The following is a 144,179-nucleotide window of genomic DNA, read 5'->3' on the forward strand; positions in this document are numbered from 1 at the left end:
TCTAAGTTAACTGTCACTAGTGGGCTGCGGCACTTACTGTGCCACAACTACCATGACAATGTGAAACAAGGCTCTGGGCCCGCTGCTGCAGCCTCGCTGTGCAGTTTTTAAACTGTCACTTTGATCTGTCAAAAAACATTTTGACAGGCTAAACCATTCCATTTTAACACTTATATAGTCCAAACTAAAGTTTGCCTTCAATGCCCACCTGGCAGGGTATGTGGTATTTAAATGTAAAGCATGTATGATTAATGTTTTACATGCCCTGGCAGTAAGAGCATTTTTTTCACTGTGGCAAGGCTGTATTTCCCATAGGCTAACACTGGTTTACACTATGACATTTGGTAAGTGCTAAATTTAATTTGGAATAGCTAGCACAACAATTCAAAGCCTCATTTAATATTGATTCAAAAATCAATTTAAAGTTGGATTTTTTATTACTATTAAGGAACAGACACATTTTGAAAGTTATGTTTCCTTTCCAAAACCAAAAGGCTTAACTGGCAATGACCAGTCATCACTTGACCCTGATGGCAGCCCTGCAGTGAGATGTAGATTGGTCCCAGAGTGTGGACAAAGGGCTGTGGTTGTGGGGAGATGTTTTTCTTCCTTGAGCAGGAAGACCTGGTTGCTATGCCCAGCCCCTTCCTGAGCTTTAAAGGATGTTTACCTTTTCACTGGTAATGTAGGTCACACCTAGGTCGGGCTTCCTTTTCCTCTTTTAGTCAGGCTGGCTCCAACCCAGGTGGGAGATCTACCTAGAAGTGATTTCGGGGGGTGGACAAAGGACTGTTCTCCATACACCGGCTAGCACTATGCAGAACAGTGGCACTCCTGGATACCTTCTTCAGAAACTGCTGGAAATCTGCAAAACAGAACAAGAACTGCATCTGCTGAGGAGACCTGTGAGGAGAACCTTTAGAGCTAGTCCTGCTCCCAGTTGTACCCAGGACATAGACGTAGACTTCAGGGATCAGTGGGCTCACTTTCTGGTAAGCTACAGGGATGTAAAAGTTGCAAGAAGTCCATGCTCCTGCAAAACCCAGCTGTACAGTTTCAATTGGACCTGCCCTGGATCATGCTGGTGGCTTCCCCTGCAATGAGTCTTGACCCCTGCGGTCTTGGAAACACTGGTTAGTATCAGAGTATCAGAGTGTATTCCGCTTGCTTGACACAAAAGGTGGGGACATAGAAACAGCTTGGAAACTTCATCTCAAGAGCATAAACGTCAAAGCTGCATCTGCCGACGTAGAACCTCTACCAGCTCCAGGTGCAGGCTACCTCTGCTGAGGGAATCCTGAGTTCTAGAGAAGTCTCATTGACTGACCGTTGACGACTTAACCAGCACCCGATTAATGCTGAGGGTTTTTTTCCTGTTCTGAGCCTTCCCGTCTTCATCAGCAACCACATCAGGCTGTGTCCTCCTGCAACCTGTCGCCATCGAGCCCTGCTTTGGCTTCAGCTTGCTGCCTCGACAATGATGATTCCATTGACGATCCATCGACTTCCAAAGCCTTTTCCTTTGAAAAAAAGGTAACTCTTTTACTGGGACCAATCTTGACCTCTTATACAACTCAAACTCCATCACAGTTGACCTCAAAGTTTACCCTTGTCTTGGTCTAGTGTGACCAGTTACTTGTGATTGGTGCTTTACACTTTGTGGCTGTATTTTTATTTAAAACTTTGAGAAGTCACATCTTGGGTTCCCCTTATTGGATTTTTGTTGCTTTGGTGTTTAGGTCGAGACTAAGCATTCGACTTTGTGTATACTTTTAGTATACTTCTTATGGCTTAAAGCAATTTAATTTATTGGTTGCAGTGTCCTTTAAAAATTCTTGCTCGCTAGTGGTAATTTCTGCCTTTTTCTCCCTTCTTTTTCTGTTTTAGAACAGTGACCAACTACTGCATTATTCCACTTTGCTTTCTTTATCTGTTGCAATGACTGACTATTTTTGTTATTTCTTTGGTGTGTTCCCCTTTCACTGTAGGTGTTTTAGGCTGTAGCTGCCTGCGTTTTATTGCAAAAACAACAAAAGATAGACGGAATGCAGAACAAATCAAACATTCACCCCCAGTCACAGACCTGGGTTTAATCCATCGTTTTTTTTGCTTGTCATGCCATTCCAGCTCAGACCCAGCCATATGCAAATCAGTCTTGACCCTGTTCCCCATGGGAACAGTCCAGGCCGAACTGCCAGGCCAGGTCCTCCCTGGACCAGAAACAAGCATCCTGGGACGGACCGGTTTCAGGGTATCACCCTTCATCAGCCAGGCTAGCTTGAATCTGGTGGCATAGCAAGCACGGGACCCACGTCTGGGCATACCCTTCCCACTTGGGGCGACAAATGCAAAAACAACAAAAGATGGACGGAATGCAGAACAAATCAAACATTCACCCCCAGTCACAGATCTGGGTTTAATCCATCAATTTTTTTTGCTTGTCATGCCATTCCAGCTCAGACCCAGTCATATGCAAATCAGTCTTGACCCTGTTCCCCATAGAAACAGTCCAGCCTGAACTGCCAGGCTATGTCCTCCCTGGACCAGAAACAAGCACCCTGGGACGGACCGGTTTTAGGGTATCACCCTTCATCAGCCAGGCTAGCTTGAATCTGGTGGCATAGCAAGCACAGGACCCACGTCTGGGCATACCCTTCCCACTTGGGGCGACAAATGCAAAAACTACAAAAGACGGACGGAATGCAGAACAAATCAAACATTCAGCCCCACTCACAAATCTGGGTTTAATCCATCAGTTTTTCTGCTTGTCATGCAATTCCAGCTCAGACCCAGCCATATGCAAATCAGTCTTGACCCTGTTCCCCATTGGAACAGTCCAGCCCAAACTGCCAGGCCAGGTCCTCCCTGGACCAGAAACAAGCATCCTGGGACCGGTTTCAGGTTATCACCCTTCATCAGCCAGGCTAGCTTGAATCTGGTGGCATAGCAAGCACAGACCCACATCTGGGCATACCCTTCCCACTTGGGGCGACAAATGCAAAAACAACAAAAGATGGACAGAATGCAGAACAAATAAAACATTCACCCCCAGTCACAGATCTGGGTTTAATCCATCAGTTGTTTTGCTTGTCATGCCAATCCAGCTCAGACCCAGCCACATGCAAATCAGTCTTGACCCTGTTCCCAATGGGAACAGTCTGGCCCTAACTGTCAAGCCAGGTCCTCCCTGGACCAGAAACAAGCATCCTGGGACCGGTTTCAGGGTATCACCCTTCATCAGCCAGGCTAGCTTGAATCTGGTGGCATAGCAAGCACGGGACCCACGTCTGGGCATACCCTTCCCACTTGGGGCTACAAATGCAAAAACAACAAAAGATGGACCGAATGCAGAACAAATCAAACATTCACCCCCAGTCACAGCATTCTGTTCCTCCCATCTCCTCCCATGTCTCTGACATCTCTTTTGGCTTTATTCCAGTGATGTCCTCATTTACCTCTGGCTCCCAAAATAAGCTTATTTTACAGAAGAAACACCTGGTCGTTTAGCTCACCACTCACTAAAGCCACAATATGCCCTTTCTGGTAGTATGTAGCTAAACCTAGAAGCAATGATGTGAAACTCCCTTAGCCTTGCATCGCATCTTGAGTCTCTCGCTCTCTCCAGGGCCACTTACTACCAGCACTCACGATCGCACATAGGGCATTGCTCATCTCCTTTATTGCGGCTATAAATCTGCTTAGGCTGCACTGCTCATTGAAATGTGAGGCGAGAATGCTTGTTTTAAGTTACATCTTGCTGAGCTGTGCTATAGCTACCAGGGATTGAACTTGTGTTTAAGTTACTGAAACCTTTACTGGACCTACCAATAAAAGTGCATTTACAATTGCCATTAACTTGGATTTTAAATGCACTATCAGTAGACATTAGACCGAATTTCTTAATGTACTTATAGAAGTCAAAGATGACAAACTAGCTACTAACTTATTAAGGAAACCTACAACAGGCAATAGCCTTCTATGTGCCCTCAGCAGCCACCCAGAAACTCCTAAATGCAGTATCCCTTGTAGGGAAGTGCTGATGGCCAAGAGAAATTGTAATTCAGAGGTTGTTTTGTATGAGAGCAAGAGAACATGTTAGAGATGATTCAGGCAAAAGGCTATCCCACATGGGTACTTGACAGAACAGTTGCTAGAGTGAGGATCAAGGGCAGAGATACCATTATTTTTTCAGTCCAATACTGACCAAGATACTGATGAGTAGGGGCTGGTGAGGTTAGGGACTACCTACAACAAGAGCTCTAGGAGGGGTAGAAAAAGCTATCAGTGGGAACTAGAACATTCTTTCACATGACCCGGTGTTATGCTTGCCCCTCTCTGCAGGGTCACCTCCAAACATCTGCCTTCATCCTATTTCTTCTGAATTTATTGTGGTTGGTTTTAGGACTTTACCACTGCTAACGGCTGCTAAAATGCTTGTGCTCACTCTCTAAAACATGGTAGAATTCAGTTACACCTGACTGACATATTTAATTTACTTGTACATGCTTACTAAAGTTGGTTACCATGTACCCCGGGCCTGTAAATTAAATGCTACTAGGGGGCATATGGCACGTGTTATGTTACCCACTTTTGTAGCCCTTAAAAACATGTCCCAGATTTGCAATGCTGCCTGAATACAGATTTAAATTGCCAATTCAATTTAGCAAAATAATCCACTTGCCAAGCCTTAAATTCCCCTTTTTTACATATATTACCCCTAAGGTAGGCTCTAGGTAGCACATATGGCAGGGTGCATTGTAATTAAAAGGTTAGACATGAACTTTTAAGTTTTATATGTCCTGGTTGTGTTTTTCACTACAGGGAGGCCTACTTCTCCCATAGGATAACATTGTGTTACCGTAATACATTTCGTAAGTGCTAACAATTGACTGGAAGTAGGAAGCTCAGAAACTGTGTAATTTAAAACCCTATTTAACGGTAAAGTTGGATTTCAAGTTACAATTATGAAAATGGCACTTTTAGAAAGTTGGTATTTTCCTATCCTATTTGGTGCATGCAGCAATTTCCTAGATCACACGACTGGGTGTAGTTGGCCTTTGTTTATTCCTCCCAGACAGCCAAACAACATTGGGATTAGGTGTGCCTGGAAGGGTCATCAGTGGCAGGATAGAGGGACGGAGCTGGGAACAGATCCACTTGCAGTTCAATAGGTTGTGCACTGCCTTCACACAAAAGACTTGACACCAATGCATTGTGCCTGCAGCCAGGCTGGACCCAGGGTGCGGTGGCAGGGAATTCCATGAACTCCAAAGGAACTCTCTAGAACAGTGATTCCCAGCCTGTGGTCTATGGACCCCTGAGAGTCCGCAACTCCTATTTCGGGGGTCTGCGACTGTGTAGAAAAGAATTCAAATAGAAAACAAAATTAGGTTGATATCTTTAATTTGATTAATTGCAGCAGTAGCAACAAACAGTAGTGTGATCGACTAGTGTCCTCACTGAAGCACTAGTAATATTTAGTGATCTGCTTGATGTATACTTGTTTCTGTGGTTTTAGGTATTTATTTCTTTAGTTTCATGTTGCCAACATTGTTTAGGTGAGGGTCCTTGGCTTCCGAAAGTGATTCAGTGGTCCGTGGAAGTCAAAAAAGTTTAGAACAACTGCTCTAGAAAATTCTCCATACTTCACCAGGGATAAAAATAAGACCCTCAAGCCCACTCTTCAGTACACTTTCTGGAGCTGCACAAAGACTCTCAGACAACTGCCTGCTGCTGTGGTCTGCTGTGTACTTCAGAAGACTGCTTTTCTGTACCTAGAAGGACTGCTCTGCTGTCTGAACCATGCCTTGAACCTTCAGAGGCCTGCATTGCTACTTGAGCCCTGCCCCACTTCTTGAACCTGGGACTATAGGAGTGACTCCTAAGGCTAGTTGGCTGGCCTCCTGATCAGAGCCTCAGGGACAGAAAAGGCTCTCATCATCTTGAACCTGCAGCTGGACCCACACGGAGTGAGTCTTAACCCTCCAAGTGCTGACTCCCCAGTCCTGGACCCTTGTGAGTGGTGTTAAATGTACCCAGATAGCCAAAATCCAAAACAAGGGACTTTGAAAATGTTTGGCTACAAACTGCTCTGAGACCTGAGAGGAGACTGGGATAAATCTGTTTGTCTATATACCCAAGGTGCATCACTGGTTGGCCTGACCTTGCAGCAGCTCCCGCTATGTTTTTCTCCGCAGCAGCAAATGCTGTTAATTAAACCTTCACAGGAAGGGAATACAGCCTTGTCGAGCCCTTGTTGGTTACAGCTTACTGAAGGTTTTCGACTTCCAAAAAGAGACTGAGGACCTCATTACAACCGTGGCAGTAAATGCCGTCTACCGCCGTGCTGACCGCCGCCAACATACCGTGACCGCAGTGGTATTCTGCTACGGGTATTATGATCCACACAGAGAAATCCGCCACTATACAGACCAAAGGATAGTGATTAACTGGCGATAGCAAAACCCACACCCTTATGCCAACAGGAACATGTCCACAGTATCACGTAGCAGCGGTCTTTCAACCAATGTAAACCATTGGCGGTACACACCGCCGCTCTCAAAATACACACACATTTACAAAACACCACCAGATTGGACAATTCAAACTACACACATCTGACACACATACACACACCACACCCACACACCCAATCCAATATAAAACACACACCCACATTACCCACAACCCTTCCAAGGAAAAAAAAGATTGCCAAAAGAGAGAGAGACGAGCCAGGAGCATTCACTCAATCTGAACCACAGAACACCATCACCCATACACCATCCACACACCTCACACACCACAACACAGCACCCCATACATCACCCCACACATCCTCACACATATCACTCACACCACTTCCATGGCACCCCAAAGACACCCCAGGTTTTCAGAGGCAGAGCTAAGGGTCATGGTGGAGGAAATCATCCAGGTAGAGCTACAGCTATTCGGATCACAGGTGCAGCAGACGTCCATTGCAAGGAAGATGGAGCTATGGCAGAGGATCGTAGACAGGGTCAACGCAGTGGGACAGCATCCAAGAACAAGGGATGACATCAGGAAGAGGTGGAACCACCTACGGGGGACGGTGCGTTCCGTGGTTGCAAGACACCAGGTAGCCGTACAGAGGACTGGCCGTGGACCCCCACATCCTCCCCCACAACTAACAACATGGGAGGAGCAAGTCTTGGCAATAATGCATCCTGAGGGCCTCGCAGGAGTAGTAGGAGGACTGGACTCTGGTAAGTCAAATCTTTACTACATTTTCCCCTACACCCTACCTGCATTATATCACAAACTCCTACCACTACCCTCACCCCATCACTCCACCACTTCACACATACCCCACCATCACAACCCACTCATCCCAATACCAAGACCTGCATGTAACATCAATGCATGGACTCCCATCACAGACCTGCATGGACACCCATCGCCACAGCATGCCCAGTAGAGAGACGCACCCAGCCCACAAAATCAGCACTCACACAAGGCCAAGCTGACAGGGAAATCACAATCATACAGGGAAACATACCCATGCACAAAATGACACACGCAGATACAATAAGACAGAATTTCCATTCCCACAGGACCCATACTCAACGTCAGAGGAGAGGAGGTGCCAGCTACATCCAGTCCCCCCACCGAAGAGGCCCACAGTGACTACAGCAGCTCTGAACGCCTGGATCAGGATGACCAACCTGGCCCATCTGGGACCTCTGGACAGTCTGTTCCCCTGCCACAGTCCCAACCCACCACAGAGCCTCCCCCTCAGAAAAACACCAACACAGCACCCACCCAGTGGGCCCATGCCACTGTCCCCAGGACACCTCAATCAGCAGTGTGTCCACCACTACAGGGACCCCAGGCAACACCACAAACACAGGATGATCAGGGACCTGGGGTCAGTGGCAGTGGGCACACGGTCCAGGGGACAGAGGCACAGGACAACAGGGAAACTGGGAGACTGCTGTGCGACAGGGGAAGGACAGGCCCAGGGAACCCACTCTCCAGGAGGCCCTCACCAACATCCTGGGAGCAAACCACCATTCCCAGGAGACCATGGGCCAGATACTGTACAAGTTGCAGGAGACCCAGCGGCTGCAGGAGGGACAGTACCTGGGGATCAGGAATGACCTCAAAAACATCTACACCATCCTGGTCACCATTGCAGGGGTGCTGGGCGACATGGCCAACACCATGAGGGAGGCAGTGGCACACCAACGGGCCCCTGACACTAGCCAAACCGATGAACAGCCTTCCACCTCCTCCGGCGCTAGTGGACAGGAGGCACCGCCACAGGATCAACAGGCGACCAGCACCCCACCCTCTGCAGAAGGAGAAGCACCCCGCAAACGGTCCCTGCGATCCAGGCAGAAGCCAGAGAACATTGCCGAGACCCCCGCCAGGTAATAAGACTCTCCTGATTGTCACCCTTCTGTCCCATTCTGTCAACCTGTCCACCTTAAACTGCCATTGCTCCCCTTCTTATGCCCCCTTGGACAATGCACCTGTGAGACAAACAGACCAGACTCTACCCTGGACTTTCCTCCACCATCACCCCAGCCCATTGCACATCCCCCTCCACTTATGAGCACGTAAATAAACACCCTTCGAACAAATGCTAATCTGGACTGTGTCAAATAATTCAAATATATATTACTTCTACATAATCAAAGCATTGTAAGTTAAATGTACAGTCATATATACTTTGAAATGACCTTTGGTGGGCAGCAGTACACATAGCAGGAGCCAGAGTTGGCCACAGAGATCTGAAAATAGAGATGCCAAAGGGTACAGTAAGTGGCCATAGACATAGGGAAATCAGGCTGCCATGTACAATGTCCAACAAATAACTGATAAGTTAAGTTACGTTAGTGTCTTACGTGTGTCACTGGAAGTACTGCAGTATTATGTTGCTTCTGTTATCAACATCTTCTTCCTCTGCCTCCTCTTCCTCACTGTCCACAGGCTCCACCGCTGCCACACGCCCATCTCCAGCCTCATCCTCCTGCAGAAAAGGCACCTGGCGTCTCAATGCCAGGTTGTGCAACATGCAGTGATGACCTGGCACACCTTCTTGGGTGAGTAGTACAGGGATCCACCTGTCAGATGGAGGCACTGGAACCTGGCCTTCTAGAGGCCGAAGGTCCTTTCAATAATCCTCCTTGTACGCCCATGTGCCTCATTGTAACATTCCTCTGCCCTTGTCCTGGCAATCCTCACTGGGGTCAGTAGCCATGAGAGGTCGGGGTAACCAGATTTACCTGCAAATATCGAGGGACAAGTGTTAGACACATACTAACCCTTAGGGACAACCCCATACCCAGACACCAACTTATACTGTGTGGGGACCTTGGGCTCACCTATTAGCCACACCCGGTGCCTCTGGAGTTGTGCCATCACATATGGCATGCTGCTATTCCTCAAGATAAAGGTGTCATGCACAGAGTCAGGGTATTTGGCATTCACACGGGAGATGTACTGGTCGGCCAAAGACATCATCTGCACATACATAGAGTGATAGCTTTTTCTATTCCGGAACACTTGTTCATTTCTCCAGGGGTGAGGGGGGACAAATGCCACATGTGTACCATCAATGGCACCAATGATGTTGGGGATATGTCCCAGGGCATAAAAGTCAGCTTTCACTGTGGCCAAATCCTCCACCTGGGGGAATACGATGTAGCTGTGCATGTGTTTCAGCAAGGCTGACAACACTCTGGTCAACACGTTGACGAACATTGGCTGAAACATCCCTGATGCCATGGCCACTGTTGTTTGAAAGGAACCACTTGCCAGGAAATGTAGCACTGACATGACCTGCACTAGAGGGAGGATACCTGTTCGCTGGCGGATAGCTGACATCAGGTCTGGCTCCAATTCGGCACACAGTTCTTAGATTGTGCCATGATCAAGTCTGTATGTTATGATAATGTGTCTGTCCTCCATTGTCGCAAGGTCCACCAGGGGTCTGTACACCGGAGGATGCCGCCATTCCATATTCAGCCTCAGCGGTTGAAGCCTATGGAAGAAAACAGTGAGCAGAGGGTCATATTCACACACCTATTGCACTAGTGATGAATTCCTTCCTTAACAGAACCAGTATGTGAATCCGACAATCAGTTTCTGTGCCAATGTCTGCTGTGACGCAGTTAGGTGTCATGGCCTGTGCCCCCCTGAAATGGCAGCTGCCTGACCTGTGAGGAGGGACAAGTGGAAATGAGGTCATTTCACTGGCGTTGTGCGCCGTCACGGTGGGCGGTTGATGACGGCCGCTCAACTTCGCATTGGTTATCATTGGGCCCTATGGGTTCCAGGAGCCAATGGTGATGTACGCCGGCAGTGACGGTACGCACCGCCGCGGACGTCACAGCCATTTTCTCTCTGTTCACTCACTTGCTACCTGACCTTCAACAGGAGAGGACCTACACTGTAAGTGCTGCTGTGACCTGTGTCTGGAAGCGACAATGGCTCATGTGTCTGGGGAAAGGGCCCCTGCCTTCACTGTGGAGGAGTTGGTGAAACTGGTGGATGGGGTCCTATCCCAGTACACAATAGTCTACGGTCCTCCAGACAAACAGGTGAGTACACTGTGGGCATGATGCCTGGGCCATGAATGTATGGATTGCTGTGTGTGTAAGCCACATGTTGGGGGGGCAGAGGCATCCTGGCCAGAGTGCAGCATGTAAGTGATCAATATATGTGCATCAGGGGATGGGAGGGATCTGGTGGGCCATGAGTCTGACGGTCCAGACGGTTGACTAATTCCCTTTTCTGCTGTCCTTTCCATGCAGGTCAGTGCCCCTCAGAAAAAGGGTATTTGGCGTGTCATCGCCAAGGAGGTGCGGACCCTGGGGGTCTTTGTCAGGCGGAGCATCCACTGCCGCAAAAGGTGGGAGGACCTTCGTCGCTGGGCAAAGAAGACGGCGGACGCCCAGCTGGGGCTGGCCTCCCAACGAGGAAGGGATGCCAGTCACACCATGACCCCCCTGATGTTCCGCATCCTGGCGGTGGCCTATCCGGAGTTGGATGGGCGCTTGATGGCATCATAACAGCCACAAGGGGGTGAGTACAGATTCTGAATCCAGACTTTGCGTGCGTTAAGAGTTACCTTGGTGGGGGTGTGGGCAATGGGTGCCCATAGGCAAGGGCGAAGGTGGCAGGGTAGGTCCCTTGTTGGGCAGGCTCTGAAGCACTTCTACCCCAATAGTGTTAGTGGGCATCTTCTACTGGGCAGGGTCCTGTGGGTTTCAGGTGTGCAACTAATGGTGTTAGGCATTGTACCCCATGGGCTGGTGACTATCTTAGTAACTGGAAGTGCATGGCCTAGTGCATAGGGCTTCTCCCTGTGTGTTGTGTACGCCAACGGTGGTGTTGTTGCTGGCATTGACCATGTGTATCCTCTGCCCTTCCCCCCCTTTTTGTTTTGTCACCCTGTCCTTGTGCGCATTAGCATCATCTGGCGGAGGAGCAGAGACACTGGTGACGGAGGGAGCTGCATCCCACATGGGCCTGGAGGCCAAATCCACAGAGGGTGAGGGCACCAGTGGGATGGAGGGCGAGGGGAGCACCACGACAGGGACAGGAGGGGAGAATACAGACAGCGACTTCTCCTCCGATGGAAGCTCCCTGGCGGTGGCAGACACTTCTGTGGCCACCCCAACAACAGCTAAAGCTGCCACCCCGTACCAGCACCGCCCTCCCTGCAGCCCATCAGCATGTTTCCTGTGCCCGCTCACTCAGGAGGGTGGGCATCTCCTTCACCCCAGGCACCTCAGGCCCTGCCCCAGTCAGCCCTGCTGCCCTCAGTGAGGAGGCTATTGACCTCCTGAGATCCCTCACTGTTGGGCAGTCAACCATACTGAATGTCATCCAGGGTGTCAAGAGGCATTTGCAACAAACAAATGAATACCTGGAGGGCATTCACTCTGGCATGGCGGCCCAACAGAGAGCATTTCAGGCTCTGGCCTCCTCCCTGATGGCAGCCCTTGTCCCTGTGTCTAGCCTCCTCCCCTCCAACTTCCTCTACCCAGACCCAATCCCCTCAACCCCAGCCTATCCCAAGCACACCTTCAGACTAGCATTCACCCAAATCACCACACAAAGTGGCTCATACAAATATAAGCACCACACTTCATCTCACAGGCACTCACACAAGCACCATACCCATGCAGACACACCAACATCCACTGCCTCCACTGTGTCCCCCTCCTCCTCTTCGTCCACCTCCCTCCCAGTAGCATCTCCACTCACACCTGCATGCACTACATCTTCATCTACTACCTCTATCACCAGCATGCCCATCACAACACAACCCTCACAAGCAGTCACCACACCCACAACCCTGCACACATCCCCTGTGTCCTCTCTCAGTGTGTCTGTGACTCCTCCTCCCAGAGTACACAAACGCAAGCACCCACCCACCCAAGAGCAATCTACCTCCCAACAACATCCAGCCCATGCACCTGCACCCAAACTCAGCAGACAGACACCTCCTACAACCACTCCCTCTTCCTCCACTCCCAAACCCTCTCCCTCTTCCCACCCCAGTGTGTCTAAGAAGCTTTTCCTGGTAAACACTGACCTTTTCCCTACCCCTCCCCCCGTCCTTCCCCTCAGTCCAGGGTGTCCAGAACCCAGGCCAGCACCTCAGCCACCAAGTCAACATCCGCTGTGGTGCCTGCAACTCACAGAGCCTCAAAGGGGGCACCCGTCAGCCCAGCCAGTGTGCCAACAGCCCCTGCAAAGGACAAAAGCATTCCACCACCTGCCAAGGTGAAGAAGTGGCCAGCATGCACAAAGGGCAAGGAGCACAAACCACCCAGCAAGGTCTCCTCAAACACACCAGCTACCAGAGCCAAGGTCACACCACCATCTGCCAAGGTGAGGAAGGGTCAGAGAACACCAGGCAAGGCACTTCAGCCATCAGAGGCCGCTGGTGAAGGCCTGGTGGCTACCAGCACAACCGCCAGCCCTGCCACCTCCACCGTGGCCAGCACCGCCAGCAGCCTTGCCGCAAACACCGCCACCTGAACTGCCCCGCCGCTAGCACCACAACTGGCAGCAGCCCCAGTGGGCAGCCGTCCGAGGCTGCAGGAGAAGGGCTGGAGCCTCCCTCCACCACTGGCAGCACAGGCCCCTCCGCAAGCACTGCCACCTGCCACGCTGACAGTAGGGCCACTACCAGCAGCAGCAGCCCCAGTGGGCAGCCATCCGAGGCTGCAGGAGAAGGGCTGGAGACTCCCACCACCACTGGCAGCACCCCCACAAGCACCAGCACTACCACAAGTTTGCAACCTTTGCCGCCGCAAGATGGAGTCTAGCCCTGCCTCCAAGGACTCTCATGCCTCCTGTTTCGTGCAAATCTCATGCCTCAGACACCCAGGTGAGGGAATGTGAACAGCCACACCCCAAGTGTTTCTTCACTGGGCACAATGCCCCCCTCCAGAACCAGTGGAGATATGCATCCACTCACCCTATCCTTGGTAGGATGAAGCAGACTGGGCACAAGGCACCCTCCAGAACCAGTGGAGAAAGGCATCCACTCACCCCCTCCTTGGCAGGATGAAGCAGACTGGGCACAAAGCCCCCTCCAGAACTAGTGAGAAAGGCATCCACTCACCCCCTCCTTGGCAGGATGAAGCACACTGAGCACAAGACCCCCTCCAGAACCAGTGGAGTAGACATCCACTAAAAAGACTGTGGCTCTGTACTCCCCAGGACCAAGCAGTGGGCAAACCAGCCACTTGAGAGACTGTGGCCTTGCACTCCCCAGGGCCAAGCAGTGGGCAAACCACCCACTTGAGAGACTGTGGCTTTGCACTCCCCAGGACCAAGCAGTGGGCAAACCAGCCACTTGAGAGACTGTGGCTTTGCACTCCCCAGGACCAAGCAGTGGGCAAACCACCCACTTGAGAGACTGTGGCCTTGCACTCCCCAGGACCAAGCAGTGGGCAAACCAGCCACTTGAGAGACTGTGGCCTTGCACTCCCCAGGACCAAGAAGTGGGCAAACCAGACACTTGAGAGACTGTGGCCTTGCACTCCCCAGGACCAAGAAGTGGGCAAACCAGCCACTTGAGAGACTGTGGCTTTGCACTCCCCAGGACATCGCTGTGGGCATGGAGCCCCCTCGAGGAGCAGTGGCGTTCTTCCATCTTCCGGCTGAGGTGCCCCCCACTTCCCGTCCCCCTGAGGTGCCTGTGTGTTTACGACATGATGCCCCTGCAGTGTTCCCTCCATTTTGAGGCAGGAGCCAAGTTTGGGCTTGGCCAATGATTTTTGGCCCTGTGGCCAGCGGACATTTTGCATGGACAATGTACGGCCTTATGTACATATTGAAAATTTTTGTAAATACTTTTTCTCAAATTGTTACGTATACCTGACTATTTCTAATATATCACTGATTTAACTCAATTCCTTTTGTCCTTGCATACTTCCAGGGGGTGACGGGGTGTAAGTGCAATGTTACTGCATGTGTTTGAGTGTGTGGTGTTGGGGGTGTGGATGGTTTGTGGGGGTGCTGCGTGTTGCGTGTGTGTGTCACTCTCTTTTTCCTCCCCCTCTCCCCTATGTAGTAGGTGCAGCACTCACCGTGGTCGTCGCTGCCGCCTTTCGTATTCCTGGTAGATGGGGAGGTAGACCAGCATGGGCAGGACCTGTAGCTCGGGCTCCATGGCGTCCTGGTTCTTCGTTGAGTGTCGAGAGGTGAGTGTTTGCCCTTCCAATTCCTGTTTCCGCCGTGCTTTTGATGGCGTTGGTACCACCCCAGAAAGCTGGTGGATAGGCGGGTTGTGATGTGGTGGGTGGTACATTGTTTTCCGCCTGTCTGTTGGCGGTGACCGCTGCGTTGTTGCTACTGCGGTGGTGGTCGGAGTGTTAAAGTGGCTGGCTGTGTTGGCATTTTCCGCCCTGGTCGTGATCCCATTTTTTTTTTACCACTGGCCTGTTGGCGGTATTACCGCCGCTTTTACACCGATCGCCAGGGTTGTAATGAGGGCCTAACGGCCTGATTTAGATCTTGGCTAAGGGAAATACTCTGTCACAAATGCGAAAGATATCCCATCCGCTTTATTACGATCCCATTATAGTCTATAGGGATTGTAATACGGAAGACAGTATATCCATTACAGTTGTGACAGAGTAAGCCTTTTGACAAGATCTAAATCAGGCCCTAAGTCTGAATGTGGAAATCTTCGTCTCAACTTCGTCCAGCGGCTCCCCAATGAAGATGCCTTTTCCGTGGACTCTGCTGGCAGCCTTTCCCTCCTTAACTTACATTCTGAGATATTTTTCCACAAAATTTCTTCTAAGTCCAAAGGTAAGGGCTGACAAGTCCACTTCTTGAATCTGACCCTCAATCCATTGCGGTCGGCCATATTTTTCTAATTTGATCTGGTCTTGTGCAAATAGATGCACAGTTTGCACTTTCATCTTTTTGGCACTAGTTTTCACATTACATTTTCAAAATTCATAACTCTCATTCTACTGATTGGATTTTTATTTTTTTGGTGTCAAATAATTTATTAAACTTTACTCTATTTCTCTAACGTAGGGTGGAGGTTTTCTTGTGTTGTGTTATCACTTTATTGCTGTTTGTTCGCTGCATAAATAATTTATACATTCCCTCTAAGTTAATAATTTATACATTCCCCATAAGCTTCTTTGTGCTAAGCTACCAGAGGGTTAGGCATAGGCTAACTTAGTGACTTTAGTGATAGGCATTGTGGTTGTTGCTTGAGCAGGGTCAACACCCCACTCAACCAACAACCCAATGCAGTTATTAGGTCCCTATTGGAGAATAAACCGAGTTTCACATACAGAAGAGGCCATGCTTTGAGAGATATATTAGTCTGTTGTGACACCGCACAAGAAGCTGATACCAGGTTGAGTGGTCTCAGTGGCTTTTTTCCATGTGGTAGATACAGAACTTGTAAAACTAGCCCCAGAAGGTTAGAATATGAGGTACCGTATTGTTGTGGTTTATGTACTGGATTGTCCCTATAGCAAGATATATATTGGCAGTTCAATACACTCAGGTAAGAAAGGGATCATTGAACACATGTGAGCCATAGACAATCGAGACCCACACAATCCGATGGCTAGGCATTTTAAGGAGAAACACTACAGTGACAGGAGTAAATTTACCTATTTTGTCATTAAGCATGTACCCTGGAACATTAGGGGAGAAACTAAAGTACAAGCTCATAGACGTAAAGAGTTCAGATACATCATTGATCTAGAGACCGAGGGTCCACTAGGGTGGAACACAGAAGAGGAACTGAGTATTCATCTAGTTGATGATTAATTGTTTACATTTCTCCCCCTTTTTTTTTTCTTGGATGTTTTAAACTTTGTGCTATTTTATTTGTTATAGGAGGAAAGGCACAGAATCTTGACTGAGATATGTTCAGGTGAGTAGGCATGTGCCCTCCATTCTTGTCATTATTCCCGCACCTGGTGAAGAAGTGCAGTCTTAGGTAAGATTCTTTTTGCCTTGTCTTATGATTAGTTTTGCTTGTGTTTAGTGCACCTGGGTTCATGTATTTCTGCAATGATTTACTGTTGTACTGTGCATACATCACCTTTGATTTTGACACTGTGCCCAGTACTTTTTGTGTTCTGTGAAGCTGTATGCCCAGTCGGGCATGGTACTTGAATTATTTTCTTTCCTTGCACACTTTATTCAATGCTGGCATTTTTATCTTCTCATCTGTGACCACGACTTGGTTCTAACATCCACCTATTGCATCTGAGGCACCTTCCAGCAGCTTACATGTATATCTCATTACTTCCTAAACAGTTACACACTTAGACACAATTTCTGCATTTTCTTGGAGCATTTAACTACCTTTCCACCGAGATCTATGCAGTCGCAGTCTCCTTTATTTTTGTTGTATGTCCAGACTCACTCTATGTGAACCTTTACCTCATCTTCACACTTGGTATTAGTTTACCTTGACACGTCCCAGTGAGTGTTCAATACCCTGACAGTAGCTCCTCTATCCCAATACACTACAAGCTACTTGTGTTAGGTTCGGAAAACATTTGGAGCTTCAAATTGGTGTATGCCTTGTGATATGCCTTGACATAACACCCATTTTTAATACACTGGGTCTTTATAGTGTTTGTTATATGTGTTTGTCCTTTTATATTGTTGAATTTGAGCCCTTGTGTCTCGACAAAGCTATACCCCTCTGAAGAGCTGTAATGAGAGCGAAACACATGTCAGGGGTTGCTTTACTCATTCCAGGTTGGCTTGGACGGTATTTGACCAGTCCAAAGCTGTAATACTGTGCCTGGAGTGGTAAATGGCTTTTGTCATTTTACAGCTCGGCAAGGATGACACTATGTCAATCCTATGCTTAAAGATTTTGCTGTACAAATGGCAAAATACTTTGTCACTATCTAGCTCGGCAAGGATAGCACTCTGGATAGCACTCTGCTAATCCTATGCTTAAAGACTTTGCTAGATAAGCAGACATTTGAGGTGAGCAAATCTAGAGTGTCGCTGGTGTTGCAGGGTGCTCCTTACTAGAGCAGCTCTCCACCTAAAATTGGGAACTTCCCAGAGTTCTCCTTTGTTTTTTGCATATATATATATAAACCTATTGTCGCCAGTAGGAAGTTCTAGTTAGGACATGGGGCCTGATTTAGAACTCAGCGGATGGGTTACTTTGTCAAAATGGTGATGATATCCTGTCCATCAAACTCTAAATCCCATTATATTGTATGGGATTTAGAATTTGGTGGACAAGATATCCATCACCATTGTGACAGAGTAACCTGTCTGCCAAGTTTGAAATCAGGCCTCTAGTTTCCATAGGAAATCTTTAGCGCTGTTCGACGAATCTTCACAAAATGTTCAAAACTAGCTTGCCACTCACTTCAGCTGCTGTCATGAAAGTTTCAGGGTGATCCGTCAAGCGGGAGCCTAGAAAAAGGGGAGGTCACAAAAAGCATTTTTCCCATGCAGTCTCCCATAGGAAAATTAGACAGATCTACAGGTCCGGATTACACCAAATTTGGCAGAAAGCCAAATCATGGTCCTTTTTGTAATTTGGTGTAAATCCGTTCAGTAGTTTTTAAGTTATTAAAGAAAAAAGATTTATGTATATCTAGGGACGTGAATCTATGCACCAACAGCACTACCGTGATTAGCTGGCCGCAGCCTGACAAGGACATTGCGTCTACCATTTTATATATCGGGACTCAGTACAGGGGCCTAAACATTTACTTCTGAAAATGAGTGACTAGGTCGGGGTATAGGTACCCTAACTCCATGTGTGTTATAAAGGGGTCTGAAAGGGATCCTTTGTGGAGATGAATAAAAAAAAAAAAAATTGTTGTGTGCACATGGATCCGTGGATCCACCAAAGCCCCCAGTATTAATCTACAACAGTTCCACGTATCCAAAGCCAATAAAAAAAAAGACATATGCACCCACTCACAGACCTACTCACACAGTCACTCACACCCAGACACAACCACTCTTACACCAACTCAGATATCCATAAACCCACTCGGATGCCCACTTGTGCACCCACTCACTGACCCACACAGCTACTCACACACCGCACTCAGAGACCCACTAGCTCACACCCCAACACAACCCCTCTTGCCCCAACTCACACATACATAAACCAAGACACCACTCACAGACCCATGCAGCTACTTGCACACTCATATCACCACTCACAAACCCACAAAACCACTCACACACTCACGCACACATCCATACAGCCACTCACACACCCACAAAACCACTCAAATACCCACTCACAGACGCACATAATCCCTCACACACCCACTAACAGACCCATAGAGCTACTCACACACCCAGTCACACACCCTACAAACCACTCACACACCTACTCACATACCCACACAACCACTCACAGAAACACACAGCAACCCACACACCCATACATCCATTCACACACCCACTCAAAGACCCACACACTCACAGTCCCATACAGCCACTCACACACCCACAAAACCACTCACACACCCACTCATAGAACCACACAATCACTCACACACCCACCCACAGACCCCTACTCACAAACTCACCCACCCACAAAATCACTCACAGCCACACAACCACTCAGACTCACTAACAGAAGCACACAGCCACTCAGAGACCAATTCACACACTCTTTTTGTCACAGACCCAGAAAGTCATTCATACATCTGCTCACAGGCCTATACAGTCTCTCACTCACCCCACTGTATTAAATGAGCAGTTGTTTTAATAAGTGCTTTTGGTTGGGAATGGATCTGCAGATCCATCGCGGAGCCAAAATGTGTTGCTGTTTTGTATTAAAAGTGTTCTTCTGATTTGTGTTCCGCAGTTCTGAGTGAGAAATTAGAAAAAAAATGTTTTTAAAGAAAATGAACTAGTGTTTAGGAATAGGGCTGGCTCTGAAAAAAAACTCTTCCTCTTTATGATGTGTAAATGATCTAGTACACGTAGAAGAGGATGCAATTTTTCAAGTTGTTGAGAAACACCCTGTTTCCCCCATCTGTGAAATGGACTCTGTATTTTTAATATATCGAAGAGTAAGTTGTTGCAGTATACAGAGCCCATGTTGTGTTCTCAGAAGAATGCAGAAACAGTTTTGAAAAAATTTCTGGATTTCTCTAACTATGGACAAATTTGGTAGACTACTGCCACTTCTCTCTTTGGCAAATGTTGGAGAATTACAAAGCAGTATGTGAGTAAAGTGTCATTAATTTACCAAAGGTATCCTTCATTAGGATTTCCAGTCCTAGGTCATTGCCACAACAGTACAAAATCATAAGATCTGGATGTTGGCAATCTGCAATGCTTTCAACCAAAGGCACTTTAACTATTTCTGGCCAACCCAAGAAATGGCTAAAACTAGGTCCCTGTCAATGGCACTCTTTTTAGCGCTCTCTATGCCCCCAAACACAAACTGTGGCCTACAATCCATATGCCAACCATCTTGGAGGCAAACATGAGTAGCACACCAGAGAAGGCTGCAGCTGAATGAGGCAGTTTTGAAGATGAAAGGCAATTAAAATGGAATACAGCACCTAAAATATAAAAGAACATATTTGATTGTATGGTGGAGATGTGAAGAGACCTAAAATTAGGCAGTGATTTTTAGATTTTTTTTTAACTACATCCGTGATTGGCTATGAAAATTTTTTTTTAAAAGTTATATTGTTTGGGATATGCTTGGAAGTGCAAACAGTCAAATATGCCTGCTCCAGTTTAATTTGAAGCAGCGTTAAAAGAATGTTGCGGTAAGGGAACAAAATAGAATGCAGTGTGAAACTGCAAAGCAGAGTGGTATACAACAATTGATCATAAGGGGTTGTATGGCTTGTACTTGAATATTTTTTACAAAGTAAACTATAAATGGAAAGGATTGACAAAAAAATTATAAATGCTTGTAAAGAATTCCATGTGAATCTGCGGATCTGCTGCAAATTTACATGAGGGCCGCACTGAGCACCAGGGCTGATCCACGGATCTGCCTAAAAACACTACCAAATCAGGCTTCTTTACAGGAGGCTTAGAAAGGGTTACAAAAAACTGACCATTTAGAAGAGATATATCAAAATTAAAAGATGAAAGGAGGCCTGTGATTTACTAAGCATAGTATTATTACTAAAAGCAGAGTTGGGAGGGTAGCCATTATTGTTACTTTTTTTACTGAGAGTGGAAGAGCATTGCTATATTTTGGACTCGAAATATGCACTATAAAGAGATTTTAAGTGTTATAAACAGAAGTGTTGAAGAACAGCAAAAAGATTTTACAGGTATGTGAATTAGGGTGTACTATAAGAATGTATATGTTAGAAAAAAATATAACTGGATATAAGCTGAAAGGAAATGCGTAACTTCTAGACAGAACAGTCGATGGCAACAGAGGAGGAAGGCTAGATAAGGACATTATGTGAAAACATAGTGACCAGAAAAAGAGAAAGAGGAATTGGTAAGGCACTATGAATGAGTATGTTTATAATTACATGTGGGTGCTTGCTTATAGTATGTGGTTTATAAGTATGTAATATATACCCACTCACACAGTGAGCCAACAAATCTAGTTAAACTCCCACAAAAGCACTTAGCCAGAGATTGACTGATATATTCAGAAACACAACAATAGAAGCATTCTCACATACATTTACTCACCTATACATTTACTTACATAGGTCCTCATTATGACATTGGTCGTCTTTTCTGAAGACCGCCACGGTGACAGCTGCCAACAGACGGCCGCGGAGGCGGCAATCCGCCTGCCATATTAAGAAAAACAAAGACACAAAACCGACAGAAAGCAGCCAAAACAACAATCCCGCCAGGCCCAACGGAGGTGAAAAACAGTCGGTCCCACCATCCTTCCACCTATGCCTGCAACACACTGGCCTCCAAATTATGAACCATGAAGCACCACAGCGGCGGTCACCCATTGGCGGTGTGGACCGCCATGGTCGATTTGGCCACCCAACACCAACAGAAGCAAACATTGGCCAGACTGAAAATCCCAAACCTGACACATATGCACACACCCTACACACCCACCATCAGCACTATAAAAGACCCACCACACAACCCACAATGCTTTGCAAACTCGACAGTTCTGCTACACATTGCCAGCACATACATTGACAGAACTGCACACACACCACAACCACCTATACACCAGTTACCCATCACACACCATACCTCAACACCTAACACCCTCTGCACAACACACACACTACACAATAGGCATGTCCCCACAAAAGAACCCCCATTTCACTGATGAGGAGTTGCGGGTGATGGTAGAAGAAATAGACAGGGCAGAGTCACAGCTGTTCGGTGCACAGGTCCAGCAGATATCCATTGCCAGGAAGATGGAGCTATATAGAGGATCCTGGACAAGGTGAACTCCTTGGGAACCTATCCACGCACAAGGGAGGACATTCAAAAGAGGTGGAACGACCTACAGGGGAAGGTGCGTGCAGCGGCCTCCAGGCACCACATTGCCATAATGAAGACTGGCCGTGGACACCCACCACCTCCCCCACAGTTGACAGCACGGGAGGAGAAAGTCTTGGCTATCCTGCATCCAGAGGGCCTCACTGGAATAACTGGAGGGCTAGACACTGGTAAGTCACCATTACCACCTCAACACCACCGATAACTGCATGGCATGCCACCCCCTCACCCTGACTCCCTTCACCCCGCTCCATCCCATACAGAGAACCACCCCCAAATCCACCCTCAACTGGATGCCCTACCAACTGCAAGCACACCCCTCCCAGCTCTGCATGCACACACAACAGTAATACATGGGCAGCATGTAGCACTACCAATCTCACAATGAAACGCCGTACACTAACCAAAGGTGGAAGGACAACACCCATCCAATAGGGAAAGTCAGAAATACTGAATATGTAACTGACAATGACTGTAACAAATCGTATACATGTCCACAGGTACCCCAGCCAATGTCAGCGGCGAACATGTGCCACGGCAACCCAGTCCTCCACCAGAAGAAGCCTCCAGTGATGACAGCAACTCTGGATGCCTGGATCTGGATGATCTCCCTGTCCGATCTGGGACCACTGGTCAGTCGAACACCACAGCCAACACCCAGTCCACCACAGGTCATCCCCCATCGGACTCCAATACCACAGCAGCCACCCAACGTCCCCAAACCTCTGACCCCAGGACACGACAATCAACAGTGTGCCCACCTGTACAGGGACCCGAGTTGACACCACACAAGCAAGACGATGAAGGTTCTGGTGCCAGTGGGAGTGGGCACACAGTTCAGGGGACAGAAGCACAGGAGGCTAGGACCAGTAGTAGGTTAGCTGTGCGCCAAGGGGAGGCCCAACCTAGAGAACCGACTACCCAGGAGGCACTCACACATGTCCTTGGAGCCTACCAGGAATCCCAAGACAGAATGGGCCAAGTCATTACCATCTTGCAGGGGGACTAGCGGCTGCAGGGAGAACACCACCAGGACGTCATGCAGCAGTTGCAGGGCTTAATTGCCAACATGGCTTCCATTGCAGGAGGGCTGGGTGACATGGCGAGCATAATGTGTGAGTCACAGCACACCAGCTGCCACTTCCAGTCACCAGTGTACTCACCAGCCTTCCACATCTGCTGCAGCTAGTGGACAGGAGGGCCTGCCACAAGACTCACAGGCCACTAGTACCCCTCTGTCTGAAGCAGAAGAACCACCCTGAAAACATTCCCTGCGACCCAGACAGACACCGGAGACTGTAGCCAAGACCCAAACCACTGCCAGGAAATGAGCCCCTCCTGAATGTCTCCCTTGTGTGCCACTGAGACACCTTGTTCACTTTGGACTGCCATTGCTCCTTTTCCCATGGCCCCATGGATACTGGACCTGAGCTACAAAACAACTGGGCCACTACACTGAAGTTTTTTTCCACCATCACCCCATTCTATTGCACTATCCCTTCCTTGTTGTCACTTCAATAAACACACTTGAACACAACTGAAGGTTTTGTGCTGTCATTACAACAATATGCAATGTCTTGACCTTCATTATCCTGTGCACGTTTCATGTGAAGTGTGAATCCATGCAATGGACAGTCAGTTTGGGGTACACATAACCAGTGTGAGAGCACTCCACAAGTCACGATCTACCAAACTGTGTGAAAGCAGTCTGTAGGCATCATATGAGTTCACAGTTGTGAACACACCAACATCTGCAAAAAGGGAAACCATTAGTGACATTCAATTGAGAAGTAAAGGAAGTAGAGCAACATTAGCCCCTGTACCATAACAGCCTACATTCAGCTGGTCACTTCTACTCAGTAATTTGCACAGCAATTGACTCCAAACCCCATAAGTGAGGAGAAACAACTAATTTTAGGCCCTCACACAAGATACCACAGTATTAGCTGTGCCATGTTGTCAGTATGCCAATCCCTCCTATGGACCACCTAGTCTGGGCCACACTGTCAGGGAAATTGGAGTCACAGAGCGGTTGTGTAAGCACATTGTTAGTTCCTAGAAACATATGCTAAGTACTGTAAGGGATGAAGAGACAGTTTGCAGTGGGCATGTATTTGAGAAAGCTAAACAACTGACACATTGCATGGGATGAATAAGCTTGATCACCGTCACCGTAACACTGGCACGACTGACCACAGATGGAACAGTGTCAGGTCACATAATGCACACATTTGTGTTTGGCACAACACATCAGCCACACAGCACTTAATTGTAATGGAGGTACGAACAGAAGTCTTACCTAAGTGTCATTGGAAGTACTGCTGCATCAGATGTGTCCTGTTGTCCACATCCTACTCCTCTCCATCACTGTCTTCAGTGTCCTCTGCTGCCACAGGTGCATTGCCTCCCCCCTACTGCAGGAATGACACATGACGCCTGAAGGCCAAATTGTGCAGCATGCAGCAGGCCACCACTATATGGCAGACCTTCCCAGGGGCATAAAGTAGGGATCCACCAGACACATGGAGGCACCGGAACCTGGTTTTCAGTAGCCCAAAAGTCCTTTCAGTTACCGTTCTGGTCTGACCATGTGCTTCATTGTACTGATTCTCTGCCCCTGTCCTCGGATTTCTCACTGGTGTCATCAGCCAGGATAGGTTTGGGTATCCGGAGTCACCTGGAAGTGGTGAGAGTCGCACATTACTCATGTACAATAGCACAGAGTACAACTTCAGGTGGCATACAGTGACATACATCGGGTGAAACCCCATGCTCACCTATGAGCCACACTCTCTCTCTCTCTACTCGTGCCATCACCTGTGGGACACTGCTATTTCTCAATACATAGGCATCATGCACAGATCCAGGAAACTTGGCAGTAACGTGGGAAATGTACTGATCTGCAAGGCACACCATCTGGACATTTATTGAATGGTACCTCTTCTTTTTTCTGTAAATCTGCTCATTTGTCCTGGGAGGGACCAAAGCAATATGGGCTACGTCAATGGCCCCAGTCACAAGTGGTATATGTCCCATGGTGTAGAATGCAGCCTTCACAGTGGACAAATCATCGCTGTGGGGGAATGAGATATAGCTGCTCATGTTTTTCATCAAGGCAGCCAAAACTCTTCTCAGCACATTTGAAAACATTGGCTGTGACATACCTGCAGCCAAGCCCACAATCACCTGGAAAGAACCACTCGCCAGGAAGTCGAGCACTGACAGTACCTGTACTGCAAGGGTATTGCTGTAGTGCTACAAATAGCAGGAATCAGATCTGACTCCAATTGTTGACACAGTGCAGTAATTGTGTCCCTATCCAGATGATAGGTGAGTATAATGTGGCGTTCCTCCAGTGTAGCCAATTTAACTAGGGGTCTGTACACGGGTCCTCCTCCTCCGCAGTGGTTGGTATCTAAGTAAGCCAAACATCAGAAGTGTGTGACTACTGGAAGAATGGACACACAATATCTCAGTACACAGAGGAGTCACATCTAAATCACGCAAACAATGATTGTAATTTGCATTGGTGTCCTCTACATGCAAATGGACTTCAAAAATAACAATACTTTCCATTAGCCATTGTGTCTCACAGATATAGTCGGAGTTGTGTGTCGTGATTAGTAGCATCCCATTTTAAATGTTCTGTCAACTACTCATCTGCAAGCAGTGCACTGGTATGAGGTCAAATTTGAGTGCCAGAGTCTACAACCAAACCAAAGTATGCAGCTGACTGGAATTGCCTTGGTGTCTACCATGAGTACCTATGATGCACATGAAATTGACCACCATGAGTACCAGCATCAGGAAATGGCAATCGCCTGATCTGCATGCAGGGACAGGTGGAAGTGACCTCACTCCGTGGGCGTTTGGTGTCATGGCGGAAGGCGGTCTGCACCACTGTGCAACTTCTCACTGGTTAACTTGGAAGTCTATGGAGCACAGGAACCAATGATGATCACCACCGGTGTGGACGTGACCGCCATTTTCTGTATCCCACTTCACTTTATTCCTGACTCTGACCACATCAACACCTCCATTGCGTGTGCTGCTGTGTCCTGTGTCTGGAACCCGCGATGGCCCATGCTACAGGGGATAGGGCCCCAGCCTTCACATCTGAGGAACTGTATGGACAGTTATATGGGCCTCCAGATCAGCCCCTTTTGGGTACTTTGGATGTGACATGGCTGTATGTAGATGTATGTGTGTGCTGGCAGTGTGTCATTTGGGGAGTGTATTTTTGTTGCATGCAATGTGAATGCAGAGGCACGATTAAAATTTGAGGTTAATGTGGGATCTATGCAGTATGTAAGCCATTGCGGGATCAGAAAGTAGTGTGGAGTTCATGGTGTCCTTTTGTCTGTGTTCCCTATGCAGGTCAGCGCCCATCAGAAGAAAGGGTTATGTCGTGCCATCGCCAAGGACGTGCGGACCTCAAGGGTACATATCCGGCAGAGCACCCACTGCAGAAAGAGGTGGGTGGACCTGCAATGCTAGACCCGGAAGACCACGGAGGACCAGCTGGGGACGTCCTCCCAACGAGGGAAAGGCACCCATCGGACCCTGATCCCGCTAATGGCCCACATACTGGCGGTGGCTAATCCGGAGTTGGATGGCCGCTTGAGGGCAGCACAGCAGCCACAAGGGGGTAAACACGTGTGGAAATCTTTCTTGATGCCTGCCATGTTGTATGGGTACAAGGTTCTAGTCATTGGATGGCCCAATATGCCCGTTTAGCTAATCTTGTAGAGCCCTGCTTAGCAATGACTGGTATGTACATTTGGTGTTGGCAAGTAGCTAGTATACCATGGCAGACATGGCTTAGTGAGTCCCAGTAGATGTGAAGATGGTAGTGTATAAGTTCATTTCTGTTGTTGTTCCATGGCAATGGTTTGGTATTGTGCACAGTGTTAGTCCCAGTGCTTCGTTGTGATGTGTATGCCATATGTGCTGTTGTTGCTGTAATTGAGCCTATGCTCCCTTTCTTTCTCCCCAACCCTCTCTCCTTTTCTCATCTTGTCCTTGTGTGCATCAGCATCATCTACCAAAGGAGCAGGGGCACCGGCCAGTGGGGGAGCTGCAGCCCACGGGACCCAAGAGGCAGTGTCAACCAACACCGAGGGGACCAGTGGGTTGGAGGGTGAGGGAAGCATCACAGGGGAGACAAGAGCTACGACAACAGACTCTGATTCCTCCTCCAACAGAGGCTCCCTGGTGGTGGCAGACCCCTCTTGGACCACCCCAGCTACATCATCTTCTGCCAAACCCTGTATCAGCACCGCCCTCCCAGTAGCCTCCCACCCAGTTACCTGTGCCCGCTCACCCAGAAGGGTGGGTGTCTCCTGCACCCCAGGCACCTCCGGCCCTACCCCAGTCAGCCATGCTGCCCTCACTGAGGAGGCTATCGACCTCCTGAGATCTATCTCTGTAGGGCAGTCAACCATAGTGAATGCCATCCAGGGGCTGGCAACCCAGATGCAGCAATGCAATGCCCACATGGAGGGCATTCACAGTGGCTTGGTTGCCCTACAGAGATTGTTTCAGGCTCTGGTCTCCTCTTTGATGGCAGCCCGAGTCCCTGGTTCGACTGTCCCCCCTCCAACTACCTGTTCCCAGTCCCAAAGCCCTCTCCCCCGACCCATCCCAAGCACGCAATCAGACCAGCATGCACCCAAGACAACAGACAGGACTCACAAAGACAAGCACAGGCACCACCGATCACACCATGAGCACACAACCAGCCAACACCCAGGTGCACACACAACAACAGCCACTGCCTCCACTGTCTCCCCCTACTACTCCTCACTCACAGTCATATCAGCACTCACACCTGCAAGCACTGCATCTTTAGTCCCAGATCCTGCCAGCTGTACAGCCTTGCCCACAGTCCCCACAACAGTAGACATGCAGACTAGCACCCCATTCACCACATGCGCAGTCACCACCACCAGCATCACAACCACATGCAGCACACCCACCTCACTTGCAGGCATCACTACAACATACATGCACACAGCCTGTTTGTCCTCTCCCACCCTGCCTGCCCCCTCCAAAAACACATACATGCTCCTACTTAAACACTCATCAGCCATCCACCTCACACATGCACACTGTACATGCACCTACAACCCAGTCCAGAATACATACTTCTCCTCCAACCACTCCCTCTACCTCCACTCCCAAACCTCTTCCCACACTCCGTACCACTGTACCAAAAAACTTTTCCTTGCCCGTCTTGACCTCTTCACTCCTCCTTCCCCACCCCATGTTGTCCATAAAAGGAAGGTCCCGCTCCCCCAGCCCAGTACCTCCAGCTCCCAGTCCTCTCATGGACCCCCAGGTGCTGCCCATATCCCTCCCCCTACATCACATGCTCCCACTAAGGGGCATAAGACTGCCACTCTGATCCCCCGCTCAAAGCCTACTCCTTTGCCTCCTAAACAGAAGAGCAAAGGCCCGCACCCTCCCCAACCCAAAACCAAGGACCCCCCCACCCAAGAAACCTCCCACCCCTGAGGTTCCTGCCGTGCATAATGATGTCCCTGCCCAGTGGAGTGACTTGGGCTGTCAGGAGTCAAGTTGGGCCTATTTTTTTGCCCTGTGGGATGCCATGGCCAATTGGACTGGCCAATTGCCCTTTGTATATATTGTTGTTGTACTATTCAGCAGATTGTTCTCCGTGTGTGTTATGTATGTGTGGTGTGTGGTGTTCGTGTGAATGTGTCTGTCTCCCCTCCCTTGTGTGCTAGGTGGCTGTACTCACGGTCGGCAGCGGCGTTGCTGCTCCTGGACTGTCATTGCATAGTACAGCATTGGCAGGGCTTCCAGTTCGGGTTCCATGGCGGCCGAAGACTCCTCTGTGTCCCTGGATGTGAGTGTCTCCTTTTATATGATTCGCTTCCGCCAGGCTTTTCGTGGCAGTAGTCCCGCCTCGGAAATCCTGGCAGTCTGCTATGTCATAATATGGTGGGCGGGGAATGGTGTTCGACCAGCCTGAAGATGGCAACTAGAGTGGTCAGTGGCCGGACCGCACTGGTGGTTCAGGAGGTTCAATGTCTGTATATGGGAGGGATCACTGCCATGGTCATTATTTAGCGGTCTTCACCGCCAAACTGGCGGTGAGACTACCACCATAGCCGGCGTGGCGGTCAGCTGACTGCCAATGTCATAATGAGGGCCATAGTCATTCAGAGACCTATAGAACCACTGTCACACCCACTCACACACCTATACAGTTAATTATATATGCAGCACTTAGATATTTAGGTCAACACGCACTTACACATGTATACAGTGAGTTATACATGCAGTCACCTACACATATAGCCAGTCATATACCTGATTACAAAACCAAACAACCAGTTACACACCCTGTCAGACAGTGACAGAGGCAATTGTACACTCACCCACACAGCAGTTATGTATGCACCACTAACAGAGACAGTTGTACACACAGTTAGATACCCAAACAATCACTAACACAGCCAGTTATTAATCCATTGAGCCACGTACATGCCTATTTACACATCAGCCACTTACAAAGCCACTCAGATACCCATACAGCTACTTACATATTCAGTCACACACTACACTGGCAGCGATGTGCTCACTGATATATGTACTCCAACACTTGCAGACCCAGTAACCCACTTATACAGACACATATACCCATTTATATACCCATAACAAGACACTTACACAGAGTTTGACCCATTGATGTAGCCACTTATGTAGGTACTTACTTCCTTACAGTATATAATTGAATAGTATGTAATGTAAAGTTAAATGTATTTTGCATTCATTTTTCAGATATCTACTTGTCTTGAAATCGAAGAATTTATGATGCCAAGAAAGGAAGAGAAGAGAAAAAAACAGAAGAAACAATACTTTCTGAATAAAATTAAGATTAAAAAAGGGCATGCTGGAGAAAACGTACTGGAAAAAAGAGCTGCTAATGAGAGAAATAAGGAGTTTCTTAAAGCAGTATATAGAAAAATGCAAAATGTGGAAAAATTGCAACTAAAAAGTGAGGTTTAAAATCAACTCACAAAGGAGGAGTAAGTCATATTGAAAGTGAGATACCTACCTAGTTTAACAAGGGGCAGAAACAATTTAAAGAAATACGAATGAGAATTTTTAAAAGTAGGGTAATACAGAATTTGGTATGAAACATGGAGCAGTATAAGAGGAGAAAGGCAGCATTAAAGCAAAAAGAACACAGTGAGCCTGTGGTTGATAAAGCGTTTGCCCTGCAGTGCCAGCTATTTATCTTGATACTAAACAGAATGAGAATACTGGAGAAAACAGTGCTGTTTATGATGAAAAGAAGCCAAAAAAAGGTTTGTTAAAAAAAAAACTTTTTCCTAAATTTTCAAAGGCGAATGGAAGCATACATCTAATACTGAGACATTCTTTAATTATGAGAGCTACTTTCAAGAGAACGTATTAGTGCATGCAGTTAAAACAACTGGCCGATGCTACGAAGTAAAAGATGGCCCTCCCATTGCAAAAGAGGAGATGGTTCCTAGAATTGTAGAGGAAGAGATAGCTGAAGAGGCACAAGGAAGGCATAGACATGCCCCTGTCTATAAATGGGACTGCAGTAGTATTTGAGTGTTCACCCAGAATCAGCTGATATATTTTACATCTTCATCAATTTCCAGATAGAAACGTGAAGCAGAGAATTGCAATGTTGCAAAAGTTAGAGCCATGCAAAGTCAGGAAATATACTCATTTGCAAAGACACTAACTGGTCTGTCTATTCAGGAAAGTATGCACAAATATTTGTCATCATTATAGAGTGTTGGCTGTTCATCAGTCAACAATGTGAAATTTAGTTAGAAGGCTTTACTTTGTAAAGCGTCCTGCACTGTGTTTAGGAGAAATGAACAAAGCACTTTTGCATGCTACAAATTAGAAGTTGGTATGTTCAGGTGTATAGGAACAAAACACAGATATTAATACTGACAACTTTGCAACAGAAATTGCAAAGTTTCTACAGAGAAACTAAATTATCTTTGTGTTTGTTGTCGGTGCACTCACCACAAAGGCCAAATTCAAAGTGCTGATGTTCTTGAAAACTGTACAAGAAAAGAGCAAAAATTAGCTGGAATTTGCAGTGTATGTATTTGTGGAGGAACATTTTGATATGCCAACACACCAGATGATCTGTAAGTATTGCTATGACAAATTAGAGGACAACAAAATGCCTGCCAGAGCAATACACATTAAGTTAGACGTGGTTGAAATTCTAGAGGACATTCAACATCTGATTGTTTATGAAGGACTACTCAGACAATCTATAGATCATTTTCAAGCAATAGGTTATATGGAACCAAAGATTGGGAAGCAGCCAACCACTGAGCTTCAGAAAGGGCTTATAGGGAGATTTGTGTATTTACCTGTGGGTGTAGGGAGAGATCTGAATGAACCACGTATTATTCTAATGAATGGTGGACCTACAAAAAAACAAATCATCTGGCAGGAACTAGTGGATGCGAATAAGGTGAAGAAAGCAGCATTGTATCTTAAAGAGAATAATGTGTATTATAAAGACGTAGATGTTGTCACACATGGAAGCTGCATGGAGGGAGAAATGTTGCCTTCAAGTGGAAAGTAAAAAAAAATGGATAGAAGTAGATGTGAAGAAATATATGAGCACTACAGTATCCATCCGCTGCATTCAAAAGAGACTATGGGGATGCCACTGAAAATGTATCAGATGAAACAAGCTAAAGAAGCTTTAAAGAATGTGTGCGAGAAAAGTTTAGAAGTTCAATGTTTTCATCAACTATTTACAATGGGAGAAGGAGGACAGTATGACAACTGCCCTGTGAAAATTCCTGTAGCTGAGTATAGGTCAAAAAGATAAAGGGACACATGTATAAAGCATTTTTCTAGTCGCAAACAGGACGATTTGCAGAATCGGGCCACTTGTAACTAGAAAGATGCTTTTTGGGATGTACAAAGCCCAAATTGCGATTCGGTAACTTTTAACCGAATCACAATTTGGGACTTGCGATTCATTATGAGGAAGGGGTGTGTTCAGGACATCCCTTGCTAATACCAAATCTGAAAGCTATGTATGATTGTTTTGTGACCATGAATGCGGTCGCAAATCAATTGCAGTTAGCACCAATTTGAAATGGGTATTAACCCATTCACAAAGGGATCCCTTACCATTCGTGAATGCATGCAAAAACATGTTTTAAGAGCAGGCAGTGGTCCCACGGATCACTGCCTACTCTTAAAAAGTGAAACTGAAATGTTTCATTTTTTTCTTTTTAAATGCATCCCAGCTGCATTAAAAAAGATTGTTTTATTTAAAAGCAATCACAGACATGGTGGTCTGCTGACCCCGGCAGGCCACCATCTCTGTGATCTTTGCAATTCTCAGTGGGTCGCAAATGGTGACCTACCTTATTAATATTAATGAGGTAGGCCTATTTGCGACCCACTGGGAATGGCAAAAGAAACCAAATGGAGTTTCGTACATTTGTAACTGCGATTTCCTAATTGTGATTCATATGGAATCGCAATTAGGAAATCACAATACCAAATGTTTGTACATGTGGCCCTATATTTAGAGGAATCTAAATTTTTACAAAGTATTCCATATGTATTCCATCTGTTATTTAAAAGTGATTTGTCTGGACTGTCCTACATTGTTAACCATATTCTTAAGACAGGAGTTAATGTGCAAAATATGTCTCCAAAAGATTTTGTGGAAACAATTCATAGCAAAGATGAAAAGCTCAAATACAATTTGATAAATTTGATGGCATGCCAATGTGAGACCAATGAATACTGGTACCATCGTCATGGTGAGCTCAACTTTATGTTGCGAAATTTTGGTGCGCCAACTTGGTTTGTAACACAGAGTTGTGCAGAGAATGAATGGGATGATTTACATGAGTTTCTGAGAGGATCAAACTCCAACATTAAAGGCATCTAATTAAAAACACCAGGAGAACACTGCTTTTGGATCCTGCAAATGTTTGCAGATACTTTAACCACAGATTTCAAGCTCTGCTGTCCTTCATCTACAACAAAAAAACACCTCTGAAAGAAGTTATTGATTTCTTTTGGCAAAAAGAGTACCAAGTAAGATGTGCTCCTCATCTTCATATGCTGCTGTAGATAAAAGATGTGCCTACTTTGGAAAAGACACAGATGAGTCTCTACTCTCTTTCACAGAACAATATATTACATGTAGCATTCCAAAAGGCACTGAGAAAAAAGGCCTCAAAAGTCCTGAGTTTCCAATCACATAGTTGTGTGAAGTACTGTCGACAGAAATACAGAGCAAAAGGAACATTTTAAACAAAATGCTGTTTTGGATTTTCAAGACCTGCTATTTCAAAAGGAAGACTGAACAGTTTTATGTCTGCAGTGAGACCTACACTTACTCGCAAATCTCCCAACAACACCTACAACCTCAGGAGAACAGAGGCTTCAAAATATATTAATGACTATAAACCTGTCATTATGAAAATGTGGAATGCCAATATGGATATTCAGTTTGTGACAGACAATTCTATAGCTGTTGCTCAATATGTAACTTCAGACGTAACTAAATCTGAGAAAAATAAGATGAAAGCTGTGTGGGAAGAGGTTTCTGCTGAAAATTCTCTAACAAAAAAACTGTACAGCTTCAGGTTGAAGATGGTTTTGCACAGAGAAATTGGATCCTATGAATGCTGTGGTCGGTTGAGTTCAGCTAGTCTATATACTAAGTTGAGAGGAAATGTTTGGGTGAGTCTAGACCTAGCATCAACTCGAAACAGAGTTTTGGAATCTTTTCCAGAAATTCAACACCTTGCGGAATTCGAGCCAGATAGTACAGACATTGTAAAAATGAACAGGTTGGACACTTACTATCCAAAAAGGAGAGCACACCTTGAAAATGTTTGTCTCTATGAAGTACTCCAATACTACACATATATAGAAACAATGTGATAGAAAATGGTGATGAAGGTAAATTTGTAGTAGTTGGTTGTGATGGGTGCTTGGTGCAACATACCAAAGGCAGTCTAATTAACCATAGAAAACTGAGCTGCCAGTCTGATGAAAAAAATGGAATTTTTCGATTTGGCACTTTTGCAGCTGTTTAAACCTTGGTGGTCTGAATAAGAATAACTAGGAGATTTTGCCTACTATAAAGACTCTTTCAATGCTGCAGATGATAGTATTTAGTGCTCAGTATTTCCTAACTACTTGAAAATGTTGAATGATGACACTGAACAGGAAGATGCAATTGCTTCTGTGGTAGCTAAGGAGAGTCCACAAAGCAAGTTCAGATCCCAAAGGTCAGGGCCCAATTTGAGAGCCAAAAATTGAAAATGAGATTGCTATTGCAATGAATGAGGTAGAGACTGCAATCAAGCAAGCAACAGAACAGTATATTACATGTAGCTTTGGAGCAAGCAAGACAGGAAAGAATTGATTTGGCAGATTTAGTTGGACAACTAAATGATGAGCAAATGGAAATATATATATGAAAGTAAAATCCCCAGTTGAGTGTGGATTTCTTCATGACAACAAACAGTATGCATGCTCAACATTTAAGCCTATACTGTTGTATGTCAGCAGTCAAGCTGGTACTGGTAAGTTTGTTAATAAAAGGTCTTACTGTTTCCTACAGAAGACTACAGACTGTAATTTATCATGTGTGGTTACAGCACCTACTGGATTAGCTGCACACAATATTACAGATATTAATTTACATCAATTTTTGATGCTGCCTGTGGAACATGACAACAAACTGAAATACCAAATTGTATCCAGTGAAGCTTGTCATGAAGTGAGATCATGATGTCCAATTTGGACGAAAAACATTTGATAGTTTTTGGAGATTTACTCTAACTTACACCAGTGAAAGGTCAGCCTGTACTCAAAACACTTCACTGAAACTAGAAATTCTTTGGGAACCATTGGAAATGTGGATATTTGGTTACATTTCAAATACAAAGAATTAATAAGGAATATGCAACATGCATCGTGCATTGAATATGGAAATATTTTGGAAGATATTAGAGCATATCTCTTTCAAGAATTGCAGGATTAGAGAAATGTTGCATTCTATGAAACTACTGCAGCGTGATTTTGGGTTTAAATTTAAATGTTGAAGAAGGTTGGGTTAATGGTGCTATGGGTAAAGTGGTTGATTTTATTAATTTTCCTAATAGGAATAAGGTGAAATACCTTGTGAAAAAATTTGATCAGACTGACAACGCAAAACAGATGGGACTAATTTACTCACTTTGGGACTCGTTTCAGGCCAATTAATCTTTTGGCCCTGATTGAAGACACCTTAGGACGAGATAACTAATCAGCATGTCAATCAATATGTCAATAATGTCATCAAAGTTCACAGTAATACGACAATTCAAATTAGTCAAAGACATTTAATAAAACTCAGAACCCACCATGACCTTGCAGTTATGAATAACCACACCAGTTTTAGTACTATTATATGAATTTTATTCCCTATTGATTACAATTACTAGCAAGTTTATTAGTCTCAAAACCAAGAAACACATTAGCATAGTCACAATATGGCAACTCTGATAAGATTTCATCAAAGCAAGAATCACGAACATTAGACTATAACACGGCGTCAGCATAGGTTATCCTTAGCAGAGTATCATCATCACGTTATTCAACAAAGCATAGATTTGGTCATTTGTCTATTTGCGTCAGTTTAGTTAACCCCTCATCTAACCTCGAATCAGCATTGGCATGTTGGGCTTCATACAAAAAAATTTAGTAACATCAATTTAGAAAACATCTAGCTATGGTCTCTGTCAAAAGTAGCAGTTGGTACCTAGAAAGTAAAAGCAAACAAACAATTACAATTTCACTGTCATATAGTTACCCTCCGTATTGGGTCAGCACTCAGGTTCGGTCTTCGTCCTCAGGACATCAATTGATTCGCCATCAGGAATTCAGCAATAGGGAAAAAAGGGGCACTTCCCTCATAAGGAGGTAAAGTGTAAACGGGCAATATAAGGCAAGAATGGTTTTAAGAACCAAACAGCAAAGTCTCTATGCAGAGTGACAAAGGGGGTCATTACAAGCGGTAACCGCCGTGCGGCCGCCAATGCAGCCGCACTCCCACGGACCCCATTACAACATCCCCGCTGGGTCGGTGGGCGCAAACCTAGTTTATGCCCACCGGCCCAGCGGGGATGCGGCCGCAACATAGGAGCCAGCTCGACGGCCGTGCGACGGGTGCAGTAGCACCCGTCGCGCTTTTCACTGTCTGCTATGCAGGTAGTGAAAAGCTGCACGGGGCCCTGTTAGGGGGCCCCTGCACTCCCCTTACCGCCAGCCTTTTTCTGTTGTACAATCCCCTAAAAGCTAATTGTCTGGGGTCAGTGCCCCACTATCTCCCTCCAATAGAGTTTCAATTACTTCATTGAATTTGTCACCCCATAACTGTTTTCACATAGTTTATTGGTCCTTATGATTGACGTCTTCAGTGTGTAGAATGTCCGGTATGATTTCATACTCTCGTGGTCTTCTTTGCATCTTTAGTCAGTGGCTCCATTGTCTGTACCGGTTCAGGCGACCTTGTACCTGCGAACAGTCTACACTGTTGCGTTCAGCAAGAATGTTTCACTAAGCAAGTCGAATTTCATGGGAACGGATCTACTACAGTTACATTCATCTTCTAGTTTGGAGAAAAACAAGAATTCATGTCCTTCAGCAAGTGAGCACACTGCACGTTAGAAAAACACATTTAATATGAAAGCCAGGCAGCTAGGCCTCGACTCATGCTAACTAAGGCCTAATGATTTATTAGCAAAACTTTTACATATAACCTATTATTATTAGTGCAAAATCATATCATAATATAACATTTCAACATTATTAGTCAGTTTCATTAGTCATTGTATATATTGAAGGCCACTCCCCATGGGCACATTTCAAATGCACGTTTTAGCAAAACACATTAATACGTTTTCTATGCAGCATTATTACACATTAGTTCATAAACATTTCATATTAGTATAAGCCACACTCTCCCAACAGTTTATTGCATGTTTTTTGCTTGTGAAAGATTTAAATCTTCAACGGAAACAGTTTCTCTAGCATAGGCTATTACTATTCATAAATCACAAGGTTTAAGTTTAGATGCAGCATTTATTAAAATTGTCAGTACTGTGTTTAAGGAAGGTATGTCATATGTAGCTGTGTCTTGAGTTAGGACATTGACTGGTTTGCATCTAGTTGCATTTGATGATAGCAGAATAAAAGCAGACTGATTAAGAACTCTTTATGCTATTCATTTAGTACAGTATGCAGTTCTGAAACACTTTATCTGTCCTAAGCGGAAAGTTTCAAAGCAGTGTAGCAATGGTGATGCAAAGAAGCAAATCAAAGACAAAAAAGAAGTTGCTGAGAAACAGAAAATGTAAAATGATGGAGGTATTATAGGTTTTCAATTGTCAAACCATTCTGATGTGAACTGCTATGCTAATGTTGTGGTAAACGTTATCTTTGCATTACCTTGAGTTGTACATGCAATTCAGGAGAAATAACTGAAGGCATTGTTGTTTGCACTGATAAATGTTGAACTGTCTGCATACTGAGACAATGAAAATACATTCTGCATCAGTAATTTGAAACACTGTAGAACTATGTAGTGGATCTGAACAGTTTACTCAAAATACTCAAGAGGATAAAAAAGAGTTTTAAATGGTGATATTTGGTGCCGTAGAAGAAGAAGAAATGCCTGTGAATGACTTGTTTGGACTTAGTGACTCGTTGACCATGAATGTGAAGATTGCTCATACACATCAACTACACAAATAGAATTGGAGCATTTTATTAATTTACAGTTGCCAGATTCCAAAAGTGAAAGTTTTCAGACATTAGCCGGACTCCCCAGGATATTGTGGCATGGATTACCAAATTTTGCAGCACAAATATGCAAATTTTGTGGCACAAATATGGGAATTTTGCAGCATTTGTGCGGCACTTCATTTTGCAATTCTTTAAGCACAAATAAGTGAGCTGCACTGTTCCACTAAGAGACCACCGATCAGAAAGGCACTCTTAAAAGTGGAAAACAGAACCCTCACACACCCAATGGGTGTCATGCTTCATCATAGGGTCTGCTCCTCGTCGGGCTGGTGCTGTAATGTCCGACAGGCCCCTCAAGAGGGCTCTTTGCCAGGGATCTTTTATGTAGAGATGCTGTTTGTAGTGTGTAGGGGTAGATTCAGACCTACGAGAAAAGAAAGAAGCTGGAGACAGGGGATAAAATTGGCTCTAAACCCTTGAGTCAATTTACTACTTCCTTGGAAGGGGTCTAGGTCAAGGTTAAAAACATGGGGAGTGGCCAAGGAAATAATGTTCCTGAACACTACCAGATGAGAAAGGGAGAAGCAGGATTAATCCCACAACCCTAAATAATGGTCAACATGTTTCACGCCTGAGTAGTCCAAGACTGATCTGGTGGCGTTATAAATGGGTGAAAAGGACTTACTAAATGAGTTATTTGAAAACACTAGTTAGTGGCCCTCCTGAATTAAGGAAAGGACCTCTTGGGACAACGCAAGCCAGTGGAACTACCGTGGCCATTTGCCAGCAGTGCTCGTCTCCAGAAACCAACTCGGCAGCTGCAAAACCCAGAATTCTTTAAGCACCAGACACAAGGATCTTATTTTTATGATTATTTACATTTGAGATAATTTGTTTTTGGTCAAAGGTCTACACATTTGACATAAACCTGTTCGGGAATGATAACCATGGAACCTGTATACTTGTCTCCTTAGGTTGTAATCTTGCCCACATATATGCAATACTTCTGAGCAGCCTAAATCTAGCCCGACATTGTGCTGCTGATTATAATGTAAAAAAACAATAATGCCAGGATTGATTGTTCTCAGAGGGATCATCGTCTGGCTGACAAAATAATTTTGTAGATGCTGTTGTTCCTCTCAACATCTGCAGAAGTAGTCCCACAGTCCTTATACACAGCTGCAAGCTGTGAAAGGTCTGGAATTCGGTCAGCCATCCCATGCCAAAAGAGGCCAGTGTCTGTACTGCTTCTGGGCCTACATGTTCAAAGTAGAGGTGAAGCTCCTGATCAAACACCTCGCTTGAACCAGGGATGGTTGAATATGCAGTCTTGTCCTTTGGTAGGACGCAGAGTACTTGTTTCAGGAATCCAATGCCTGGTTGAGCCTCCCCTATGTACTAGCCCACCTTTTCAAGGGAATTTTCAAAAGCTTCATTAAGCTGGGCTGTTAACTTTTTTCCGTGCCAGAGTCCATTTAGCCCCTGCAAAAGTCTCTAGGAATGGCCCCAGTGACTCCAGAGTGAACACTAAATTGTGTGTGAGGTTCATGTGGTTGGTCCACTAGATAATCATACACCTTCATTGTCACTGGTGTTTGACTCTGGAATATGTCCAAAAGACTTCATGTGTTCTGACATTTTTCTCCCACAATGTCCAACTGAACTTTAATACAGTTTTTCTGGTCACTGTTTAGAATCCTTTGTAGATTTTCAATGGAATCTGGGAGAGACTTGCAAAGTCGCATGTCAGACTCAACAAACCAAGCATTGGCATCAAAGTGCTTGCAGTGGTACAGGACAGCAGCAAACCAAAAATTCCAGCGGGTATTGCAAGGGTCAGGTGCCATCCATGGTTTCATTCCATGGTTCTCAGCAAGGTGTTGCAGGAGCCTTCAATTTCTGCTACCAGCCATGTAAAAGATTTGTGAGAGGTACAGAAGGAAGGCATTTAGCTCCACAAAAGGCTTCAGGAATGACTCGACAACAAGGTTCATTATGTGTGACAACCAGGTGACATGTATGGAGTTTGTCTAAAGATTTCTCAACACTGTTTTGTGTCCCTTGAGCATGTGTTCTGCAATGTCTGTATTAAAATAAATATTGTCCTGAAAGGCTATGTTGTACTCTGTGAGCACCCTCACAACTGCTTGCGCTACAATTCCATGGTTGTACTGTGAGAGGTACACTGTGTCTGCTAGGTGGGTGCAGATTTGACAGCCACCCTGAGAATAGGCCACTGCAAATAAAATATTCAATACACATTGTCTTTCCACATCAGGTGTTTCGTCAAATATAACACTGATCTTCTGCTCTTGCAGTTTTTTTTTCAGATCATCCATAGTTCCTACATATCTCTCTGGTAGATAACAAGCCTGAAGTGGATGACTTCCAGGTATTGCTCCACCATTCCATGCTCACTTGTGGAGAAACTTGCAGAAAACAGGGTGGTCAGTTTTGCTCAATGGAATGCTCAGTGCTGTGCAGATATTGACCCACTCACTTATTTCCTGGTTTGGAGCACTGCCAGCTGTACTCTTAGTGAAAAGTGAATTCATAGTCATCTGACGGGCACATTTCGGTGATGAGTGAAGGTCTGTAGTATCTGGGCAGCATTTCAAGTGTTTTAGGGACCGAACATGCATATCTACTGTCTGTTTTCAGATGTGGTCGACCGCCACATTGCACACACTGCAAAACAGCACTCCACCATCAGCATGCATCATGTCACTGTACTCTCTGGTTTGCTGCTATCTGCATAGCCAGATGTGAATGATGCTTTACAGCCTTCACAGGCTGCACAAACGTCCCTATCCTGCTTTTGGTGTGGTGGCCTGTCGCTCCCTAGGAATCCGAAAGACCTACATAATTGTAGGGAAGCAGTGATTAAAAAATCCACTAAACTCAGATGCACTTGCAAATAAAGGGAAAACATGCAAGCTTAGGGAAACAAAGCCACACTGGAAATCAGAAGCTCTCAAATGGAGTTGAGCAAACACAGTGTTAAAACAGCATGGCCAGTTGCGAAGGAAGAAAAACGTGCACCGTTTTGAAGCAAAGTTGAATAAATGGATTTTAAATATGTACAGGAACGCAACTAAAAAATTAAATGACAAAGGAAACTGAAATGGAACTACAGTGGAAAACTTCACATTTTATCAAATGAGGTTGGATGGATGTTAACAAAGGACAAAAAAAGGGCAGGATGAGTCACCTGCAAAGGAAGGGAAACCTAAGCTTTTTCAAAACAAATTTATACACACAGACTTTGAATGCAGGGACTCATATGAGTGCCTTTTTGCACTTGAGTGGTTGGGAAGAATAGCAGCAGCCAACAGTGCATAAAGGATATGTAAGGAAAATCCAAACCGCCCCCACAAACCCCCTCACCACCCTCCAAACAAAGACATTTTTAAACACAATTGTATATGGTTGGTGGGCCCTAACATGCAGCTGGCAGCATACATTTAAAAAAGCACCAAAATTGCCCGGGGCCCGCCGGCCACGTCCTTTATGAGGCGTGCTCTAAATAAACAAGAGATGCCCCCCAGCCAGGGCAGAGCATTCATTTAATGTAGGTCCCACAGAACACAGAGCACAGGCTGCGGGCCTGGGTCATTTCTTTTTTTTTTTTTAGCTGTATGCAGCCGGGCACCCATGCAGTGAGCGGCTGGCACCATACATTTTTTAAAAAGTATATAAATACCTCCTGGTCAAGAGATACACCCCCTGGCCCCCGGGGAGGGGGGCATTTATTTCATATAGGGCCCGATGCACACAGAGCATGGGCCGCAGGCCCAGGGGCATTTCTTTTTTCATTAGGTGTATGTAGCTGGCCGCCCATGCAGTGGGCTGCTGGCAGCATACATTTAAAAAAAAATAATAGAAATGCCCCCAGGCACGCCGCTGTGTCCTGTTTATGTTGGGCCCTAAATAAACAGGAGATACTCCCCAGCCCATGGGGGGGCATTTACCTAATGTAGGGCCCGCTGTGCACAGGGCACCGGTGGCGGGCCAGCAGGCAGAGCCAGCCGTCCATGCAGTGGGCGGCTGGCAGCATACATTTTTTCAAAGTATAAATGCCCCCTGGCCTGGCACTGTGTCCTGTGCATGGCGGGCCCTAAATAAACAAGATATGCCCCCCAGGTTGGGAAGAAGCCATTCATCTAATGTAGGGCATGCCGTGCAGAGGCAGCAGGCCCGGGGGCATTTTTTTAATTCATTTTTTTAAGTGTATGCAGCCGACCACCCATGTAGTGGGCGGCTGGCAGAATACATTTGAAAAAAGTATAGCAATACCCCGGGCCCGCTGCTGTGCCCTGTGCACGGCAGGCCCTAGCTAGGCTAAACACAAAAAAAAACACAACGGATCATATCAGGCTACCCTACCTGTGGTGCTGGTCTTTGTCCGAATGTCCCTCATCCTCTGTCGTTGTGTGTGGTCAAATGGAATGAACAGCAGGCAGAGCAGGCACAGGTGAGGAGTAGATATACAACACTGCGCATGCCTGCTGTGCGACCCTTCTTCCATTGGCCCAGTGGTGAGAGCCAGTGGACCAATACAAGGAGGGTCACATTCCTTCAAGTTTCACTGGCACTTTTGTAAAAAGCGCAGGCTTTTTTTTAAAACTGCTGATTTTGCAATTGTTCTGCAAATCGCAAAATCCTGGAGGGTCAGATTAGTGAAAAAAAACAATTCAAAACAATGTATGTTATCTAACAGATGTTCCATCAACTTTACATGTAGCAAGAAGTTGGAAATAAGTTATTTTAATGCTACGATAATGCAGAGCAGATGGCAGTAAATTACATGCTGAGATTACGAACTTTAATGCAGGACAAATATCTATCTCTGGTAAAAGGTACACTGCTGTCACTATCATTTTCTCATGAAGGAGTTAGTATTAGATTTGGTCAATACACTGTTTATTTAAAAAGTAGAAGTGGATGGGCAAAATTTGATGATAGGAACTCTAAATTTAGACAAAGGTTGCCTTGGAAGTTACCAAATTCCTATCTTTTTTTTGGGGAACCAAAATTCTAAGGAGGGTCACAGTTGTAAAAGTGAAATAGTCTAGTTATTGTAGATGAATTATCAGGATTTATGACATCATGCGGCCTACAAAGGGTAATGTCATTATAAGGTTTCTTCCTTTGCTGGTGAGCCTAATATATTTAGTAGAACTTCTAATGATTAAGTTCTCATTGTCTGCATGTGTCTTTAGATTAGTAGAGCAAGTATAGATAAAATGATCATTTAAAGATTTTTTGTGAGTGTAATGTGTAGTGTTGCCTATTTTCACGTTTGTTTTGTTTCATACAGTCTATTTGTTTTTTTCCACTGTTCAAGGATGATTCTTTATACAGTACATCATTAATCTTGTACAAGTATAAAAGCTGAGAACAGAAAAGAAAAAGAAAAGAAAATGCTCATTCTTATTGTAACATAGCATTGCAGCATGGGAAATGTGTGGTGGTTTATTGCTATTATGAAGCTATGCATTATTAAACATCCTCAGTTAATTTTATATTTTTATAAACTCTAATGCTAATTCATATTTGTCATTTTCTTTTTTATACACATGAATGGCACTATCTATTGGAGTAATGTGGTTTACAAATTAGTTCTCCCGATGTTGTTGTATTAGTTTATATTGTGAGGGTGTTGCAGACTACAATTTAAAAAAAACACATACACCCAATTACACAGCCAGACAGCTACTTACACTCCCATACAGCCAGTCATACACCCACTCAAACACTTATACAAATATTCACTTCACACATACCCACAGTCATTCACACAGACTCATACACCCATACAGAAACTCACACATTAACTCACATACTCACACAGCCACTCACACACCCATACAGCCACTTTCACACCCACTCAAAAACTTACACAGACACTCACAGACCCACACACCCACCCATACACCCATTAAGCAACTCATCCAGTCACAAACCCAATGACACACCCACAAAGACATTTACATATGCACTAACACACACAAACAGTCACTTGCACAGGTACTGCACATCCACACAGCCACCAACATACCCACTGACAGACACACAAAACCACTCACAAACCTACTCACAGACCCACAAAACCACTCACACCCATAAAACCACTCAACACTGACACAATCACTCATTCATCCACTCACAGACCCACACAGCCACTCACAAAACCAGTCACATACCAATACAGCCACTCTCTCACCAACTCAAAGACCCACACACCCACTCACAGACCCACACACCCACCCATACACCCATTAAGCAACTCACATACCCATTAACAAACTCTCTCTCTCACACACACACATATACCAATTAGCATACTCACACACACTAACATACACAGCACAAAAACCAATACCACATCTGCTCACACACCGACACAGCCCCTCACACACCTACTCACACTCCCATACAAACAGCCACTCAACTAGTTACACACTCAGTCATACACACAGTGACACACCCACACATACATTTACATCCCCACTAACACATTCATAATTTTTCTCACACAAGTAGTAACACAACCACACAGCCACTCACACTCACACACCCATAGTCACTCATACACCCATTTACACATGCACACTCCGACTCACACATCCATACAGACACTCATGGACTCATTCACACATCTACACAGCCACCTACATACCCACTCATATATTCATACAGCTACTCACATAACCAGAGAGCCACTTACATGAGCAATGATACACCCATACAGCCACTGACATAATCTATAAGACACACATAAAGTCACTTACACATCCATTTCCATTTTAGTATTCAAGATGACATTGCAAAACATTTGCCAGTGTCTTCTTTAATACATTATGGGGGTCATTCCGACCCCGGCGGGCGGCGGGCGCCAAAAGACTGCACCGGGGTCAAATGACTGCGGCGGTCATTCTGACTTTCCCGCTGGGCGGGCGGGCGACCGCCAAAAGGCCGCCCGCCCGCCCAGCGGGAAAGACCCAGCAACGATGAAGCCGGCTCCGAATGGAGCCGGCGGAGTTGCTGGGATGCGACGGGTGCAGTGGCACCCGTCGCGATTTGCAGTGTCTGCTTTGCAGACACTGAAAATCATTATGGGGCCCTGTTAGGGGGCCCCCGCACTGCCCATGCCAGTGGCATGGGCAGTGCAGGGGCCCCCAGGGGCCCCACGACACCCGTTCCTGCCATCCTGTTCCTGGCGGTAAAAACCGCCAGGAACGGGATGGCGGGAAGGGGGTCGGAATCCCCATGGCGGCGCTGCAAGCAGCGCCGCCATGGAGGATTCCCTGGGCCAGGGGTAAACCGGCGGGAAACCGCCGGTTCCCCTTTTCTGACCGCGGCTTTACCGCCGCGGTCAGAATGGCCCAGGAAGCACCGCCAGCCTGTTGGCGGTGCTTCAGCGGTCGTTGGCCCTGGCGGTCCAAGACCGCCAGGGTCAGAATGACCCCCTATATGTTTATTCCCGTTGGTGAATATTAACATAGTCACATATACTACTTGAATTTCACTTATGCGGGGGGGTGATACATATACACATATGAAAAGTCAGAAACATTAAAAACACACAATTGCACAAAAACATGTAGTTAGCTCTTTCTTTGACCAGATGAAGTCGTTCTATCAAGGACCGTTTTTTTTTAATTGTTTTTTGGAACAATGTTATATCTTTTGGGATTTTTTCTTTATGAGCAAAAATAGCCAGGGTCGGAAAAGTGGTGAGAAAGGCAAATTGGTGGTTGCAATTCCCTTTGGTCTTTGAAAAAAAAAATGCAAGTTTGAACGTGGAGGAGAAAAAAATGAGCAGCTATGATTATTCACAGCGTCCATGTAGGCAGCCAAGGAAGAGATATCCAGAAATTTGCCACAATGAGTCACCATTTCAGAAGGTTTCTGTGAAAAACCAGGAACGGTGATCATTTCTTGAGATGTTGATGGTTCCGCAGATGGTCCTGCTAATGATCACTTTCCAGCGCCTGCCTTTTCCCTCATCATGCAATATGTTCTCTGGTGATTCATTTTCAAATGTTTCCACATGAATGAGTTCTATTGGAATACTTTTTGCCGTTCCGCATGATAAATTCTTGCCACGGATGCTGCAGTACGATCTCAGCTATCAACTTCTTTTCACCAGATGGAATCTTGACATATTTCCATACGCCTGACTCCTCTCTTGGTGGTGGCTTATCTTCTTCCTCATCTTGAAGAGGTTGAAGGCCTCTTTGATCTTCTGAAGACATAGCTCCACTGGTAGAATGTAGTTAAGTAGTAGCAGGTAACAAACACAGAGGAGCACTGGATTTCAGTATTCTCTGTGGAGATCTGAAAGCCAAATGACTGATTTAGGGTGTGGTTTGCCATGTACATGGATGGAGACTTACTGTAGCCAATCAGATGTTGAGCTTGAGCTTTGGGTGTGTTCCAGGCATCACAATGGATCTGCGTTCCAGCCTGTGTATCTATGGATTCGCTGAACTGGTTAAAGAAATAAGTATGTTTTAAAACACAGATAGGCCCTCATTAAAAGTTTGGCGGGCAGAAAAGGCCGCCTACCAAATTCCCGCAATCAGTGTGGTGACCTTCCAGTGGCCCCTATTACGAGTTTTCTGCTGGGTCAGCGGTCAGAAACAGAGTTTCCGCCCGCTGGCCCAGCGGGAAACAGCCCACAACATTGACGCCAGCTCATAATCGAGCCAACGGCAATGTTGCGGTGCATAGGATTCAACAGCACCCGTCGCGCTTTTCCCTTTCTGCTAAGCAGACAGTGAAAAGCGCAACAGGGCTGTCCATAGGAGCCCCTGCTCTGCCCATGCGGTGCAACTGCCACGTAAAGGCTGACGGAGAGGAGAGTCGTAATCCCCAGGGCGGCGCTGCATGCAGCACTGCCATGGCAGATTAGGACCGCCAGTACCGTCAGTCCCAAAAGTGAAGGGAAACTGGGGGCGCTGGCGGTCCGACCTTTGGCGAATCGCCATGGTCTTAATGTGGCAGTCTGACAGCCACCAAAGCAGTCGGACCACCGACAGGCTTGTAATGGATGACAGAGGTTTCCAAATATTAATGTATGGACATGTTTCCTCTGATGTCAATGTTAAAAGTTGAGGAGCCTGTATATGATATTTATATATATTTTTGAACATGTTGACGAATCTGTGGATCCACTACAACTTCATCACAGGAACTAGTAACCATGAAGTACTTGCATGGGCACCTCATCAATGATCGTACAGTAATGACAGTAATGTCACTGACCATGTCATGAGTAATGTAATATGTGAGGTCATAAGTAGTGCTTTGCAGGGGGCGTAAGTTATAGTCAGCTAAGGTAACTATAATTGCTGAATTTCTATGATTTTGTATGTGTAAAATCTGAACTATAACATCCCTGTAACCTTTCGACATACATATATTCACTTAAAACTCAAAAGGGAAAAAGTTAAAATGACATTTGGTAACAAGATCTTATCTTATGTTTAAAAAAAATAACAATAACTGAAAAGAAAATCAATTGATAAAGTGATGTTATAATTATGTGCTGAAATAACACAAAAACTAGCATTTAAAAACCATACAAAAATTCAATAGTTATAATTTACTGAGCTAATTTCAGTGTTTCTTTGTTTTTTAAATGTTAAGTTTTGTGTTATTGCTCCAAGTGCCATTACTGAAATATAGGGGAGGGGCACACAACCCCTCTCCCTGAGTCTTAAAAGGCCTTAGAAACTACATCCCACGGTGCGGGATTCCATTAAAAAGGGGAGGTGGGGTCAGGTGACCCCTCAATCTGAGCCTTAATAGGTCCTGAGAACCCTAACCCCTGGGGGAGAATGCCTTAGAAAAGGGGAGGGAGGCTGTACGCCCCCCTGCCTGAGCCTGAAAGGGCCCTCTAGGCCTAGCGACATTAAAAAGGGGAGGGGGCATTGGGCCTTACTCCCTAAGCCATTTGAGGCCCAGAGGGTCCCCACCCCATAGGGCAGCAAAACATTAAACAGGGGAGGGGGACAAGCAGCCCCCCTCAAAGACCTATTATAGCCCCCTCAGCCTCAGTTGTCTTCCTGCATGCTATGGGAGGCAGCATTGCTCTCACTGGGAGGGAGCAGCTGTTTTTGCATGCTCCTTCTGGGCCGGAGAAATATTTGTTCTGTTTTCTCACCTGTATGAGTGAGAGCAGGGAAGCAGAAGTCTGTCCCCACCCGGTGAGAGCATTTTTAAGCCTCCCGCCGGCTGAGAGCCGACATGTCTTTCCTGTCCATACTGCTGTTGATGTTTAAAAATGCTCCCCCAGGTATGGAGCAAACATGTTTCCCTGCCCGCATAAGTGGTGCACTCCCTGGGACACAGTCTGTAAGTTGGGCCCAGGGGATGGAGTCACTGGGGACGTAACAATATCAGGGAGGGGGACCCATGGCCCCCTATCCTACAATAAACCTTTTGGCTCATGGGGGATAGCTCTGAGGCAGGATCAGAAATTGAGACAGCATCTGAGGGACTGGACAATGGGGCAGAATCTGGGAGTGATTTTTTAGTCGGCGGAGTCCCATCTGACGACACCTCTTCCAGTGATTCTGAAGGAGACAATGATGACAAATGTGCTGTTCCTTCCCAAGCACAGTCTGTGCAACGGGACAACAGCGGGTTAGCCCAACCAAGATAGCAGGTGCGTGTGGTGGCAAGCACAGAGAGAGTGCTCTCTTGGCAGCCCCTCGATTTAGTTCAGACCCAAATTCCACCTTTTACCAGTGACGCTGGATTTAAAATCGATACAGCCAACTTTTTGCCAGTCGACTACGCCTATCTATTTTTGGATGTTGACTTCATTCAGGAAATTGTTCAGCAAACAAATTTGTTTGCTGACCAATTTCTGAGGGAGCATAGAGGCACTCTAGCGCCCTGTACTAGGGCACGTCAGTGGACTCCCACTTCACTGGCGGAGTTGAAGATATTTTTAGGCCTTACGCTCAAAATGGGGTTAGTGCAGAAACCCACCTTGCAGTACTACTGGACGACTCGCATGGTTTGGGTAACCCCTATCTTCGCACATTACATGAGCAGAGATCGTCTTTTGCTTCTGCAGTGCATGCTGCATTTCAATGACAATTCTTCTGCATTGCCCCGGGACCATCCAGTCCATGACAGGTTGTTCAAAATTCGACATGTCGTGGAACATTTGTCTGCCAGGTTCCCAGAGATCTATACTCCTGGAAAGAATATAGCAGCCAATGAGTCCTTGATCCTGTACAAAGGACGGCTGCTGTTCAGACAGTACATTGCAAGCAAAAGAGCTTGCTATGGAATAAAGCTGTACATACTGTGTGAGACCTCTTCTGGCTATGTGTACAGCTTGAGAGTGTATACAGGGAAGGACTGTACCCTAAACCCTGTAGGTTGCCCTCCCGCGTTAGGGGTCACAGGTAAGACTGAATGGGAACTTGCCCAGCCACTCCTTCACAAAGGTTATAACCTTTATGTGGACAATCTCTATACAGGGGTAGAGCTGTTCAGCGAGCTCTACAAAGCTGGCACTGTGGCCTGCAGTACAGTTCGTTGTTACCGCAAAGGATTCCCACAGGAGCTTGTTTGCAAGGAGCTACAGACATCCCAGAGTACTGTGTTGTGTTCCAACAAACTGCTCGCAGTCAAGTTCTTGGATAGGCGTGATGTATAGGTGCTCACTACAATTCATGATGAGATCACTTCCCCAATATGGTTTGGGGTCAGATGGCGAAGTCCACAAGCCCATCTGTATACTTGATTACAATAAGAACATGGGTGGAGTGGACAAGAACGACCAGGTTCCTCAACCATACAATGCGTGTCGTAAAACTTGCACTTGGTACAAGAAACTGTTTACCCACCTGATCCAGATGACAACATACAATGTGTATGTTGTTTACCGTCAGACAACACACGAAGACTCATGAGTTTCCTTGACTTCCAGTTGTCTGCAATTGAAAGCCTCACTGCTGTTAGAGACGCAGCAGCAGCCTCCACCTCATATGTTCTGGAGGATGTGGCAAGGCTGGAGAAGCGACACTTTGCTGATCACATTCCTAAAACACCTTAAGTGTGCTTGAAGCATGGAAAGCGGCAGGAGAGTTGGTATTACTGTCCCCAGTGCGCATCTCAACCAGGCCTCTGTGTCCCTAATTGCTTTATGTTGTATCATGCCAAAGCAAAGTTCTGGGAAATCGATTGAGGTGGAGCTGCCGTTTGGTAATCCTTTCAGTGGCTGTGTATGGATACCGAACATCCATAGGCCACTGCTTCATAAGGCCAAATGCCACAGAATTTTACTTCATCTACTTCAGGAAATCATTGACTTCCTAATGGCCTGCTTGACACCTATATCCACAGTCAGAACGTAGTAGGTGTTCTGTTCAATTAATTTGCATTATAGTCCCCATACTGCACATCCTAGTGGACAGAACGTCTGCCACATTGTCTCGGAGTACCCTGTGTGGCAAAATGTTAAAGCCATGACTGAATTTTGAAGTACTTGTTAGGAAATGTGTGTATGCTACACAAGAACCACCATGATTGCCATCGAGAACAAGAGTAAGTGTAATAAGTCAAACAAATGTCCTTTTGGGCATATTCACCAACATTTCTACTTGTTTGAAAGTGTGCAAACTCAATTTGTAGCTTCCCTTTCAAAGCAAAAGTAGAAGTGTTAGTGAATGGGTCCCACAGGATATTTGCTTGACCTTTTACTTTAGAGATCTTAGGATTTCTTCACCAGCAAGTCTGCCTTAGTTTCTTCAACGGTAGATATGCTCGTTCAGATCGAGGAATAGGCCTCCCAAAGCATACTCGGACACCCCTAACTTGCATCCACAAACTAGTATAGGTTCACTTGGCAATTCTACAGGAGTAGTCAGGACTCTGATGAGGACAGAGACATTAATGGGTAAGGAAACATATGGTAGGTGTGACTTCACAGGGATATTGCACAGGTAGAAGGCAGATAGTAAAGGTAGTACAGATGTTCATCATCTACACCTATGGATTCAAACTCATTGGTGCCAACCCAGCAATGAAGGACAATGACACGTATGGGTCAGTGCTTGACCTGCTTTTCATGTTCATCCTCCATCAGAACTTAGCAGATGTTCAGTTTTCTGTATGATAAGTGCATTACAGTCACAGCACTGCACATAATGTTGGATGGGACATATGCTACGTTCTCACGGACTACCCTGTGTGCCAAAGACTACCCTTTTTCATAGCCTATGACCTTCTCTTAAGAGAACAATGCAAAAGTTCCTGAGCATGACTGCCTTAGTTTCAAAGGTAGGTATGCTCTCTCAGTTTGAGGAATCTCTTTGTACGGCACACTCAGACACCCCCAACTTGCATCCACAAACTGGAAGGAGTTGGATTTAGCAAAGTGAGTGTGCTAACAGCGCATGAAAAACATGCCTTCCTGAGCCTAAGGTGGCTGTCATGGGAGTCATTACTAAATGTTCGTTACGCATGCCTTCGGTAATGTTCAGGAAGAAGGAGGCGGTTACTTGACAGGTGGTAAAATGTAGTGAAACTTATTCGGTACTGTGGCGTATGAATGTGATGGGCCCTTGTCTGGCAGCCGTAAGTTAAGTGAGTGCAGTGATTGTTTGGATTGGGCCCGTGGCCGGCGGTATGAAAAGGTTGTTTGTTGTGCGTGAACGGTGTGTGAATCGACCATAAAGAGGTTGGTGCCTGGACGCTTGGTTTCAATATTCAGATACTTTGATAAGTATTTGTGCTTTGAAACCATAATTTCTGGAGGTGGTAAAACCAACCAGTATAAGTGGTGAATTAACTTTAACATACTAATACCAAGGGAGTCCAAGGGTGCGGGACTTGCGTGGCTCTCACCAGTTTTCCTTTGCCCAGAATCCCCTTGAAATCAGAAACTTTGCCTAAAAAACACTTTTGCCTTGCATTTTAGTGAGGGGAAGTCCTGGAATCTGCAGGCATCCACAAATTTTCTATTACCCAGCGTTCCACTAAGTCTCCGGAGAAAAACATTGCCTCACTTTAGTGGGTGGGCAAGTGACCGCAACAGGGAATGAGCCAAAACGGATTGTGGAGACATCAAAATTACCTACCACAGAGCAGCCTGGTTTTGTAAGACAGTCACCTGAGTATTTTGTCTTGGGCTCAGCGGCCATTTAGGGAAACCAACCAAACTCACACATTTCTGAAAACTAGACATTCAGGGCAGTCCATGGAAGTGTTGCGAGTTTGGATTTCACAAAGTTTTCTTATCCAGAACACCATGCAAAAGTGAAACTTTGATTAAAAACACTATTTTTCTTTGCTTTTTCATCACAGAAACTACAGGAATATTCAGGGATCCACAAACTTCCTACCACCCAGTGTTTCTCCACTTGTCTTGATAAAAACACAACCCCACTTGTGTGCCTGTGCCTTGTGCCTGCGTCAGGAATGGATCACTCCAGGGTTAACAATAACCCTCATGCAAAGACTACCATTGACCCTTGTGTGATCCATTTCTGTCGCGGGCACTAGCTTACCCACACAAGTGAGATATCATTTTTATCGGGAGACTTGGGAGAATGCTGAGTGGAAGGAAGTTTGTGGCTCCTCTCAGATTCCTGAACTTTCTATCACCGAAATGTGAGGGAAAAGTGTTTTTTGCCAAATTTTGATGTTTTGTAAAGGATTTTGGGTAACAGAACCTAGTGAGAGCTCCACTAGTCACCCCATTCTGAATTCCCCTAGGTGTCTAGTTTCCACAAATGTATTGGTTTGCTAGGTTTCCCGAGGTGCCAGCTGAGCTGGAGGCCAAAATCCACAGCTAGGCACTTTGCAAAAAACAGGTCAGTTTTCTATGGGAAAGTGTGATGTGTTCTTGTTGTGTTTTGGGGCATTTCCTGTTGCGGGCACTAGGCCTACCCTCACAAGTGAGGTACCATTGTTATTGGGAGACTGGGGGAGTGCTGGGTGGAAGGAAATGTGTGGCTCCTCTCCAATTCCTGAACTTTCTATCACCATAATGTGAGGAAAAGGTGTTTTTTTGCCAAATGTTGAGGTTTGCAAAGAATTCTAGGTAACAGAACCTGGTGAGAGTCCTACAAGTCACCCCATTATGAATTCCCCTAGATGTCTAGTTTCCAAAAATGTATAGGTTAGCTAGGTTTCCAGGGGTGCCGGCTGAGCTAGAGACCAAAATCCACAACTAGGCACTTTGCAAAAAACAGGTCAGTTTTCTTTGGGAAAATGTGATGTGTCCATGTTGTGTTTTGGGGCATTTCCTGTCACAGGCACTAGGCCTACCCTCACATTTTCATCGGGAGACTTGGGGGAATGCTGGGTGGAAGAAAACTTGTGGCTCCTTTCAGATTCCTGAACTTTCTATCTCCGAAATGTGAGGAAAAAGTGTTTTTTTGTCAAATTTTGAGGTTTGCAAAGAATTCTAGGTAACAGAACCTGGTGAGAGCCCCACAAGTCACCCCATTCTGAATTCCCCTAGGTGTCTAGTTTAAAAAAATGTATAGGATTGGTAGGTTTCCCAAGTTGCTGGCTGAGCTAGAGGCCAAAATCCACAGCTAGGCACTTTGCAAAAAACGGGTCAGTTTTCTTAGGGAAAATGTGATGTGTCCATGTTGTGTTTTGGGGCATTTCCTCTTGTGGGCACTAGGCCTACCCTCACAAGTGAGGTTCCAATTTTATTGGGAGACATGGGGGAATGCTGGGTGGCAGGAAATGTGTGGCTCCTTCAGATTTCTGAACTTTCTATCACCGAAATGTGAGGAAAAAGTGTTTTTTTGAGGTTTGTTATCGATTCTGGGTAACAGAACCTGATGAGAGCCCCACAAGTCACCCCATTCTGAGTTCCCCTAGGTGTGTAGTTTAAAAAATGTATAGGTTGGCTAGGTTTCCCGAGGTGCCAGCTGAGCTAGCGGCCAAAATCCACAGCTAGGCTCATTGCAAAAAACAGGTCAGTTTTCTTTGGGAAAATGTGATGTGTCCACATTGTGTTTTGGGGCATTTCCTGTTGCGGGCACTAGGCCTACCCACACAAGTGAGGTACCATTTTTATTGGGAGGCATGGGGGAACAAACAATAATGGAACAAATGTTACTACCCATGTCTTTCTTCACATTTTCTCCTTCCAAATGTAAGACAGTGTGTAATAAAGAAGTGTATTTGAGAAATGCCCTGTAATTCACAGGCTAGTACGGGGACCCCCAAATTCAGAGATGTGCAAATAACCACTGATTCTCAACACCTTATCTTGTGCCCATTTTGGAAATTCAAAAGTTTCTTTGGTACCTATTTCTTGACTCTTTATATTTTACTAAATATATTGCTGTATACCCTGTATACAATGAAAACCCATTGCAAGGTGCATTTATTGGCTCTGGGTACCTAGGGTTCTTGATGAACCTAGAAGCCCTATATATTCCCGCAACCAGAAGAGTCCAGAAGACGTAACGGTATATTGCTTTAAAAAATCTGCCATGTCTGGAGAAAGTTATAGAAGAAAACGTTGACCGAAATCTCTCTTTTTTTACATCAATGTCAATATTTTTTTCATTTTAGCTGTTACTTTCTGTAGGAAAACCTTGAAGGATCCACACAAATGACCCCTTGCTGAATTCAGAATTTTGTCTATGTTTCAGAATTTTTAGCTGTCTGGGATCCAGCATTGGTTTCACACCCATTTCTGTCACTAACTGGAAGGAGGCTAAAAACACAAAAAATAGTAAAAATGGGGTATGCCCCAGTAAAATGCCAAAATGTTGTTGAAAGATTTGATTTTCTGATTAAAGTCTGCCTGTTCCTGAAAGCTGGGAAGGTGTTGATTTTAGCACTGCAAACCCTTTGTTGATGCCATTTTCAGGGGAAAAAAACACATGCTTTCTTCTGCAGCCTTGTTCCCATTTTTCTGAACAAAATGGCATTTTAGCTGTATTTTGGCTAATTTCTTGGTCTCCTCCAGGGGACCCCACAAACTCTGGATACCTTTAGAATTTGTAGGATGTTTGAAAAAAAAGATGCAAATTTGGAATGGAAAGCTTATGTGGACAAAAAGTTATGACGGCCTAAGCGCGAACTACCCCAAATAGCCAAAAAACGGCTCAGCACTGGGTGGGGGGAAAGGCCCAGCAGCTAAGGGCTTAAACAAAAAAAAATTAGCCCCAGGCCTGGGGGTCAGGGTATCCCTACCCTGCCCCCATTGTATTTTTTCCGACTCAGGAGTAGTGTCTGTGATGGCATTAATGATGCTTCATATTATTCTGAGCAATTCTGTACTTACTTTCAGGCCTCTAATGCCATACTAGTTTATAGAGTAATGTTTACAAAAGATATTTGGATGATGTCATCAGTGATGTCATAAATTCTGGCATTTAATATGTCATAAATAATGTCATAGAACATGTTATAAGCGATGTAATATGTAAGGTAATAAACAGTGCATAATAGAGACGCAAGTTATATTTAGCTCTGCTAACTATAACTGGTGAATTTCTGTGTTTTTTTTTGTTGAAACCGTTAACATTGTCACTGACATATTCACCTAACTATAACAATATATATTTATACACAGTGGTGGTTGCCACTGCATAGTTAAAGTTATGACTTAGGACCTGATTTAGAATTTGGCCGATGTGGTTACTCCGTCACAAATGTGACGGCTTTCCCATCCTCCATATTACGATCCCATTATATCCTATGGGAATCAAAATATGGAGGACGGGATGTCCGTCATGTTTGTGATGGAGTAACCCGTTCGCCCAACTATAAATCAGGCCCTTAGTTATCTAAGGAAAGAGATTTTTTTGTTTTTGCCGAAATGTAAGTGAGAGTGTGCAAGTTGTAGTTCTTTGCTTTTACTGGTGAATGTCAGTGTTTTTTAAGTTTAAAATGTTACCTTTTAATTTAACATTTCATTATGCAGATAGTTATATAACAATGTATTGCTTGTGTTTTACAAATTATTATAGTGTGCCTTTTGTTAATATATTCCTATATTCGATTATGGTATATGGCTTTAGTTGGGCCTGTTGTTCTTTGATAGGTATTTTCAGAAATAACAGTGTATCGAGCTTTCATTTAAAGAATCACACATACTGGCATCTAGCCAGTTTTTTTTCTCCAACTGATATATTTCACTCCTTTCAAAGCTAGACTTTTAAGGTTTCTAATTCTCATTATGAAAGACTCATTGGGAAAAGGAATGACTGAAAATACCATGTTATTTCTTTACATAATATTGACGTTCTGCATAATCCCAGGTGTCACCCTGTGATATTTTACACTCGTTGGCTTCTTATAAAAGCTTATAATAATAACTAGTAACAGTTGGTAGGGAAAGGTTACCTCTCCATGCCAAGCATCATTTTATCAGTATGTCCCATGAAACATAGGAAGCCAATAAGTTATCTTGTTGCCAGATAAAGTATGTTGAATGTGTTTCTATCAAAAGGGCATGTTTTCAGCATTTCTGTGATTCCACATAAATCATAGGTGGTTAGCCTTGCAGGATTCATGTACCTCACCCCACCCCACCCCACCCTGGATTTTTATCCTGTCTACTTTCCAGAAATGTTTGGTGATTCAAGGATTCCCCTACAGGCACAGCCCTCCCAGAAAAAAATGTCAGCTCCCTTCAATAACCGCACCTCGGTCAAATTCGTTTCCTTGCCTAGGTCTGTGCCAAAGTTGTTAGCATGCCCCTCCTTTGGCATGTCTTCGGCCTCACCGGCTCACCTCTCTAGGGGAAACAAGGATAGTCCGAATGGGGGATGCTTGCTCCTCTGTCAAATCTGTGGTTCTGCACCCTCTCCATTTACCAAATCTAGTCAAATCGCGTAAGCCTCCTGATTTGACAGATAGGGAGTAGAGAAACACATGTGAGTTGTAGACAGGGAAATACGGTTAGAACTGGGATGCAAAGTGGGACTGATAGGGGACTAAAGGGATCTCTTTTAAAATCCCGTCACCGCGTGCAGAGGTGCCTTATTATTATCTATGCTACAAAATCTAGCAATAAGAAGACGCGTCCCCACACTACCCAAAGAACTGCCATCAGCTCTTTTAACACAGATTCAGAAACATTCAAATGAAAACCTGCCATCTTACAGGAGTGTGCGCATTGTTTGTGAGTAAATTTGCAAGTGGGGAGAAATCACCAATTTTATCCCGATGCATGCCACGCATATCTCTCGTGAGTTTCCTCCAAGATTTTAGCCTTTGTTGAAAGAAGCATTCAGGGAGCTCTCTTAAGGTAAGTTACAGAACCTTCAACAGTGAACAAACAATTTAATGCAAAATAAGACCTTTCGAGTAACAGCCCTGAAATCAATAAATGGATAAAACGGACCAAATGCACATTAGCAAATGCAAGTTGTGTCCTACTAAACAATGGAGGTCATTGCAAACTGACTATAAGGGCCCCCGAAGACAATATTACAAATATTCCACACATCAGAAATTACTTCCAGGGCAATAAGCACATACTTTCACTACTAAACTACAGAAAAAGCGCTGTAACACGGTCTTAAACAAATGCCACCTCAGCTCTGTAGAGTGTTACCAGCTGTGGGGGGCACATGAACACATACAGAGGCGAAAAATATTCTCAAAAGCTTGCTGCCGACTTGCAGCATAATCACTAAGCTTCCCTCTCCCCTCACAGACACGAAATGCAGAGCACCGTCCAAAATTAGGAGCTCGCTCTTAAGGGGAAAAACATGGTCTCTTCTCAGAATGAAAGGCTATTTCACTTGATCACAGTATTCAGATTGATAAGTCTCACTCTCTCAGAACTTCTTTCCAACAGATAACTTGCACACTCAAATTCTGACAGATATAATACAAGCAGACAGGGTGAACAGGTGCCTCAACCGAATATCAACCTACCTCGTGCAGAGAGGATGGAGAGCCACGTACTTCTACAACTGTCCTCCTCATTCTTCAGTCAGCCCAGCTCATGCGATAACGAATTCTTACTTCATCCAAATGGGACGCCATGCTGATACCACAGGTTTTATAAGTGGCGCGCCATAGGCATTCACTTTCCATTACTTTCCTCTTGGAGAGGTTTTAGGTAGATGGTGTATCCATTATTTGGTAAAAGAATAGTCAAAGGCACATCAAATGATAGTGTTGTGTCAAAGCGTTTTCCTTGGCTGCTGACACTAACTTGGAGCCCCCGAGACACTGATCACAGCTATGACTGGTCACTGTTTTCTCGGGGCTCAAACTCTGGAAGAGCAACATCTTCCCATGCACATATATTATTGCATAATAGGCCTGAACTATCCCACTGTTTACACTCGGTGTCTATTTGTAGAAAAAAAAGGATACTGCTTATTTATCTGACTTAAAATAACAGCGAGGCTCAAATTTAAAGACTTCTTGAATAATTGCTTATGTACACCTCCTTTTCAAACATTTATTTAAGTTAATCAGTCTCCAGCTAAGAAGCTTGTAAAAATATTTAATAAGACATTATTACCAGATTCATCACAATGCAGCTGTAAATTACCATCACAAATTGCTGCAAATTGTTTAACAGGTGTGGCATGCCTCTTAGATTTAATCAGTGCAACCGTATTATAATATCCTAATGACAATGCAGAAGAAAGTCACATCATTTATCCACTTCACGATTTGCTTCAGATCAGCAGCCACTGCCACTCAGTGAAAGAACCCGCCAAAATAAGCTTTTAATACGTTAACTTGAGTCCTTGTAGACAAGGAGAGGGAGCAGAGAAGTGGTAGATAGAAGACGAGAAGGGAGACGGGAGAGAGGTAAGGTGTAAGAGAAGGTGAAGGGAAGGGAGAGAACAGGAAATACTCCAGGGCAGGGGAGTTTAGGACAAAATAGAGTTTGCTGGGCAGGGAGGTCCCTTCACTGCCAATGCAGCATGGGCGGTGCAGGGGCCACCGTGTGGCCCCCGCACTGGCTTTCCGCCAGCCTTTCCATGGCGGAGTCCCCACCAAGGACAGATTGGCAGAAACCTGAGTTGTAATCGGCCAGGCAGCACTGAGTTCAGCGCCGTCGTGGCTGACTACAACACAGACCACCGTCAGCCAATCAGGAACCATGTTTCTGGTGGGGACGGTGGTCCCCTGGTGGGTCTGCCCCCCAGGCTTGTAATGTGGTGGTCAGACCACCTCGACTGAGGCGGTCCGACAGTCACCTCGAGTGTTACGGTCCTCAGACCACCGCACTAGTAATAAGGTCCTACATTTGTTTTTGTCGTTTAGGTCTCAAATAACTCTTGGCTTGTTATAGGTTGCCCCTCTTCCCAATGTAGACTATGGTTGAGCTATACATTGCTTAGAATGTTCTGTTTTTAGTTTTTAGATGGCTGCTATTTTTCCAGTACTTATTTCCTTCTTTCACTCATTCATATCTGCTATCAATTCAACCTTTTTTTCAAGCTTGCTCCTAACTCCCTTCTTTGTACCCTTTCCTTAAATTTTCTGTTTTAATGAATGTTTCAGTACTTCTCCCACCTCCTGTCTGTTTCCTTTCCAACTGCTCAGACTCTTCTTTCTGGCAGTCCGGTCCTACCCAGTGTTATGGATCTACAGGAATGGAAATATCTTTACACCTCAATACAACTTGACTGCAGCAGATACAAGGTTAATGGTTGGCATTTAATGCACGTTTCTGCTACTCTAATTTTCAGAAATACAAAGATCTGCTTGTAAAATATCTGGGGATTCACTCTCCTTCTTACTCTACAGGGGGAAGTATTCCAGCCCTGTGCTGTACTAAACCACCAACCATTTCCATGGTGGAAAGGTTCTGGATTGTAGTTTGGAATGTCAATAACCTTCAAAACTTTGAAGGCAAGCCGCAAAATCCACCTTTTCTGCATGGTCAACCCAGATTTTCCCCTGTTTCTGGAGTCTATGTTTGCTGGCTTTCGACTCTGTGCATTTTACCACTGTTAACCAATAGTAAAGTATCTTTGTTTATCTCTAAGCCATGTGCTGTAGCCGTCTGGTCGATTTAACTTTCAGATAAGTCCCTTGTAAAGTGCACCAAAGGCATGGAAAGGTAAATGTCATATATGGGCTGCTATGTGTATTTACACCAACCACATACATGACAAATAATGCCTGGAGCACCACAGTGACCTGACAGCACTACAGTTTAAGTGGACTGCAGTGATATGCAGAAATTTGTTTCCCGTGTAGGAAAAACTATTTTCATATATTCATAAATGACCCCCAAATTGTTCCTTGTAATCCTACAGGACAGGCTATTATATAAAAATAGGGCATACTACATATTGGGGTCAGTGAAATAAAAGTCAAAAGTAATTTCACTGTGTAGGCCTTATAGATCTTTTCCTGTGCAAGTTTAAATGGGATTCAACTCTTAATTCCATATCTCCACTTAGAAAAAGGCTAGATAAATGTTGCAAAATTATGTCCATCTTGTTTTCTTGCCACTGATTACACCTCTAGCACTGGAATACATGTTCGGCTCAGACAGTTAACAACCGTGGCTCAGACGATTATGGCCTGCCTCTAAGCCTAGAAAGGGTCAGTGGTTGTTAATTGCTGGCCGCTTAGCAGGGATTAGTTATCTGGGAGGGGATGGAAACAGATGGTAGAATAAAGGGCAGCTCTAGCACTATATCTTTTGACTTGGACATTCCAAGATCTTCTCCTAATCATTCCCAGGGCCCTCCCACAAAACCAGTGTCTAGTTACGTAGGAGAAAACATGGTTTTGTCCCTGTCAGGTGAGGGGAGAGCTCATCTCAATAGGAGAGTGTTTTAGGAGTTGAAGAAAGACCTGCATGAAGGCAGCTGGATTTTATCTTGAAAAAGTGGATCCTGGGTAATTTTACAATAATACAAAGAGCAAGTGCTGCAAAAGGAAGAAGGAGAATGCAAGCAAATGGTTAGGACTGGGTGGTAGAATTTCTCCAATCACTGCTAGTGCACAGGATAAATGTGGATCCTCCACTGTTACCTCCTAAGAACCTCCTAAGAACATTCCATCACTTGATAAGGCTCCATCTGAAAAACACTCTTGATTCCCACTAAAAATGACGATTGACACAAGGACTTGTATTCTAAACCCCTGCTGGCAGCCAGGAACTGTAACTGTTTTCCAAGGGTCAAGAGGTTGGCCTACTACTTTCCTGCTTCAGGGGAACATAAATCTGGACTCTAATTCCAAAAGGGCCTAGCTCGCCTCTGAGGATAGGAAGGATTGGACCCTCAGGAGACCTGGCTGGAGAGAGACCTGATGCCAAAGAAGCTGGGGCTAGTGGCTGCAGGACAAACCAGCATGAACTTTACCAGAACTTTAAAAATAGTTGGAACTTAGTAATGTTTTCAGTCTCTGGAGAACCACAGCAAGATGCTGAAGTGTGCAGAGGGAGGTAGCACCCAAAGCAGGATAGAAAGTTTGTCCAACTCAGAGCTTTCTGCTAAGCGGAAAACTAGTTCGTTGGAACCTCACAGCAAAAGGTTCCTGGCCTCATGGAGTACTGTCTGGTGACAGCTTCTAGCCTTGCCCTACTAGAGGATTTTGACTTTCAAAAAAGTCCTAAGGTTCAACTTTGATTTGGGCAAGGCCTCAAATATCTATCTGACTTGCAAGGCAACATTGTGGGCTACGAAACCCAGGTTTTCCCGCTCTCAGTTTTGGGTGTCAAAACCAACAGCTTTACTGGGAGCTCAATCACAATGTATCCATCTACAAGAATTCCTCAGTGGCCACAGCCTTGAACCTTGTCCTGCTGAAAGATATTGACTCCCATAAAATGGTTTTAAGTTAGAAGGTAAAAACTTTAACTGGGGCAGCTCACATGGTGTGTCTGACCTCTAGTCCATCGGGAGTGGCCTGAAACTGCACCTGGTCCTGTCAACTGTGAACAGTACTTTATAATTGGTCCATTACTTTTTCTTGTCACTTTTTCCCTAAAACTTAAAAAAATTATATCTTCAGTTCCCTTTGACCAATTTTAATGATCTTCCTGTCTTTTTGTTCACCACATTTTGCACTGCTTTGGGGGTTGCCTGCTGCTTGTGCCATAGCTACAAGGGGTTAAACAGAGATTCTCTTAGAATTGTGTTTTGACTTAATCAGGGTGGGTTTATTGAGTTGGTAAACATATGACCCCTTCCAAATTAACAAAATTATTTCTGACACTGCTGGTCAACAATTAGAGAGGACTTTCGAAGTTTATGAATTAAATATTGTGATACAGATTTAGAGGCAAAAATGTGTTTTCGGATAATTGGTAAGAAGAACTTAGATTCATTATTGCATATACCAAATTCTTGATTTTCAAATTTTTTGATCAACTTTTTGTTTTGCACATTGTACTTTCACGGGAACTTGGAGGTGGATCTGTCTACCCAGGCTGGCCTTACGATTGTGAAGCTGCAAAGAAAGGAAGACAATAGTAGTCCCGAATGCCAGAAAGATGGATAACAAGAAATCCTTGAGGGCCTGCAAGGAGGCCCACCAAACACTGATCACCTCAGAGAAGAATGAAGATGAAGTTGAAGAGGCAACAGCGCGAAAGGAATAACTGCCCTAAGGAGGAGAATCACTTGTGTTATACAGGCCTGGAAGCCCTGTGTCCTCTTGCACTTGGTGACCATCAGGTAGAAGTGTGCAGCCTGGAGGTGGAGAACAGGAAGGCTTAGGGGGTATTGAAATTGAAACTAGCCGTCTTGCCCTGAAGGAGGGTAATGCTGCTATGGCTCCAGAGGAGCAAAAAGTAGTGCCTGACCTGGCTGCTGAGGATTAGGAGGTAGCCCATGTTAATGACAAGAGGCACATAGCCCTAGCTCTGGAGGAATTGAGGCTGCCAGGAGAGGCATAAAAGGCAGCTGCCTGCTTGGTTGCAGAGGAGAAACAGGCAGCAGCAGACCATACACTAGAGGAGAAAAAGGTGGCCTTCGAGGAGCCGAAGGCCATGCTGACCATTGAGAGGATCCTTTGGAGATAGGCAAAAGAGCCTTTGCTTCCTAGGGAAAAAAATAATACATATAGTGACAATCATTGCTATGTGGTTTATTAGAAATACCCATATGCACAGACCACAATAGTACAGAAAACTTGATTTTTGAAGAAGTGAATTTTGGTGTGAAATTATAAAGACGTATCTACATAGTTGTTTATTTGTTTTTATTTTATAAACATTTATTTGTGCATCACCATTCACTCAAGTCACGATTCACTGAGCTGTTCACTGAAGAACGTGTTATCCAAATACCAGGTTTTCTGTACTACTGTGGTCTGTGCATATTGGTATCTCTATTAAACCACATAACAGAGATTGTCACTGTATGTATTTATTTGCTTTGCAAAGGAAGCAAAGACACTTTTGGCATCCTCTGAAGGAGCAACTGTTTCAAGGTATTGTTAGATTGATTGAAATTCCTTTATTTTGATTATTAAAAAAATAATCATAAAAGTACAAAACATTACAATTTACATAATTCATATGATGAACAATCAGACATGTTAAAAACCTCACAATGTTAAAAAGAAACAAGGCGATAACCTGACCATAGGTTCTCAAATAAAAAAATCATACATTCTATCTACAGAAGCCATAAAAATCTAAGGCCCAAAGTTCATAATCTTGTTCCAACTCAAGGCATTTAAAACCATTTTGGGAAACTGCCCCTGCAACCATGGAATCATTCAGCAGTTGTAAATTATAAGAAAGCAGGGCGATATTCATAAAAACCCTTGGTTTTAAGAATGAGCAGAGGAAATCTTCCTCTAGGAGAATCATAAAAACTACAGGACAAGACCAAGGGGGTGATTCTGACCGCGGCGGACGGCGGTCGCCGCCCGCCAAGCGGTTCCCGCCGAAAGACCGCTCCGCGGTCAAAAGACCGCGGCGGTCATTCTGGCTTTCCCACTGGGCTGGCGGGCGACCGCTGAAAGTCCGCCCGCCAGCCCAGCGGGAAACACCCTTCCCACGAGGAAGCCGGCTCAGAATGGAGCCGGCGGAGTGGGAAGGTGCGACGGGTGCAGTTGCACCCGTCGCGAATTTCAGTGTCTGCAAAGCAGACACTGAAATTCTTTGTGGGGCCCCCAGGGGCCCCACGACACCCCTCACCGCCATCCTGTTCATGGCGGGTGAACCGCCAGGAACAGGATGGCGGTATGGGCTGTCAGAATCCCCATGGCGGCGCAGCAAGCTGCGCCGCCATGGCGGATTCCCATGGGCAGCGGAAAGTCGGCGGTACACCGCCGGCTTTCCGCTTCTGGCTGCGGCTGTACCGCCGCGGTCAGAATGCCCGGCGAAGCACCGCCAGCCTGTTGGCGGTGCTACCGCTAACCTCCGCCATGGCGGTAATTACCGCCAGGGTCAGAATGACCCCCCAAGTGTTCTAAGGTCTGGAGCGAATTGTTATCACAGATGGCTCATATTGGCCAAGCGAGAGGCATAAGTTGCAACGGATGGAACTTAGTCTGAACCTGGTGAGAAGGACTCTTTCCCATGGGTTTCTAACAAAGGAAAGAGGGTTCTGGGCCAAGAGTAGTATTTGAAATCATCAGAGCACTGGCTGACTTACTACCCAAGGCTGCGTTTTCCCTACTTTCACTGAGCTGCGTTAATAGCAGTTCCTTCATGGTCTTTTTGTCAGCTTATTTCAACACTACAGGATTAAAAAATAATTCTGGGCACTCCGCTGATCATCATCTTGTAGATCTGCAGCAATGGTAAAACAGGCTTGCTCCCAACAAAACAAGCAAATCTAAAGAGCGCCCCACATGACTGGTCAAAGCGCAGACAGCGGTTTGCGAGACATTTGATCCACATACAGTGTTGATCCAAGGTGACACCCAGATATGAGGAGGAAGTTACCCTTGTTACCACCTGATCCTTAATTAAGGTTCGTCTGAGTTTCGGGCTCTGCTTCCCACAAACCATGAAATGTGTCTTAGAAGTGTTAACATCCAGTTGCAGGTCGCCCATAAAATCAACAAACAGATCCACCAGAACTTTAAGACCATTCAGTGTGGGAGAAAGTATGACAGCATCATCTGCGTATAATAAAGAGGGGACGGGATTAGTTTTGACTTTAAAAAAATCTTTGCCATAGGTAACTAGATGTGGATTAATTCCAGATCCGTCATTCCCCAGGCAAACTCATGATGAATGCCGACTACTTGTCCTGTTACCCCACCTCGGAGCGCCTCTATCAGCTGCTCGCAAGGGGGAATGTTTGTGACAGGCCGGCGCAATGCGGCCCGTCCATTATGTTGACTGGTGCTGACGCTGCCGGGAATAACCCGGTTCTACTGCCTTGGCCAGCGAATCCCAAAGGACTTCCGGCTTCAAAGGAGGAGCCGGGAGAATGCTGCGGGAAAACGAGGAGCGCCATGAAAACAGCGGACTGCAGAGAAGAGGCGCGCGGCGACGACGGTACACTGAGGAGCAGCGCAGGAGGTCGGGACGAAGAAAGAAGCCGGATTCCAGGAGGAGGAGAGACGTGGAACGACGTGACTGAAACAGCGGCCGTCCAGGAGGCGCAACGCGAGGATACCAGCCACGCTTCAGGAGAAGGGTGGCATACTCAGGTGCCTCCTGGGACCATTTAAGGGGAGACAGGGTGGTTGGGGAAGAAAAGGAGGAATGGGAACAGGAATCAAGGGGGAGTGGGGAGGTTGAGAGAGAGAGAGAGGAGCGGGAAGGCAATACCGTGAAACCGAGGGAGGGGCCAAATACGAACTCAGAGGAAACCCGAGGGCAGTAGACAGAACATAGAAATACGGCCCAGAAAAACGAGAAGGAGACAGAAAGTGCAGAAGGGGAAAATAATAACCGAAGGAAAGAGAGAAAGCCAAAGACAGAGAGACACAACGAAGAAAGAAGAGGCAGAGAGGAGACTAAACAAGAATAGGACATTATACCAGAAAACCAAGACAGAAAAGCTAAAGACTGGAAAAAGGGCCAGTAGAGGAAAAGCAACACAAATAAAGGGCAATAGACGAAAGAGAAAGAAACTTCTTCTAGAGGGAGAGAGAAGAAGAAAATAGCAGAGTAGGGAAAGGAAGAACCAGAAAGGAAAAAAGGACTTACCTATATCCTATCTTGTTCTTTTTCCCACATGCGCTTCCTGGGAGCCCTGTACAAGAAGAGACCCAAGAAGAGGTGACAGCCTAGTTTAAGAATCCCGAAGAGGAATCAGCACAAGAAAGACATTTTTTTTGCCACTACAAACTTCCTAAAACGTCAATAAATCACAACTGCATGCACAAACAGACATTCTCTTCGTGTTGTCATTGACCTACCCCGGTCACAAGGCCATTGATATATAATAAAAATAGGCTTGGTGCCATAACACACTCATGCCAAACTCCCCTAGCTAGTTTTAAGACATCAGAGCATTCCACTTCCTTTCCAAATCTAACTGAGGCGTTAACATCTTGGTGGACCACCCGAAGGAAATTTACCAAAGGTTGGGGCAGCCCAAGACCTTCCAGGATTGACCATAGCTTTGATCAAACAACCCTATCAAAGGCACAGCTCAGGCCCATAAAGGCCAGGTAGACAGCGCCCTTCTTGGCTACCACATATTTCCCCACCAATAGATTAAGATTAAGGCACTGTTTCATTGTCCCTATGCCCTCTCTAAAACCATATTGGGCTGAGCAGATAATATTATTTGCTTGGATCCATTCTTCGATACAAAGGAGGACAATGCGTCCCACTATCTTAACCATGTAGCCCAGCAAAGAGATGGGGTGGTAACACGCTGGGTCCTGTCTACACCCTTTTTTTTAAAACCGGCACTATTACTGCTGACTTCCATGAGCTAGGGATACCAGTTTGCGATGCAGCGTTAAGAATATTCGTCAATAGCAGAGCCCACAGGGCAACGTTTTCCCTATATAAGTCCATAGGGATGGGGGCTTTATTGGAAGGGGTTCCCATGATGGCAACCCAAACTTCCTCCAATTTAAAATCTAAGCACAACGGAGAGGCGAGCAGCCAAGTCCTCCTCTCCCAATTGTTCTACACTGTCCAGTGAGTAAACCCTCTTGAAGTGGGCAACCCATTTTTGGGCGGGTCTGGTGGTCCCTACAATGTCAGGGGAAGCTTGATAAGCAGGCTTCCCATTCACTATATGCCAGAAGGATCTCACATCCCCAAGCTTGCAGGCACCCACTAACTGCTCCCACCTCTCTTCTTTGAGACATTGCTTTCTCAGTTTTATTGCCTCCTTGTAAGCAGCCCCAGCTTCACTGATAGAGTGGAGGTTCCTTGGGTGGTCCTTAAGGACTTTGTGGAGGCGTTTACTGGCAATAGAGCAATTCTTATCAAACCATCCATCTTTATGGTCTTTTAACGGTCCTTGAAGATCCAACATAATGGATCTGAGGCTGCTATTCAAAGACTGAAAATCACCCAGAATGGCCACTGGTGGGGGCTCAAATAATAAGAGGGAGCTAGAAAACACATTCCTGGATCTCTTAACAACCTCCACCAATAGGATGGGGATCGAAACATTCCGCCAGCTGAGCCTCCTAACTTGGCCTTTTGGAATCAGCCCAAACACATCTGGAGTCAAGTTCACAGACCCAGTAGCGGGACTAACCATTCTAGCTTCTATGGCATTATGGTCACTAAACGGTTGGTTGTTGACCAGCCTCTTGGTAAAACACTCAGCAAAACTATTAGAAATAAAAATATAATCAATTATATTCCCTTTTCCCCACCCAACAAAAGTGGGTTTGAGTAAGTCACCGCTTGCCACTCTCTCCAGCATATTACAGAGACCGGCACTTCTCACTTCGATCACCAGCAGTTTACCTCTAGGGCCTGGGGGTTCTGCAGGAAATACCCAATCATCCATAAGGAGGGGATCTACACCCAAAGGGGCTGTTCCTGTCTTGGCATTAAAATCTCCCGCTAAATGGACATTAAAATTTAGGGACCACCCTCTTTTCCAAGATCAGAAGTGCTTGGAATAGAGACCTGATCTGACACCCCGAGAAACAAACTGAGTTATAAGAATTTACAACAAAGAAATGAAACTTTTCAGAAACCACAACCCAAGATATCTGTATACCACTGTGCCTATGAGGTATTGGAAGAACTCACAGCTGTGCAGTTACTTGAAGTAATAGAGCCAAACCACCACTAGCACTTGACCCTTGTGAAGGAGTTGCTAACACAACGTGGGTCTCAAAACCCTCTACAGAAAACAGCTCCTGTGCCCATGTTTCTTGAAGTACTATGATGTCATGCTGGGAGATGAACATAATCCACTGAGGGTTGGAGAGTTTATTCCCGGACCCGCACAGTTCCATGAAAATAAACTTAGTTCCCTGGATGCGCATGCAGGAATACCATCCAGAGGAGCACAGCTATCTGGCTTAACCACAGCCTGAACCCCCATGGCACAGTGATAGGTTGTCAATCTAATTCACCAAGATAAGGCATGGGGGTGAATCTATTTCTGGTGGATATCGTGGGAGCAGAGCACAGCCCTAATCTCTGCTCCGGATAATTAAAACCCCTAGCCACCGACGGGGTGGTGGGCTTATAGAAAAATCCTAAGGGCAGAATCCTAATGCCGAGTCCTATCATAGAAGGTTGTCTAGCAGTGAAAATCAACCTCCCCGCGATATTCGGGGTTCTACAATTAATCACCACAAAGTCACCCTCAATGGACTTATTTGTAGGACCAAACCACTCAACTCTTCGCACAAATAGTAGATTCCAAGATTCCATGGGGTGAAAAGTGGTGTTTTGGCTCAGCCAGTGACAGACCTTGTTCTGCAGGTTTTAAGTTGACTCACCGTGGGGAAACTCAAGGGGGGGGGGACACCAGCTAATACTGCCACGTATGGGCAGAACTCAGGCGGCAGATTCAGACGGGGCAGTCTTCTGGATGGTGCATATCGAGCAACCTTACCCCTGTTATTTCTAGGGACCCCCTCTATGGATTGCCCCTGAATCACCATTTCCCTCCCAACTTCACAAAACAAGGGGCTCCTTATAATACCTAATGAGGAGCCCGCAGCACAAGATTGTGAGGGTTGAACATTAGAAAGAGCTGAAGGCAGAACTCCTGAGAAAGGTTGTCCCCCCTCGCTAAAGTCTAGATTACTTCTCTCTGGAGGCGACTATCCTCACATCTTCTTTCCTCCAGCACCGTGGACCCATGAGTGGTCAGCGTGGGTTCTGGCTTATTCAAAGTGGAGATCAATGTCTACAATTTGGATAACCTTTCTAGGACTGGAGCCAAACACTGCTCAATAATGTTTTTAAATGTATCCAGTACACGATCCAACTCCTGGCTACCATCCGGGACCCCCACCTTGCTGCTCACAAAACCTCTTCTCTCTAGCTGCTTGGGCTGTCGCTTCCCTTTAACTGGTGGACCACTCTTTTTGGTTATAGGTGGGGTCTGTACTAAAGAGTCCACCAAGTACTCCCTTCAAGCTACTACCTCTCTTGGGTGGGAGTCATCGGGGTTCCCAAGGGAGAAATTTCCGAGGACCCTATGGAGTAGTGGAGGGAACGTGGGACCATGGAAGGACCCTCAAGAGGCCTGCCACTCGGGCCCTTCCTCGGCTCCAAAGATAACCTCCTTTCAGCCAAGTCGATTTCTTTTGCAATCACGCCCATAGCCCGGGTTAGGAAGGAGTCAATTGTATATCCCTTTTGAGATTTTGGGGATACTACCTTACTCTCCTGCAGTTTGCGTTTTCCCATACTGTGGCCTGGGCTCTGAAAGCCTCAGTATACCTCTATGAAAATAAGAATGAGATTATGGGAAGGGCAGGCCCACCTATTAGCTTATACCTTACATCAAAACATACATGATAAAATAATGCAGGAGCCAAAACCAAAAGGGCAGGCCCATCCCAGCCTCCTTCGGGCTCTGACGGGTGTGGATGGACCCTTGGCCTGGACACGCTCTGTGCATTTCCTAGGCAGCGCTGTGCCCCCTCGCGCTTTCTAGCGCTCATTCGAAATGGCAAGTGGGAGCAGGTGATGTTGAAAATGGCTGCCTCCTGGGGTCACAAAGCAGTCTGGGATATGTAGCCCCTTGTAGCAGAGTTTAGCGGCAATTTAGCCCAAGTGGGCATATTAGATATCATAGCTCCTTCGCATCTTCTCCCATCAACCCTCAGCATACAATTTGTAATTACTTGTCCGAATTCAAGTCATCAGGGGATTTGCTGTTAAGCAGGATGATATCTTCTGATTCTAGTAATGTCTGTTTCTTCTCCCTGTCTCCACCTCTTTGTGTCTGGATAACCCTCTGGACTCCACAGCCAATCAGCACTTTGGATTCCTGTTCCAAGATAAAATTGATAGCCATGTTCCCAGGAATACAGGGTTGCCCCCATATCAATTTCCTGATTGGGCACTGAGAGAAGCCAGTTAAAGATGGACTCTTGGTCAAAAATGGCATCAGATTCTATTGAAGATTGTGCCACAAAACCAAGGTATTCAGGAAAGGTCTACACAAAATCAATATTTCCAAAGATCTTGTGCCTAGCTATGTCTTGCTTTTGAGGAGGCCTTGCAAATGCACAAAGTACCTTACAAGAGTTGAGGAGTAGCACATACCCACGAAGGGAGGGACACCCTATTGGCCCTAGAACCAGAAAATCAGGTTCAGTATGAACCCATGAAGGCCACCCTCATTCACAATTTTGGTCTCATTCCCCAAAAAACTTTTCTGAATTTAGGGTGCCCCAAAACAGTCACATCAGTCTTGGGAAGATTTTGTTGATGTAGCCATTAATACAATGGAGTGTTAGATGAAAGCCAGCAAAGTAAAGGGATATGATGGGATGTATAATCTGTTTATGTGTGAGCACATTGTTTTACAGAGTACAGTCAACTCCCGATTCTAAGCTCACTGATCCAAGGGAGCTTTGGAAAGAGGCTGACCTCTGCCTCAGCACCAGACAGTCAAAGAGGGAACCCTGGTGTGGCCACAAGAAGGGTTGGTCAGGTGTTGGAAGGAAGATGGCCACCTAAACATGTTCAAATGAGCTCTTGGCAGCCACCTAACAAAATCATGGCATAATCCTGCATCCCACTACACCCAGAGATTGCAAGACATTCATAGTGCCCTTTATAGATGGAGGAACCCCCTGAGGCACTCCGGGAGCTACCGGCGGCCATATTAGAACCTGCCTGTCGGTGCCTCAGGCTTGCTGGAAACGATGCGGCAGGAACTGGTGAGGAGAACAATGTGAGAGCTGCTACAAGGACAGACCTTTCCCTGTATGTGTTTTTTCCCCCGCGGTTGAAGGGTAAGGAGCGGCACTGGACTGTGCCCTGAGCAGTAGGCGACTGCTGGATGGCACTTACCAGATTCTCCGGGTGTTTTGACTGGAAAGTACGGTCGACTAGGCCCTGTCCGGTCTGAGCAGCGGGCTGAAGCCTGCACCACCTATTGCCACCTATTACCGACACGGCTTGGTGGATGCTATTGAAGCAAGCAAATTTTCCCCAAAAGGTAAAGCACAGAGGCACTGTGGACACTGGAGGGACTCCCATTCCTTTTCCGCCCCACCTCTACTCGGAGTCTTCTGGTCGGTGGGCCCCACGGTTGCCTCCAGATAGAGGCTGACACGGCCGGTACCACGTTGAAGCCGTGACAGAGGTACTTGGAATAGTGAGAAGCCTAGGTCACTGCTTGTTTGCAGGTACTGTCACGGAATCCTGACTAAAGTATTTTGACTCTCAGGGAACGGGCGCTCTTTCCCTCCCGTTCTACTTAAATGTCCCTGGGAGTTTCCTCGTCCCTTGGGGCGATTGACCATATCAGGAAGAAGGGCACAGAGGTAACTGGCCCTGATACACTGACAACAAAGGGGCCACGCACAGAGGACATTGAGACTGTAAGAGATACCAGCGACTCTCGTGGGTGCCATTGGAGTCAAGAAAAGATAATACACAATATTTTTTAGGTGTGAGACAGACACGATAATGTTGCACCTGCTTGATACCATATAATCGGGGGACACTGGCTGGGTGATCTGCTGGGACCACCGCTGGTGGGCTATTTCTGCAAAACCTACCAGGATATTCAAATAGTTGCATTTAAGGGGCAAGATAGCAGGTGTAGCCTGACACTGGGGTACTGAACTCCCTCCTGGAGGGCACAATGGTGAAGGACAAACCTACACAAGCCAATAAAATAGATAACTATACACCCATGGTTCCCCCTGGGGCGACAGTTGGACCGAGCAGAGAGCAAACTACTTGGGCAACCTCAAGCCCCCACTATGATTGACAGTATGGCAGCTATCACAAATTCTAAAGAAAAAATGTTCATCAAGATGGACACTTTAGCGGTTGAAGTTGGATTACACCGCAATGACTTCTGAAACATGTCTGAGTTACCATTGCTGAGGGGCATGTTGAAGGTCTCCCATGGGAAGTGGACTTGCTTAAAAAAACTGTCACAGAACTCAAGGCCACCACAAGCAGCATGCAGGACTTGCATGGAGAATGCTGAGGGGTGGTCCAGAAGAAATACCTTACACTTCCCTGGCTTCCCAGAGCGGGCATAAAGCCAACCTGCTGAATTATTCCTGGAGGAATGGTTCGCTTCCTCATTAAAGCCTCGGAAATTGTCCAACTTGGCCAGTGCCCAAGTCTGGGGCACCCCGTGCCCTTATTGCACATCTTTTCAACTACAGGGACCGAGATTCAATTAAATTCATCCATGCACAGAGTACTCTGAAGTACGATTGCCACAATATCCTGATCTTTCCAGATTACACTCACAGAGTACAGGAACTTTGAAAAAGTGTTATCCTTGTCAAGAAACGTATGAAAGAACGGGACCTTAGGTATGGTCTGCTGTTTCCTGTGAGGCTCTGGGTGCAATATAACAATACTTTAGGGAAAATGAAACAGAATACTTCATTTGGAGGAAAACAGGACCTACAGAGGTTGACCACTCGCCCGGGTAGTAGATTGACACAAAGCTCTGCGGTCTATGATACCCACAAAGAGTAAAAAAAAGTAGATGAATAGTAGTGAGGCCTGATGGTACACTCAAGGACTCCAACTATGTGCTAGATACAGCGACTCCTTTCGTCAACACCATGAAGACAGAGACAGCTTCAGTGATAGCATGGATGTGGGGGCATGAGGATGCAATAGTCCCTGATTCTGGCATCTAAAATCGAGAATTGATGCCAGATAGTAAAATAATGGCTGTTCGCACATACAATTCCAGGTGCTGAATATGTAACAGGAGGGTAGGGCATGGTGAGAGCCTCTGCGGTCCATGTCCACTTACAAGAGCTGTTCAATATATGCTTCTTTCTTTCCTCTGGTATGGAGGGTGTATGGGGGTTGGTATGTATGTATGTATGCTGTGATTTATAGAGCGCATTCCTACTCAGAAGAGCATCGAAGCGCGAGGAGGAGAGAACGTGAGAGGAAAAGAACACGGTAGAAGGGTGCTAGCCAGAAAGAAGAAAAAGGTTATAAAACATACAATAAAAAGAGAGATAAAAAAAAAAGAACTGAAACACAGGTCATGAGACACCAAGATGAAATTTTAATGAGGAAAAAGCCAGGTTTTTCCCAGTTTCCTAAATTTCATATAACAGGGTTCTTGCCTGATGTTCAAAGGGAGCAAATTCCACCTTCTGGCAGAAGCCACAGTAAAAGCTTTATCCCCCCATTTAGCTTTATAGGTTTGAGGGACCTGTATCCGATAAGCTTGGGAAGACCTCAGATTTATCTTAGGTACATACCAGTGAAGTCTAGAAGTCAGGTACCGTGGTCCTATTCCATGAGCTGCCTTAAACGTTAGACAGAGCGATTAGAACTGTATAAGCTGCGCCACCGGCAGCCAATGTAATTGCTTAAGGCTCTCTCTACATGATATACACTGCGGGAGATTGAGAACCGCTCTGACAGCGGAATTCTGAACTAATTGGAGTCTGTTAATCAGCCCCTTGTCCAAATTAAGAAACAAGGCATTGCAGTAGTCTACCTTGGACATCACCAGTGCTAAAATAGCAGATACTCTCCATTCATGTGACAGATAAGGAAAGATTTTTCTGAGCATTTTAATGGACCATAGACTGATGTTTACCGTATGATTAACCTGCTTTTTAAAGGATAAATGTTCATCAAACAAAATGCCCAAATTCCGACTAACAGTAGAGGGCACAGGACAATTGGCACATTCAGAGGGCCACCACCGTGAGTTCCATAGTTCCGTCCTAAGTCCAAAACATAAAAGTTCAGTTTTGGTGGCATTCATTTTAAGCCAATTGGTATTCATCCATTTACTCACTGCCAGCGTACAATTACTAAACCGATCTGCCACCTCCTCCCATGGCTGATTAATAGGAATAATAAGCTGGGAGTCAACTGCGTAAGAAGATGGGATAAAACCAAAAGTGCGGATTAAACTAGCTAATGGTGCTACATACACATTAAACAATGTTGGGCTGAGGGAAGATCCCTGAGGGATCCCGCAAGGCAAAAGATAAGGTGTAGATTTAAAATCACCACAGCTAACTGTGGTCCATCTATTCATAAGAAAGGACTCCAAGAGCTTAAGCGCCTGGTCCCTTATCCCCACTTGATGAAGACGAGACGTCAACAATATAGGAGAGATAGTGTTGAAGGCTGCAGATAAATCTAGAAGAACCAGAACGGCCCCCTGGCCTTCATCAACTATCCTCCTATCCTTGGTCTGCACACAGTTAGTGGGACACAAATTGACAGTATCTGCAAGAGATGCCGGATGTTAAGACACAGTGTATGGTAGTTACTGCATGCTAGCATATTCCCGATCTATACCTGTGATAACGATATTTCCTGATACAGATGTCAAAAAACTTATATAAACTGGGGTGGTTGGCTCATATGCATCATTATGCAAAACAGAGAATCCGAGGACTCTGGTCTCGGGGTTGCCGTTCGACTGCCTTTGGCCTTGCTGCGCCAACGAGATGCTGAGTGATCAGCAATATGCATTGCAGGGGTAGATACCTCTGTTTGTTTGGGGCGGTGGGGTGGTGAGATTTAAGTTTTGACCGGTTTCACTGGGCATAAGTTGTTTGCTCACACTGCCCCGGGTGGGGGGTGTTTCACGAGTTTGTTAATGGGAGTGTTCAGTTAAATGTATTGGGGAATTCTATCGTGCTTGGCTCTGGAATGAACTGGTTGGGGTGACCGAATGATCCTTGTGGGAGGTGCAAAGTGATCATGTCACAAAGGTATATTAATACTTATCTTGACAAATGGATTGATGCTGGAAATTCCTCTCATGGAATGTGAGGGGGCTAGGTCACCTGACTAAAAAGATAGAGGGTACATGCGTACTTTAAAAGATATGGTATCTCAGTTGCCCTCCTTCAGGAAACGCACACATGGGGGGGACTGTATTGAACAGCTCCGTCGACGGAGTCAGGATCAGATATTTGCAACGTCATATTCCAGTTATGCTTGGGGGGTATTAGTATAAGTGGCTCCTGAGGTCCCCTTTGTGACCACCAGCGTGGTAATTGACCCTAATGACAGATATATGATGGTGTGCTAGACTAAAAATCCTTGTGTGTCATAAATGTGTACACCGCAAATAGTGATGACCCAGCTTTTTATGGTGCAGTCTCAAGAGCGACAGCTGTTCACCAGGGCCCTGAAGTAATACTAACAGGAGGCTTTAATTGTGTACTCAACAGCATGCTTGATCATCGTACCCCCAAAATATATCCGAAACCTGGCATGACCAAGGCACCCTGGAAGGTGATGCGGGGTCAGGCTCTTCATGATGTTTGGAGGTAGCGCAACCCACAACTCAGTACTTACTCTTGCAACACCCCGGCAACCCAAACGTACAGTCATCTGAATTGTTGCCTAGTAGCGGGGACCCTGTTACATCATATTGGGGGCATTGCGTACCATGCTTGCTATTGTTTCAAAATACTATTTTTAAATGCACTGGTTTCAAAATACCCAGTGTCCCACTATGGAGAATGCAGCCGGAAGCCTTAAATAATCCTGTTTTTGCACAGACAGTATCTATGACCTTAGGTCATTATTTTGAAGAAAACTGGGGAAGAACAGGTACGCGGGCCACGGAGTGGGATGCTATGAAGTTGGTCCATAGAGCGGAGTGTATAAAAACATCACACGGGGTGAAAATGCAGCTTACAAGAATGGTAGATGTACATGAAAAAAAGTTGAAGGAACTAGAAGGGGCGTTATCTGGGTCTCCAAATAAATTAGGAGACTAGAAAGAAGTAAAAAAATAACTCTTTGAGACTTGGGATAGACTGGATAAATGTGAACGTACTACCTATAGACAGCGCCTTTATAGTGAGGGCGATAGGGCAAGTAGAATATTGGCCATGTTGCTCCATTCAGAAGTCCAGGGAGACCCAGTAGTAACTTTAACAGGCCTTGGAGATCGATTGGTCAATTCCCAACAAGGTATAATGGAGTTTTTGTGACTCACTTAGAGAAGGTATATCAACGGGCATCTCCCATGCTCTCCGATAATATAGAGACCTACTTAAAAGAATTACCCATGCCTAGACTGACAAGTGATGACAGGTTACTGCTTGATGCACCCATCACAAAAAACAAAACTGAGACAGCGATATGTGCCTTCAGTACCACTAAAGTCCCGGGGTGACGGACTGCTGGCAGAATCATATCAGGCTAAGGCTGACCTACCTGCCAGCCGATAATTGACAGTCTGTCAGGAGGCTATGCAATGAGGGAGACTGCCAGACTCTATTAGGGAGGCAATCATAGTCATGATCCTCAAACCAGACAGGGACAGACAGGAGGTTTCTTCATATTGCCCACTGTAGAAATGTAGAAGTGCAATCTCTGTCGGTTGTCCTTAGTTCTGCATGATCCAGAAATAGAAGAGCAACCATGCGCTCTGGCCTTCCTATATGTGGAACAGGCCTTTCACTCCCTCCCATGGGATTATTTATGGCAGGTTCTTCGTAAATTCTCTGACGGGGAGGAACATATGCAATTGGTCCTGCTCCTGTATAATGAACCAGTGGCAAGGGTGCAGGTTGGTGGGACCGTGTCGCCTGTATTTAAGCTCTATAGAGGTACCAGGCAGAGGTGTCCATTGTCCCCTTTATTATTCACTCTATCTATTGAGCCACTTCCAACACGATTAAGGACAGTGATGCATGGCTGGGGACTGACAGGGGGGAGGACTATACATGTGGCCTCAATGTATGCTGATGACATCCTGATATTTCTAAGGCAACCAACTTATTCAGTGTCTATTTTGCTCTCCACCTTAGCTATATTTGGGGATAAATCTGGTCTACATGTTAACACAACTAAATCTAAATTAGTCCCTATTGGCATCCTGGGATGGCCTTGGCAATGTGGAGGAGTTTAGGTGCCTGAACTATATTACGTGGCAGCCTTGCTACAGAACACTGTACATTGGTTGGATGGAGGAGACACTCAGGAGAAGCATTTCTCTCAGGGTCCCATGGGGACATACCTCTTCCTGAAATGTTTATGAAGGGGGCACGGATACCTTCAACATTGCTGTATGTGTTGGGCCAGGTCTGCAGAGCATGGGAGCAGGCTGTTAAGAGGGTGATGCAACATGTCCCTTATGTGCCTGATATGTGTCTGTAGTAACTACAGCCCTTCCTACAAATAGAAAAAACAATGTCTATGGTATGCTGGCGACAAGGACGGTGTAATACCTTAGCAGATTTGTACCTCAATAACAGGTTTATTATGCTGCAAGACTCGGTGGAGACCTTTACCTTAGGACACAGACAATTCCTACATTTAGCAAAAATGGCTGCCACTGCGCGTGGTCAGTAGCCATCATTCCCAGAGGTCCCCAAGTTGTCTTTGACCTTCACCACAATGCTGAATATGGCAGGAGGTAGACAGTTAATCTCCTTTCTGTATAGGGCACTGCATGAGGCTTTTCCTGATAAACCGCTCCCGATACAAGGTAAATGACAGGATTGCCTGGGGAAACTAAACTAATTGAGAATAAAGACTGACACACAATACACGCAGCAGTCCAAAAAACAACAGCTAACCCCAGGTTTAAACTGATTCAATACAATGTGTTTCACCAGGTGTATATCACTCTGAATACCTTCCACAAAATATATTCCGGGAGGACACTGGTTCACCCTCGCTGTTCGATGGATAGTGCAGATTTTATACATATGATTTGGAAGTGTGAGGAGATACGTGCCTACTGGCAAGTTGTGATTGAGAAGTTGAATGCGGTGACTGGATGGAGTATCCCTAGGGATCCTAAACAATGTCTGCTGGGGACATTGCCATTCCGTAAAAAGAAGATATTGGGTAAAAAACATATAATCCTGGGCCTGATGTTGGCAAAGAGATGCCTGGCCATTCACTGGCTTTCCCCTGTAGCCCCCTCCTGAGAGCAGACCTGGCTAAATGATATGGCTGAATGGGCAGTGGCTGAGGATGTGTTTATGCGTAAGTGTTGAAAGGATGAAAAATTGGAAGACGACCTAAGAGCTTTGGCGGCTATGCCTGCAGACCTGCTTGACCCCCCCCCCAGATACCAGACCACTGTGAGTCCTGAAGCAGGGACTCGGTATTGACTATGGGTGGGCCTGAAGGGTGGGATGAAGGAGCACATGGCAGAAATGTCACTGCACTCACCTGCTCGTACACTGAGGGGGAGGCTGAGCCCTCACACCCAAGGATGATAAAAGCATATGTGAAATCTAACCTGATATTTCGCTTCCAGCCAACTTAATGGACAATATGCTGTGTGACAACAGAATGATAGAAGGTGGGTGGGAAGGGTGGATAAGGGAACTGATGTAGGGCTATAAGAAAGAAAGTTATTTTATATCTTATACATCTTAGGTACCGCTATATACAACTGCAATAATTGTTGTATTGTTTTGGAAATGCAAATAAAAAGTATATACAAATAAAAATCTGTTTGTCATCATAAAAAAGAAGGGTTGGTCAGGCCCCAAACAGAAGGTTATAAATGATAACCCCTTGATGCCTAAAATTTCTGGCATGGAGGAAAGTCTCAACCCACTTCAAAGAAACACAAAGATGAGAACCCAGGGGGAAAGAAGCCCTTTGGAAGGTGCAGGTACCTAAATGGTCACCAGTCAGAGCACAAGAAGGGAGACTCCATGCGACCCAGGAAGGGCACTCACTAGTGGGCACTCTGCATGTGTGTTTAAAGTAGCGCTGGGGGGAGGTTCTGTAGACTTTTCCCTAGAGTTAGATGGTGTTAAAATAATAATTCCGTAGTTACACTTAGGGTAAGCCTCGGAAAATGCTTTAAAATCATTTTCTTCTTGCCTTCTGAAAATCGATTTAATATTGAGGTCACATTTTTGATAATTTAAGTAAAAAGGCAACTTTATAAAAATTTAAAGATGGTTTTGTCCCTGTTCAGTGGGAGGAAAGCTCACCTAAATAGGGAGGTGTTTAGGGACTGAAGAAAGTCCTACAGGATGGCAGCTGAGTAATTTTATAGTAAGGCAAAGAAGAAATGCTGCACATGGAGGTGTGGAGCTGCAAGACAATAGAACCGAGTGGCAGAATTCCTTCATTCACTGGCTAGTGCATATGATAATTCTGACACCACTACCTCCTCAGATCATGCCAGGAGCTGGGAAGACTCCAAATGAAGATGGCCCTGATAGAATAAGACTCCTGACTCCTGCTTGAAAGAAAGGACTCACAAAAGGACTCTTAAATTCTGCTGGAACCCAGGGACTAGAACTGCTCTCCAAGGGTCAAGCGGTTGGCCTTGTGTTTTTCTGCGTTAAGGACACAAAGAGCTGAAATCTGCTGATTCTAAAAAGGCTCAGCGGACCACTGGAGACTGAATTCTGAATAACACTTGGCCAGAGAGGAATCTCATGGTGATAAGCGTGACCTGAAGAGTTAGGATTGCAGGACTGACCAGAAAGAACTTCCCAGAACTTTGAACAAGTCAATTTTCAACCTCTACAGGCCCAAGGCTAGTTGCTAAAGGTGAGCAAGAGGATCCTGTAAGTCCTGTTCTGAGCTTTTTTGTGCTCTAACAATTGTTTCCTTAGGACCTCACAGCAAAGGTATCTGAGCTTGACCACAACTTCCATCATTGCCCCGCTGGAGGATTATGACTTCTTAAAAATTGATTAAGTCTGAAATTAATACTTTGAACCTGGGCAAAGCAGCAAATCTTTTTGAAATGTGAAGCACATTTGCTCACTTGTTCAGATCTGAGCTTTTGGAGCCAAAACTAATGGCTTCAGCAAGAGCTCAATGACAACATGCCCGACTTCCAGGGAGCCTCACTGGCCCCAGATTTGGACATTGCCCTGCTGGAAGATTTCTACTTCCAAAAAAGTGACTAAGTCAGAAAGTAAAAACTCTGACTAGTGCAACCTTCTTGGTGTATCTGAAACTCCACTACATGGTGGTCAGTCTGAAAATATTACCTTAGCCTATTTTGATGATCTAAGTATCTTTTTGCGTGTTGATTTTATTAACTGTTTTTTTCTAAGGAGGTTTGGGGATTTGGTGTTGTGTTCTTTATTTTAAATGTTATTTCGAAATCTTCCAGAATTATGTTTTAACCTGATCAGAGTGGGTTTATTGAGTTGATAGTGGTACTCTTAAACTAATAACTCCATTGCTGGCACAAGCCATGCCTTGAAACGCGAACTTCCCATCCCTTGAGTGGCCTTTCACAAAGTGACTCCTGGCAGGCATAAAAGGGTAAATTTGACTTTAAACTAAATATATATTTTTAACTAGGGCCCTGATTCTAACTTCTCCTTAGTAAACCTGATTACTGTAACTGCCTTCGGGTAGGTCTCTCTCGTACTCGTTTTCCTTTTTATACAAAGGAAGTCACTTAGGCTTTGGTATCCAGCTGTCATCCCAGGAGCGTGATAAAGCTTCTTTCTGCCAACCAGCAGGCCCACCTGCCATATTTCAATACTACAGCAGTGATAAAGGGGATTGTTTTGGCACACCAGGAATATTTTGTCAATGCTGTCATACCACATGCTGCACTGTCATGCCTGTCAGATGGCATTCTTTAATTTTGCAGAAACTGCAGCCCAAGGTGCAGATTTATTTGTGTAAAATAAAATATCACTGAGTTTTCTCTTTCTACCGGAAGATGATTGATACTTTTTCCTGCCATGTATTGTCATATATGTTCTGATGCTTTGGTGCAACAGATCATAGGTTTATGACAGCAGAACCAGAACAGGCTCTGCTGTCTAAAGCCTAGAGGTTGCCAAATAGTCACTGCAATTATAGAATCATACTCTATACAATCAAGATAAAAACCATCCAATATATGTTAATTAGATAATCACTTTTAGTTCATTCAAACAATTATACAAAATTGACAGGTGTAATTGAAAATCTACTAATACTGGTGATCATTGTCTGTCAAGGTCTTAAATAATATTTTAGCAAACATTCCGAAGCATTTTAGAGGAAAATTGGAATGAGGAACTTCTCTCTCTCTGATGTTAATAAAAATAACATGGTTTGTATCTCAAAGTGTTCTTCGCCTAAGATTCAAATGTTAAATCCTTCGGGATACCCCATCAATCTTCCAGTTATTTGATAGAGGTAATTTTTGAATTCTTACTAATAACAATCAATTTTTGTCATCTGTCAAGGATCTATCCTTTGTATACTTATTGTGAAGCCTCTTTTGAAGTACCGAGTACACACCAAACTGTGAGCAAACGCTTCTCAAATGTCATTAACTGAGACTTTGACATGTTAGTTATCTCTATGCCAACATAGAAGGATGTAAATCATGAACTCCCATAATTCATTATCCACATATCAATACAAGCAGATATTTAGCAGGAATTAGCCTTATAGCATCTGGTGAAGCTTTCTTAGAATACCGAATCAATATGATGGCTTAGGTAGCAAGGGTAATAAGCCAACTTCACATTTAAGTGCTTAGGTAGGACTAGAGCAGCGCACCACCAATGCTCCTCGCCTTATTACAACTTCAAGGTGATCAAATTTAAATTCTTCATAAAACCATCCAATTGGGATAGAAAATGTCAAAGGCATTAATTTAGTGTCATAAGATAACCTATCGATGTATAGTTAATCCTCCTGCTTTTCTGATGCTTCTTTTTAAACCTATGGATATTCTCTTGTGTTTCTGGTTCAGTTTGCACCAATGGCTCTTCCAAATTAAGTTATTATGAATAACATGGCCAAAATAATCATAAATTGTAACTTTTTTTTCATTCTTGTACCATCCGCTGTCGAGACAGGGCCACTCACCTGAAAAGCAGGATGTCTGCAGGGGCGATGGTATGCCCCCCGACCTCCTGGAACACCTCTCGGCATTTCCTGGTGGACACAGAAACCCCGGCAGGTGTCCCAAAAGGAAAGGGGGAGTGGAAGAGAAAGAGACAAAACAGTGCCATGCCTTGCCGGTCCAGCCAGGCACCCTTTATCTTCGGGGAGCAGGTCGTTGACAGAGTGATAGTAGAGTTAGTGCACTCAACTTCCTTGAAACTGAATCTCTCTTTCTGATATGGGCAGGGAGCAGTAGAAGAACACCGGGATGCTCCAGCACTTTTCTTGGATAATAATAATTGTTGGTACAATTACTAACACTGCATTACCAAAAACACAAACTGAGTACAATAACAATAAGTGCTGCGACGCTAGTGCTGGCTTCACAGAGATTCACTGTTGCACACTACAATTAGAACTGTGGTTGCACTTATCATGCACAAGAAAGACAAACCAGGGCATTCATTATATCACATATAACTTTCCTGCATGCATAGGGTTAAACTAAAAGGAACAAAAACAATCCAAGAAATACAAATGTCCACTCTGCGTTCAAACAGTTAGGGTGGCACAGTTTGGCTTGGTTTCACTCTGTGTGTGAAAAACCCTTCAAAAAGCAAATTCCTCAAACCTGAAACACAGGCATGAATGACACAATTTAAATCCAAGAGTTATGCTATTAAAGAAAGAAAAGTCACGTAAATGCTCTTTTAAAATTGCACTGTCACTTTTTGTAGTACTTGAGCTCAGACAGATTTCCTGAAGCACATTTAGGCAAGTAACTACAATAATAATGTAGAATGTTCAGAAATGCATTTGTCTCTTCAAGATAAGCACTCTGCCAAAATACGAGGTCTGAAATACACCAGCTGTTCTAGGAAAGCGGGGCGCTCAAAGAACAAACTCCCTGGAGAATACTAGTCACTTAGCTGCAGTCTTTTCCAGCGTGCTGGAGGAATGCCTGGTGTCAGCTGGTACAGGAACCAAGAAAAGAACTGTGTCTCAAAAGTCCTGAATACGAGGATGGTGGCAGGGGCTGGACTGCCAAATCAAATGCTGCGATCAGGAAGCAAAACAAAACCAAGCAGGGAGGCGTGCTTCACTTTGCTATTTGTAGCCAATCAGGAAAGCAGTTGAGTTTCCACATGTGGATGAGTCACCACACCCAATTAGAAGCACATGTCTACACCACACCCAATTAGAAGCACATGTCTACACCTGCTCACATTAGCAAACAAGCATTGGTAAAACAAGCATTGATAAAACCAATTGTGTAACACAGCACATTACGTTTACTTAGAAACATGAAGGTTTAACCAAGAACAGAGATATGGTTTAACCCTAATCCCTGGGGATGCTGACAAATAACGCAGGGTGCAACTTGGGGTTTCCTGACACCAGCTATACACTTGTAATTTCTCATGCCATGACAGAAAATACATTCAGTTGGTTATACCGGTAAATCAAGGTTCCTTTGTAAACCTCATGAGATGATTATTGTGGGAAAGTAAAACAACACTGTAAAGCGTAGTATAATGCAAGCTACAACACAACTGAAAATAATGGTTATTAAAGCCGCAAAGAGGAGCCACGGTACATTCCTCACTTAGGTCATGTTGAAGAAATTCTAGACTTTGTGAAAACCATAATGCCAGAAAGTTGGTTTCTGGTTGGTAGAGGTATGTACCCTGTCCAAGCACAATCCTAGTCAGGGTAAGTCACAAACACACCCTACATTAACCTGTGCTCACCCTTTGGTTGCTTGGGACAGAGCAGTCAGGCTTAACTTAAGGGGCAATGTGTAAAGTATTTGTACAACACTTCAAACAGTAAAACGTGAAAACACCACACATAAAGATAGCACACCTGGTTAGAAAAACAGAGCTTAATTTAGTGAACAAATGACCCTGTGCTCACCCTCTGTTAGCTTGCCACGGAGCAGTTAGGCTTAACTTGAAGGCACGGTGTAAAGTATTTGTGCAATACTTCAAACAGTAAAACATTGAAAACACCACTCAAAAAGGATCCCACATGTTCGTAAAATAGAATTCAATCTAACAAACAAAACAAGACAAAAACAACAATAATTCAATAAGTAGAATGTGAGTTATAAATTTTGTAACAAACAAACTATTCAAAACAACTTAGAAGCAAGAAGCGCTAATCAGAGATATCTGGTTGCGCCTCACTGGGACAAAGTCAAGAATTCAGGGCAACCGAGATGGGGCATGTGCCAGATACAGGGACCCACTTAGGCCTACTGAACAAAAGTACCTTGACCCTGGTTGCGACGACATTGAGAATGCAAGGAGAAGACTGATGTGATGAGTCGGTTTCGATCCCCACAGTGAAGGAATTGCATTGATCCTTCCAACGCTGTTGCGAAGATGCATCGATCTCTTCCACGCAGCCACAGCGATAAGCCAGACCTGAGATGCAGCAGTTCTGAAGTCAATGCCTGAGGTCGTTTCGCCCTGGGGAGGCGACACATCAACTCTGATCCACTCAATGAAGCTGATGCGTCATCCATGCAACAGGGACGATGCGCCGGTTCCAATCCATGCAGCGGTGCATTGTTTCTGACTAGAGCAACACTTTATACCCAGTACCAAGAGCCTAGGACTGGATTCGCAACCCTTGGCAGGGCAAGGCACAGCTGGCAGATTCCTTTTGTGTCCCTGAGACTTCAGAAAACAGGAGACAAGTCTGCAAGCCTTTGGCGTCACTTTGGTTCTGGGTTGGAGAGAGGCAGGGCCAGTCTTTCTCCCTCCCAGGCAATGAGAGAAGCAGACAGCATGTTCACAGAGCAGGAGTCCAGTAGAGTAGCAGTCCTTGTAGCAACACAGCACTCCTTCTTCCCAGCAGAATATCCACAGGACCAGAAGTGTAGTGAAGTGGTGGTGTCAGAGGTCCAGTTCTTATACCTAGTTGTAACTCTGAAGTGGGGGAGACTTCAAAGAAAGGAATTTGAAGCACGCAGAGATCCTCCTTTCCTGACCTGGTTCTAGACTCACAACAGTGAGCTATGCAACCCTTTGTGTAGGTACAGGACACAGTCTATTCAGGGGTAAATGTGAGGCTGTGCCCAGCTCCTCGCTTCCATCCTTCCCAGGATGGCCCATCAGGGGATGGATGGCCCATCAAGTCACAACTAAGCTCGCTACATGTGTGGCTGTATAGAGGCAATGCACAAAGCCCAGCTGTCACCCACCCACGCCATGCATTCAGACACAGGCAGCAGGTACCAAATGGCTAAGGTAGGAAAATGCTAACTTTCTAAGAGTGGCACCTTCAGAACTGCAATTGAAAATCCGACTTCACCATAAGTTGTGATTTTAAATTGTGAGTGCAGAGAAAACAAACTCAAAAAACTATTTTCCAGATTGTGAATTAGATTTACCAAATCTAATAAGGTAATCCAAATGTTATGCTATGAGAGAGCTAGGCCTTACTGCAGTGAAAAACGACTTTGTGAGTTTTTCACTAGCAGGACATGTACATCTTGTGCCCTGCCATCTGGGTTGTCCAGGGCCTACCTTATGGGTGACATATGTATAAAAAAGGGAAGGCTTGGGCCTGGCAAAATGGTTATTTTGCCAGGTTGACATGACAGTGTAAAACTGCACAAACAGGCTATGCAATGACAGGTCTGAGACATGTTTAAAGGGCTACTTAAGTGGGATGCACAGTTAGTTTTGCAGGCCACCAAGTATAATTTAATCGACAGGCCCCTGGGCACAAGTAATGCAGTTTACTAGGGACCTATAGGTAAATTAAATATACCAATTGGGTATAAGTCAGTGTTACCATATTTTAAGGAGCGAACACAAGCACTTCACCACTGGTTAGCAGTTGTAAAGTGCACAGAGTCCAAAGCCAGCAAAAATGAGGCTAGAAAAGTGAAGAAGGAAGGCAAAAACTGTGGGGTTGACCCTGCAGAAAGCGCCATTTCCCACACATAAGATGCCAATTTATTCCAAAGCAATTATTTGTTGATTAAATCAAACACAGAATTAAAGTCCACTAACGTGCAGCACTATAGGGGGTAGCTTCGTTTAAAGCAACATTTGCTAAATAAATCAGTGTCAAGCAGTTTGGAATTTTGAATGGTGGAGCGTTAATATTTTAATCCTCTAAGCAGTGAGTGGAGTTGCCAGGGCTCAGAAATGACATCAGTGATGTGCTAAGCCTTCCCTAGATGCTCACACTAGCTAACCAATATCCTGTGTACAGTAGGCCATGGGCCTCCCAGTAACATAAAATAGTATCCCTCATATCAGACTGCATCAGCATATTCCTGCAGGGATCGTGCCATAGCCCTAGCAACTCAGCATGGAGCAACCAAACACGTTGTCCTGTGCGGACAGGCCAGGGCTGAGAAAAGCCTATAGGTCCAGAGCTGTGGATCAGAGTTGGTCTGAAATGTGGAACTCATAATCCACTCACAAAGAATTAACGAGATTGGCTAGTGTTGTGTAAGTGGGGAGGGGTGCCAATTATCCTTCCACTGCAGTTGCAGACATGTCCCAGTGGAAATAGTATGAGACTTGTGGTACGTTCTGCTACAAATAAGAAATGTCCAAAAAGTGCACCCTGGAAAAGGCGATAATTATGCTATCACATTATGTTTTTTTTTACCTAGAATTTCTTACAAATGGGCAACAAAAATGCATAAAAATATTTTCCTCTCTCTTGCCTTGGGGTATCCCTGCAGTATTTGGACATTGAGTTGGCTGCCACACAGGGAACTCTAACTACCCTGGGTAAATCCTATAGACTCAGGGGAATCCAGAGTGGTGTTTCTTGAATGGATACCAGCACGTTCTCTAACCCAGAAGGCCCTGCAAATTATTGTTTAATTACTAGAAAATGCAATTTTGGCCAACTTTATGTAACAGGAATCTCATACACTTCAGATCAATCACAAAAATATGTTTTTTATTTATTATTTTTATCAGAAGTGCGGGAATGCAGAGTAGTAGAAATTTTGTAAATTCCCAAACATTCCCTCAAATAAATGAATGGAAAATCAGTGATTTTTATCAACACTTGATGTTTGCACGGCATTCTGGATACGAAAAATTATTGGGACTAATGAAAGTCATAAGACCCTGGATTAACAGGTCCATCCACACAAGCGGGTCACTGTTTTTTTATCCAGAAACGTGTGAGAATACAAAAGAGTAGAATAATTGATATTATCTACTGAATGTCTTTACATTTTTGGCTTACAAATGTAAGTCGATGTACACAAAAACATACATTTTGCAAAACAATCTTAAAATCACTAGATATTATAGGTAATCCAAAAATCAGAGTGCTAGGAAAAACATCTATTTCTATATTCAGATTGTTCAGCTCATTTAAAAAAATGCATACCATTCCTTCATGCCCACTTTTCATTCAAGAGATATTGCCTTATGAAATGTGTATTTTTAAAATACAATAATGCTACTTTTGTTTTTGAAAACCCATAATCAATATATTGTCTGTGTAATTGAGCCCTTGCTGAACTCCTAATTTTAGCTACTTTCTTAGAAATGTATAACTTTCCAGAATCATGAGTTTGACATCTATGTCCCCGCAAACAAAACTGGAAGTTGCTAGAAACCATATAAAAGGAAATATTTACCGCCATTTAGAAAACTGCAAAGGCTGTAACACAGGAAGATAATGATCTGGCATAGTACAGCCTTTATTTGTGCCATTAAAACATTATACTAACTTGTGCAACACTTTTTTTCCAATTCTCAAAACAAAATAAACTACATTTTGCCACATTTTGGCAATGTTCTCAATTTCATCCGGAGAAAAACCCTAACCCTGGATACCTTCAGAAAACACATGTGGGGAATAAAGACACAATTTCGTATTGCGTATTTGTTGTGGAAATAAGTTCTGAAGGCTTAACCCTAAACATGTTCCAAAGGTCAGAAAAGGGCTCAATACCAGGGGGTAAACCCCCTAGCAATCAAGGGGTTTACTGTACCCTAGAATGCAAGTTTACGGATAGGTGTTACTGTACCATTTTGAATTTAGGAAGGCCTGTGATGGCACACAACTGTAAGGAAGATTTTGCAAAACGTTTTTGTGGTCACTCAAAATGGAAAGTCACACATTCTCCAAGAATCAATCAATAATAGCAAATGATCTACCATCTATATTCCGACACTTCCTATAATAAGAATAGTACTCCATGTGTGGTTAGGACTATCATGTGTGAGAGGAAACGGATAAAACTGAAACTGGGCCAATTGGACTTCCCATGGGTATAGCTGAAGTATTTGTACTTAAAGACATGCCAGCATCCTTCAAACCCTGCAATTCCCAGGCATTTCTGAAAACTAGAGACTCATGGAAATCCAGGGCAGTGTTACTATGAATGTCATTTAATGCTCGCCAGGGGTCGCAGCTGCAAACCCTGGCCTGTCTGTTGCGACCCCTAGCACTTCATGTGTGACCCTTGGTGCCAGAGGTGGTAAAATCAGTGCCTGTAACGTAGGGCCACCTCGTCCTTATGAACATCAGTTGGGGTTTCAATCTCCTTATTTTTTGCCAATTTTGATTACACCAACAGTGATTAATAACATATTATTCACCATTAGTGTAAGAAAAGTGGAGTACTATTAGCAGGAATATGACCCCCCAGCAGTTGAGGTAATTAAAAAATGCTTCTAAATGTATGTTGTGTGCATGCGTACAAGTGAATTTGTGTTTATGTGAGTGTGTGTATGTGTGATTGTGTGTTTAAGTGTAAGCTGTTATGTGTGGGTGAGTGAATGTAAAGGTCCAATGGCATGTGGTGTCACCTCTGCTACCCCTGGCCTTTTGGTGAATTGACGTTCATTAGTGTTGTTTGCTTAGATCCCACTTGTTTTCTTTACCCAGAATTGCCTTATAAATGTCAGGTTATGGCAAAAAGAAACACACTTCTATGTATGAAAAACAGTCCTACCATGTTGTAATCCAACCTTATTCCTAGTATAAATGGTACCTGTTAGGACCATCAGCCTTGGGGTAATTTTCCCCAAAACGTTTTGCCTTCCTCCTCCATTTCTTGTTGTTTTGCTGGCCTAAGGACACTGTGCACTCTCCCACTGCTAACCAGTGATAAGCTGCCTGTGCCCATGGCATATCTGATTTACTTATAGTCTCTGGTAAAATAGTGTTACATCTGCCCAGGACCTGTAAATTAATTGCTACAAGTGGGCCTACAGCACTTATTGTGCCACCCACACTTACGTAACCCTGTAAATATGTTGCAGATCTTACATTGCAGCCTGTGTGTGTAGTTTAACCATTTCGAACTGGAAAAATTAACTTTTTGCCAGGCCCAAACATTCCCTTTTAATACATATAAGTCACCCCTAAGTTAGGCCCTGGACAGTCCAGAGGGCAGTGTATTTAAAAGGTTGGACATGTACTTTTTTGTGTTACCTGTCCTGGTAGAGAAAAACGAACAAATCCATTTTTGACTACTGCAAGGCCTACCTCTCCCATAGAATAACACTAATACCATTTAATAAGATGCAGTTTCCAAATCTTAAAGTCTGATTTTAAATTACAGTTTTGAAAATGCCACTTTTAGAAAGATGGCATTTTCCTGCCCTAGACATTTAGTGCCTGTAGACTGTATCCCTGGTTCACAAGAATGGGTGTTGCTGACATTTGAGCTGCCCTACCAGACAGTCATATACAATAAAGAGCTTAGGTGTGCCTGGGTGGACAATCGCTGGAAGGATGGTATGTTGATTTGTATATCACACTAATTGCCAAGAGGGTATCCAAGAGCTTGGGCAAGATGTGTGGGTGTGTGGTCCCAAGGTACTAATATGAAGAGCCAGGTCTGCAGCTTCTTGCAGAACTCACGAAGTGAGGAGGAGGCTCTGATGTGTTGAAGGAGGTTGCTCCATGTCTTGGATGCAATGAAGGAGAATGAGCGATCTCCAGTTTTGCTTTTGCGGATGCTGGGAGTGTGTGTGAGTGAGAGTGAAGCAGAGCATAGGTGTTGGTGGGGTGGTGAAAGTGTATGTGAGGATTGGAGGGCGGAGCTGGGGACAACCCTACTTACACTGGAATAGGCTGTGTCCTAACTGCACACAAAGGGCTGCATAGCCCCTGCAGCTAAGTTCGAAGACAGGACGGGGAAGGCAGGATGCCTGTGGACTTCAAGGGGGACATTTCTAGAAGCTTCTCCTGCCTTCCAGAGGAAGGGTACCAGATATAAATATTGGGACTCAGACACCACCTTTTCAGTACACTTCTGAACATGTGAATACTCTGTCAGGAAGAAGGGCTACTGTGCTCTTGAAAATACTGCCACTCTACTGGACTGCAGCTCAAGACTTCCAGGACTACTGCCTTGCTGTGCTGACCTACTGCCCTTTTGCCCGGATGAGAATGACAGGACCTGCATCTGTTGAACCCAGGACCCCAAAGTAACACAAAGGGCTAGCTCACTGGCCTCCTTACCATTCTCATGGACAGGTGGCTCCAACAACCTTGATCCCAGCACCTAGACTCTGCAGTCTGTGAGCCCATCTGTAGCCCCAGCAGACAAACCTGAGCAGAACCGATGCATCACCTCTCCTGCAAGGGTTCTCCCAATGCAAAGGACTCCACATCGACCCCGCAGCCGCATCAGAACCACTGCCTGTGCAAAGCTTTCCTAACACAAGCCCTCACATCCCTCGTAGATGGTAGCCAACGACGACATAGGTTCTCACATCACAACTTCGCAGCTCCTCAGAACTGTCACTTCACCTCGACCATGTGATGCATCCCCGACACCGGACTTTGCATTACAAGGACCCTCAACAACAACACAGGCCCTCACATCACAGCTCCCACCACCTTGGAAATAAAGCCCTGCCTCAGCTGTGCAATGCATCCTCAGCGTTGGACCTCGTAACGATCAATAACCGGTACTCTTGCTCAGTGGGCTTAACTGGGTCCCTGTAGCTGGCCTGTGCTCCATAGCAGTCAGCTGGAACTTGTGACTTTGTTCCAGTACAGCGCAACTAGATGTCCACAGAAGGCACTTTGGCCCTCATTACAACCCTGGAGGTCGGTGTTAAAGCGGCAGTAAGACCGCCAACAGGCTGGCAGAAAAAAAAATGGGATTACGACCACGGCGGAAACCGGCAACATAGACAGCCATTTTAACACTCCGACCGCCACGGCGGTACAGACAAACAGCATGGCGGTCACCGCCAACAGTCAGACGGAAGACAATGTACCGCCCACACTATTATAAGAAGCCAATCCGCCACCTTTTCCGGGGCGGATTCAACGCAAATAAAAACACGGCGGAAATAGGACTTGGAAGGGGAAACACTTACCTCTACACAACCCACGAGGAACCAGGACGCCATGCAGCCTGAACTCCAAATACTCCCTGCGATTGTCATCCTGCTCCTCTACCAGGAGCACGACCGACGGCGGCGACGACGACGGTGAGTACTGCACCTACGACACAGGGGAGGGGGAAGGAAAAGAGAGTGACACACACACGCAACACCTACACCACCACCCTCACCCACAACAACACACACACCAATACATACTGAAACATTACATTTACACCCCCCAATTCCTCCTGGAAGAACGCAAGGGCAAAAGTAAATGAGTTGAACAATTGTACTCATGTAAAATCCAAAATTTATATACACGATAAACAATTTTGTACACCCAGATTTCAAGTCCAGGTACTGCAGCAATATAGTCCGTGGACCACTGGGCCCGAAATGATTGGGCGAAGCCCACACAAGATATCCAATCGAAACAGAGAGAACACTGCAGGGGCATCAGATCGAAAAAAACAGGCACCTCAGGGGGAAGGGAAGGAGGGGCACTTCAGCTGGATGAGTGCACGACGCCAGATCCACGAGGGGGCTCCATGCCCATTGATATATCCTGGGTAGTGCAAAGCCACAGTCTCTCAAGTTTCTCCATTGGGTGGTATGCCCACTGCTGCACCTGGGGAGTGCAAAGCCACAGTCTGTCAAGTCTCTCCAGTGGGTGGTTTGCCCATTGCTTTATCCTGGGGAGTGCAAAGCCACAGTCTCTCAAGTCTCTCCAGTGGGTGGTTTGCCCACTGCTTTATCCTGGGGAGTGCAAAGCCACAGTCTCTCAAGTCTCTCCAGTGGGTGGGTTGCCCACTGCTTCATCCTGGGGAGTGCAAAGCCACAGTCTCTCAAGTCTCTCCAGTGGGTGGTTTGCCCACTGCTTTATCCTGGGGAGTGCAACGCCACAGTCTCTCAAGTCTCTCAAGTGGATGCCTTTCTCCACTGGTTCTGGAGGTGGGTTTGTGCCCAGAGTGCTTCATCCTGCCAAGGACAGAGGTAGTGGATGTGAATTTCTACTGGTTCTGGAGGGGGCTTTGTGCCCAGAGTGCTTCATCCTGCCAAGGACAGAGGTAGTGGATGTGAATCTCCACTGGTTCTGGAGGGGGCTTTGTGCCCAGAGTGCTTCATCCTGCCAGGGACTGAGGTAGTGGATGCCTTTCTCCACTGGTTCTGGAGGGGGCTTTGTGCCCAGAGTGCTTCATCCTGCCAAGGACAGAGGTAGTGGATGTGAATCTCCACTGGTTCTGGAGGGGACTTTGTGCCTAGAGTGCTTCATCCTGCCAAGGACAGAGGTAGTGGATGCCTTTCTCCACTGGTTCTGGAGGGGGCTTTGTGCCCAGAGTGCTTCCTCCTGCCAAAGACAGAGGTAGTGGATGCCTTTCACCACTGGTTCTGGAGGGGGTTTTGTGCCATGAGTGCTTCCTCCTGCCAAGGACAGAGGTAGTGGATGCCTTTCTCCACTGGTTCTGGAGGGGGCTTTGTGCCAGAGTGCTTCATCCTGCCAAGGACAGAGGTAGTGGATGTGAATCTCCACTCAATCAATCAATCAATCATAACATTTATAAAGCGCACTATGTACCCGTCAGGGTTTCGAGGCGCTGGGGGGGTGGGGGGAAGGAGAGGTGCTGTTAGCGTTCGTAGAGCCAAGTCTTGAGGAGTCTCCTGAAGGTGAGGAGGTCCTGGGTCTGACGTAGCGAGGTGGGGAGAGAGTTCCAGGTCTTGGCGGCGAGGAAGGAGAAGGATCTGCCGCCAGAGGTCTTGCGCTGGATTCGGGGGACGATGGCGAGGTGGGCAGAGCGGAGTTGACGTGTGGGGACGTAGAAGCTGAGTCTGTTGTTGAGGTAGGTGGGCCCGGTGTCGTGTAGAGCCCTGTGAGCGTGGGTGAGGAGTTTGAAGGTGATCCTTTTCTCCACGGGGAGCCAGTGGAGGTCCTTCAGGTGCGGGGAGATGTGGCATCGGCGGGGTATGTCGAGGATCAGGCGGGCGGATGCGTTCTGGATGCGCTGGAGTCGTTTGATGTCTTTTGTTGGGATGCCTGTGTAGAGTGCGTTGCCGTAGTCAAGTCTGCTAATGACGAGGGCTTGGGTTACCGTCTTTCTGGTTCCTGTTGGAATCCACTTGAAGATTCTACGGAGCATTCGGAGGGTGATGAAACAGGAAGAGGAGATGGCGTTGAGCTGTTTGGACATGGTGAGAGCAGAGTCGAGGATGAATCTGAGGTTTCTTGCGTGGTTGGCTGGGGTGGGTGGTGGTCCGAGTGCAGTGGGCCACCAGGAGTTGTTCCAGGCCGAGGGGGTGCGTCCGAGGATGAGGACTTCCTTCTTGTCGGAGTTGAGCTTCAATCGGTTGTTGTTCATCCACTCGGCGATGGCTTTTAGTCCCTCGTGGAGGTTGGTTTTGGCGGTGAGAGGGTCTTTGGTCAGGGAGAGGACGAGCTGGGTGTCGTCGGCGTAGGAGATGATGCTGAGGTTGTGTTGACGGGCCACTTTTGCGAGGGGGGCCATGTAGACGTTGAACAACTTTGGGCTGAGAGAGGAGCCTTGGGGGACGCCGCAGATGAGGTTGGTGGCTTTGGAGCGGAAAGGGGAGAGCCGGACTCTCTGGGTTCTGTCGGAGAGGAAGGATGAGATCCAGTTGAGGGCTTTGTCTTGGATGCCGGCTTCGTGGAGGCGGGTCAGTAGGGTGCGGTGGCAGACTGTGTCGAAAGCGGCTGATAGGTCGAGGAGCATGAGGGCTGAGGTTTCGCCGTTGTCCATTTGTTGTCTGATGTCATCAGTGGCGGCGAGGAGTGTGGTCTCGGTGCTTTGGTTTCGTCTGAATCCAGATTGGGAGGGGTCTAGGATGGAGTTGTCTTCTAGGTAGTGGGCGAGCTGGGTGTTGACGATCTTCTCGATGACTTTCGCTGGGAAAGGGAGGAGAGAGATCGGTCGGAAGCTTTTGAGATCGTTGGGGTCAGCCTTGGGTTTCTTGAGGAGGGGTTGGATTTCTGCGTGCTTCCAGCTGTTCGGAAAGGTGGCTGTGTTGAAGGAGAGGTTGATGATCTTGCAGAGTTTGGGGGCGATGGTGGTGTTGGCTTTGTTGAAAACGTGATGTGGGCATGGGTCCGTGGGAGAGCCTGAGTGGATGGAATTCATGGTTGTTAGGGTTTCGGCGTCGTCCACTTGGGTCCAGGTGGTGAGGCGGCGGTCGTGGGCGGAGTCGTCAGGGGTGGGGTCTGGCGGAGGTGCGGTGTTGAAGCTGTCGTGGATGGCTGCGATTTTCTGGTGGAAGAAGGTGGAGAGGTCGTCGCAGAGTTTCTGGGAGGGTGGGACGTCGTTGATGTTGGCGTTCGGGTTGGAGAGTTCCTTCACGATGCTGAAGAGTTCTTTGCAATCGTGGGCGTTGTTGTTGAGGCGTTCAGTGAAGTGAGCGCGCTTGGCGAGTCGGATCCGTTGGTGGTGATCACGGTTGGCGTCTTTGAGGGTGGCGAGGTTGTCGGGTGTGCGCTCGAGGATCCATTTCTTCTTGAGCTTCTGGCAGGTGCGTTTGGAGGTGGTCAGTTCTTCCGTGAACCAGGCTGGTTTTTTCTTTCCTTGGTTGATGGTGGGTTTCATGAGTGGAGCTAAGGTGTTGGTGCAGTCGAGGATCCATTGATGGAGGTTGGTGGCGGCTTCGCTCGGGTCGGAGGAGTCGAGTGGAGGGTTATTGGCGAGGGAGCTGGTTAGTTGGTCTTCGGTGACTTTTCTCCAGCGGCGGTGAGGTGGTAGAGGGATGCGGTGGTGTTCGGTGTTTCTCTTGAAGGAAAAGTGGACGCAGTGATGGTCGGTCCAGTGGCTATTCCTCCGCCGACTCCGTTGGTTCGATCTCTTCTGGTGATCTTGTATCCGTCCGGTATGGCGATGGCGATGTCAGGGGCCGAAGAGTCGTTCCACCAGGTTTCGGTCAGGAAGGCCACGTCTGGGGCGGTGGTGTCGAGCAAGTCCCAGAGTTCGATGGCGTGTTTTCGTGCGGAGCGTGTGTTGAGGAGGATGCAGTGCAGGTGGTTTGTGCTGGTTGCTGCTGGCTTCGTTGTTCTGTTGCAGGAGAAGTTGCAGGTACGGCAGGAGAAAGGTCCTTTGGTGTGCTTCGGGGTGGCCAGGAAGCACTCTGTGGAGGGGCCAGGGGTGAGTGCGCGGAGTTCGTTGGTAGAGTATCGGAGGCAGGGGTTGCGGGGGCCGTGAGGACCAGGGGGGGTGGCGCTGAGCGCGGTCCAGGCGTGGACGGGCGCAGACGGGCTTGCCTCTGGCGCGCCTCCGGCGCGCCAGCAGCGCGGACGCGCAGCGCCAGCCATTAAGAAGGGAGGGAGGAGCAGCTGGGAGGCGGGAGGGAGCGGCGAATGGGGGTGCGAGGGGGGGCGGGGCCGCAGGGAGGCAGCGGCTGGGAGCGGAGAGCGAGGGGGAGCGCACAAGGGGCGAAAACACGCAATAACAAGGCCAAAAAGTCGGGCACAAATATAACAACAGTTAAACTTTGAAACCAGTCACAGAAATACACTAAAGGCACAGTATACAATCGGGGAAAACAGCAATCAGAGGGGCACAACGGGGGCAGATGCGCAGGAGGCGAGGCGCTTGTTCTGGAGGGGGCTTTGTGCCCAGAGTGCTTCATCCTGCCAAGGACAGAGGTAGTGAATGCCTTTCTCCAGTGGTTCTGGAGGGGGCTTTGTGCCCAGAGTGCTTCATCCTGCCAAGGACAGAGGTAGTGGATGCCTTTCTCCACTGGTTCTGGAGGGGGCTTTGTGCCTAGAGTGCTTCATCCTGCCAAGGACTAAGGTAGTGGATGTGAATCTCCACTGGTTCTGGAGGGGGCTTTGTGCCCAGAGTGCTTCATCCTGCCAAGGACAGAGGTAGTGGATGCCTTTTTCCACTGGTTCTGGAGGGGGCTTTGTGCCCAGAGTGCTTCATCCTGCCAAGGACAGCGGTAGTGGGTGTGAATCTCCACCGGTTCTGGAGGGGGCTTTGTGCCCAGAGTGCTTCATCCTGCCAAGGACAGAGGTAGTGGATGCCTTTCTCCACTGGTTCTGGAGGGGGCTTTGTGCCCAGAGTGCTTCATCCTGCCAAGGACACAGATAGTAGATGCCTTTCTCCACTGGTTCTGGAGGGGGCTTTGTGCCCAGAGTGCTTCATCCTGCCAAGGACTGAGGTAGTGGATGTGAATCTCCACTGGTTCTGGAGGGGGCTTTGTGCCCAGAGTGCTTCATCCTGCCAAAGTCTGAGGTAGTGGATGTGATACCCCACTGACGGTGGGGCAACATGGAAGCTGCCCAGACCCCTGGAACTGACCACCAGCCTCGTACGAATGACCACTGGGGATGGCAGCCATGTCTGCAGTGGTGGCACTGGCACAGGATGGGGCCTGGCCGCTGGCGGTGCTGACGGCAGGCTCAGTAGCGGCGGTGCTTGCGGCGGTCATTGGGCAGCGGTGCTGGTGGCCGGCTCACTGACCTCGGTGCTGGCAGCGGTGTCATGAGAGGCGGTGCTGGTGGGGGGATCACTGTCCTCGGTGCATGCAGCAGTGTCATGAGCGGCGGTGCTGGTGGGGGGCTCGCTGTCCTCAGTGTTTGCGGCGGTGTCCTGAGCGGTGGTGCTGGTGGGGGGCTCACCGTCCTCGGTGCTGGCAGTGGTGTCATGAGAGGTGGTGCTGGTGGCGGCCTCACTGATCTTGGTGCTGGCGGCGGTGTCATGAGTGGTGGTGCTGGTGGCCCTATCACTGACCGCGGTGCTGCTGGAGGGCACAGTGTCTGCAGTGCTGGTGAAGGGCTCAGTATCTTGGGTGCTGGCGGTGGTGCCCATGGTGGCGGTGCATGTGGTGGTGCCGGTGGCGGTCTGGTCTGCCGTGCAGGTTGGCTGCAACGTTGACTTGCCTTTCTTTTTCAGGCCCTTCCCCACCTTGGATGGTGGCACAGCTGTTTTGCCACTCCCAACTGTTGTCTTGGCTGAGCCCTTGGTGGCAGGTGTTTTGGCCTTCTCCCTCTGGGATGTGGGCAACTTCTTCTGTTTTGGAGGTGGGGGAATGTCCTTGGCCTCGCTCCTTGGGACACTGGCAGCCCTGCTGCTTGGCGCACTCCAGAAGCTGGTTACTGCTGGCACCACCGTGCCCGGTGATGTGGTGGCTGAGGTGCTGGGTTGGGAACTGGAAAGGTGGGCCCTAGGGGACGGAAGGGGTGGGGGAGGTGAAGGGAAGAGGTCAGGGTTTGACAGGAAAAGTTTTTTAGACACACTGGGACGGGTAGATGGAGGGGGTCTGGGAGTGGAGGAAGAGGTACTAGTTGTAGGAGGTGTTCGTTTGCTGAATTTGGGTGAAGGTGCATGGGCTGGAGGCTGTCGTGAAGTGGATGGCTGTTGGGTGGGTGTGTGACTGCGTTTGTGTACTTTGGGAGGAGGGCTCACAGACACACTGGGAGAGGACACAGTGGATTTGTGAATGGTAGTGGGGGTGGTGATTGCACGTGAGAGGTGTGTGGTGATGGGCGTGCTGGTGATGGAGGTAATGGCTGAGGATGTAGTGCATGCAGGTGTGAGTGGAGACGAGACTGGGAGAGAGGAGGGAGACGTGGAGGAGGGGGACACAGTGGAGGCAGTGGATGTTGGTATGTGTGCATGGGTATGATGCTTGTGTGAGTGCCTGTGGGATGTGTGGTGCTTATGTTTCCCAGAGCTACCCTTGTGTGTTGAGGTGTGTGCATGCTGGTCTGATGGTGTGCTTGTGATAGGGTGAGGTACTGGGGATTGACTCTGGGTGGAGGAAGTTGGAAGGGGGAACTTGGACACAGGGACAATGGCTGCCATCAGTGCTGAGGCCAGAGTCTGAAATGCTCGCTGTTGGGCTGCCTGACCAGAATGAATGCCCTCCAGGTATGCATTTTTCTGTTGCAACTGCCTCTCTACACCCTGGATGGCATTCAGAATGGTAGACTGCCCAACAGTGAGGGATCTCAGGAGGTCAATTGCCTCCTCACTGAGGGCAGTAGGGCTGACTGGGGCAGGGCCTGAGGTGCCTGGGGCGAAGGAGATGCCCACCCTCATGGGTGAGCGGCCACGGGGCACACGCTGAGGGGCTGCTGGGAGGGCGGTGCTGGTAGGGGGGGTGGCGGCTGTACCTGTAGATGCGGGGGCACAGAGGGGCCCGCTACCGCAAGGGAGCTCCCATCAGAGGAGGAGTCGGTGTCGCTGGTCTCTGCTCCAGTCCCCACCGTGGAGCTCCCCTTGCCCTCTGTCCCACTGGTGAATTCTGAGTCCGTAGTCTCACCCTCCGGGGCCATGTGGGATGCAGCTCCCTCCTGCTCCGGTGGCACAGCTCCTCCGCCTGATGATGCTAATGCACACAAGAACAGGGAGACCACAGAAAGGGGGGGAAAGAAAGTAGAAAGACATGTTCAGTACATGCAATACCGCTACCGTTGGCGGACACTACAGACACAGCAGCCCTCTGCACAACGCCATGCACTTAGAGTTCCCTAATTCCTCCCAGGGAGATGGGGTACATGGCCTATGCCCCATTGCTGCACACATGGAAGTCACTGGAGCCTGACTAGGTGTAGATACTACTGGTGGGGTGCCACTTAGCCTGCCTCACAAAGGGTCCTTGGCTACAAGGCTCGCCCTAGCCTGGGGGAACCCACAGCCCACCTCCCCCACCCAGACACCTCCAATGCGCGCAGAGTCAAATGGATGTGACTGTACTCAGCCCCTTGTGGCTGCTGTGATGCCCTCAAGCGCCCATCCAACTCCGGATACGCCACTGCCAGGATCTGGAACATCAGAGGGGTCATGGTGCGACGGGCACCCCTCCCACGTTGGGAGGCCATCCCCAGCTGGGCCTCCGCCATCTTCTTGCACCAGCAGCGAATGTCCTCCCATATTTTATGGCAGTGGGTGCTCCGTCTGTGGTGGACCCCAAGGGCCCGGACATCCTTGGTGATGGCACGCCAAATATCATTCTTCTGGTGGGCTCTGACCTACAGGAATAGTACAAGGGAAAAGGTACAACATTAACCATCTGGACCGTCACAGTCATTGGCCCACATTCCCACCCTTGCCCTGACGCACATACACTCACCGTCGGATCATACACGCCTCATCCCCCCCCATCTCCCATCCACACAACTCCAAACAGGCATTGCCCATACAGCATGCTCACAGTGTACTCACCTGTTTGTCTGGAGGACCGTAGAGTAGCGTGTACTGGGGGAGGATCCCATTCACTAGTTTTTCCAACTCCTCCGATGTGAAGGCAGGGGCCCTTTCCCCTGACACATGAGCCATTGTCACTTCCAGACTGAGGTCACAGCAGCACTTGCAGTGTAGGTCCTCTCCTTTGAAGATCAGGCATCAAGTGAGTGAACAGAGAGAAAATAGCGGTCACGTCCGCGGCAGTGCGTACCGTCACCTCCGGCGTACATCGTCATTGGCTCCTGGGACCCATAGGGTCCAATGTTAACCAATGCAGGATTGCGCCGGGGTCTTCGACCGCCTACCGCAATGGTGTACAACGCCAGCACAGTTACCTCATATCCCTTTGTCCCACATTACAGGTCAGGCAGCCACCATTTCAGGGGGCCACATGGCATTAATTTTAAATGCGTCACACATATCTAGGCCTTGCATATACACTAAGACAGGCACATAGCAGATTGACAAATGTGTGCAAAAAAGTTGTTTTTATAGTAACTCAGTGTTGGCTGACCCTCTGATCGCTGTTCTCATCCATAGTGCACGTCCGCTGAGGCAGGTGAGGAGATGGCGGCATCCTCCGGTGTACAGACCGCTGCTGGACCTGTCGACAATGGAAGAGCGACATGTAATTGTGACCTACAGACTTGATCATGCCACAATCCGTCAAAACTGGTCTGTGTGCCCAGTTGGAGCCAGACCTGATGTCAGCGATCCGCCATCCCACAGGAATCCCCCCTCTAGTGCCGGTGCTGTCAGTACTCCATTTCCTGGCAAGTGGGTCTTTTCAAACTACAGTGGCCATAGCATCAGGAATGTCCCAGCCTATGTTCTCAAACGTGTTGTCCAGAGTGTTGTCTGCCCTGCTGAAACAAATGCCCAGCTACATCGTTTTCCCTCAGGTGGAGGATTTGCCTACAGTGAAAGGTGACTTCTATGCCCTGGGACATATCCCCAACATCATGGGTGCCATTGATGGGACACATGTGACCTTGGTACCCCCACAGGAGAGAACAGGTGTACAGAAACCGGAAGAGCTATCATTCTATGAATGTGCAGATGGTGTGTTTGGCAGACCAGTACATCTCTCATGTGAACGCCAAGTTTCCTGGCTCAGTGCATGATGCCTACATTCTGAGGAATAGCAGCATCCCTTATGTGATGGGGCAACTCCAAAGGCACCGTGTGTGGCTATTAGGTGAGGAAAAGGACCCTATACAGTGTGATTAGTTGTCTGGGTCTGGGGTTGTCCCTAAGGGTTAGTGTGTGTCTAACAGTTGTCCCTCGACATTTGCAGGTGACTCCGGCTACCCAACCTGTCATGGCTACTGACCCCAGTGAGGAATCCCAGGACAAGGGCAGAGGAACGCTACAATGAGGCACATGGGTGAACTGGGAGGGTTATAGAGAGGACCTTCGGCCTCCTGAAGGCCAGGATCCGGTGCCTCCATACGACAGGTGGTCCCCTATACTACTCAGCAAAGAAGGTGTGCCAGATCATCGTGGCCTGCTGTATGCTGCACAACTTGGCTTTGCGATGACAGTTACCTTTTCTGCAGGAGGATGGTCCAGAAGGAGGTCTTGTGGCAGCTGTGGAGCCTGTGGACAGTGAAGAAGAGGAGGCAGAAGAAGAGGACATAGACAACAGAAACACTGTGATCCAGCAATACTTCCAGTGAGACACAGGTAAGAAGACATCACTGCCTCATACATCTGATACAATTGTTCGACCTATCATCTGTCTGTCACTTTCACCCAGTGTATGGACCCTAATTTGTCACTTTCCCCTTCGATTTCACAGATGTGGGTCCCACTGTGTGACCTCTGCTATGTTACCACATGGACTAGAGCTGTGTGACATTGGTATGTTGATATTACAATGGACATTGCTATTTCCCTCAGTTATTGCAAATACACATTTGTGAAAGCACAGACTGACTCCAGCTTGTTTTGTGATTCAAGGGTGTTTATTTAAGTGCTAAATTGTGGATATGGGGTTTTAAAATGGGCAGGGGTGATGGTGGAGGAATGTCCATGGCAGAGTCCGGTCTATTTGTCTCACAGGTGCATTGTCCAAAGGGGCATAGGAAGTGGAGCTAGGGCAGTTTAAAGATGGACAGGGTGACAAAGTGGGACAGAAGGATGACATTCAGGGTGGTCTCATTTCTTGGCGGGGGTCTTGGCATTGTTCTCTGTCTTTGTCCTGGATCTCAGGGACCGCTTGCAGGTTGGTTCTCCATCTGCAGGGGGTGGGGTGCTGGTGTCGTGGTCCTGTGGCGGTGCCTCCTGTCCACTAGCGCCGGCGGAAGTTGTGGGCAGTTCATCATCCAGGCTAGTGTCAGGGGCCCCTTCTTGTGCCACAGTGTCCCTTCTGGTGTTCACGAAGTCCTTCAGCACCCCTACAATGGTGCCCAGGGTGGTATTGATGGACTTTAGTTCCTCCCTGAACCCCAAATACTGTTCCTCCTGCAGCCGCTGGGTCTCCGGAAACTTGGCCAGTACTTTTGCCATCATCTCCTGGGAATGATGGTACGCTCCGATGATGTTGGAGAGGGCCTCGTGGAGAGTGGGTTCCCCGGTTTTCCTGGGCCTCTGTCCCCTGAACCGTGTGCCCCCTGCCACTGCCCCCAGTTCCCTGCTGTTGTTGGGGTGGTAGGTTAGCCTGGGTTCCCTTTAGTGGTGGACACACTGCTGCTTGACATGTCCTGGGGACAGAGGTATGGGCCCGCTGGGTGGGTGCTGTGCTGGTGTTTCCTGAGGGGGGAGGCTATGTGGTGGCCTGTGATTGTGTCAGGGGAACCGACTGTCCCGAGGTCCCAGATTGGCCGGGCTGGTCATCTAGATCCAGTTGGACAGGGCTGCTGTCATCACTGTGGGCCTCTTCTGTGGAGGGAGTGGACATGTCTAGAACCTCCTGTCCGGTGACGTTGGGTAGGGGTCCTGCAGGGGTGTAAAGGCATAATTATTGCATCTGTGTGTGCCATGGTGTGCAATGGGTGGGTGACCCTGTACCCCAGTGCTTACATTCTTGTGTAGGACCTTGTGTGATAATTGTTTAGGGGTCTGTGTGGGTATCTGTAGTGGACATGCATTAGTGATGGGTGTCCATGCGTTGTTGTTACATGCAGGGCTTGGTGTTGGGATGTGTGGTTTGTGATAGTGGGACATATGTGAGGAGTTGGAGTGATGGGGGGGTGAGGGCGAGGGTGGGGGTATGTGATAGCATGCAGGTAGGGTGGGGGATGAAGTAGTTAAAGTTTTGATTTACCAGAGTCCATTCCTCCAGCTACTCCTGCAAGGCCCTCAGGATGCAGTATAGCCAAGACCTGCTCCTCCCATGTTGTTAGTTGTGGGGGTCCACCGCCAGTTCTCTGAACCGCAATGTGTTGTCTGGAAACCACGGAACGCACCTTCCCCCGTAGGTTGTTCCACCGCTTCCTGATGTCATCCTGTGCCCTTGGGGGCTGTCCCACTGCATTGACCCTGTCCACGATTCTGTGCCATAACTCCATCTTCCTAGCTATGGAGGTGTGCTGCACCTTTGATCCGAATAGCTGTGGCTCTACCCAGATGATTTCCTCCACGATGACCCTAAGCTCCTCTTCAGAGAACCTGGGGTGTCTTTGCTGTGCCATGGGGTGGTGTGGGTAAAGTGTGAGGTGGTGTGTGTTGTGATGTGTGGGGTGATGTTTAGGGGTGTGTGGTGTTTTGTGCGTGGATGTGTATGTGTGATGGTGTTGTGTGCCTCTGTATGCTGGTGTGGTCTTTGCTTTGCTGTCTCTCTGCTTCTTCCAAATTGTTTGTTGTAAGGGTTTGTGGGTGTGTGTTTTATATTGTATTGGGTGTGTGGGAGTGGTGTGTGTGTGTGTATCAGGTGTGTGTATTTGGAATTGCCCAATGTGGTAGTGATTTGTAAATGTGTGTGTATTTTGAGCGTGGCGATGTGTACCGCCAATGGAATACCGCGGTTGAAAGACCGCCGCGTGGATTCGTGGATTGTGATAGTGTGGGCGTATTCCTGTTGGCGTGACGGTGGAGGTTTTGTTATCGCCAGTTTATCACTGACCTTTGGTGTGGCAGACTTGTGTGGGTGTCTGAATTTTGGCGGATTCTGAGCTGTGGGTTGTAATGGCTGTGGCGGGATTCCGAGGCCGCGGCGGGATTCTGAGGCCGCGGCGGTGTGTTGGTGGTATTCTGCACGGCGGTAAGCGGGATTTACGGCCAATGTTGTAATGAGGGCCTTTGTGTTTTCAGGCACTATTTTCACTGAAATCTTAAAACATGCTTTATTTCCAGTTGTACTGATTTGATTTTTGTTATGGTCTTGTTTTAATTAATAAAAATTACCCTATTTTTCTAACCTGTTGTGGGATCCATTTGTGGTGTGTTTTCACAGTATTATTGTTTATAGTTAAGCCCGACTGCTCTGTGCCAAATTACCCGAAAGTTGAGCAAAAGTTAATTTAGAGTTTACTTGCGACCTCACCCTGACAAGGGTTGTGGTTCCTGCCTGAGTAGGGTTTCACCCCTCTCAAGCAGTAACCCAGTTTCTTACAGTCCCTCACTGACTAGGTCCTTTCCTTCAGCTCTTCTACCTCAACAAGTCCAACAGGGGCTTACGCCTTCCACCCCTTCTAGAGTCTCAACCACCCTCCTTCACTGCTTAGTCCCAAGACTTCTCCAGCCACTGTCTTCTACTCTTCTGGCCTCGCTCTTTTTGTTGGCTCACACAGAATTCCCACTTTTCTCTATCCTTGCATTTAGATCACTGCTGAAATGCACCTTGTCAAAGTGAGTTCCACCGCCAAAAATCTGCATTTATCATCAAATCATTTACAATGACCGTGACTTTTTTAAACTGACCTTCGGAAGGATAGTGCAACTGTAATTACATACACTCCCTATACAGGGCTGTAATTAGAACCTTCACCACAAGAACCTAAAGAACCAAGAACAAGCTTGGCTTGTTGTTGCCTAGGGTGGGTGGGGGTAGGGATGGCGGTTGTTGGTTGGTTGATAGTTTTTGTACTTTTGTATCCTTCAGAAATAGATGACACAATACTGTTACAGTATAACTATATTATAAGATGGTGGAGACAAGAGACACTGGGAGGTCGGTGGCAGATTTCACATTCTTGTCAAAGAGTATCAGAGGCCTCAATAAACCTCACAAGGGAAAACAGTTATTGCAATGTCTGACCCAACATGACAAACAAATGCCTTCTAGCAAAAGATCACAGTTCTTATGCCTTTGCTTCCACATGGGGCCCACACTTATATTTTCTGAGCTATAGGTCATACTTTCAAGGAATCTGCATACTAATATAAACAATTTCCTTTTTCATCCCTCCACCAGCTTCCTTGATGAGGATGGTAGATATGTACTGGTACCCTGGCGAGGCTGCAATTACTTTTGGTTATTGAATACGCCCCGAATGTCGATGCGCTTAATTTCTTTCAGACACTCATGTCCCTGATATGGCGCATAGACAATGACCACATCATACTGGGTGGCAACTTTAACCAGCTCCTAGTCCTCCCACTCGACACCACTGCTACTGCATCAGCAGGTAAACCACACTCACTGCGTATCCTCCACAACCTCTGTGACACTTACATGGTCAAAGATGCCTGGCGCTTATGCCATGCTTCCACTTTAGCATACACATTTTACTCCCCGCCCACGATACATGGTCATGTATTGACTATTGGCTTATCCCTGCCACTCTTGCCCCCATGACTGGGCTCCATTTCACACCTTGACTGCATGCTTTCCAATCATTCCTCATTCAGAGAATGTTGTGTAACCCTACTGGAGGGGGTTTGGAATTTCCCAAGCATGGCATTACATGACAAGCTGTTTCGCTCCAAGCTTGACTCTGCAGTTGTAGAATATTTTGAGCTCAATGCAGGCTCAGTCAATTTCCAAACCACCCTTTGGGGGGCCTTCAAGGCCTATATTCACAGCATATGTTTTTCCAAATGCACTGGCATGCTGTGTGACATACACAGGAGCCTGACTCGTATAGAAACTGAGCTAACAGGCCTGGACTGAGCAGAAGCCCAACAGTATCATAGATCACAGTTACAAAGACATTCCACCCTACTGGCCGAATATCGTGCTTTGGCTGAGCGTGAGTCAAACTTCTTGGGGAAATACGTAAGAGGCTGCCATTATGGGGAGGTGGCGCCGGGCCACATATTGGCCAGATTGCTTCACCCATCTGGAGGCTCCTCTTATATCCCTGAGATGCTACTAGCTGACGGGATGCGGGTGACTGAAAATGAAGGGATTCTGGACACATTGCTTAGCGATTATGCATACCTGCAAACCTCCTGTCTGGCTGGAGGCACTGCTGTCCTAGCGGAACACCTAGCGGAGATAGTCAAGGTATGGTTCACAAATTCCCAGCAGCAGTTCCTCAGCGAGACAATCTTGATCAAGGAGAGTGCAAGCAATTGACTTGCATGATAGGTCTAAGGCCCCAGGCTGGGCTCTCTTTCAAGAATTTTAAGCATCTTCTATCTCTACACCTGCATTCCATGTACACAGAATCTCTCAAAGCTGGGGTGCTCCCCCCGCCGCAGCGAGAAGCAGTGATTACTTTATCAATGAAACCTGGTAAGGACCCGCAGCACTGAGGCTTCTACCGGCCCATGTCACTACTCAATAACTGACAATAACATATTAGCCAAGATCCTTGCAAATCGGCTCTTCTTCCTTCTCAGTCCTTAATACAATTTCCCCAGACATTTTAGCCTCTGTAGCCTGATGGACGTGGAGAAGGCCTTTGATGTTCTGGAGTGGATCTTATTGCAAGCTACACTCCTCAAACTAGGTATGCCACCTGGTTTCATTTCACTGATCATGCTCTTATATTCCCAAGAAGTAGCCCAGATTCGGGTCAATGGCTTGCTTATGGACCTTTTTGCCATCATTAGAGGTAACTGACAGGGTTGCCCCCTGTGTCCCTTGCTCTTCATCATTGCAATGGACCCCCTGATAGGGCACCTATAAGAGAAACATCTGCATAGTGGTTTGCAGTTCAAACCTGGCCCCTTACAACCTTTTAATAAATATATGACATTTTATTATTTGTACATTGCCCCGCAGATAACTTGCCTCCGATCCTCCACGAGATTGTTCGATTTGGATGATTTTCCAGGCCTTCACATTAATTGGACCGAATCCAAACTGTTCCCCCTAACAGATGCCATCACACCTTTGCAAAGCAAGTACCCCATGACCTAGTGTCACAGTCGGTTAAGTATTTGGGCATTGTCCTACACCCCGAAAAGGAGCAAGTAATACAATTGAACTACATTAAACTGCAGTAAATGAACTGACCACCCAGGTGGAATGGTGGCTTCGTCTTCCACTCTCAATGGCTGGCCACATGGCAATCATAAAAATGGTGGTCCTCTCCCCGGGTTTCATATCTTTTTTTAAACATACCCATCTCACTCACTGATTCCTTCTTTGCTATACTACGGAGTTATTGAGACTCATTTGGGCTGGCCAGCATCCTTGTATTAGCTAGGGCACCCTGTTACTACCACATGAGCGTGGCAGGTTTGGCGTACCACATTTTCACTTATATTACTCAGTAGCGCAATGTCACTTTGTGCACCACTGGTACCACGCTGATGCATTCCTCCCATCATCCAAACATGAAATAGATCAAGCTGCCTGATGCTCCTAGGTTCAATACTCCCTCCAGGGCTCCCCAGGAAACAACAGATTTCCAAACTTTATCCATTGTCAGTTGGCCTTGGAGGAAACTTATTCGACTATTTGGTGGAGGGCTTCTTTATTACCCAGCACCACCTCTGGCAGATAACCTCTGGCTCCCCATGATGCAGGAAAAAATTGACCCAGCATATATTGACACAAAACGCTTTACACACTTTCGGAGACCTCTTTCTGGACAGTCATGTTCTTTCCCAAAGTGATGATGTCCATTTCGCTAATGCCACCTATATGGGTTGCTTTGTTATGTCCACAGAGTGCTGCGGGCTCTTATCCCAACATACCCACTGGCTGCACAAGAGTTTCCCCCTCCGACTCAAGTGATCACTGACAGCAATGGGGGGGGTTAGTCTCCAGGAAGTACAATGCTAGCATGGCCTTTTTTCCGCCGCGCAATGGGAAAGTTAGGGACATTAGGGAAGCTGATTTGGGGTGTCCCCTAACTGATAAAATTTGACTGGTTTGCTGTGCTCAAACACATCCCATCTCTCCCAATCACCATCCCAAACTCATACATTACAAATTCTTACGCAGAGCCTATGTGACACCTAGCTCCCTGGGCATGGCTTGACTCCACGAGATCCACTAGTTGTCCTAAATGCCATGCCGCTGAGGCTAATTTTGTACATATGACTTGGAAGTGCAGTCATATTGAGTTCTTTTGGCGTGCCATAGTCACCCGCCTAATCCAGATGATTGACATTGATCTTGAGCCGGACGCGCTGCTAGCATTACTGGGCTACGTTCAGGATACACCAAAGACTGTACGAATATTCACCGCAATTGCATTATTATTAGCTAAACATGAAATTGTTCTTCACTGGTGGAGCACAATATTACTAACTGCAACAGCCAGGCTAAACAGTCTAATGTACTGCGACACCACCAGTGAACTGTATGTCTCACCACAGCTTCCAGCCTCTAGGGCAAAGGACATTTGGCAACCCCTGTGAAACTACCTACAAGAATTCAAGACCACGGAGCTGGATTCTTGAGCTCAGGTGTTGAACTTGTATATTTTGTACAGACGTCACAGACCCATGTCTGTTACTACTTGATGTGCTGTGCTCTCTGGCCATGCCAATTACACCTCTACTTCATGTACCATGATTCGCTGTTCTTAATGTGCCATGTGCTGTTACTGGTGACCTCTACGATACACTATTATATTGTACACATTGCAATGTTCCCCATACTGTGAGGCAGTTGTTTGTCTTGCTCAATATATCATGATAAAATGATGAATAAAGTCTAAAAATAAGGATACCATGAGGGTCTGCCTACATCATGATGTAAAGCCTTTAAACACCAAAGGGAAGCGTGCATTTTTCCAAATCCAGTTCTGGACACCCAAGACTTACAATGGTGGAGAATCAGTTGTTTAAAAGAGATATTGGGGGTCATTCTGACCCCTGCGGTCTAAGACCGCCGGGGCCAGGGTCGGCGGGAGCACCGCCGACAGGCCGGCGGTGCCCCGCAGGGCATTCTGACCGCGGCAGTTCGGCCGCGGTCAGAAGAGGCAAACCGGCGGTCTCCCGCCGGTTTACCTCTGCCCTTAGAATCCCCCATGGCAAGCTGCGCCGCCAAGGGGGGATTCTGACACCCCCTACCGCCATCCTGTTCCTGGCGGTTCGCCCGCCAGGAACAGGATGGCGGTAGGGGGTGCCGCGGGGCCCCTGGGGGCCCCTGCCGTGCCCATGCCATGCCCATGCACAAAGGGGGCCCCGTAACCAGCTAAGCAGACACTGAAATACGCGACGGGTGCAACTGCACCCGTCGCACCCCTGCAACTACGCCGGCTCAATTCTGAGCCGGCGTCCTCGTTGCAGGGGCATTTCCTCTGGGCCGGCGGGCGCTCTTTTGGAGAGCGCCCGCCGGCCCAGAGGAAATGTCTGAATGGCCGCCGCGGTCTTTTGACCGCGGTTCGGTCATTCAGCAGCGGTACCCTGGATGAGGCCCATTATATTTGATATCCACAATACATTTATTGAATTAATCAATTTGAGTGTCTGTCTGGTACTGACAAAGAATATGTATGGGATGTAGTTGAGATTTTAAACCTTGTTCTATATTTGAACTTCACCATGGAACCTAAAATTAGTTGGTGCCGCGTGAAGGGCGACAATTTGCTACAATTATCTATTCATCATGAGGATGTTGTGGAGGTACTTTGGCAAGATAATTGATTTGGTGTTACAGGATGCATTTTAAAAAATCTTTTAGGATATCAGTGTGAATTTTCCAAGGAGCATTATAGGTACATGGTTGTATTTTTGTGATTTGGAAAAATAAGGATTTTATTTTCGGCAGTTATTTATATGTAGTACCAAATTCATTATATTTTTAGGGTTTACACAGAAATACTTTTAAAAGTAACTTCAGAATATGTACTGTATGTGGAAATTAAATCCATGCGCATGACTATTTAAACAGCCGAAAGACAGCTTGTTAAGTGGACTATATAATTTGTACCGATTTGTACCAATTAATTAGGGTTCAAAATATTATTTGGTCATGCTGTAATTCTGCCATAACATTTTATGACCCTTTGACCTTTTATTTTTTCTAATTTATGTTTTCATTTTAAAAGATTTGCGTTGGTGCAACATCTATAAAATGTACATGTTTTATTTGACCTCCACACTTTGCCCATGCCAGTCATTCTCCTCCCCAATGGCCACATCTTTACGCTCCAACCTGACTCTACGGCACTAGCACTCATCTTCCAAGAGAAGTGTGGCATAGGTTTAAGCTAGCACTGTTTAATAAAATGAAACAAAATGGGAGACCTGTGTATGGGTGGCACCCTGAGAAAAGGCAAAACAAGCTAATCAAAGCACACTTGGAAGTTACCCAGGCTGCAGATATTGCATACATTACACAACATTAGCTGGATACACTTCATCATGGAGATAGTTCACATCCAGGTACATCCTAGATATCCTTATTGCCTCAGGCTACAGCATCCAGCATGTTGACTGGACAAACAAGACTGGAGGATGACTTGTAGGCATCTACAAGTCCACCTTGGCCTCACATTAGCAAACCAGCAGCATTCATGTCAACTGAGCTCCACAGCTGCTACCTCCTCCTATAAGCATCTCAAATCACCACCTTCAATGTGATCCACAGATTCCCTCAAGCCATCAACAACCGTGATAATTAAAGAATAACTTTGAACACTCTTTGAAAATTAGGCCATGAAGCAACACACACCACTAAAACTGCATACTCCAAAGGCAACGCTCTTGACATCATCATAACTGTCTCATACTCAAAAGAACGCTCCTGGTTCCTCAGGATAAGAAAGATTATCCTACAATCTCCATTCAATATTCATTAGCCACACAAATGCACAGAGATCAGCTAAAAAGAAATACTCACCACTCCATCAAGAGGACTTCATCAGACTCTTTCATATTCAAACTGTTAGCAACATGATCATCACAAGACCCCTCATAGAACAAATATTCCATCTGAAGACAAGAAAAGAAATGGAGACAAGCAAAGGCCGCTGGCGACCTCACTCAAATAAAAACATTGAGTTTTACATGCAAATGTCTCATCACCATTGCCAGACACTTTCTATATGACCAGAATTTTCAAGGCTTGGAACAGACGTAAAGTGCTTTTCAATGGAACTAAGCACTGCACCATCCTTCAGTCAAACTACTACCAACATTTAAAGGACATATGAAGCACTTCTTCAGTGGGAAAATAAACAAAATCGGAAGCCACATCTATGACAAACAGGCAACAATACACCCTCCAATCCACAACCAGTCCATCCCCAAAGTGGCTGCCATCAACCTATGCTTGTACAATTCATCAGCATTCTCAAATCTCTTACGATTACCACCTACGAACATGACATTAAGGGGGTCATTACAACCCTGGCGGACGGTGTTAAAGCTGCGGTAATACCGCAAACAGGCCGGCGGGAAAAAAATGGGAATTATGACCGTGGCGGAAACCTCCAACAAAGAGAGCTGCATTAACACTCCGACCACCACGGCGGTACAGACAAGCAGCGCGGCGGTCACCGCCAACAGACAGGCGGAAGACAAAGTACCGCCCACAGTATTACAGCCCGCCAATCCGCCACCTTTTCCGGGGCGGATTCACCGTGGATAAAAACACGGCGGAAACAGCTTCTGCAATGGGAAAACGCTCACCTTAACATACTCCACGAGGAAGGAGGACACCATGGAGCCCGAACTACAAATACTCCCTGCCCTTGTCTTCCTGCTTGTCTACGAACACCAGCAACGGCGGCGCCGAAGACAACAGTGAATACTGCACCTATGACATAGGGGAGGGGGGAGGCAAAAGTCAGGGGGACACACGCAAAACCCCCACCCTCACCCTTTCACATTACAACACACACACCAATGCATTTCCAAACATCACAGTAACAACCCACAACCCACCCGGAAGAATGCAAAGACAAAAGGAAATCAGTTCAAACATTGTAATGTATCAAAATACAGTTACCAAATATATACAGAGAGATATACACAATCAAAATATTATACATTACGAGAAGTAGTGCAGGTATGCACATATCAATGTCCGTGCACCACTGGGCCCAAAATGCATGGGCGAGGCCCACACTAGATACCTGTCCACAAACGGAGAGAACACTGCAGGGGCATCAGATAGAAATACAACAGGCACCTCAGGGGGAAGGGAAGGGGGAGCACCTCAGCCGGATGACAGCACCACGCCAGGTCCACGACGGGGCTCCATGCCCATTGATGTATCCTGGGGAGTGCAAAGTCACAGTCTCTCATGTCTCTACAGTGGGTGGGTTGCCCACTGTACCATCCTGGGGAGTGCAAAGCCACAGTCTCTCAAGTCTCTACAGTGGGTGGTTTGCCCACTGTTCAATCCTGGGGAGTGCAAAGCCACAGTCTCACAAGTCTTTTCAGTGGGTGGTTTGCCCACTGTTACATCCTGGGGAGTGCAAAGCCACAGTCTCACAAGTCTTTTCAGTGGGTGGTTTGCCCACTGTTACATCCTGGGGAGTGCAAAGCCACAGTCTCACAAGTCTTTTCAGTGGGTGGTTTGCCCACTTTTACATCCTGGGGAGTGCAAAGCCACAGTCTCTCAAGTGGATAACAGTCTCCACTGGTTCTGGAGGGGGACTGGTGCCCAGAGTGCTTCATCCTGTTAAGGACAGACGGAGTGGATGCTGTTCTCCACTGGTTCTGGAGGGGGAATGGTGCCCAGACTGCATCAGGCTCCCCGTGACGGTTCCTGTCCCGTCACTGTCCCAGCTGCACATGGGATAACGATGCTTGATGTGGCGGTTTTTTCCCTGTCCAGCGGTGCTTTTGCATGTCGGTCTTTTCCCTGTTCAGCGGTCTTCACCATGGCAGTCTCTGACCTGTTCAGCGGTGCTTTGCCCTGTTCAGCGGTGCTTTGCCCTGTTCAGCAGTGCTTTGCCCTGTTCAGCGGTCTTCACCATGGCGGTCTTTTCCCTGTTCAGCAGTGCTTTGCCATGGTGGTCTCTGACCTGTTCAACGGTGCTTTGCCCTGTTCAGCGGTGCTTTGCCCTGTTCAGCGGTCTTCACCATGGCGGTCTTTTTCCTGTTCAGCGGTGCTTTGCCATGGCGGTCTCTGACCTGTTCAGCTGTGCTTTGCCCTGTTCAGCGGTCTTCACCATGGCGGTCTTTTCCCTGTTCAGCGGTGCTTTGCCATGGCGGTCTCTGACCTGTTCAGCGGTGCTTTGCCCTGTTCAGCGGTGCTTTGCCATGGCGGTCTCTGACCTGTGCATTGGTGTGTGGCATGACGGTGCCTCATTGCCCAGCGGGGCTGTGGCTGCCGGGGCCCTCCTGGGCACTGACTCCGGCGGTGGTCTCCTGACCAGTGACGATACTGCTGCCCTCTTGGGCACTGACTCCGGTGGTGGTCTCAGGACCAGTGACGATACTGCTGCCCTCCTGGGCACTGACTCCGGCGGTGGTCTCCTGACCAGTGACGATACTGCTGCCCTCCTGGGCACTGACTCCGGCGGTGGTCCCCTGACCAGTGACAACAGTGCTGGCGGTGGCGTCCCGGCCGCCTGGGAGGATGGCGGCCTTCTCCGCGGTGCTGCTCTTCCCAGACTGTGCAGACTTCCTCTGGCCCTTCACCACCTTTGGAAGAGTCACAGCTGACTCGGCACTCCCCCTGGGACCCTTGTGAGCAGGTTTTCCGCCAGGAGTCTTCACCCTGTCCCGTCAGCCACTTTCCAACTTGAGGTGCTTTATAGGGGGTGGACTGGCAGTGCTTTGGCTCCGTGTCACACTGGCTGCCCTGGTGACCGGTGCACTCCACACACGCACCACTGGTACTGGACTTTTTTTGGCTGAGGTGCTACTACGGGACCTATCAATTGGAGGGGTGGGGGTGGGGGCAAAGAGGTCAATTTTGCTGAGGAAGAGTTGCTGACGAAGACTGGGATGGGTAGCTGGAGGGGGTCTGGGAGTGGAGGAAGAGGAGGTGGTTGTAGGAGGTGTAACTTTAGGTGATTTGGGTGCAGGTGCAGGTACTGGAGGCTGTCGTGTGGTGGATGGATGTTGGGTGTGTGAGTGGCCGTGTTTGTGTACTTTGGGAGGGGTCGTCACACACACACTGGGAGTGGACACAGGGGACGTGTAAATGGTAGTGGGGGTGGTGAGTGCAGGTGAGCGGGGTGTAGTTCTGGGTGTTCTGGTGCGAGTCCTAGTGCCTGTAGATGTAGTGCATGCAGGTGAGAGTGTAGACGACACTGGGAGGGAGGAGGGAGACGACGAGGAGGGGGACACGGTGGAGGCAGTGGATGATGCTGTGTCTGTATGTGGGTGATGCTTGTGTGAGTGCCTGTGGGTTGTGTGGTGCTTATGTTTGCCTGAGCAACTTGTGTGTGTTGAGGTGTATGCATCCTTGTCTGATGGTGTGCTTGGGATAGGCTGGGGTACAGGGGATTGGGTCTGGGTGGAGGAAGTTGGAGGGGGGATGCTAGAGACAGGGACAATGGCTGCCATCAGTGCTGAGGCCAGAGATTGCAGGGTTCGATGAAGGGCAGCCTGACCAGAATGAATGCCCTCCAGGAATGCATTACCGTGTTACAACTCCCGTTCTACACCCTGGATGGCATTCACAATGGTAGACTGCCCAACAGTGAGTGACCTGAGGAGGTCAATGGCCTCCTCACTGAGGGCAGCAGGGGTGACAGGGGCAGGGGCTGAGGTGCCTGGGGCGAAGGTGATGCCCACCCTCCTGGGTGAGCGGGCACGGGCGAAGGCTGAGGGGCTGCTGGGAGGGCGGTGCTGGTAGGGGAAGTGGCGGCTGTACCTGTAGAAGTGGGGGGCACAGATGGTGCCGCCACCACAAGAGAGCTCCAATCGGCGGATGAGTATGTGTCGCTGTTTGGTGATCTTGTGCCCGACGTGAAGCTCCCCTCGCCCTCCGTCCCACTGGTGTATTCAGAGTCTGTGGTGTGGCCCTCCATGGCCATGTGGGATGCAGCTCCCTTGTGCTCTGGTGCCACTGAACCTCCGCCTGATGATGCTGATGCACAAAAGAACAGGAAGAGCAGAAAAAGGGGGGGCGGGGGGAACGACAGAAGAAAGACAGGTTGAGTGTATGGCTTACCGCTACCGTTGGCGGACAATACAGACACAGCAGCCCCCTGCACTACGCCATGCTCTTGGCCTCTACAGATGCAATTCCTGGGATCTGGCCTACATGGCTATGGTGGACATCTGCACACATAGATGCCACAGGGGCATGTATACCTATACTTGGCACTCTACTGAGGTGGGGTGGAGTGACACATGGCCTGCATTACGGAGGGGCCTAGCCTACGTAACTCGCCCTGGCCTAGGGAAACCCACAGCCCTCCTCCCCCACCCAGACCCATCCACTGCGCGCAAAGACCCCAGAATGCGAGTGTACTCTTGTGTCTGCTGTGATGCCCTCAAGCACCCATCCAACTCCGGGTAGGCCACCGCCAGGATCCTGAACATCAGGGGGGTCATGGTGCGACGGGCACCACTCCCACGTTGGGAGGCCATCCCCAGCTGAGCCTCCGCCGTCTTCTTGCTCCAGCGGCGAATGTCCTTCCATCTTTTCTGGCAGTGGGTGCCCCGTCTCTGGTGGACCCCAAGGGTCCAGACGTCCTTGGCGATGGCGCGCCCAATGTCCTTCTTCTGGTGGGCGCTGACCTACATGACATGCACAGGGGAAGAAGAGAAGTCATTACCAATTGCACCGTCGATGTGAGTGGCCCCCATCCCTACCCTTGCCATGTGGCACATGCATTCACACTCCTTGATGTTCCCTGAACTCTGCCCCCTTCCAACGCACATCCAGCCCTCTCCACCCAGGCATAGCCCATACAATCTGCTCCCTGTGTACTTACCTGTTGGTCTGGAGGACCGTAGAGTAGCGTGTACTGGGGGAGGACCCCATCAACTAGCTTTTCCAACTCCTGAGCAGTGAAGGCAGGGGCCCTTTCCCCAGACGCAGCAGCCATTGTCTCTTCCAGACCGAGGTCACAGCAGCACTTGCAGTGTAGGTCCTCTCCTGTCGAAGATCAGTTATCGAGTGATTGAACAGATAGAAAATGGCAGTCACGTCCGCGGTGGTGACGTCCGCGGTGGTGCGTGTCATCACCGCCGGCGCACTTCATCATTGGCTCCTGGGACCCATAGGGTCCAATGCTAACCAATGTCCTCGACCGCCTACCGCGACGGTGTACAACGCCAGCGCTGTTACCTCACATCCCATTGTCCCACTTTAGAGGTTAGGCATCCGCCATTGCAGGGGCCCACATGCCCTAATTACCAACTGCGTCACACATACCTAGGCCTACACTCAACACACATACAGGAACAGTTTTGTGTTTTGTGTAGTATTCTGTGTATCTGTGGGTACATACCTGGGAATTTGTTGAATCTGTGGTCGCTGTTGTCCTTCCTAGGCACCGTCAGCTGGGACATTTGAGAAGATGGTGGAATCCTCCGGTATACCGACCGCTGGTGGACCTGTTGACAATGGAGGAGCGACATTTGATCATCACCTACAGGTTTGACCGTGCCACTATCCAGGAACTATGTACCCAGTTGGAGCCAGACCTGATGTCACCAATCCGCCATCCCACTGTAATCCCCCCTGACGTGCAGGTGCTGTCAGTGCTCCATTTCCTTGCAAGTAGGTCTTTTCAGACAACAGTGGCCATGGCATCAGGGATGTCCCAGCCTATGTTTTCCAACGTGTTGTCCAGAGTGTTGTCTGCCCTGCTGAAACACGTAAGGAGCTACATCATTTTCCCTCAGGTGGAGGATTTGGCTACAGTCAAAGGTGACTTCCATGCCCTTGGACATATCCCCAACGTCATAGGTGCTATTGATGGGACCCATGTAGCTCTGGTTCCCCCCCACAGGAGTGAACAGGTTTACAGGAACCGGAAGAGTTATCATTCAATGAATGTACAGATGGTATGTTTGGCAGACCAGTACATCTCCCAGGTAAATGCTATGTTCCCTGGCTCTGTGCATGACGCCTACATCCTGCGGAATAGCAGTATCCCATATGTGATGGGTCAACTCCAGAGTGTGTGGCTATTAGGGGATTCTGGTCACCCTAACCTGTCCTGGCTATTGACCCCAGTGAGGAATCCCAGGACCAGGGCAGAGGAACGCTACAATGAGGCCCATGGGCAGACTAGGAGGGTCGAAACGGACCTTCGGCCTCTTGAAGGCCAGGTTCAGGTGCCTCCATATGACAGGTGGTTCCCTATTCTACTCACCAAGGAAGGTGTGCCAGATCATCATCGCCTGCTCGATGCTTCACAATCTTGCTTTGCGACGCCAGGTGCCTTTTCTGCAGGAGGATGGTCCAGATGGCGGTGTTGTGGCAGCTGTGGAGCCTGTGGAGCCTGTGGACAGTGATGAGGAGGAAGCTGAGGAAGATGACATAGACAACAGGGAGTCAGTCATACAGCAATATTTCCAGTGACACACAGGTGAGAACATTTTATTTTACTATCACATTCACTTTCACACTTCTACCTCTATCCTGTCTGTCATTTAGTAGCAGTATTTGGTAACTGAGTTGTACCTTTCCATTACGGTTTCACAGGTGTGGTTACCAACGTGTGTCATCTGCTTGCATCCTTCATGGACTTGTGATGTGTGACATAGGTATGTTGGCTTTACAATTGAGAACGCATTTTGACACTGTCATTGATAATACAAATTTACCAAATCACAGATTGACTCCAGATTGTTTTGTGCTTCAAGGGTGTTTATTTAAGTGCTCACAAATGGAGGGGGGGTTGTAAAATGGTGATGGGGGACGGTGGAGGAATGTCCATGGCAGAGTCCAGTCTATTGGTCACACAGGTGCACTGCCCATATGGGCATAGGAAGTGGAGCTGGGGCAGTTTCAGTATGGACACGGTAACAAAGTGGGACAGTGGGATGACAATCAGGGTGGTCTCATTTCCTGGCGGGGGTCTTGCCATCTTGCTCTGGCCTGTTCCTGGATCTCAGGGACCACTTGCGGGGTGGTTCTCCATCTGCAGGGGGTGGGGTGCTGCTGTGGTGGTCCTGTGGCGGGGCGTCCTGTCCACTAGCGCCGGCGGAGGTGGTGGGCAGTTCATCGTCCATGCTAGTGTCAGGGGCCCCTTGGAGTGCCACGGTGTCCCTCATGGTCTTTTGTATGTCCTTCAGCACCCCTACGATGGTGCCCAGGGCGGAGCTGATGGTTCTGAGCTCCTCCCTGAAGCCCAAATACTGTTCGTCCTGCAGGCGCTGGGTCTCCTGAAACTTGACCAGGACCGTCGCCATAGTCTCCTGGGAGTGGTGGCATGCTCCCATGATGGAGGAGAGGGCCTCGTGGAGGGTGGGTTCCCTTGGCCTGTCCGCCCCCTGTCGCACAGCAGCCCTCCCAGGTCCCCTGTGTTCCTGTGCCTCCGTCCCCTGGACCGTGTGCCCACTACCACTGCCCCCAGGTCCCTGTTGTTGTTGAGGTGGTGGGTTATCCTGGGTTCCCTGTAGTGGTGGACACACCGCTGATTGACGTGTCCTGGGTACGGAGGTATGGGCCCGCTGGGTGGGTGCTGTGCTGGTGTTACCAGAGGGTGGAAGGTCAGTGTTGGGCTGTGCCTGTGCAAGAGGAACCGACTGTCCCGAGGCCCACATGGTCGGGCTGGTCATCAGGATCCAGTAGGGCAGAGCTGTGTCGTCACTGTGGGCCTCTTCTGTGGGTGGAGTGGAGATGTCTGGACCCTCCTGTGTGGTGACGTTGGGTAGTGGTCCTGCAGGGGTATAAGAGCATGATTATTGCATGTGTGTGTGTAATGGTGTGCAATGGGTGGGTGTGCGTGTACCCCAGTGCAAGCATTCCTGTGTGTGGGTTTGTGTGATGATGGTTAGGGGGTTGTTATGGGTATGTACAGAGAGCATGCTTCAGTGATGGATGTCCATGCTTAGTTGTGTCATGCAGGGCTTGGTGTTGGGATGGGTGGTTTGTGTTATTAGTACATTAGTGAGGAGTTGTAGTGATAGGGGAGGGGGTGAGGGTGGAGGTGTGTGATAGCATGCAGGTAGGGTGGGGGATATGATAGTTAAGATTTGACTTACCAGTGTCCATTCCTCCACCGACTCCTCCGAGGCCCTCAGGATGCATGATGGTCAAGACCTGCTCCTCCCATGTTGTTAGTTGTGGGGGAGGAGGTGGGGGTCTGCCGCCTGTCCGCTGTACCGCGGTGTTGTGCCTGGAGACCACAGAATGAACCTTCCCCCGTAGGTCGTTCCACCTCTTCCTGATGTCCTCCTGATTTCTTGGATGCTGGCCCACAGCGTTGACCCTGTTCACGATTCTGCGCCATAGCTCCATCTTCCTGGCTATGGAGGTGTGCTGCACCTGTGAGCCAAATAGCTGTGGCTCTACCCGTAGGATTTCCTCCACCATGACTCTGAGCTCCTCCTCGGAAAACCTGGGGTGTCTTTGGCGTGACATGGGGTGGTGTGGGTGCTGTGTGGGGTGGTGTTAGTGTTGATGTGTGTGGTGATGTGTGGTGGTGTGTGGTGTTTTGTGCGTGGATTGTTGTGTGGGTGATGGTGTTGTGTGCCTCTGTGTGGTGGGGTTCTCAATTGCTGTGCTCTCTGTCTCTTGGCTTCCTCAAAATTTCTGGTCGTAGGGGTTTGTGGGTGATGTGGGTATGTGTTTTATATTGAATTGGGTGTGTGGGAGTGGTGTTTGTATGTGTCTCAGGTGTGTGTATTTGGAATTGTCCAATGTGGCGGTGTTTTGGAGATGTGTGTGTATTTTGAGCGCGGCGGTGTGTACCGCCAATGGAATACCGCTGTTGAAAGACTGCCGCGTGGATTCGTGGGTCGTAATAGCATGGGCGTGTTTCTGTTGGCATGACGGTGGAGGAATTGTTTTCGCCAGTTTAACACTGACTTTTGGTGTGGCGGACTTGTGTGGGTGTCTGAATTTCTGCGGATTCCGAGATGTGGGTCATAATAGCTGTGGTGGAATTCCACGGCCGCGGCGGTGTATTGGCGGTCTTCTGCACGCCAGTAAGCACCTTTTACCGTCAATGTTGTAATGACCCCCTAAATCCTCAATCATGAAATCCCTCCATGGAGATGCCCCCACACCTGTTCTCAATATCATCAACACCTTCCTCAGTCATATAAGCTTTTTAGACAGTCTAAAACATGGCAAATTACTTTCCTCCTAAAAAATATCACCCTGAAATCCAGATGATCAGGGCAACTACCTCCTCATCACTCACTTAGATTTTCATCAGAAAAATCATAGTGAAAGGAGCCTCCATCCATTAAAAGGTCAGAGCAGCAGGAATAACCTCCTATAGGACTACCAGTATAGCTTCAGTTTTCGCTGTATCACATGTGCTGTCACCTTTCAGTGAGTTGACAACACCCTCCTGACCACCCACATAAATTATCTTGTTCCTCTTAATGCTACCTGATTTCTTTGCAGCCTTTGACACAGCTGACCGCAAGCACTAATCTTCATGACATGCAGGAGCCATGCATGTCCTTCTCTGAGACAGTCGTGCATAGCTAATTTCCTTCTTCACCAATAGACAACAATAGCTCCGGATGGGAATCTCCAGACATCAGAGACAGTGTGCTCTGTACCACAAAATTGTACAGCTCAATAGCATGCCCAGAAGTTGGGTATATCAGGGACGGTGTTAATCTCAATTTAATGGGGCTGTGTGTCCCAGAAATAAGGTACAAAACAGCACTCCGAAAAATAGCCAAATAAGAATTGAATGGCTCAAGAAGTGAGTTCTACTGTAGAATTTGGAAAACATGAAAGTTTACTACAAAATTCAACAGGAGTACAACACAGAAATAGGAACATGTAGATGCAGCAAATCTCTTTTAAATGCATACACTCATTGTCATGAAGGCTCTCAGTATTAGGCACAATTCATAAAAACAAACAAATCAATAATAGACTTGGGCCTGATTTAGATATTGGTAGACGAGTTACTCTGTCACAACGGTGATGGATATCCCATCTGCAGAAATCCAAATTCCATTATATCCAATGGGATTTAGATTTCAATGGAAGGGATATCCGTCACTGTTTTGGCAGAGTAACTTGTTCGCCAATATCTAAATCAGGCCCTACATTTCAAATATGCAGCAAAATCAGACATCAGGCAGCATCCCCAGTGGAAACCCAAATAGCTATGACTCAACCCAAATCTAATAGTTTATGTAGCCGATTCCTCCATAGAGGAACTTTAGAACTGCAAACTCATCATAGTATGGACATAGAATACATATTCAACAAATCAGCTTACAGAAATATACAAAATGTCACGTATCCCTACCACCTTAGCACTAACCCACTGTTAGAAATGGGGTCTTTGGTTGGCAATCAGGTTACTCCCTGTCAAAGCAAGGGCCCTCACTCTAGTCAGGGTAAGTCACACACAATCCAAATTATCCTGTGTCCACCCTCTGGTAGCTTGGCACTGAGCAGTCAGGCTTAACTTAGAAGGCAATGTATAAGGTATTTGTGTAATAAATCATGCAATAACACTGTGCAAACACCACAAAAATACACCCCACAGGTTTAGAAAAATATAGAAAATTTATCTGAGTAAATTAAGGTCAAACGATGAAGATTTGATAAATACAAGTTGAAATATCACTTTTGTAATGATAATTAGAGTCTTTAGTTCTTAAAAACAACAATGGTCTCTTGCGAGTGCAAAGTACCTGGTTTGCGTCTAAATTATCCGTACGGGACCGCAGAGGAGGAGGTGCATGGAAAATGAGGAGCTGTGCGTCGGTTTCTCCAGGTGCACATAGACGATGCATTGATGCTTTTCCACGCAGCAAGGGCTATGCATCAATTCCCGGTGTGCAGGCTTGGATCCTCTTCGGGTTGCGGGTACTAGGATGCCCCGGGGACGATGTGGAGAAATCCTGGGTGTGCAGGATGAAGTCACAGGAGCTGGTCGATCCAGTGGGCAATGCAGGGAAATTTCTGTCGCACGGCAGGTGCTGCATCGATTCCTCTCGCAGGAAGTCGGGCTGCGTCGTTCCAGCTCGGCTATGCGTCGTTCCGGTGGGCCGTGAGTAGAGGTCCCAGTTGCAAGCTGGCGCTGAGTCAGTCTCTACTCAGGGAGCCGGTTCGGCGATGCAGTGATTTTCTCACCGCAGGGCAGGCTGTGCGTCAATTCCAGCATGCTGTGCATCGATTTTCGCAGCACAAGGAGTTCTTTGCAGAGATGAAGTCTTTTTGGCCCTGAGACTTCAGGAAACAGGAGGCAAGCTCAATCCAAGCCCTTGGAGAGCACTTCTCAGCAGAGCCAGAGTGCAGCAAGGCAGCAGGGCAACAGCAAGGCAGCAGTCCTTTACAGCAAAGCAATCAGATGTGTCCTTTGGGCAGCCAGGCAGCTTCTCTTAGCAGGTTGCAGGTTCTGGTTCAGAGTTTCTTTCCCACAAGGTATCTTGTCAAGAAGTGTGTGCGTTGGTAGGGTCAGGGACCCAGTTTATATACCGAAATGTGCCTCTGAAATGGGGGAGACTTCAAAGAGTGGCTTAGAAGTGCACAAGATCCCCTTTCAGTACAATCTTGTCTGCCAGGGTCCCAGTAGGGAGTTTGGCAGTCCATTGTGTGAGGGCAGGCCACTGTTCTTTGAAATGTAAGTGTCAGGCTCTCCACCCTTCCAGCCCCGGAAGACCCATTCAGTATGCAGATGTGTGCAGGTGCGACCAAGCATCCTGTTTTTGTGGTTGCCTGGGTGAAATGTACAAGGGAGCTGTCAACCAGCCCAGCCCAGACTTGGATTGTTAGGTACAGAAGGTTTTAAGTGCAGAGAAATGCTCACTTTCTAAAAGTGGCATTTCTAAAATAGCAATATGATATCCAACTTCACCAGTCAGCAGGACTTTGTATTACCATTCTGGCCATACTAAATATTACCTGTTTACCCCTTTCTAATCAGAATCTACCACTAAAACAGTTTACGAGAGTAGCCTTAGTGTTAGCCTATGAAAGGAGCAGGCCTCACAGCAGTGTAAAATGAATTTAGGATGATGTTTACAAGTGGTTTGCTGCACTTGACAGTGCGTGTAAAATTCAGAGGGTCCCTCAAAGGCAGTGGGCTGCTATTCTCTGGTTGTCCTTCTCTGACAAGGGGAGGGACAGACTTCTTACTGTCAAAGAGGAGGATGCAGACAATTACACTATTCTAAAGACTGCACTCTTAGATGGTTTTGGTCTCACAACTGAGCAATATAAGATAAAGTTCAGAGAGACCAGAAAAGAGGCCTCACAAGATTGGGTTGACTTTGTGGACTGTTGTGTTAAACCTTTAGAAGGCTGGTTACATGACAGCAAAGTGTCTATGAGGGCTTGTATAATCTGTTACTGAGAGAGCATATTTTGACTAATTGTGTGTCTGACTTGTTGCACAAGTACTTGGTAGACTTAGATCCAACCTCTCCCCAAGGATTGGAAAAGAAGGCAGACAAATGGGTCAGAACAAGGGCGAGCAGACAAGCTCATACAGGGGATGACAAGGACAAGAAGAAGGAAGGTGGTAAGCCTCAGGACAAGGGTGGAGACAAAGATAAAAGTAAAGACTCCTCATCAGGTTCACAAAACTCCTCTACAGGTCGTAATAAAACTTTTTTATCTTCTACACATATTAAAAAGCTCTGGAGCTATGTGTGCAGACATAACGTCAAGAGGACAAATCCTGTCCTGGTAAAGCCCCTGAGTCTTCCACAACTAGTACCTCCACGTCCACTCCTAGTGCTCCTAGTAGTAGTAGTAGTATTGGTGATGGGACTCTTGGCAATAGTCATCTCAAAGGTGTAGTTGGAATCACATTTGGGTCCATAATAGATACTGGGGCAGGTGTGGAAACCCCCAACAGTTTCGGTCTCAAAGGGTGGCACTGGCCTTGCCACCCTAGCTGCTTGTCCCCTTAATATGGCTAAGTACAAGCATCAAATACAAATAAATGGTGTTAAGGCCCAGGCCTACAGGGGCACAGGTCCAGTATCACCACAGTCACTGAAAACCTAGGCCCTCATTATATCATTGGCAGTAAGTATCGCTTACAGCCATGCTGACTGCCACCAACATATCACCGCCGCCGTTGATTACCGACACCCATATTATGACCCACACATAGCAATCCGTCACTATACAGCCACACACACAAGTCCGCCAGACCAAAGGTCAGTGATAAACTGGCAGTAGCAAAACCCACACCGTTACGCCAACAGAACTACGCCCACAGCATTATGACCCACGAATCAGTACGGCGGACATTCAATGGTGCTAAACCATTGGCGGTACATACCGCCACGCTCAAAATACACACAACCTAACAAAACTATACCACATTGGACAATTATAACTACACACACCTGACACACATACACACACCACACCCACACCACTATGAAACACACACCCACATTACCCACAACCCTTTACCTATACAAACAAGTGCCACAAGAGAGATAGCAAGACCACAGACAAGACCACAGACACACACCACCATCACCAATACACCATCCACGCACCCTACATCACACACCCCAACACAGCACCCCACACACCCTCACCCACACCACTCACAATAAACCTGTGGCACCGCAACGACACCCCAGGTTCTCTGAGGAGGAGCTAAGGGTTTTGGTGGAGGAAATCATCCGGGTAGAGCCACAGCTATTAGGATCACAGGTGCAGCAGACTTCTGTTGCTAGGAAGATGGAGCTATGGCGGAGAATCGTGGACAGGGTCAACGCTGTGGGAGAGCAGCCCAGAACAAGGGATGACATCAGGAAGAGGTGGAACGGCCTACAGGGGAAGGTACGTTCCACAGCAGCAAGACACCAAATAGCTGTACAGAGGACTGGCGGTGGACCCCCACCTCCTCCCCAACAACTAACAACATGGGAGGAGCAAGTCTTGGCAATCATGCATCCTGAGGGCCTGGCAGGAGTAGGAGGAGGACTGGACTCTGGTAAGTCAAATCTCTATTACTATCAACCCCCCCTACCTGCATGCCATCACAAACCCCCACCCTTACCCTCACTCCCATCCTGTGCATGTGTTTAATCAGGGCAGACAATGCTCTCTTCAGCACTATTGAGAACATTGGCTGAGACATTCCTGCTGCCAAGCCCACTGCCACTTGGAAGGAGACACTTGCCAGGAAATGGACCACAGATAGGACTTGCACAAGAGTGGGGATCCCGGTGGGCTGACGGATAGCAGGTCAGGTTCCAATTGGGGACACAGCTCTGTGATTGTTGCCCTGTCCAGTCTATAGGTGAGGATAATGTGCCTGTCCTCCATTGTTGCCAAGTCCACCAGGTGCCTGTACACGGGGGGATGTCTCCATCTCCTATTCATCAGCAGCGGTTGCAATTGAGAGGGAAAACGGTGAGTAGCTGGTCAGTATTCCATATTTCCAAACACTACACTGCATTGCATGTTGTGACTGTAACACAATATTGTTGTATAGGCCCAAATGGTGCCTATGTGTACTGTGACGCAGTGAGGTGCCATGGCCTGCCCCCCCCCTGAAATGGCATCCACCTGTCCAGTATGGAGGGGCAGGTGGAAATGAGGTAATTCTGCTGACGTGCTCCATTGCAGGAGGCGGTCAAAAACCGCCGTGCAAATCCTCATTGGATCCCATTGGGCCCTATGTGTTACAGTGGCCAATGGTGATGTACGCCGGCGGTGACGGTACACACCGCCACGGACGTGACTGCCATTTTATATCTGTTCACCCACATGCTACCTGACCTTCAACAGGAGAGGACCTACATTGCAAGTGCTGTTGTTACCTGTGTCTGGAACCGACCATGGCTCATGTCATTGGGGAAAGGGCCCCAGCCTTCACCACTGCGGAGTTGGAGAGACTGGTGGATGGGGTCCTACCCCAGTTCTGAATGCTGCAAGGTCATCCAGACAACAGGTGAGTACACGTGAGCGCGATGATTGGGGCATGAATGCATGGAGTGCTGTGTGTGAGGGCCTTGTGTGGGGGGGTTGGGGTAAGGGCCCTTGGCAGCATGCTGCATGTATGGTGGGCAATGTGTGCGCATAAGGGGATGTGAGGGCTATGGTGGGCCATGAGTGTACCAGGCAGGACGGTCTGACTGATACCTTTTCCTATTTGTATTTCTCTGCAGGTCAGCGCCCATCAAAAAAAGGATGCATGGCGTGCCATCGCCAAGGACATGTGGACCCTTGGGGTCTACGGCAGGCGGAGCACCCACTGTCGCAAATGGTGGGAGTACCTGAGATGCTGGGCACGGAAGACGGCGGAGGCCCAGCTGGGGATGGTCTCCCAACGAGGAAGGGGTGCCCGTCGAACCCTGACCCCCCTGATGGCCCACATACTGGCGGTGGCCTATCCAGAGCTGGATGGGCGCTTGGGGGCATCACAGCAGCCACAAGGGGGTGAGTACAGTGCCCCAATATACTACTTGCATGTTGAGGGGTGGCTTCCGGGTGGGGATGTAGGCCTTTGGGTGCCCCTAGGCCAGGCCGGCCAGTGCAGGGTAGGGTCCATGTTGGGCAGGGTCTGATGTCAACCTCCCCCAAACAAGCTAGTAGGCATCCACTACTGGGCAGGGGTCTGTGGGTCTCAGGTATGCTGCAACTGGCGTTAGGTATCCCTGTCCATGGGCTGATGAGTAGCATTGTGACTGGTAGTGCATTGCCTAGTGCGTAGGGCTCTTCCTTGTGTGTGAGTGTGGTGTGTACGCCAACGGTGGTGTTGTTGCCACCATTGACCAAGGGTATCCTTTGTCTCGTCCCCCCCTTTTTGTTTTGTCACCCTGTCCTTATGTGCATTAGCATCATCTGGCAGAGAAGCAGAGGCACCGGCGACGGGGAGAGCTGCATCCCACAGGACCCAGGAGGCCGAATCCACCGACAGTGAGGGCAGCAGTGGGACGGAAGGCGAGGGGAGCACCACGGACAGTTCTGACAGTGATACCTCCTCCAATGGAAGCTTCCTGGTGGTGGCGGACACATCTGTGCCCACCCCAACTACAGGTACAGCCGCCACCCCCGTACCAGCACCGACCTCCCAGCAGCCCCTCAGCGTGTTTCCCGTGCCCACTCACCCAGGAGGGTGGGGACCTCAGGCCCTGCCCCAGCTAGCCCTACTGCCCTGATTGGCGAGGTTATTGACCTCCTGCGATCCATCGCTGTTGGGCAGTCAACCATTGTGAATGCCATCCAGGGTCTGGCAGCCCATTTGCAACAAACAAATGTATTCCTGGAGGGCATCCACTCTGGCATGGCGGCCCAACAGAGATCAATCCAGGCTCTGGCCTCCTCCCTGATGGCAGCCATTGTCCCTGTTTCTAGCCTCCCCCTCCAACCTCCTCTGCCCAATCCCATTTCCCTCAACCCCAACCTATCCCAAGCACACAGGCAGACCAGCATGCACCCAGGACAACACACAGGAGTGGTTCAGGCAAACACAAGCACCACACATCATCACACAGGCACTCACACAAAGACCATCCAGATGCAGATATACCAACATCTGCTGCCTCCACTGTGTCCCCCTCCTCCCCTCGTCCACCTCCCTCCCAGTAGCATCTACACTCACACCTGCATGCACTACATCCTCATCCACTACCACCATCACCGCCTATTACTACACGCCCCTCACTGGCAGTCACCACCCCCACTTCCATGCACACGTCCCCTGTGTCCTCTCTCAATGTGTCTGTGCCCCCTCCTCCCAAGGTACACAAACGCAAGCACTCAGACATCCAACAGCCATCCTCCTCACAACAGCATCCAGCCCATGCAACTGTACCCAAACACAGCAAAGAGACACCTCCTACATCCACGTTTTTTTCCTCCACTCCCAAACCTTCACACTCTTCCCGCCCCAATGTCCCTAAGAAGCTTTTCCTCTCCACCATTGACCTCTTCCCTACCCCTCCTCCCCCTGTCCTTCACATCAGGCCAGGGTGAAGAAAACCCAGGCAAGCACCTCAGCCACCCAGTCCAGGGGCACAGTAGTGTCGACAGCTACTGCAGATGGGAGAGCACCAGGCAGCAACACTGACAGGGTGCCTGCACCAGGTGCATCAAGGAAGGGCAAGGAGGCACCACCAGCTGTGACTAGGAAGGGCAAGGAGGCACCACCGGCTGCGACTAGGAAGGGCAAGGAGGCACCACCAGCTGCAGGTGTGAAGGGTAAGAGGCAATCCCCGGCTGCTGACAGGAAGGGCAAGGGGCCTGCACCAGGAAGGACAGGAGGCCTGGTGCTGGGACTCATTGGGAGCCCCCACCACCAACCATGGTGGTTCAGCCATCTGAGGCTGCATGGGAAGGGCTGGAGCCTCCCCCCACCACTGCCAGCACCGCCACCAGCACCACTGCCAGCAGCAGCAGATCCAGTGGGCAGCCGTCCGAGGCTGCAGGGGATGGGCTAGAGCCTTCCCCCACCACTGCCAGCACTGCCACCAGTACCGCCACCAGCACCGTCACCAGCACCACTGCCAGCTGCAGCCTCAGTGGGCAGCCATCCGAGGTTGCAGGGGATGGGCTGGAGCCTCCCCCCACCATTGCCAGCACCGCCACCAGCACCACTGCCAGCAGCAGCAGCCCCAGTGGGCAGCTGTCCGAGGCTGCAGGGGATGGGCTGGAGCCTCCCCCCACCACTGCCAGCACCGCCACCAGCACCACTGCCAGCAGCAGCAGCCCCAGTGGGCAGCTGTCCGAGACTCAGGGGATGGGCTGGAGCCTCCCACCACTGCCAGCACCACCACCAGCACCACTGCCAGCAGAAGCAGCCCCAGTGGGCAGCCATCCAAGGCTGCAGGGGATGGGCTGGAGCTTCCCCCCACCACTGCCAGCACTGATACCGGCCCGCCACTGCCACCACTGAGCAGCCATCAACACCGGTGGACAGTGTGTAGTCCTGCCTCCATGGGCTGTTGTGCATCCTGGCCCTTGCAAATCCAGTGGTTCTGACACCCAGGTGAGAGACTGTGACCTTGCACTCCCCAAGATCTGCGTCACAGGGCACAATGTCCCCTCCAGAACCAGTGGAGAAGCCATCCACTCACCCCATCCTTCCCAGGTTGAAGCACACTGGGCACAATGCCCTCTCCAGAACCAGTGGAAGAAGCCACCCACTCACCCCATCCTTCCCAGGATGAAGCAATATGGGCACAATGGCCCCTCCAGAACCAGTGGAGAAGCCATGCACTAGAGAGACTGTGGCTTTGCACTCCTCAGAACCAAGCAGTGGGCAAACCATCCACTAGAGAGACTGTGGCCTTGCACTCCCCAGGACCAAGCAGTGGGCAAACCACCCACTTGAGATACTGTGGCCTTGCACTCCCCAGGACCAAGCAGTGGGCAAACCAGCCACTTGAGAGACTGTGGCCTTGCACTCCCCATGACCAAGCAGTGGGCAAACCACCCACTTGAGAGACTGTGGCTTTGCACTCCCCAGGACCAAGCAGTGGGCAAACCACCCACTTGAGAGACTGTGGTCTTGCACTCCCTAGGACATCGCACAGTGGTGTACCAACTTCCGGCTAAGGTGCCCCCCCACTACCTGTCCCCCTGAGGTGCCTGTGTATTTTGGACCGGATGCCCCTGCAGTGTTCTCTCCGTGTTTTTGCAGGAGTCAGGTGGGGCCTTGGCCTATGTGCTGTGGCCCTGTGGCCCACGGACTTTGAGGACTGGGCAGTGTCCCTCCATTTGTAAATATGTATATACGTTTGTAATTTAATGCACTTATTCATGTTCTTTAATAGTATTACACTCACTTTCTTCCAATCATTTTGTCCTTGCATTATTCCTGAGGGGTATGGGATGGATATGTAATGTTACTACATCTGGTTGTGTGTATGGTGTTGGGGGTGTTGCATGTTGCATGTGTGTGTCACTCTATTTTTCCTCCCCCTTCCCTTGTGTGCTAGGCAGCAGTACTCACCGTGGTTGTCTTCGCCGGCGTTGGTGTTCGCAATGCAGGAAAAGGTAGACAAGCATGGGAAATATGTGCAACACGGGCTCCATGGCGTCGTGGTTGCTCCATGTGTCTCCAGAGGTGAGTCCTTTGACTTGTGTTCTGTTTCCACCATGCTTTTGATGTTGTTTGTACCACGCCGGAAAAACTGGCGGATAGGCTAGTCATAATGTAGGGGGCGGTACATTGTCTTCCGCCTGGCTGTTGGCGGTTACAGCCATGGTGCTTGTTGCTACCACCGTGGCGGTTGGTATGTTAAAGTGGCTATCTGTCTGAGCAGTTTCCATCATGGTCATTCCATTTTTGTTACCGCCAGCCTGTTGGCGGTATTACCGCCACTTTATCACCAACCGTCAGGGTTGTAATGAGGGCCTTAGTGTCACCTGCACAACACCTACTTGGTCAAAAATACCAAGTCACTGATGTTAACAACTCCACTCAGTCCCTCCCCTCAGCTGTAGTACAACTTAGTTGGGGTGGAGTTACTGGCCCTAAGCAAGTGGTAGTCTCACCTAGCTTACCTGTAGACTGTCTAGAGACTTCAGGTTGGGCTGCAGTAAAGTTTCATACCCATGCATCCATAATGGGTATTCCCAAACAATTGTTTCCTTTAATCTCAAGAGATGATAAAAAGCAAAATAGGGAAGGAGCCCTGGAGCCTGAAATAATGGCCCAGGACTCTCTTAAAAAGCACAGGCATACAGGATATCAAATTATCCGCTGCCCACCCTCCCACTAAGGATACCATTTCTATGAGGGGGGATACTACCCCTAGCGTGGAGCCTGTACCAAAGGAATCAAAAGCTACCGCAGCTGGACTCCCAGAGGTAAAAGTACCTCTCTGTGAGAAATCCATGACAGAATAGCAACCCTGCCCAGTCTTAGAAAACTTGGAGCAACCCTCCAACCCTCCCAGAGAAACTTTAGTGCAGCACCCCTGCACTACCTCTGACACCATAGGACAGCAAACCTGTCCTTATGTAGAGACCTTGGGACCGCAACCCTCTCCTGCTCTATCCCAAGAAGGACAGCAACCCTGTCCTCCTTTAGAGACTTTGGGACAAACCTTTTGTCCTGTTCTAGCCCTGCTCAGACAGCACCCGTGTCTAGCATTACAACCCTTAGGACAGCAACCCTGTCTTAACATAGGCACCCACAGGCAGTCATCTTGTCCCACTCTAAAACTTTTTCCACATCTAAAAAATAGAGAATCACATGGTCCACAGTATATATGTACTTCAGGTGAAAGAACCAAACAGGGTGGTTCTCCTTCCCACAGGAAAAGAACCACATAGTGGATGACCTACTCTCCCCTTAGAAAATAAAGTCTTAACTGGCCAAGGTTAGCCTTATTGCCCTTCATTTGAGGGGTGGGGGGTTGTGTCAGAAAGTAGCCTCTTTCTAGATTGGTTACCCCGACTTTTGGCCTGTTTGTCAGTGTGTTTGACTGTGTCTAAGTGGATCCTGCTAACCAGGGCCCACAGGTATGCTCTCTCCACTAAATGTAGCTGTTGGTAACTGTTATCACTGTATTTCACCCACAATTGGCACACTGGTGCCCCATTATAAGTCCCTAGTATATGGTACCTAGGTACCCAGGGCATTGAGGTTCCAGGGGATCCCTATGGCTGCAGCATATATAGGGAGCCCAAGCAAAGGGTTCTGCAGGACTGCCATTGTGGCCTGCGTGAAAAGGTGCAAGCACCCTTTCACTGTCACTTTTCAGTACAACAGGTCACTTATAAGTACAACAGGTCACTTATAAGTCACCCTTGTGGCAGGCCTTCCAGCCCAGAGGGCGCAGTGCAAAGTACCTGTGTGTGAGGGCACCCCTGCACTAGCAGAGGTGCCCCCCTGAACTTCAGGCCCATTTTTCCGGACTTCGTGAGTTCCAGGACGCCATTTTACATGTGTACTGGACATGTCAATACATATGTCCGCTACATAATGGTTACTCCGAACATAGTCATGTTTGATATCAAACCTGTTGGAATCATACCCCAAGGCTTTTGCGAGCATTGGTTGTATGATTCCATGCACTCTGGGGGTTCCTTAGAGGACCCCCAGTATTGCCATTACAGTCTTCTGAGGGTTTCCAGGCAGCCCAAGCTGCTGCCACCTCCCAGACAGGTTTCTGCCCTCCTGTTGCTTGAGAAGCTCGAGCCCAGGAAGGCAGAACAAAGGATTTCCTTTGGGAGAGGGTTGTTACACCCTCTCCTTTTGAAAATAGGTGTTACAGGCTTGGGAGTGGTAGCTTTTCCAAGCCACTGGAAATGCTTTGAAGGGCACATTTGCTGCCCTCCTTGCATAAGCCAGTCTACACTGGTTCAGGGACCCCCAGTCCCTGCTCTGGCGCGAAACTGGACAAAGTAAAGGGGAGTGACCACTCCCTGTCCATCACCACCCCAGGGATGGTGCTCAGAGCTCCTCCAGAAGGTCTGTTGGTTTGCCATCTTGGATTTAAGGTTGGCAGGGAACTCTGGGAGTATCTGAGTGGCAAGGCCAGGCAGGTGATGTCAGAAGCACCCTCTGATAGGTAGTTACCTGGTTAGGTGACCAAGCCCCCTCTTTGGGATATATAGCGTCTTCCTCTGGGGTGGGTCCTCAGATTCGGATTGCAAGACTCCAGCAGGAATCCTCTGCACTCTCCACTTCAAACTCTGACTGAAGAAACTGCATCTAGACACTCCAGGACCCGGAAAGTTGCAACAAAGAAGCAAGATGCCTTCTGCAACTTTGTATCCATGGCTCCTTCCAGCAACTGCAACATTTCTCTGGGCATACCTCCTCTGAGGACAGCCAGTCTTCCACCTGCATCAGAAGGAAGAAGGAATCTCCCTTGAGCTGAAGGAGTCGCTCCCCTGCTTCTGCAGGCACCAACTGGGACGATGACCGGCTGCGTGGATCCCCTCTCCTGCTGAGTTGTGTGGATCCTGCATCACAGGTGGTGGACTGCAGTGGTCCCGACGGTCCTCTCTTCCAACTGTCCAACTTGGGTGGAGGTAAGCCCTTCCCTGCCCAGGCAGGACAGTACCCCGTACACCAAATTCCTTTGTAGCTGCCAAGGCTTGTTGGCATCCTTCCTCCAAGATCTTCAGGCACCCTAAAGCTCAAGCCCCCAGCACTCCTTCCTGTGATGCATAGCTCCCTGAGTGGTTCTCCGGCGGTGTGGGAGCCTTTCTCGTAGTGCTACATGTGCCTCTTCTGCGACGCTCCTGTCCCCGTCCTGTGGGCTTCTATGGGCTCTCTGTGTTGTTGAGGGCCTCCTCTGATTCCCTCTCCTGAGTTAGAGTCCACCTGGTCCTTCCTGGTCCCCGGCTGCTCCTCTTTCCGCTAACCATGAGTTTTATGTGTGCCAAGGCTTGTTAGCAGAACCTGACAACGCAAACCAGACTGCAATCCTCCTTCTGGCGTGGGATATCATCTGCCCTTTCCAGGAACCCGACTTTGTTTTCTTGGGTGTCGTGCTGACTCTTCTTCTTCACCGGTGGTTCACTTCTTGCACCTTCATCCTGGTGGGTCGGGGCTCCTGTCCTTCCTGGACTCTTCTGTGCTTCTTGGACTTGGTCCCCTTTTTCCACAGGTCCTCTTGTCCAGGAATCCACTGTTGGTGTCTTGCAGTCTCTTCTGGTTTTGCAGTATTCTTCTTTACTTCTCGGTGTGTGTTCTGGGAAACTTACTGTGATTTACTCCTGTTTTCCTGTCCACTGGGGTGAGTTGTGGTACTGACCTTTTTCTGCTTTCTTAGTACTCTCAGCTCCACCGTACACACTACACTTACCTAGGTGGGGGACCGACTTTCGCATTCCATTTTTGTAGCATATGGTTTGTGCTCTCCCTAGGCCTATTTCTCTCTAATGATATTTTCACGAATTGCACTGCTTTCTAACTATTTTTATGCCTATTTCTGCATACTAGTGTATATAATTTGCATATTACTTACCTCTTAAGGGAGTATAGCCTCTATAGTATTTTTGGTATTTGTGTGAATGAAGGTGGGGGCGGGGTGAACAAAGGCAAAAGTGGGGGAACTAAATGGAAACGGAAAAGTGGGGAATTTCATAAGAGGCGACATGGAAATGATGCTGGAAAGTTTGAATGTTCACAGTTACTCAAATGTTTTCTTATTGATTTCAATCCTGTCCTAATAAATGGCCTTTTAAACTATTCAGGAGTGTGATGGTGATTGTATCACGATGATAGGCCCAGTGGAGAGCATAGACACAGTCTAGTCTCTCCAAGAGATCCTTTGTGACAGGTAAGACATCACATGCAGGGATTGGAGGGGAGGACTTCAGGGGTGGGTATTTATAGCAAGGCAGGGGAGGGGTCGGCCTCTTCTGTGAGAAAACTGATCGTGCTGTAGGAAGCTTGGCATCTGGATGGAGGTTAAGGTTGGGGGTTTCTGGGTTTGGGTTCTTGTCACCAGCTTACAGCAGGTTGCAGTGAGTGGGCAGTAGCTGGGGGAGGGTGGAGAGTTAGATGCAGGCCTGGCCATCCTGCCAGGGGAGAAGAAGAAGCAAGTGAAGGAAGACAGTGTAGGGGATGCCCGAATAAGGCAGGGCATAAAGGGAGAGTGTGGATAGTAGATGAATGAAAGTGAAGGTGGGTTAAACGAAGACAAAAGTGGGGAAACAAAGTGGAAACTGAACGGTGGGGCCTTTCAAAAGGGGCCGTACGGAAATGGTGCTGGAAAGTTGGAATGTTCACAGTTATTCAAATGTTTTGTTATTAATTGCAATCCTTTCCTAATAAATGGCATTTACGCTATTTGAGATTGTGATGTGATTGTGTCACGAATGTCTCCGCTGTCTCTTGTCATTCTGTACTACAATGTGAAGTCTCACAGGCATCCTTCCGATCTGCCCCCTTTTGAGCCAATCGCTCCTTTACCAAAGAATCTGCTTGGCTTTTGGTGCCTGGTTTATCTAAATTGGCCTGTTAGAATAACTTTAATAGTGAAATACGCAGTTTCTATAAAGGAATTTATGAAAACGTTTGGATGATACTGCTGATAATAAAGCTGCAGTAAATTAAGTGATCAATTACATTCTTTCGAACGATGTTCTTAATTATCACAAAAGCCCATGAATTATCTCATTGGAACACTGGCTCAATTTATGTAAGCATGACAATTTCAGAAAATTACAGAGAAAGGAAACCAGAAATGAGTACAGTTGTTGTCCTCTCCCACAGAATTTTCAACCTACATTTTACTTTTTGGTTGCAAAATAACACCGCTACAGTTCACTTTGTCGCACTGATAGTCAAAGCATTTCGGGAAGAATTTTGCAAATGCAGCACCTTCCCTCCAGAATATATGACCTGAGCACCTTGCTACGTCCTCTCTACATTGAATAGTGTTTTTGGACACCGGCAGAAAGCTAGTCTCAGAAGTTTTTTGTACCACAGTTAAAGGTCCATACTTCTGCTTCCGATAGCTGCATTACATAATGAAGATGTCTTCTTAATGAATTATTTATTATCTTATTTCTATATGGCCTACCTGCACGCCAAGAGATAGTAGCGTGCTTTCTATGAAACCAAACAACATTTAGACAGGTATGAAAGAAGAGATACAGATAAAGGGCCTCATTACGAGGCTAGGTGGGACCACTGCAGACAGGGCGGTCCGACCGCCCCATTAAGACCGCGGCGGAGCCACCACAGTCGAACCGCAGTCAATGTCAGCGTGCAGCCAGCCTGCCGCCGGGTGGTTCCCGGCTGTTGTAATCTGCCAGGTCAGCACTGCAAGCAGCACTGCCCTGGGGATTACGAGTCCCCATCCGCCAGCTTTCCATGGCGGTAAACACCCCCATGGAAAGGTTGGCGGAATGGGGAGATTGGGTGACCCCTGCACTTGGCATGGTCAGTGCAGGGGCACCCATGCACAGCCTCATCGCACATTTCACTGCCCGAATTACGGGCAGTGAAATGTGCGACGGGTGCTGCTGCACCCAACGCACCACAACATTGCCCCCGGCTCAATTACGAGCCGGCGTCAATGGTATGGTGGGTGTTTCGCTGGGCCAGCAGGCAAAAATGCTGTTTTCGCCCGCTCGCCCAGAGGAACACTCCTAATATGGCGGGCAAAAGACCTCCATTACTGGCAGTCTTTTGCCTGCATCGGATTCGGCAGTCCTGTGAAAGGACCGCCAAAGTCGTAATGAGGCCCAGAGTGTGAAGAACAAGTGTCCAGTTAACATACACATGTCTGAAGGACAGTAGCACAGATGGAAAAAAGACATCAGCGCTGTCACTCATAAGGATTCTATCTTTAAATTAAATTGTTTCTAGTAAACCACTATCATTCTTCAAATACAAAAAAATTGCAATTCCATGCACTGAAAGATCTAGAAGATAAAGAAATTAAATTGAAAAAGCTTGCTTGTCATAAAGTGTGTGAGTCAATTCCGTTTGGTGGACCAGTAACAATGCAACATAACAAACATCAATATGTTGGCCACTTACTGGCATGCATCCTGACACCCTATACACAGAGGGCATTGAGTAAACAGGTACAGAATTCAAAGGAGTGCTGATTTTATGAAGGGGAAATCGTAAAAGCCTACCTGAGTAGTGACCGGACACTTCCTTCAATCTGGCTTTTTTGTGGATAAACTGCGGACTTCCACTTTCAAGCAATGCTTTCAATCCAATATATTTCAGAGATAACAGAAGAAAATGCAGATCTGCAAACTCTACCTGCATACATGCCATTTGTGAGCACCTGTCTCCACCTGGAGTCTGTGGTGTTCAAAAGTCCAGGTCAGTCGACTGGAAGATGCAATAATACTCTTACTGTGAAACAGAAGCTACATTTACAAACAAAATTATAAGATCTAGTGTGGCAAATGTTAAAACTGTCAGTTGCAGGTCACATATTCAGTGAAGGATATAGCTAGGGAGTTTAATGGATCGTGTTTAGTGAAAACATAGGCAGTGATCAGTAAAAATGTATAGTTCTTAATTTATTGATATGAGTTGATTGTTGAAATGTTCATCCAATACATGTAAAGTGTCTTACTAATGGAACTCTCAAAAATAATTTCACATACCAAACCAGTTTCATAAGACCTTTATGGAAGTGACTGATGAGAAACCCATTGAGGCATGACTATTAGCTAATCCAGGAATGCAAGAATTCACCTTTTTCTCGAACCCTCACAAATCACACGAGTTTAAACTGCTTTTTTTTAATAACTTTTTATAACAGATTCAGAGATTGGAACTATGCTTCTATCAGATCATATTCTAAACTGGAGTTCATACACATCTACATACTCACATGGAAACTTATAACTGTGCTTCTTAGAAAACCATAATTTGTGCAGTACTCAAGATCATTCACAACTAACTTCTTAGCAAGCAATGAAATGACGTGCATCTTGCCAGTTGTTGGTTGCATTTATTCATGAGGGAACAGAGATGTTAAACTTATAGCCAACTATCTCAAGCTAAGAAAAATCCAAAGTTACTTCAATCCAAAACTAGAGATCCTGAAATTATACAAGTGTTTCAAGACTTCTGTAATGCTCTGTACACTTGCAAACTCTTGCCTTCCATTACACCAAGATGAAGATCTCTCACCTATATATGCTCAGCATCACAGACACCAAAACCACTGACCAATGGATGGGCCAACTTTACTATCAAAGCTTGTTTTAAACACAATGCACTTTCTGTTTTCCAATAGTTCAAATCTGAATTTAAACTTGATGCCAAGAAAGACTTTAAAGCACTACACGGTCAATTTAAAGGATACATGCACACTGAAACACCATTTTTCATCCACCATCCACTTTCAGGCCAGGGTCCAAAACCATATACAAATTCATCAATAATTTGTGGAGCATCTCTCAACTCAGGTCCTGGCTAAAACGTTTTAATGCCTCTGAGATTGAGCACATACAGAAACTAATATTTAAAAGGGTACACCACTCAATCAATATTTTGTACTTTGCACGCAATACGGTAATTCCTGTTGCAACTGTAATGAAAGTAATACATCTGTTGAGCACATACCATTCTCACACACACCTCTTAATAAATACAGGACCCAAATATCATGGGAAGTTCTCAACATGATGGCTCCAAATTTAAATATTTTTTTTTAAATAACACTTTCTCCAGACTATCTAAATCCACTCATGGTCAGTAGCAAAATCAAACTCCTGAGACTGCCCATGGTGGCTGGCCATCAGAAAATCACAGTAGGCTGGAGAGCTGGTGTAACACATTCCTATTTCCAATGGTTGAGCTTGAAATCAAGATCAATGATAACAAACTGTTGCAATTCAGCCTGACCTTTGTAGGAGCTGTGCCTACAGAATCTCCAGGAATAATGATGAAGTATGGAAACCGCATTTAAGATAGAAACTCAAATCAGAACTGCAATCTTTGCCTAAATTGTGGCACAATTGCTCCTGTACTTTTCCTACGCGTTTGCTGATCTTCTCTAGATTACAATGTGCCCAATGATGGGCTCAGATCTGAACCCTGCGTTCTACTTACAATCCATGGTAAATCTTATATTCCTAAATGAAAGCTTCCACTTCTTCATGACATGCCAAGTTGTGTTGACCCTCCACTTATATGGCTAAGTGAATCTGATTTCTGAAAATGGATAAAAAATATAACAAATAAAAAATATTTAGATCAAAAGAGTTACAGCAGTTCCAAGATACACATTTCTTAGAGTGTACCAATACACAAAAATGTCCTTTGTTACTTATACATGTAGTCAGGATAGGACTGAAGTTCATTTTGAATCAAAGCAACATGTTTATTTGCTTGTAGCATGTAACAAGAGTTAAACAACATATTTTTAACATTTGACAAGTACATGTTATATTTTAAAAACTGTTATTGCAAGGGATTATATTTTATGTCGGATAATAAAATGCAGTTAGGGTAGCTTATGTTATCATTTGTACAGGAAATCTAGCCCTTTTTGTTTAAGTCATGCTGATAACATGGCACTACGGTATATAAATTAGCACTGCCAAGTAATGTGTTTGTTGAGCTTTCTGGCTACGACAGTTTATTTTGAAGATAGTATTTTGTTGATGATTTATTACATTTGTAGAATTGCATTCCTTATATGACTGGCCTATGATTATAATAATTTGAAAGACAATTTTAGTTGAACTGTAGTAGTTTAACTAGTAACAGTTTTTGTATCTTACACAATTCAAAGTCTCTGCCAAGAGTGTTTTATTGCAAATCCATGTGGTTTCTTGACTTAAACTAGTATTCTGCAATTCTGGACAGATTTTGCCTTTTCTAAATCTAAGTCAAACAGCAGTAGTGTCAATTGACAAAAATGCCAAGGGCAGCTGAAGTGACATCACATAACCTTTAACTCCTCCCCTGATCACATCACATTAAGTGACCTCACAGAAACCTAGATCCCAATGATAATACAGGAAGTGGCATGTTACAAATCTGACTCTAATTACTTTACCTAAAGTAACATTGTGGGAGTCGTTATATAAATAAGCAGTTACATAAATTCAAGATATAGTGGTAAAATAATAAAGTCAATCCCACTTTAGTAAAGAAAAATGTCCCACAATTAATCAGCTGTTACTAATTCTACCCAGATTGTTTTGGTAGTGCTTTAGCCTAGCTGATCTTCTTGGTAAGTAGTTGCTATGGCCACCAAGCACAGAAGCAATGTAGACACTTCCTTAACTTATGAGAATGGCCATTACGTAACAGCTATAAAATTGCGTGCAATTATCCCCTTGCCAGTAGCACACATCTGTAGGGCATAAACCACAGTGCTGCTAAGAGTTCTGTGTCCTTGTAGACATTTATCAATATTTTGTAGTTTAAGATTATAAACAAGTTGTAAAGGTTCTGCACCGTTAGTATTCACGGCCCAAATCACTGTTTCTTTTCTTCTTTGAATTTTGTTAGGAACGTGGTAATAATGAAAAACTGTGACATACACTGTCCTTTGGAGATACAAAAATCAAAGACCAGGTCATGCTTCTTCATGGTTTAAACCAGACTTTTTTCATTTCTCTAATGCCCAGGAATAAGCATTAGCAATTTCATACTTAATAGATAACTTTCAATTATAGTTAGGTCACAGTTAAAGTCTCCATAAAATTCCAGTAACATATGTATAATGAACGTCTGAGCCAATGTTATATTTCGAGGAATGTGCAATATTATTTTCAAGTATACCAAGTAACCAAATTGTGCTACCTAAAAAGACATCAGTTTCCCCTAACTCAGCACAGCATCAGGCTCCACTGCGGACACCCTCCATGGCTGTCTCACAACCTTATGCATCTCTTTTCCATCTTCATCACCATGATTTCCTTCACCATCCTGGGCATTAATGCCTACCGACCTTGGACTCTCTCCAAACACCACCAAATGCCCTCATCATTCAAAACATCACTATCGTCAGATCTCCCCTGATGCCATGGTCTCCTCTCTACTAGAGCCATCCCATAATCAAACTCTAACACTCTGCCCTGTGCTTCCCTAGCACTACCAAACACCCTCACAACACCCTTGCTTGACTAACCCTGAAATCAATCTCTCCTGCTTTCCCCACCAGTACATAAAATAAGGCATCATGGATCTTTCAAGTGTCAGACTTTTCATACCAGTCTAATCCTAATTTCTATGGCACCATCAGAAAGGGAATTATTGCAGATGGTGTGTGAAGCCACACTGCAACAGTTGGAGCCACAAACGTGTGACATGGAAAAGCAAAGCTCCAGTTTCTTAGATGGAGTCCTTTTTCTTGAAAGAAGAGCCAAAGATGCAAATCACAGCAATATACGTTTGGTTGGTCTTCCAGAGGGGATGGAGAGTCCAACATGTAATGGTTCATGGAGCACTGGACAGGTGAAAACTATCACCCCACAACGCATGACCCAATTTTTCTCAAATGAAAGAGCCCACTGTGTGCCAGCTCTCACCCTGCTAAGACGTGTGACTCACAGGCTTCTGGTGATCAAACTACTCCACTTAAAGGACAGGGATGAGATCCTAAGTGCTCCCAGAAAAGCAGGTCATTTTGGCATTGCCAACAAGAGAGTAATGCTCTTCCCAGACTCCATGCCTGCAGTGCAACACCAAAGATCCACCTTCTTAGTGGGTCAAGAAAAATGTCAGAGCTGTGTTTAAAGCATGCATCGCTGTTACTGAGCTTTTAATAATTACTGATCATCGCATTTGGGTTTTTGACATTACAGTTGAAGCTTGGAACTAAGCTGAAAACTATGAGAACCCAGATGGACAAAAACACAAAGGGAGACCTTGTCCCGCAAGGCCACAAACATCCCATGGTCCTAGGAGACCTGGGAGACAGACCAAGCAAGCGAGTTAGTACAGGAAGACAAGGAGGAGGCATTGGCTAATGCAGTGGCCATGATGAGAACACATTTCCCTATGAGGAGATCCTTCACCTCAGCCTACAAGGGGACCATTGCTCACAAGGCTCACTAGCAGATATAAAAATAGCATGTGGGGAATGTGTTTGAGATTTGGTCAGTCTGGGTGCACATGCCCGAGATCTAGAGAGAACAATTTTATTAGCAGATAGATGGAGAAATAGCCTCAAATGTTTTCTGGCCCCCTCCCCCAAAATCACAGTCCTTGTGACACACTATTGAAAACTTAATTTGTTCATGTTTACACACTTTTGATTTCAAAATATTTGAGAGTTATGGTGGTGAGAAATGTTGGGATTCCTGCCTAAAGTGGGTGCTAATAGACAGCTGAAATGGCAATATTATGTGACAGATGGGGAGAGCTGGATACTGAGTGCATTTTTGGCTAGAAGGTAGTTAAGAGAATCCAATTATTTTGATGAGAGTTCCTCTGATGAACTGAGGTATCACAGGATTGAACACCCAACAGATAACATTAGGGAGTGAAGAGTACTTCTCAAATTATCACCTAGAACACCCCAGATATGGATTTGATGGAGCATTTCTTTATACTCTAATTCAAGGTTGATGAATCTTTTCAACCTATCAAGGGATTAGAGTCAATTGAACATGGCATCAACCAATCATTTAATTTACAGGATGACCAATTAGGCCACACAATGAAAACCCAATGTGGAAATAAAGTTAAATGGTTTTATTACAAATGTATACCTAGGTTAATATAGACAATTCTCAGGAACAAGCTATAAAGATACAATATCACCAACGTCAGAAAAAATTCAGTTGGCTAAGCATCTAACAAACTAAGCACTCTATGACATAACATAGAATAACAGTAACAAACCTTGAGGCCCAGAAATAAGCATTGGCCAAATATTTCTACATATTGGTGTCAATAAAATCATCTAAATAGACACACTAAATTAAAGGAAACCTCCCTAAACACTATGCCACTAATTGGCATGTGCTAAGCTTGAAAATGTGGTGACTAAAGGTAAAAAGAAAATAAAGGACAAAAAGAACCTGGGAAAAAGATATCAGGGGAAAAATGTAACTAACTAAAATAGGCAAAAAGTAGGTAAAAAGGGAGTGTCTACATATCAGACGCTTGGTCAAAAGTCCTCTCACAGGTCAAAGAAAATCTAAGTTCTCTCAGCAAGCATTGGGAAAATGTAGGGCAAAGGAAAAGAGGTCTGTACTTCTTCTCCCCAAGGGAGTCAGTCTTCTGTCTCTTCCTACTGCATACTGACTTCCTTTAAATTCTATCAGTGAAAGTCCTAGTTAAAATCATGATTAGTCCATTTGTAACACCCAAGGATCGGATGATCACGTAGTTCGATCTCCTCACATTACACTGCAACTTTTAAAACAGTCCTTTTGATTCCCAAGACCATCCTGGGACAGTAGCTGTCCTTGGTCTCCTGTAAGTCTTTGCAACAAAATGAATAGTGGCTGTCTTCACATTCTCGGTCTTTCCATGTACCATCTCCAAGGTTGCTTTCTCAGGCTCTCTATGAGTAAAACAATAGCACCTCTATTTCTAAACAAACATCTCATGTAAAGCCATCTAAAAAAGAAATTACATGTTAGCAGAAATAAAGAACAATTTTCCACATTATGGAGATTTGAACCTAGCAGGCCTAACATGGCTAAGCTAAAACAGTATTAGAATTGTATGCTTTCAACTGAGTGCTTGTCCTACCGTCCTCTATCTCTACTAAATGTTGAGGCCAAGGTTCTGGCCAGGGTACTGGCACTAAGACTGCATAAAATCATCACTACATTAATACACCCTGACCAATCCAGGATGCCCAGGTGGAACAGGCAGTACTACTTTTGCTGGATGCACAAATGACATTCAATAGTAATGAGTGGGATTACCTCTTTGCCGTCCTCCACTGTCTACTCTTCGGCCCTGGATTTTGGTCTTGGGTTCGTCTTCCATATACGAAACCAGTGCCGAGGGTCAGTCAATGCAGTGTGGTCCCAAAGGTCCAGTTTGGGTAAGGGTACCCGGCAGGGATGCCCACCATCTCCCTTGGTATTTGTGCCTGCGCTGGAACCTTAAGCAACATAGGTCCGTCTGACTTGCTCATTTGGTGGATCAGAGAAACAGGAGCATATGATGTCTTGCTATACCTTGGCAATCCTCCCATGTCCATTGTGTTGCAGGTGTTCTGCATATTCGGGGACCACTCTGGCTATCATATCAATTGCAATAAATCATGTCTGTTCCCGCTGGTGGGTGAGGTGCAGTGCTTACCATGTGAGACAGCATTACTGGTGGACTTAGACTCTTTCACCTATTTGGGCATCTACATTACATGGGCTGCGGCGGAGTTCCTGAGGAGGAATTTATATGTCATATTAGACAGACTCTGATGGGATGGAGGTCCCTGGCGGATGCTGCCTCTATTCCTGATTGGCAGGGCAGCCCTGTAAAAAATTATGGCTGTACCCAACCTTTTATATGCCCTGCAGAATACATGATTCCCTATATTGCCATCCTTCTTTCAAAAAGTAGACCAAGAAGTTTGCCTCCTCCTTTGGGATGGAATGAATGCTAGAATATCATTACATAAGCTCCATAAGAGGGTATGTGATGGAGGTCTGGCGATCCCAGACATTCTTAAATATTACTTGGCCTCACAATTAGTTATCATTAACGTCTGGGTATATGCCAATTGTCAAGAGCCTGCACTCTGGGTTGACATAGAGGCAATGGGTACCAGAGATTACCCTGCAATACTCTATAGGACCGGACATAGACAGACCCTACAGATGCACACCCAGAATTAGTGGAGACATGGGGGTGGCCTTGATATTTTTGAGATGGGCAGAGAAAATTATCGAACAAACTTCTCTGTGGGATAGTGACCTCTAGTCAG

The sequence above is a fragment of the Pleurodeles waltl genome, chromosome 1_1, assembly GCF_031143425.1.
Source record: "Pleurodeles waltl isolate 20211129_DDA chromosome 1_1, aPleWal1.hap1.20221129, whole genome shotgun sequence".
In the NCBI taxonomy this organism is placed as follows: Eukaryota; Metazoa; Chordata; class Amphibia; order Caudata; family Salamandridae; genus Pleurodeles; species Pleurodeles waltl.